Raw genomic sequence first — 144179 nt, 5'->3', positions numbered from 1 at the left:
TCCTACATGGTTGGTGAGAAGGTCTTGCTAAAGGTTTCGCCCATGAAGGGTGTTATGAGATTTGGGAAGAAAGGGAAGTTGAGTCCGCAGTTCATTGGGCCTTTTGAGGTGCTTCGGAGGATCGGGGAGGTGGCTTATGAGCTTGCTTTGCCACCTAGCTTGTCTAGCGTGCATCCAGTATTTAATGTTTCTATGCTCTGGAAGTATATTGGAGATCCGTCTCATATTTTGGACTTCAGCACGGTTCAGTTGGAGGATGATTTGACCTACGATGTGGAGCCAGTAGCTATTTTGGGTCGTCAGATTGAGAAGTTGAGGTCAAAGGATATAGCTTCAATGAAAGTGCAGTGGAGAGGTCGGCCTGTGGAGGAGGCTACCTGGGAGACCGAGCGGGAGATGCGGAGCAAATATCCTCACCTATTTCAGGCTTCGGGTATGTTTCTTGACTCGTTCGAGGACTAACGTTTGTTTAAGTTGGGGAGGATATGACGACCCGGCCAGTCGTCTCATGAGTTACCGCTCTATTTCCCCCCATTTCTGCTTCTTTATGCTTTGTTATCCGTGTTTTATGTGGTCGAGTTGATTGGTTTGCATTTGGAGTGGACTTGGTAAGAAATGAAACACTTAGTTTGTTTTAAGAAGGCTTTAGTTGGAAAAGTCAATCGGATATTGACTTATGAGTTAGAGGGCTCGGATGTGAGTTCTGATGGTTCGGTTAGCTCCGGGAGGTGATTTGTTGCTTAGGAGCGTGATCGGAATTGGTTTTGGAGGTCCGGTGTAGAATTAGGCTTGAATTGGCGAAGTTATTATTTTAGCGATTTTCGGTTGATAGGTGAGATTTTGATCTGAGGGTCGGAATGAAATTCCGATAGTTGCTGTAGCTTTGTTATGTCATTTTTGATGTGTGTGCAAAATTTCAGGTCATTCGGACATGGTTTGGTTGGATTTTTGATCGAAAGCGTATTTCGGAAGTTTTTAGAAAACTCAGGCTTGAATTCGATGTGAATTGATGGATATGGTGTTGTTTGAGGTGTTTTGATGATTGGAACAAGTTTGAATGAGGTTTTAGGATGTGTTGGTGCTTTTGATTGAGGTCCCGGGGGCCTCGGGTGAGTTTCGGGTGGCCAATTGGGCTAGTCTTGGTGTTGGATTAATGCAGAAACTGTTCAACTGTTGCAGACAAAATTGGCCTTCGCGATCGCGTGGGGCTAGTCGCGATCGCGTAGAAGGATTTTTGAGTGGTCTGAGTTTGGCCTTCGCGTATGAGTCTCGCGTTCGTGGAAGGTCAAAATCATGTGCTTCGCGATCGCAGGAGGAGTTTCGCGGTCGCGTATAAGGAGTTGGGGGTCAGTGGTAATTGTTCTTCGTGTTCGCATGGGATGGGACGTGTTCGCGTAAGTTTAAGAGTCAGAGCATCGCATTAGCGGGGAGAGACCCGCGTTCGCGTAGGGTCATTTTTGAGAAAAATAAATAGGTGCTTCGCGATCGCAGGGCTGAGGTCGCGATCGCGATGAAGGAAGTTCAGAGTTGGGCAGTGAGTTTATAAAACATTTAATTCGCGATTTTGAGCCATTTTCCACCATAGCTGAGTATTTTGAGAGCTCTTTGAGAGGAATTGAAGAGGGATTCAAGGAGAATTGATTGGAGGTAAGTTTTATGAACCAAAAACGTGATTCTATTGTGAACTTAACCTAGAAATTCATGGAACCTAAGCTAAAAATGGAAGAACTAAGGCTTGGGATTTTGAACTTTTAAATTGGGATTTGAAGGACCATTTGTGGTCGGATTTGAGAACTTTTGATATGTATGAACTCGTGGAAGGATAAGGAACCCGTTGATGTAAAAAATTATGAGTTTCGAGAAGTGGGCTTGGGGCTCGGGTTTTGCTAATTTCGGGATTTTTGATATTTTTCGATTGATTTTGCTTGGGTTTTGTTCCCTTAGCATATTGTGACACATTCGTTCTGATTTTGGATAGATTCGACACGCGTGGAGGCCGATTCGAGGGGCAAAGGCATCGCGAACTAGAGATTTCGTTGGTTCGAGGTGAGTAATGATTGTAAATGATGTCCTAAGGGTTTGAGACCCCAGATTACATATCGTAGTGCTATATTGAGGTAAGATACGCGCTGGATGATGAGCGTGGGGTCTTTTTCTATTGGGGATTGTGACTTGGTTAATCGCAATAGATGATTTTACCGCATATTTGACCGAAACTTATTTGTTATCATCATGATTTGGGCTTATTGCCATATTTGGGCTTCGTGCCTACTATTTGGACCCTTCGGGGATTTTTATCACTGTTTTCTCACGACTTGACTTTTTATTTGAACTCAGTCCTGTTTATATCTACTGTTTTACAAACTCAGCCACTTTTACTCAGATTTGAAACTTAAATGATATTTTTAAATGATGTTTTGGGCTGAGAACTACTGTGTTACTAATGCCCGAGGGGCTTGTGATGATTTTCGGACTGAATGAGGCCGAGGGCCATATGTGAGGATATGCTGAGTGATATGAGGCTGAGGGCCTGAGATACTTTATATGCCACTAGGTGGCTTGGGTGATGTAAGGCCGAGTGCTGAGTGATGTGTGGCCGAGTGCCGAGTGATGTGTGGCCGAGTGCCGAGTGATGATGACACGAGGTGGCTTGATATAGCGCTTGGGCCGTAAGGGGTCCCTCCGGAGTTTGCACACCCATAATGAGTGTAGGTACCCATTTGATCTGAGAGTGAGCCCGAGGGGCTGATACTGTACTAAGAGTGAGCCCGAGGGGCTGATACTGTACTAAGAGTGAGACCGAGGGGCTGATACTGTACTAAGAGTGAGCCCGAGGGGCTGATACTGTTCTGAGTAATTGATATTGTGCCCGAGGGGCGGATTTCTACTTGTTATTTATCTGTTAAATTACCTGTTTTACTTGTTTTAAAGGGATTTCATTTGATTTCTTCTCCGATTTACTGCTTTAAGTGATTTTACTGTTTTGATATAGAATTGCACTGTGCCTTTACGTGTTTTCATGCTTTCAGCCATTATTTATGATTATTACTCACTGGATCGGAGTACTCACATTACTCCCTACACCGTGTGTGCAGATTCAGGCATCGCAGAGTCCGCTCCTGAGTGTTGATCCTCCCAGGCCAGGAAGTGACTTGGAGACTACGAGGTAGTTGTTGGCGTCTACAGCCCCCGTGCCTCCCTTATCTTATCATTTCATGCTTTTAGAACTATTGTATCGAACTCAGTGTTCAGTAGACTTGTATCCGGATTTCGTAGTTGCTATGACTTGTGACACCCCGGTTTGGGCTGTGTCGGGATGGTTTCTACTATTGTTATCATTAAATTCCGCAATTTACGGATATTATATCATGTTTTATTATTGTTTATGATAATTAACTGTTTAAAAGAGGTGTTCCGTTTTGGTCTGGCTGGCCTTGTCTTCACGAGAGGTGCCATCACGACCGAGTTCAGGAATTGGGTGTGACAAGTTAGTATCAGAGCCTAGGTTACATAGGTCTCATGAGTCATTAGCGGTTTTAGTAGAGTCTCGTGGATCGGTACGGAGACGTCTGTATTTATCCTCGAGAGGCTGTAGAACCTTTTTAGGAAAAGCTTCACATTCTTGAAATTTTTGTCGTGCGACCTTGTTGATCCGGGAACTAAACTTCTTTTATTCTATTCTCTCACAGATGGTGAGGACGCGAGCTACTGGACGAGGTGGACGACTACCAGTGCCACCCACTGAGACCACCAGAGGCCGTGGACGCGATCGTGGTCGTGGCAGAGGCAGAGCAGCGAGGCAGCACATGTTGATCCACCAGCTACCCCAGCTCCAGATCAGGCTCCAGCAATACCAGTTCAGGCACCAGCTGTGCCCATCGTGATCCTAGGTCTACAGGAGGCCTTGGCACAGATCTTGTAAGTTTGCACTGGCCTGGCTCAAGTAGTTTCAGCCACCACAGTAGTAGCTACTTCACAGGCCGGGGGAGGCAATCAGACCCCCGCTGCTCGCACACCTGAGCAGGTAGTGCAGGGAATTTAGACGTTGGGGGAACCTCCAGCCCAGCCGGTTGCCCCAGCTCAGGAGTTCATGGTACCAATTATGTCGGATGATGAGCAGCGTCGTCTTGAAAGGTTTGGTAGACTCCAGTCTCCGTCATTCAGTGGTGCTGAGGACGAGGATGCCCAGGGTTTTCTAGATAAGTGTCAACGGATGCTCCGTACAGCCGGGATTCTTGAGACTAGTGGTGTGGCATTTACCACCTTTCAGTTTACTAAGGCGGCCTTCACTTGGTGGGAGGCGTATGAGAGGCGTAGGCCGGTTGGTGCAGTTCCCCTTACTTGGCAGCAGTTCTCCACTCTCTTCTTGGAGAATATGTACCACAGTCCCGCAGAGAGGAGCTGCATAGATAGTTTGAGTGGTTGCAGCAGGGGATATGACTATGTCACAGTATGAGTCGAGGTTTTCTGAGTTGGCTCGTCATGCCGTTTGGATGATTCTGTCAGATCGTGAGAGGATCAGGAGATTTGTTGATGGCCTTAACTATCATCTCCGTATTCTTATGACCCGAGAGAGAGTGTTGGGTGCTACGTTCGAGGAGGTGGCTGATATCGCTCGCGAGATTGAGACAGTTCACCGTCAAGATAAAGAGGAGATGGAGGCCAAAAAGCCTCGAGGATCTGGCAATTACAGCGGTGCTCCTTCGAGGGTCCAGTTCCAATATGGTAGAGGTTGTTCTTTCAAGCCTGCTCAGTCAGCCCGTCCAGAGTATCGCGGGACATCTTCAGGTTGTGGTTATCATGGGTCTCAGCAGGGCCAACCTTCACTCAGCACCCTCCCAGCTCAGAGTTCATCTCGTGCCCCGCCGGCTCAGGGTTCTTCTATGCCGAGTGCATCAGATAGCCACTCCGGTGCGAGGGGTTCCCTTCAGTCCTCTTCTCCAGCACCTGGGAGTTGTTTTGAGTGTGGAGAGTTTGGGCATGTGTGGAGGCAGTGTCCTCGTCGTGTTGCTAGTTCGTCCCAGTAGAGGGGTCAGCCCTCGACTTCTACTCCAGTTACTTCACCACCCGCCCAGCTAGCTAGGGGTGGAGGTCAGGCAGCCAGGGGTCGGCCCAGAGGGGGAGGTCGATCAGGGGATGGTCAGGCCAGTTTCTATGCACTTTCAGGCAGGCCAGATGTTATTGCTTCAGATGTTGTCATTACAGGTATTGTTTCAGTCTAGCACAGAGATGCCTCTGTATTATTTGATCCCGGTTCCACCTTTTCCTATGTGTCATCATACTTTGCTCGTTATTTGGGTAAACTCTGTGAGTTTCTTGCTTTACCTGTTCATGTATCTACCCCGGTGGACGATACTGTTGTTGTAGACTGTGTGTACCGGTCATGTGTGGTGACTATTGGGGGTCTGGAGACCCGAGTAGATCTATTGCTATTGAGCATGGTGGACTCTTATGTCATTTTGGGTATGGATTGGCTATCTTCGTGTCGTGCTATTCTAGACTGTCATGTTAAGACAGTCACTTTGGCTATGTCGGGTGTACCGCGGATCGAGTGGCATGGTGTGACTGATTATGTTCCTAGTAGAGTGATATCTTTCTTGAAGGCCCATCGTATGGTTGGTAAGGGCTGTCTTTCATATTTTCTTTTGACAGTTTTAGATTGTGGTGCTTTATAATCAAGGGCGAGAAGGAAGTTCATGGAAAGGTAGCTCACATACCTTTCCAGGCCTAATTCTTTAATAATCACTTTAGCTCTTTCATACTTCTGACATCGACTCATCTTGCTTGGAAGTCTTAAGAATGCAGCAAAAAGTAAGGTTTTCTCTACAGTCAATTGTATAGCGTTTGTGAGGGATGTGGGAGTTGAGGCTCCTAGCATTGATTCTGTTCCAGTTGTGATGGATTTTCTCGATGTGTTTCCTGCAGACCTAACGGGCATGCCACCGGACAGGGATATTGATTTTGGTATTAACCTGGTGCCAAACACTCAGCCTATTTCTATTCTGCCGTATCGTATGGCGCCAGCGGAGTTGAAAGAATTGAAGGAGTAGCTTCAGGAACTCCTAGATAAGGGGTTCATTCGGCCTAGTATGTCACCTTGGGGTGCGCCAGTCCTGTTTGTGAAAAAGAAGGATGGCACCATGAGAATGTGCATTGATTATAGGCAATTGAACAAGGTAACAATTAAGAACAAGTATCCTTTGCCTCAAATTGATGATTTGTTTGACCAGCTTCAGGGAGCGAGAGTGTTCTCCAAGATTGATCTTCATTCGGGCTATCACTAGTTGAAGATCAGGGATTCAGATATTCTTAAGACTGCTTTCAAGACTAGATATGGTCATTATGAGTTCCTTGTGATGTCTTTCGGGCTAACCAATGCCCCAGCAGCGTTCATGCATTTGATGAACAGCGTGTTTCGGCATTATCTTGATTCATTCGTTATAGTCTTCATTAATGATATTCTGGTGTACTCTCGTAGCTAGGAGGAGCACGCGAAGCATTTGAGAGTTGTATTGCAGAGACTGAGGGAGGAGAAGCTTTATGCAAAGTTCTCCAAGTGTGAATTTTGGCTTAGTTCAGTGGCTTTCTTGGGACACGTGGTGTCCAACGAGGGTATTCAGGTTGATCTAAAGAAGATATAGGCGATTCAGAGTTGGCCCAGACCGCCCTCAGCCATAGAGATTCGTAACTTTCTTGGGTTGGCAGGCTATTATCGTCGGTTTGTTCAGGGATTCACATCTATCGCATCGCCCTTGACCAAGTTTACTCAGAAGGGTGCTCCATTTGTATGGTCGGACAAGTGTGAGGAGAGCTTTCAGAAGCTCAAGACAGCTTTGACCACAACTCTAGTATTGGTTTTGCCATCAGCTTCAGGTTCATATACCGTATATTGTGATGCTTCGAGAGTTTGGGATTGGTTGTGTATTGATGTAGGAGGGTAGAGTTATTGCTTATTCTTCTCGTCAATTGAAGCCCCATGAGAAGAACTACCCCGTTCATGATTTGGAGTTGGCTGCCATAGTTCATGCATTGAAGATTTGGAGGCATTATTTGTATAGTGTATCTTGTGAGGTATTCACTAATCATCGCAGTCTTCAGCATTTGTTCAAGCAAAAGGATCATAATTTGAGGCAGCGAAGATGGTTAGAGTTGCTTAAGGATTATGATATCACTATATTGTACCATCCGGGAAAGGCCAATGTAGTGGCCGATGCATTGAGCCAAAACGCAGTGAGTATGGGGAGTTTGGCATACATCCCAGTTGGGGGGAGACCTTTTGCAGTTGATGTTCAGGCCTAGGCCAATCGGTTCGTGAGGTTGGATATTTCGGAGCCTAGTCGGGTGTTTCCATGTGTGGTTTCTCGGTCTTCCTTATATGATTGTATCAGAGAGCGCCAGTATGATGATCCGTATTTGTTTGTCCTTAAAGACAGAGTCAGCATGATGATGCTAGAGATGTGACCATTGGTGATGATGGGGTATTGAGGATGCAGGGCCGGATTTGTGTGCCCAATGTGGATGGACTTCGGGAGTTGATTCTGGAAGAGGCCCATAACTCGCGGTATTCTATTCATCTGGGTGCCGCGAAGATGTATCAGGATTTGAGGCAATACTATTGGTGGAGAAAGATGAAGAAAGATATTGTGGGATTTGTAGCTCGGTGTCTCAATTGTCAGCAGGTGAAATATGAGCATCAAAGACCGGGTGGCTTACTTCAGCAGATGGTTATTCCTGAATGGAAGTGGGAGAGGATCACTATGGACTTTGTTGTTGGACTTTCACGGACTTTGAAGAAGTTTGATGTTATTTGGGTGATTGTGGATCGGCTGAACAAGTCCACGCACTTCATTCATGTGTGTACTACCTATTCTTCAGAGCGGTTAGCAGAGTTATACATTCGGGATATTGTTCGGCTGCATGGTGTTCCAGTTTCTATTATTTCAGATCGGGGTACTCAATTTACTTCCCAGTTTTGGAGAGTCGTGTAGAGAGTTAGGTACTCAGGTGGAGTTGAGCATAGTTTTTCATCCTCAGACGGACAGGTAGTTCGAGCGTAATATTCAGATATTGGAGGACATGTTGTGTGCTTATATTATTGATTTTGGAGGTTCATGGGATAAGTTTCTATCGCTTGCAGTGTTTTCTTACAACGACAGCTACCAGTCGAGTATTCAAATGGCTCTATATGAGGCTTTGTATGGGAGGCGGTGTAGATCTCCAGTGGGTTGGTTCGAGCCCGGCGAGGCTAGGCTATTGGGGACAGTTTTGGTTCAAGATGCCTTAAAGAAGGTGAAGGTTATTCAGGAGAGGCTTTGTATAGCACAGTCGCGTTAGAAGAGTTATGCGGACCGAAAGGTTCGAGATGTGTCCTACATGATTGGTGAGAAGGTCTTGCTGAAGGTTTCGCCCATGAAGGGTGTTATGAGATTTAGGAAGAAAGGGAAGTTGAGTCCGCGATTCATTGGGCCTTTTGAGGTGCTTCGGAGGATCAGGGAGGTGGCTTATGAGCTTGCTTTGCCACCCAGGTTGTCTAGCATGCATCCAGTATTTCATGTTTCTATGCTCCGGAAGTATATTAGAGATCCGTCTCATGTTTTGGACTTTAGCACGGTTCAGTTTGAGGATGATTTGACCTACGATGTGGAGCTAGTAGCTATTTTGGGTCGTCAGGTTTGGAAGTTAAGGTCAAAGGATATAGCTTCAGTGAAAGTGCAGTGGAGAGGTCAGCCCGTGGAGGAGGCTACCTGGGAGACCGAGCGGGAGATGCGGAGCAAATATCCTCACCTATTTGAGGCTTCAGGTATGTTTCTTGACTCGTTCGAGGACGAACGTTTATTTAAGTTGGGGAGGATGTGACGACCCGTCCAGTCGTCTCATGAGTTACCGCTCCGTTTCCCCCATTTCTGCTTCTTTATGCTTCGTTATTCGTGTTTTATGTGGTCGAGTTGATTGGTTTGCGTTTGGAGTGGATTTGGTAAGAAATGAGACACTTAGTCTCTTTTAAGAAGGCTTAAGTTGGAAAAGTCAACTGGATGTTGACTTTTGAGTTAGAGGGCTCGGATGTGAGTTCCGATGGTTCGGTTAGCTTCGGGAGGTGATTTGTGGCTTAGGAGCGTGATCGGAATTGGTTTTGGAGGCCCGGTGTAGAATTAGGCTTGAATTGGTAAAGTTAGTATTTTGGCGATTTCCGGTTGATAGGTGAGATATTGATCCGAGGGTCGGAATGAAATTCAAAGAGTTGCTATAGCTTCATTATGTCATTTGTGATGTGTGTGCAAAATTTCAGGTCATTCAGACGTGGTTTGGTTGGGTTTTTGATCGAAAGCGTATTTCGGAAGTTTTTAGAAAACTCAGGCTTGAATTCGATGTGAATTGATGGATTTCATGTTGTTTGAGGTGTTTTTATGATTGGAACAAGTTTGAATGAGGTTTTAGGATGTGTTGGTGATTTTGGTTGAGGTCTCAGGGGCCTCGGGTGAGTTTTGGGTGGCCAATCGGTCTAGTTTTGGTGTTGGATTAATGTAGAAATTGTTCAGTTGTTGCAGACGAAATTGGCCTTCGCGGTCGCGTGGGGCCAGTCACGATCGCATAGAAGGATTTTTGAATGGTCTGAGTTTGGCCTTCGTTTTCGCGTATGAGTCTTGCGTTCGTAGAAGGTTAGAAGCATGTGCTTCGCGTTCGCGGGAGGAGTTTCGCGGTCGCGTATAAGGAGTTGGGGGTCAGTGGTAATTGTTCTTCGCGTTCACATGGGATGGGACGTGTTCACGTAAGTTTAAGAGTCAGATCATCGCGTTCGCGGGGAGAGACCCGCGTTCGCGTAGGGTCATTTTTGAGAAAAATAAATAGGTGTTTCGCGATCGCGGGGCTGAGGTCGCGATCGCGATGAAGGAAGTTCAGAGCTGGGCAGTGAGTTTATAAAACATTTCATCCGCGATTTTGAGCCATTTTTCCACCATAGCTGAGTATTTTGAGAGCTCTTTGAGAAGAATTGAAGAGGGATTCAAGGAGAATTGATTGGAGGTAAGTTTTATGAACCAAAAACGTGATTCTATTGTGAAATTAACCTAGAAATTCATGGAACCTAAGCTAAAAATGGAAGAACTAGGGCTTGGGATTTTGAACTTTTAAATTAGGATTTGAAGGACCATTTGAGGTCGGATTTGAGAACTTTTGATATGTATGAACTCGTGGAAGGATAAGGAACCGTTGATGTAAAAATTTCTGAGTTTCGAGAAGTGGGCTCGAGGCTCGGGTTTTGCTAATTTCGGGAAATATTTTTCGATTGTTTTCTCTTGGGTTTTGTTCCCTTTGCATATTGTGACGCATTCGTTCTGATTTTGGATAGATTCTACGCGCGTGGAGGCCGATTCGAGGGGCAAAGGCGTCGCGAGCTAGAGATTTCACCGGTTCAATTGATTGTAAATGATGTCCTAAGGGTTTGAGACCCCGGATTGCACATCGTAGTGCTATATTGAGGTAAGACACGCGCTGGATAATGAGCGTTGGGTCTTTTACTATTGGGGATTGTGACTTGGTCCGTCCTGATTGATGATTTTACCGCGTATTTGACTGAAACTTATTTGTTATCATCATGATTTGGGATGATTGCCATATTTGGTCTTCGTGCCCACTATTTGGACCCTTCGGGGATTTTTATCATTGTTTCCTCACTGCTTGACTTATTATTTGAACTCAGTCCTGTTGATATCTACTGTTTTACAAACTCAACCACTTTTACTCAGATTTGAAACTTAAATGATATTTCTAAATGATGTTTTTGGCTGAGAACTACTGTGTTACTAGTGCCCGAGGGGCTTGTGATGATTTTCGAACTGAGTGAGGTCGAGGGTCATATGTGAGGATATGCTAAGTGATATGAGGCCGAGGGCCTGAGATACTTTATATGACACGAGGTGACTTGAGTGATGTGAGGCCGAGTGCCGAGTGATGATGCCACGAGGTGGCTTGGTATAGCGCTTGGGCCGTAAAGGGCCCCTCCGGAGTCTGCACACCCACAGTGAGCGCGGGTACCAATTTGATCTGAGAGTGAGCCCGAGGGGCTGATACTGTACTGAGAGTGAGCCCGAGGGGCTGATACTGTTCTGAGTGATTGATATTGTGCCCGAGGGGCGGATTTCTACTTGTTATTTATCTGTTAAATTGCATGTTTTACTTATTTTAAAGGGATTTCATTTGATTTCTTCTCCGATTTACTGCTTTAAGTGATTTTACTGCTTTGATACAGAATTGCATTGTGCCTTTACGTGTTTTCATGCTTTCAGCCATTATTTAGGATTATTACTCACTAGGTCAGAGTACTCACATTACTCGCTACACCGTGTGTGCAGATTCAGGCATCGCAGAGTCCGCTCCTAAGTGCTGATCCTCCCAGATCAGGCAATGACTTGGAGACTACGAGGTAGATGTTGGCGTCCGCAGCCCCCGTGCCTCCCTTATCTTATCTTATCATTTCATGCTTTTAGAACTATTGTATCGAACTCAGTGTACAGTAGACTTGTATCCGAATTTCGTAGTTGCTCATGACTTGTGACACCCCAGTTTGGGCTGTGTCAGGATGGTTTCTTTTGTTGTTATCGTTAAATTTCGCAATTTATGGATATTATATCATGTTTTATTACTGTTTATGATAATTAACTATTTAAAAGAGGTATTCCATTTTGGTTTGGCTGGCCTTGTCTTCACGAGAGGCGCCATCACGACTCGGTTCGGGAATTGGGTCGTGACAGTATACTACTAATAAATATCGTGTACAATATATTATATAATATAAACATATATAATATTGTTTTAAGTATACAACACGACATACCTTTCATGTACAATATTAATGGTTTGTCTGATGTATACTACTAATAAATATAATATATTATATATACTAACTTTTGGGGTAACCTTTAAAGTTATACCCATATTTCACAAAATTTTATACAGTGTATCCTCTCGAATTTGAAGTAATTTAATTTCTTTAATGCAAATTTAAAAATCAAATCTGAAGTTCTTCTATCTTTCAAATGCAACTTCAAAAATTCGAATCTTAAGTAGTTCAATCTATTGAACACAACTCTGAAATATAAACTTTTTCTTCGATTTTCAACAATCTAAGAGCCCGTTTGGACATATGAATTTTTTCACTTTTTTTTTTTTGAAAATTTTTCACTTTTTTCGAAATCACTGTTTGGCTATAAAATTTTCAATTTTCACTTGAACTTGAATTTTGAATTTTTCCGAAAATTTGAAAATTTCTAAAAAGTTATTTTCCGAAATTTTCACTCAGATCACTCACAAAAATTCAAAAACAATCCAAAATTATATTCATGTCCAAACACAACTCTAAATTTCAAATACCATTTTCACTTGATTTTTTTCTCACTTTTTTTGAAATTTTACAATTCTTATGTCCAAACGCCCACTAATACACGATTCAATGTCTAAGTCTACTTCAAATGAGCTCAAATTTGAAACATAACCTTCAAAAATCATAAAGAACAAATTCCAATCATTAAATTGTCCAAATGACAAAAAATTTAACAAACTCATTTTGCAAAAAATTTGAGTATCAATTAAACGTTTCTTAAAAAGTGGGCATAAATTCAACGGATGAAACAAAACTGGATGCTACGTATATTTTTTACCTTTGACTAGTTGTTGGGCCCGGGCACAGCCCGAGCTAACCATAACTAGTTATAGATAAGAGTTGGAGGTTTGCTGCCTTTATAAAGCGTGAAAATTTATGTCCAATGAAGTTCCCAAAAATTTCTAGCCTAAGTGGCAGAGGCACAATAAATGTTACGGGTTCGATAAAACTCGATAGTTTTTATTAATAACATAAATAGATTATTGATTCTATAATAAGCAAAAGATTGCTAGAACTCGTAAATTTCAAATTCTAAATTTATCTTAACCTTCCCAATTGATGTTGCTCAAACTCTACGTCATTGACATTGACGACATCTAGCATGATTTTAAATGTTTAAAACTTAATATAGAATTTAAGTAATATTCGTAATGGTCAATAATCGTGTGGTCGGTAGAGCCAACCGATTTCGGTTGGTCAATTAAAGTTCATAAAAGAAAAATCTGTCGAAAAAACCGATCGAAGTGGGTCAATATTTTTAATTATGTAATTAAAAAATGCACCATTTGGGAGTCGAACCGGGATCTATAATGTGGCAGGATACTATTCTACCACTAGATTCGGTTTAAGACTTTTTTTGTTTTATTTATACTCTTTAATTGCATTTTCGCGCAAAAATAATCGACCGATTTCGGTAGGTTTTATTAAATAAATAAAATTACCAACCGAAATCAGTTAAGTTTTTACCGATTTTGGTCGTTTTATTTGAATATTAATTTTAATTTATTTTTAATGAAACATCAACCAAAGTTGGCCGGTTTCTTGAAAAATAAATTTCGTAGGATGCAAATATAGTTTTGCTGTATTTTTGCGCCAACCCAACCAAAGTAGGTCGGTTTCTTAAAAAACTAGGCGGGTGAAGGCCTGTGCCAGCACAGGCCCAACATAAAGATGTTCTAAACTAGTTCTGACATTGCCATGCGACTGTATTATATGATGGAATGTTATTAAATAGAATGTTCGTAACATTGCTATGCTGCTCTGTTCTATTAAGACATTTGTGATCTACAACATTTTAGTATTTAGCAATGCACGATTGCATGAATGCTTTGAATAGGAGGCGATTCATTATAAAAGTTTGATACATATACATGTATTCTACTTATTATCTCTTCTTCAAAGCCATTGGAAACAGTTTGGTTGAAGTTATAGACGACAACAGACTATTTTTATAATAAGTGAAAATACTTGCATAAAAAACTACACAAGGTCATGTTTTTCTGCAATGCTGTTTTATAATACAATAAACCTTACTGGATAAATAAATTTATTCATCAGCTCTAACTTCTTTTACCAGAAAGCTAGCACACTTGTACAATTTATGGAATAACTACTACTACTCAAATTCCAAACAAGAGTAAGATCGGTCGGCTATAATTTGAGGCAGGTCATATATTCCTCCAAATCCATCCAGAAACATATAGGATTAGGGGAGACAAAGTAGGACTTCCTTTTCAATTTTTCCAAAGTTCTCTTATCTTCATTGCTGCTTCAACTCTGAGCAAACAACTTTCACTCATGAATGGAAAGACATGAAAGATATAACAGAATTACCAACCGAAAGAAAAAAATAAAACACATTTTTCTTTCTTACATCTATTTAGCACAAGAGTCGTGATACCAGCCTAAGAATGAATCAACTTATCGAGCCCAAAGAAAAGCCAATAAGCTACTTTTAAATGACATATGGATGAATTGTACCTCTCTTCGAGGGTATTCAGATCAATCAACACAAGTGATCCATGCATGAGACATTAATCAAATACATAGAAAAGGAATATTCCCTTATCACTATCGTAAATCATTACTAAGTAAATGCCAGTAATTCTTTCATGATGATAGTTAACTGAAGACCCCACTTAATTACCTTGAACACCACCTTACTCAATTAACTACCAAGATGTACTCTTTGTAAGGAAGATCACCTAGGATTCAAGCATACAACTTCCAGATAGTCACAAACTACAAGTACCTCCAATAACACTAATACTCAAGTTTCGTACTATGTGTAAATTTTGCAAAAGAGGTTTTCAACCACAACTTCTTATATTAACTAAAGGAAAAACTGATGCTAGGTATACTAACTTTAGTAAAGTAAGGAATCACTTGCAAACTCACATGATTTAATTGAGCAGGAGTTAGTATGTAAATCATTGTACATTCAGACATGAAAAGTTGAGATTTTTATTTAGGTATTGCTGGATATTCAAAATGTGAATTAGTCTCGTGTATTTTAGAATAGTATCCTCAACATAAATTTTGAAGAAATTAATGCAAGGAGAAAATGAAGAAGCCGTAAATCTAAACTCTACAGACTGTTTCTAGAATAATATCCTCAACTTAAATTTTGAAGACAAAGAACAGACATGTCAAACTCCGTCTTAACCAAGAAGAGACATGTCAAAACTCCCACTTCAATCACTCTGTAACAACCATAGTCTTCTTAACTTGACTTCTAGAAAAAGTAGTGTTAGATTTAGAGTGCAGGGAAGTTTATGGATCTAAAAGCAACAGTTGTGCAACTTATTTCCTATTATCATATGAAACCACACAACTATTTTTGTCTATACTTCTTAAATCATATTTTTCCCAAATACAAAACTAATATAGAGCTCTGTTTTAGATAGAAAATTTCGAACAAGTATCATTGGAGTTTGAAATAAACAAATATACGTATACAGTTTGCGGTCTAAATAGTAGTTCGTTACCTGGTTAACTTATATAACTATCACTTATAAAACAAAATCACATTAGAACATGTATCTCTTTCATCCTAAGCAGTAGGTAGTTAGCAAAGAAACCTATAATTTCCTACAGCAAAGCAAAAGTTAATTTTTTTTTTAAAAGTATAGTCAAAAGAAAAGATGACCAACTCTATATCAAAATGCAGAAAGGGCCACACAAATCATTCAGAAACAGAATCTGATTGTTATTTGGCCATGCAAGCAAGAATTTGCATGCACGAAATAATTGAAACTTGATCCACATACATATGTCAACTTGAGGCAACATTATTTCCCTAAAATTGGAGAATGAAACACAATTTGGAAGGATTTAACTCATAACAACTTCATTTCCTTTCAAACTCTCTCAAGTTAGATAGAAACCCAAGTTATTACTTAGTTTTCAGTTTTGCCTCATCTGAAGGAGCCTAAAGTTTCTCCCAAGAAATCAATGGTATTCAAAAAAATCTCGCTAACAATCTATGTATTGTTCCTGATTTATAAATATGACACTATAAGGGAAGAAAGAGTAATCTTAGACTACTCAGCACATTAACTCAAATTTAAAAAACTTAAGAGATGGAAAACAATAGAGGTCTATTCTTAAGAAGAAGTCCTTGCTTGCGAAGAGTATACAGTTCTTGAATAAGAGATATAAAAATGCCATATTTCAGTTGCATTTTGCACGAGTCAGTGTCAGTGAGCATTTAAAAGAATTAACTTTCATTCTTATTCCACCTCTTACTAAAAATAATTAAGTTATTATTCTTGGTCCACCTCTTACTATTGTGTCATCTGTAAAGAAATAACTTACTACTCAATTCCTAGAGTTGCACGAATCTTAGGTCTAAATGTGAGGTCGAATGATTCAAAAGTCTAATGATGTTTTACTTAACCACAACTATTCTTAAATCTATCGCTCATTAAATGGCCAAAAGTCTGGTAAAATTGGATTTATTAGAAGAAAAAAAAGAAAGAGGAAACATTAACTGAGATAACTCGTGCGGAGCTCGAGTCAAATAGATAACATGTAAATATACTTTACTTTAAACGGGAGATTTTTGAATTCAAGTACCTCGGATCAGTTGCACCTTTTGTATATAATAACCATTATGACATTATGCAATTAAAATACACATCATATGGCAACAAACCCTCCTCAGAATCTCCTATTCCCTCACTTAATGTTCTTTTTTTGGATGTATATAATGCTTTTTTTGTTCCACTTCTTGAATCAGCTATGCTTTATCTTCTTCTTTACTTGATACCATATTTCTTATTAAAGTAGCACACATCTTGAATAATTAGGGGATATTCAAATCTTTACATGAAAATGTTCATGGCTTAAGAAACAAAACCAACAAACAAGGCCAACCTAATTTAGGTTATCATATGAGCAATTGATCCTCATATAACTTCACTAAAAATAGTTTAACAACTTGGTAGGAATTCATAACAAAGGATTAAAATATGTTAAGGAGGCCTCTATAGTTCAAACATTATTCGTTGGTGTACAGGACAAAATTTGCCTTTAAAATATAACTACAACAGATTGTACTTATAACTGACATACCTTCTCAAGATATTCTCTGCTACAGGCAGCAAGCAGCACGGACATTTTTGTGCTTCTAAGTTTCTGTCATCATAAAAGCGAAGCATAAACAGTTTTAAGACAACATCATAAGAAAATCAGAGGAACGATTCATATACTGTAAAAATCAATGAAAGAATAAGATAAAAAAGTGAAATGAAAAATAATTAATCAAGTATAAGTAAAGAATGGAAATAAAAATACAAAATAAGTAAATGCTATCACAACTGATAAATTAAGCAAGGACTTTTGCTCGAAAAATCCAATCAGAATATTTAGCTACTGAGGCTTAAAACAACAGCTCTCAAGGTCTCGGCAAACAATCTGTTATCCTTCAAGTATTTAGAAAGCTCCGTCATTCTTCCTCAACTGGTTGAATATTTTATTTTAAGAAAATCTCAGAGCTTCAATTGTTCCTCTTACTCTATTGGAGAGACCTAAAGATCCCAAATACTTCTTCATCAACAACAAAATTTACTTCTTCATCAACAACAAAATTTAGAGTATTGTGCACTATAACTTACAAAGAGATTAAAAATGTGTGTTGTTAACCAAATTAAACATTAAATGAATTTATTGAATTGCAAACAAAAACTAATTCATCGATGTTCATATACTGGTTTCCAGCAAGAAAAGATTTATATTATATTACCACAAACCTAATTTTCAACTTTTTACTAGGTGAAATCATGATTTGCTGAAAACAACCTATTAGAACTTACTTAAATTATCACCAAAGCAGAAATGCTTATGCTAGCCGTTCATCAAAGTATCCAATCATATTGGCTACAAGTTCATAACACTAACATACCAAGATAATGATTTATCAGCATCATTCCCCTATTGTAAGCTTAGTTGTTCTTGTTTTAGTTAACTCTTCAAAATTAGACATACTGCCTTACTTCTAGTTTTTAAAAGCTAAAATAGCTCATTTGTCAACTTCAATTTAAAACACAACCAAGCTAAATATTAAACAAAATAATTGGCAAAACATAAGTTCAGTAGGGAATTTTGTACGCAAAGCTTTTCTCCATTCTATTGAGTTCTTTTTTTACAATTGTTAGCTGCAAGATTGAATCAAATTAGTCAATGAATATATGCATGTGCAAAATTAGTTGATACTAAAGGTACAGAAAATTATATAATAGTCTTCAGTAAATTCAATTTCTTTCTATTGTGGTCAACAGTTTATCACTGTCCGTGATACCTTTAGAGGAAAAATCCCTCAAGCAATATCATTAGAATTAATTGTGCCTTTGACTCTAAATTCTCCCTCACACTTTACTCTGTAATTGCAAAAGATCAAATCAGATCAGAAAATGAAGCCCTAAAATAGATTCAACAAAAAAAAAAAGAGTTGGAAAAAATATAAAGAGGAGTAGACCTGAAAATTACAACAACAAAATGAGAAGATGAAGAAAGCTGAAAAAACTATTCAGAAATGAAAGAGAACTCTACAGTGGCTATTGAAATAATACCCATGTAGAATAAACCTCCACTAATAACTCAACTTATACGTTATCCCAAAAACAAAGAGCAAATGAAAATATTCTAGAAATCAAGCAAAAGCTAATGGTCAGAGTGAAGAAGAAACTAAGGAGAAAAGTTGAAATAGAGCAACAATCGACCAGAAAGACTTAAGATCAAACTCAAATTTCAACTCAAAAAAGGATTATCACCTGGTTTTTGCCCTTTTTCGGTGCTACACTTTGATCGCGATGAATTGTTGTTGCACTGCTTTTTCTCTGTGCACGGCTAGAAATTTTCAGATTGGAATGTTAATCTCACTTAGCGGAGAGTCTGGAAAGGTTACTGTGTACCCAGACTTACCTTACGCAGAGACTGTTTCCAGATGGATCCCTCCAAAAACTTCTCACCTTACTTTTCTTGAGAGACTCGAACTCACAACATCTCGCTTGGAAATGCATCTTAGCGACCCCTCTTGTGTGGAATGTTAAGCAGAAAGAGACAGAAAAGAAAATTAAGATGTTAAAGAGAAGAGATGTAGATATGGAGTCATATAACAATCACACGTAGACTTATGGGTAGGCAAATAATGCAATATAATAAAGCTGATACTAAATAACTAAATTACCTTCAAGCTTTTTTAAAAAGACACTAAAAAGACGAAAATCTTTCTCTTCTAATATATAGAAATAAAGTATTTTGAAAAATCGACAGATAAATTCTTTAGTAAAGCAACAACCAAAAAGAAGTTAATTAATCATTGTTTGTGTAAGAATTTCTTAATGAGTCGAAGACATAGCAGCATAGTTGATTTACTTTAATTTAAAGTTGGGCAGCATTTATGTGGTTAGGTCTTAGCACAAAATTGATAAAACAACTATGGTTCTCTTTTGAAATAAAACCAATGTGGTTTTCTCTAATGAATTTAAGTTATATCTATTTTATATTATGAGGTCTTATTTATTCCTTTTGGTAGGTAATTTATCTTATTTTCATTATTATAAATCTCATATTTTAAGAAGACTTACTTGTATATATTTTTTAGATAACCTAATAGTGTAAAAATTATTTATAATAACAGTGAATCAATCGATTTAACGGTCAGATTTTGATAATTATCGACCAATATCGATCGTTTTTGGCAATCGATTTTCCCTCTTTTTTAGTAGTGTTTATAAGTGGCTCACCAAAATGGAAGTGTGAGGTTGAAAAAGATAAATAGTAGTCTCCACAGGTTAAATATAATTATTGTCAACTTTGCTAAGTCAAACTCTAACTGACGTATAACTATGAACTAATTAATTCTAAGCTATTGAAATAAAGAAATTAAATTAACTAGTGAGCTAGTGACTGGAAAGGACTGGATTTCTTGGGATTAAAGGCTTAGGGTATTGATTTAATTTTCTTATTCTCGTAATGACAAATTAACACGTTCTTATTCAGTCGCACCTCGCATTTTGCTCTTCGGAGTAATATTGGGTCCTTTGGCTAATCACTACAATTTAACTATTACTAGTAATTCCATTTTAGTTATGTTTTTCAATCTAATAAAAGCCAATATCAAATTAATTGGCTACATGAACTTTTATTTTGTGACTCGTGAAAATTTGATTCCTCACCTTGTAATTTCCTCCCTCATTTTTCCTTCACATACCCGTTATATATAATAAAAACAATTTATATAAAAAGGTACGATTGTCTATATTGCTAAACTCAATCGTTAAACCAAATTAATTAATCTCTTAATTAAACGTGATTATTCATTGTAAATCATTAGCCTCTCAAGAGGTGATACCATGGTAGAAGAATGCATCATAAATAAACAATCAACAAATAAAAAGAAGAATTCAATTAAAAAAAACTATAGAAAAGCTCTACATTGATCTTGATTAAGCCAACGCTATAGGAAATAAAAATAAAAATAAAGATAAAAAGAGAAAAGAGAACAAATTTGTAAAGGTGACTGTTTGAGCAAAAAAGTATGAGACCCTTTTTGTTAAACTAATTAAATAAGAAGATGGGGGGTAAATCTTAGTTAAGGATAATTAATTCTAAATCCGAGATGAATAATATGAATAGAAAAACATAGCTGAGTATAAATGATGGCATTGATTATGGCCAGATTTAATAGCATAAAGAGAGATGCATTAAGTAACATTAAATGACAATAGAATGTAAATAAAGAAAAGATTCACCCAATCTTGAGTGAAGCGGATCTTTTTTTATTTGATAAAGATGAATGATAACAGATACAAGAACCTTAGGACCCATTTTGGATCTGATGAAGGTTTGGGATCACAAATCCTCTAATCTCTTTAAAAAGGTATGTTTACATATTTTCTAGAGAGATGGAGAGGGAGCGCAAGAGAGAGCCCTCCCCCCCCCCCCCCCGGGAAGTCCTCTCTTCCTATTTATAAGGGGTATCAATAGAAAATCCTAAAAAAGCACAATTAGAGGGAATATTCAGTAGAGTATTCCCTTTGAGGATTCCAAAGCAAACTAGTTGTTTCATCACTGCCCGACCTCGGCCTTATTGATGACTGCCCCACCTCGGCCTCATTGATGACTGTCCAACCTTGGCCTTATTGATGACCGTCCGACCTTGGCCTGTCCGACCTTGGCCTTAATGATGACCGTCCGACTTTGGCATGTTCGACCTCGGTCATTGATGATTGTCTGGTCTTGACCTTATTGATGACCGTCCGACCTTGGCCTGTCTGACTTCGACCTCATTGATGATTGTCCGATCTCGGTCTTATGTCTTCGCGTGCCGAATTTCTCTGATCTAATTTTAACCCATACAGTGACCAGCTAAATATGGAACAATTAAGCTAAACTTTTGTTGTGGAGAAGGTCTTTGAACACCCTTAGAAAAAGCTCGGCCTACACTGTAGGAAATAAAAATAAAAATAAAAATAAAAAAGAACAAATTGAAATGTCACCAGCTAAATATGGGACAATTCATTGATGCACGGAGTCGTTTGGAATTTTTCATTTTTTTAGTATGAGTATTATTTTGGTTAGGTTTTCTTAAGTCACCGGTTCGAGTTATGGAATACCTTAGGTTGCGGCCCTTCTTCGAACTGAGCATGAACGCGAAAAACTTTGCGCATCGAGCTGTCCTTTTAAAAACTTTTGTTGTTGAGAAGTTCGTAATACTATTCCCGACGTAATTTGACATGAGAAATCCACAGTCAATGCTAAAGGTTCCTTAAAATCTAGGGTAAATATGAGCTAAACAATTTGCTAGCAACAAGGTATGCGTGATCTCAAGGTATAATAAATGATATTTAAGATATTTCTGTAGTAAATGAGTAAATTCGGACATTTCTCTCTGTAGAAAATGAAACAAAGAGAACAAAGGCCCTCTATTTGCATGCATCTTTTATGGTTTTTTAATTCCCTGTGAAAAGCGTAAATGAAATATCTTAATCATGTGTTATACAATTCGAATGTCTATATATATTTTGCGCGGAGGCAAATTTAAGTCGTGCATGCCTTTGTACTCCCTAGCTAAAAGAATTCATATACTATAATGTAAGCTACGAGTTTAAATAAAGGAAACATCGCCATGGTTTCTGCATTCGCTTTTCACAATTTGTATAATGCGATTTAGCAGTGTTTGTTCGTAAATTTTAATATTAATTTCGTATATGACTTCTGAGTTTTTCCATGGTAATAGTGAAGTTAATTAAAAAAATATTTGTATTTATAATGATAAAGTCATAAATCTTTCTTTAATTTATCACGTTCGAAAATCGAACTATATATGTGTTGATTTGTGATGACCCGATAGGTCATCTAGAGTTTTAGAACCTAATTCTGTATTTCGAATCCTCAAATATCTCATTTTAGCCTTTTTCGACTTGCGTGCACAATCCCAGTATTTTTTTCGGAAAGCTTTTATGTTAAAAACTGATAAAAATATGAAATTTTGCCTTAAAAATCCATTTGAGTTGACTTCGGTCAACATTTTGAGCGAACGGATCCTGATTCGTGTTTTAACGGTCCTGGTGGATCCGTATCGTGATTTGGGACTTGGACGTATACCTGGAATCCCTAGCCTGGGTTATCGCATTTTGTTGAAATTTCAAGGTTTAAAGGCTTAATGAATCTAAAAGTTTGATTAATGTTTGACTTTATTGATATCGGGTCCGTATTTTGGTTCCGAAATTCGGTATAGGTCAATTACTATATTTATAACTTGTCTGTCAAATTTGGTGAGAAACGAAGTTGGTTTGACGTGATTCGGACATCCGGTTGTTAAAATAGAAGTTCATGAATTTTCTTAAAAATTTTATTTGATTTGGTGTTCAATTCGTAATTCTACGTGTTATTTTGGTTATTTGATCGCGCGAGCAAGTTCGTATGATATTTTTGGACTTGTATGCACATCTGATTTGGAGCCCCGAGGTCTCGAGTGAGTTTCGGATAGGCTACAGAATGAATTTGGATTTAGAAACATTGTTGGTGTTCTTCAGTTCTAGTGTAGGCCTTAGACCTTGCAATTGCAAGGTCAGGCTTCGCATTTGCAACCTTTGTCAGGTTCGCATTTGCGATCAATTCGCATTTGCGATCCTTTTGGTCGCATTTGTGGAGGGTCCACAGTTTGCAATTGCGAACTATTCATCGCAATTGTTACGACAACAGAAATGGGGAGACTTCGCAATTGCGACTGTTTCTTTGTATTTGCAAACCCCGGGTCGCAAATGCGACATCTACGACTGGGCAAATAGATGAAAAACGGGATTTTCTCTCATTCTTCAAATTTTCAAAACAAGAAAATCCTAGGGGCGATTTTCCCAAGCACCATTCTTCCCCAATCATTGGTAAGTGATTCTAACCTATTTTCTTTCGATCTTTCATTACATACCATAAAATTTCAACCTAAAATCTAGTGTTTTCAGGGTGGAAATTGGGAGGGTTGGGTAGAATTAGGGATTTTTGTATATTGGGATTTAGACCTCAAATTGAGGTCAGATTTCAAAACAAATTACATAACCGGGCTCGAGGGTGAATGGGTAATCAGGTTTTTGTCCGAATTTCGGGTTTGGACCAAGTGGGCCCGGGAGTTGACTTTTGTTGACTTTTTCAATAATGACCATAATTGAATCTTTTGTAATCGTGGGTAGTTCCTAAGGCTTAATGTGAATCGTTTGGTTGGTAATTTGCTAGATTTTGTTGGTTCGGATGCTTGTTTGAAAGACAAAGCTATGGTTGAGCTTTAAGTGGATCTTTGGAGCGAGGTAAGTGTCGTGGTTAACCTTGACTTGGGCGATTAGGACTTGTTTGTCTATTTGCTACACTTTTAGATGTGGGTACAACGTATATGTGAGGTGACGAGTACTTATATGTTGTTGTTCGGTTAAAGCATGCGGGTGAGACTTGTTCCTTGTAATTTTCATGTTATCCATGCTTAGACTAGTTACTTATTAAATTGATCGTTCTTACCGCGTTTATGGGCTTTTGTGATAATTGTGTATTATTTCTAAAGTTGAGATTGGTATTGTGGAACCATGGTTGACGTAAGGCTTGTTCTTGTTGATTTTATCTCCCTGTTGTTACTTGTTATTTATTATATGATAAGAGAGAGTGTTAATGCACGAAAAGTAATGCCGTCCCGTATGTGAGTGTTGATAGGGGTGTGCATAAAATTTGAAAAATCGAATTCCGAACCGAACCGAATTAATTTGGTATTTCAATTTCGAATTTTTTGGTATTTCAGTTTATTTCGGTACAGAAATTACTGTATTTCGGTAGTTCGGTACGGTATAGGGAATTGGATTTTTTGATATTTCTGTAATACCGAAATAGTTCACGTAGATCTAATTGAACTCAGGCACTGCAACTAGCTAGTGATCAGGAAAAATCCTTCTCGACCATTAAAATGAATCATTCAGGAAGTGTCTTGGATCCAAAAGTTCAACAAAAAATTTACGCTTGAGATTGAAGTCAAGAGCAAAAATGAGTAGAGCTCGAGTCTGACCAAACTTTTTAAGAACTGAGCCGAGTTAAGCCTATACGTAGTTCAGTTGAATTTTGCAAGTAAAACGTAACCGAGTCCGAACTTGATCAGCTTTGTAAAAACCGAAATTCTTAAATACCAAATCGAAGTACCGAATGCCCACCCCTAAGTGTTGATGCACGAAGAATGATGTTGTGCCATATTGTAAGAGTTAATGCACGAAATGGTGATGCCGTACCATATTTTGAGAGTTAATGCACGACGGATGATGTAGTGTCGTATCTATTGATTTATGATGAGAGTGAGAGTAAAAGCACGAAGGGTGATGCCGTGTAGGATTATTGTTCCATTGTGAGGTTGAGAGTAAAAGCACGAAGGGTGATGCCGTGCAGTTTTTATTCACGGTGTTTATCAGTAAAGTTAAAAGCATATTGACTGTTTGATTATCATTTCTGCTGTAATTACCGTATCTTATACCCCTTTCACATGTCCCCTTCCTATAGTATATGTTTAGCTTTTTGTCTATTGTTATCTTGTATGTATATTGTTATCTGCACAGGTTCATTACGTGGGTATCTTGTCATAGCCTCGTCACTACTTCGTCGAGGTTTGGCTCGACACTTATGGAGTACATGGGGTCGGTTGTACTCATACTACACTCTGCACTTCTTGTGCAGACTTTGGCACTAGCCCCAACTACTCGTGAGGCGTAGCAGCTTGGATTTGCTCATTGAAGACTCGAAGTAGATTTGCTGGCGTCCGCAGACCTAAAAGTCCCCTTCTATTTCCCATGCTTTACTGTTCTTTTCGTTCAAGACAATTGTATTTATTTCAGACCTTGTTTGTAGAGATTTTAGAAGCTCGCGAATTGTGACTCCAGATCAGGATTGTCTTAGATATTGTGGGTTTTTATGTTATTCCGCACTCAGTTTTAAATTCATTTTGGTTTAATTGACTTTACTTATTGAGATTGAATAAAATTGACTTTAAAATCCTCTAACGTTGGCTTGCCTAGTAAGTAAAATGTTATGCGACATCATGATCCCGGAGGTGGAAATTTCTGATCGTGTCATGGTTGTTTACAAATTACAAAAAAAAAAAAAAAAAAAAAAAACAAACGAAAATGCACAACCTAGCTCTAAAAATTGGGCACGAAAAGTTCAATTTTACTTTTTTGTTTTGACTAGAGCATAGGGAATAGTTAAGTCAACATTATGAGGACTAAGTTTGAACAAGTGTATGTTCAAACTTAATGCAATCGTTCATTATATGTTCTTCCTCGAATTTATTTATAGAAATATTTTGCGTAATTAATGAAATTTCCTTTTGTAATTAACACTATTTTTTTTTATACGCCTTAGCAATATCCAAAATAATTATTCCTAAGATCATGCTTTTTCATTCAAATCTTAATCCAAAATCTAAAAGATCCTAACAAATCAATTCGATGCATCTCCAATAATTATTCGAACATCCCAAATCAACAAGAAAAGCAATTTCAAACTTTGCCTTTTTAATTCTTCGATCACCAACCTAACTTGCTGGCCCATTCCATCAAATTCATTCTCACACGCAAACATTGATTTGACCTCTCTCCTACAATTGCCACGTGTTTCAAGTAGAAATTCACTAATATTGACCCCTCTAGAAAACTATTCTTAGCACATCTATTATGGTTAAGACAATCTTGGAGTCAACAGCGTGGTTGTTACGGGGTTTAGGAGCAATGATAAAATTGTATTCGTATGACTTATATATCACAAGTTCAACTCAGAGAAGTAGTTATTAATACTTGCTTGTATTAGAGTAGATTGCCAACATTATACTTTGGGGTGCATGCGATCCTTCCTCGAAACCTAAGTGAACATGGAATACTTAGTGCGTCGCGTTGTCCTGCCAACGGTGATCAATACATAAAAGGCTCAAACATCATATTCTGTAAATTTTAGGAGGGTAACATGTCGAGTTTATGGTGGACATTGATTACCTATCGTTGATTATAATTATTTAAAGGCATTTTTGAAAAGAGGGTTAACGTCGATAAGTTATTATGAATATAAAATAATTAAGGTATTAGGTGTCCAACCGATATCACGTACGCGGTTTTAAATTTATGAAATTAAGCTATTTTACCAACAACAAGAACATTAACATACTCAGCATAGTCTTATAAGTAAGGTCTGGTGACAATAGCGTCTACACAAATCTTATCCTACCTTAAATAAGGCAGATAAACTATTTCCTGTATTCCCTCGGCTGTGGAAATTAAGCTATTTTACCATTAGTAAAAAATGTTGTCTATAATAGTCCTATTATTAGAAAATTTTCATTTTTGCTGTTCACTTCCTAACGGAGTTCCTGAGGACAATTTTCTACTGCATTTAAAAGTAATAAATGTTTAATTTTATACACCACAAATTTCAGCTAATTAATGATAAAGGAAGAGCGAGAATCCACTACAATTGTGATATGATCTCTCTTCTACAACTGCCACGTGTTCCATTCATAAGTCGACAAATATGATAAAGATTTTTAGCACGTGTATAATAGTTATTGGATGAAGCAATGATGTGCACATGGGAAACATGATACGATTAGTTCTTTCTTGGAATTTTACGGCCACGCCAAGTTTTGTTTAAGACACTTCTTTTACGTTACTGAAATGACAAAATTGCCATTACTGTAGACTAGTTCAATGTTTTGGTCTAAATTTAGCCAAATACTTAGAGGGATGAAACAGTCATTTTATTCTTACTTGTCGTTAGTGGTGAAGTGCTCATATTCACATTCGAGAAGTCGCTTTTGATCAAACAAATAAAAAAGCAATTATTTTTTTCTCCTTAAATTTTATTCCTCTCTGATAAATCCAGCTCTTTCCATGAAAAATCTTCCTTAAAAATTCTCCTTAATTCCCTTCTATTTTCTCCTCTTTTTTCCCATTAAAAAAATTTAAAATTAGTGTCTGCTTTCGGAGCTCCGGCGGTTTTGTTTTTTCCGGCGGTGGCGATGTTGTCGCTGCAAACCGATCCTCGGCAGTACAATCATCAGCAGGAGCAACAGAAAAATCAGCTGCTGATGATTTCTAGGGTTCCGCAGTATGACGGTGGCGTTACCGTCGGTGATCAGAGGATTGATTCCTCTTTTCCGTTTCAGTCTGAGTCCGCATTGCCTTCCGCGAATATCAAGTCCGAGTTGTCTCGTGAAGGTCAGGCTTTTTTCGCTACATACCCACACGTTTGTTTTTAAATGTTTAAACTTTAAATTTGTTTTGAAGAAATTTATTAATTCAAAATCGGGACGGAGTATTTGCGTGCGTACATGTGTATGTATTTACTACTCAATTTCATATGAGGAAGATTGCAAATTGTTGTACTTTTTATTTTTAAGAATTTTTATGAGATAATTAATTTTTATTTCGGAGGGATATATGTTAGTTTGTACATAGAGATTTTTTTAATTCTTTGCTTGGTTAAAGGCTATGAATTTGTTTTCAATTCAATGTTCTGTGTTAAAGTTACGAATTGGTTATTTTCGCAAAAGGATAGTCTTTTTTGCATAACTAGTCATCTTGATTCGCAAAAGGAACATTTTTGCACTGTCTTGTTGTCTAATTGAAGTTGCTATTTCTCTTGTGGTTCTTATGTATAGCTTGTTTAGCTCACGACCTGGCTTTACATGGGTTTCAAAGCTTAAGCATGCCCGTAACGAGCCTTTGACAATAGTCAGAAGAGCCTCGATTTAATGATATCTCAATATATCTCAAGCATCTGTTGAGGACGGACTAGCATAAGCAAATACAGATAGAAGAGTGAAGACTCCAACTTGTCTATAGCAAATAAGAGATGATTTTCTCACCCCGAAGCCGCCATACTAACAACCTATTTCGAATTATTAAAATCTCTAGAAACCAATGTAGGTTAGCTAAGAAAACGAAATAGAAGCAAATCATCTGTATAGAGGTGGGATTACATAATGCAGGCATAAAGTGTAGGAAGTGTGATGTCTAGCGAACCGCTGATTCTTAAAATGGATTTTAGTATTGGAATTGACCTGAATAAAGTGAAGGGGTATAGATAGAGGATTCATCCAATGGATTTGTGATTAAAGCTTTGCTAATTGATGGGTTGATACTCTACCTATTATCTATGATGACTTCATAAAAATGTGGAGTACTTTGTCTAAGTAAAGCTAGTGCTCTAGACTGTAAAAAACTGTTACTAATTCGGGAGGTAATTATCAATGTGTAGTAAATAGGGGAACATAATACCTTTAATAGTAGGATTGTGTTTTGGAAACCTTTCTGAACACAGATTACTGAATATTAATCTATTAGGTGGTACTAAGAACCTAAAGGATGGGAGAGTTGAGACTCTGCCATGCTGCCAACAAAAAAATATCCAGAAAAGGAATAATTCCTTAAGAAGACATGGAAAAAGATAGAGAAAGGAAATGGGAGTTGTTGATTTGTGCCACATGAATTAGAAGACATTCAACCTGGCATAAGTAGATGTCTTCGAATAGCTAAGTTTTGATATATCTTACCGATTGTATTTGTTTTAGGTCGTGCAGACAGCTATTAGCCAAATACTAGTAATTGCCTTATCTACTGAGGATTGCTATTAGGGTCAATTTCTGACATCTCTATTTATTTGCGGCAGTTGATGAGGACACTCTTTTAACTCTTGCTCATCAGAACTACAAAGCTGGGAACTATAAACAGGCACTAGAGCATAGCAAGGCAGTTTATGAGAGAAATCCAGGGCGCACTGATAATCTTCTTCTTTTTGGGGCTATATATTATCAGGTGAGCTTTCCTGGATGGTTGCGTACATTTGCTGTGATTCCTTTATCTTGCCTTTTTTTTTCAATAATATTTCTTTTTGTTACTTTATTTTCGATGAGATTTGTGGATCTGAAGTAAAGCATGTTACCATTTCTTTGTTTTAGTTGCACGATTTTGATATGTGCATTGCAAAGAATGAAGAAGCCCTAAGGATCGACCCACATTTTGCTGAGTGCTATGGAAATATGGCGAATGCTTGGAAGGTATGATTGTACTAACTCATCTAGAAGCTGCTTCTTGTGGTTTTGGAATTGAGCATTGATAAAGTTTTGCTGGTGCAGGAAAAAGGCAATATTGATGTTGCAATACGCTATTACTTAATTGCAATTGAGGTTTGTATACTTCTTCTGCCTTACATGAATGTATCGAGAGCTTTTCATTTCTGCTCTTATCAATTAGAAGAAAGGTCGAAGCTGATCTTGTGATTTGGAAGAGTAACCAACAAACTCCACATAAAATAAAAAACCTCCATCTGATAACTTCCAATTAAGATGTGAATTTACACTCGGTTACATAACATATATATTATTGATCTAGTAAAGTATTATGTCTCTTACTACAAGCAAATGGTTACATGTGATCTGGAATAGAGTAACCAACAGCATTCATTTAAGTAAGAATTTAAATGGTACCATGTGAGAACTTGTGAATCTATTATGCAGTAGAATGCTGGTTGAAATTGTGAATAGATAACTTTGTAAAGGAATGTATGTCTTGCTTAGACAGTTATCCTTGCCTTTACTTTTACGTTGGGTACTGAAAGAACTTTTTGGTTGAGGTTATGCGGGCAGTTTTGGAGTCACAGGGGTTGTAGGTCTAATGCACTTGAGTTTATTCACAAAACCTTGGAGCTTATTGCTTGCAATTCCTTAGAGAGATGTATTTCAAAAAGTTGCAATTTTTTAAAAGATCCGTTTCTGTCCCGTCTGTCTGTTCATTATCTTTGATTAACTAAAACCTTTTTACGTGGTAGCTTTCTCCTATAAGATATTTATGTTTGCCAGGTTTATGCTAGGTAATTTGACTTTAAATTGTCTGGTTGCAGCTCCGTCCCAATTTTGCGGATGCATGGTCAAATCTAGCCAGCGCATATATGAGGAAAGGAAGGCTGAATGAGGCAGCCCAGTGTTGCCGCCAGGCTCTAGCATTAAACCCACGTTTGGTACTAAAAAATTGAACTCTATAAATGATTAGTTATGTGCTTCTTGCAATTGTACTTTCTTTACTGACTATGACTCTTTTAGGTTGATGCTCACAGCAATCTCGGCAATCTGATGAAAGCACAAGGTCTAGTCCAAGAGGTAAGACAGAGAAGATTTCAATCCACTTTGTGCTCTTCTATTTTGTTGTCTGAGATGGGCTATTTAAGTTCATGAGTGCCTTTAGGATGGTGGGGGTTGGGGAGGGGGGTTGGGGGAGGGTTCTCCAGCGGTATACATAGTTTGCCTATTGTACCTGAGTTGGTGCAGCATGTGGTCCAGCGTTCTTCTTTTTTTCCGGATTTCAACTTGCTTTGTGCAGCTTTGTGAAAATTCTGTGCTTATTGTATTGACTATTGGCGTATCTCGTTGTTATGCTTTTGTGTGCCGTTTCCCCCCCCCCCCCTTTCTCGATAGATATATGCTGTTGAGTTTCTTGTCCCTTGAGTATTTCTTTTTTTGTTTTGGGGTAGGCATACAATTGTTATGTTGAAGCACTGCGTATACAACCTACATTTGCCATCGCATGGTCCAATCTTGCTGGCCTTTTTATGGAGGCAGGTGATCTTAATAGGGCTTTGCAGTACTACAAGGTATGAATAACTTTAAATCATAGTGTACTTGAATTTACTGATCCTAGTGTTGGACTTGTTTTGCATCTGAATGCAATCATTTTTGATTCCCTTTTTGTGGTTTAATCTCCTCCAGGAAGCGGTCAAACTAAAACCGAACTTCTCAGATGCGTATCTGAATCTGGGAAATGTATACAAGGTAAGCCTCATGCATTGTGCTAATTGGGTCTAGTGGCTTCAAGTGCCTGGACGAGGATATGGAGAAATACAAGCATTTTCTTTGCATTTTCCAGGCTTTGGGAATGCCTCAGGAGGCCATTGTGTGTTATCAGCGTGCGCTCCAAGTACGACCAGACTATGCCATGGCTTTTGGTGAGTGCCCTGGTTTTAGTCATGCCTTAAATTCAGTTCATGATGCATAAATAAAGCTGCCTGTATCTGGGAGACTGTTTAAACAGCACACATCTTTACTCAGAGATGTCTGTGCGCAGGATTTATTACAATATGAAAGACACTGTTTTCATCTTCAATGCGATTTTCTTTTTTTGCCTTCAGTGCGACTTGGACACCCCCTAATAACACATTATCACCTGGATCTCCTCTCTGCAGGCAACTTAGCTAGTGTGTACTATGAACAAGGAAATATGGAAATGGCAATACTTAACTACAGGAGAGCTATTACTTGTGATGCTGGATTCTTGGAGGCATATAACAATTTGGTTAGATTTTTATCATATCTCAGTCCATACAAATCCTATCTTCAATTTACATTTCTTTCGATTTAATGCTATATTCTCTCCAAAAATGTTGCTTATAGGGTAATGCTCTGAAAGATGCTGGTAGAGTGGAGGAAGCAATTCATTGCTATCGTGTAAGCTGTGTTCCATTGTTGGCTGGGCGTGTCTTTTCTTTTGTGTTGCTTTTGTGCTGTTTTCTTAAGTTTTTTGATGATGCATGCAGCAATGCCTCTCTCTTCAACCTAGCCATCCGCAAGCACTGACCAATCTGGGAAATATTTATATGGAGTGGTAAGGTTTTCTTAATCACAAAGATTCTCTTCTTAACTCTTTCAATCAAGTAATGAGTCGCTATTCCTACTCTGTAGGAACATGATGAGTGCCGCTGCACAGTGTTATAAAGCAACTTTGGCTGTGACAACAGGGCTCTCAGCTCCTTTTAACAATCTAGCCATAATATACAAGCAACAGGTAAATATTTAATATTTACTTCCGTAGGATGCTTAAATTTCGAGTCAGTAAAAAACTTTTCTGGAGGTTTTTATACAATAAATATTTAAGATAGCCAAGAGGGATTATTTTATATACAACTGCTAATGCCATTCCTCTGTCAGGTTTTCAACTAACATGAACGTTTCCTTTTTATGTGATGTGACTTTCAGGGTAATTATGTAGAAGCCATATCTTGCTACAATGAGGTACTCAGGATTGACCCAATGGCAGCTGATGGACTGGTCAATAGGGGTAACACATACAAAGAGATTGGTAGGGTTAATGAAGCTGTACAAGACTACATGCGTGCTATTTCCATTAGGCCTGCTATGGCAGAGGCTCATGCAAATTTGGCTTCAGCATACAAAGATAGGTATGTTATTAACGGTTGATGGTCCTGTTTGTTTGTGTTCCTACCTGTCCACCCTGCTTGATCGTAATGTTTTGGTATTTTTTTGTGTGTAGTGGCAATGTTGAAGCAGCTATAAAAAGCTATAGACAAGCTTTGATGCTACGCTCTGACTTCCCTGAAGCAACTTGTAATCTTCTCCACACGTTACAGGTATGTTCATCCTGTTCATTTTCCACTATTTTTTTGTCTTAGGTTTATCAGAGTTCATGCACTAACTACTGAGAACCTGATAAGCTTTGCTTATGTATGTCTAAAAGCATGAAGTTAGATAACCTGTCTAATGAACTATACTTCTGCAGTTCTTTAAAATTTGTCTGCTTAGTGCGAGGGCACACAATTCATGCCATGTTCAGTTTGCTTAATTTGATCTTAAGCTTCCTGTTAGTACTGTTTATTTACCTTGTGTTATTTATCTCTGTTGCCAGTCGCCTTTTTTGCAAAGAAATTTTGATTTGTCTAGCAATTATTTAAAGAAGCAACTGTGTAAAATTTCATGTGCATCTTGTGTACGCAAACATATAATTGGTTTCATCTAATAAAAAGTGCTTTCTAGGTCAGTGACAGGTTCTTTTAAGCTTAATTTGTAGCTTCACAATAGATGACTGTTTGATTGGGTTATTTCTCTTGCATAGTCTTCCCATTCAATTTCATTATCTGCAGTGTGTCTGTGATTGGGATAACCGAGAGAAGATGTTTACTGAAGTTGAGGGGATACTTATAAGACAGATTAAGGTATTATAGCTACTTGCCCAACTGTTACATATTTGCTTCATAGGCAATATTTTTATCCCAGTAACGCTGACTCTATTTTCCTTTATGGTGTGCCCTGTCGCGTATGTGGCAACTTCCCTTTAGATGTCCGTTATCCCAAGCGTTCAGCCTTTCCATGCAATTGCTTACCCTCTTGATCCAATGCTGGCTCTAGATATCAGGTGAGGAATTTTTTTGGATTAATCCCAGGAGTTATGTGAGGTTGAAACTGACTGTTCTTTTGCTTGTTCAGTTGCAAGTATGCCCAACACTGCTCTGTTATAGCAGCTCGCTACTCACTTCCTCCTTTCACCCATCCTCCCCCGCTGCCAATTAAGGGAGGTGGCAGGAACGGCAGGCTGAGGGTTGGGTAAGTTTCTATAAGCTGATTTATACTTAGTTGCTTTTCCTGAGGCCGACATCAGCTATAGGCTGTACATTACTGCCTTCTAATAAATTTTTTAAAATGGGTCTAGATATGTGAGCAGTGATTTCGGCAACCACCCACTATCACATCTAATGGGTTCAGTTTTTGGGATGCATGACAAAGAGAATGTCGAGGTTCAGACAATTTGTTGCTTTTTCTAATCTTTTGCACCGTTCATGACTTCATCTCTTACTCATGCTAAATCAGCAAGTACTTCTTTTCCTAGGTGTTCTGCTATGCTTTAAGTCCAAATGATGGTACAGAGTGGAGGATTCGCACCCAGACAGAAGCGGAGCATTTTATTGATGTGTCATCCTTGTCATCTGATGTGATAGCAAGGATGATTAATGAGGATAAAATACAGATACTTATCAATCTTAATGGTTATACCAAGGTACACATTGGACTCAATCCAGCTCAATCTTAATTGGATTTTACATTTGTTTTGCTAGTGTTGTTTGTGTGTCCTCAACCATGCTGGCGCCCAATTGTTTGGCCCATTAACATAAAGAAACGAAGTAAAAGGGGAAAAGAGCTGCCTTTTCTTGGAAATAGTCCACAATAAACAAATAAATCAATGATTTCTTCCGTCTTTTACTTAGCTTAGTTGTAGACGTGAATCTAATAACAACAACACACCCAGTATATTCCCACAAGTGTAGACGTGAAACTAAACTCGAATAAATCCCGATGAGAATTTGGTTAGCCATGGCCTCCCTTTTGCTGTTTTGAGCAATGAGTACTATAAGGAGATTGCCTAATGAAACTGCAAACCCGTGAACAGGTCTCATGAGGTCACATTTTTTGGTAGATATTATATATTTGTTGTTTGAAGCGAACATTGCACTTGTTACATCTTTCACCTGTTCTAATTTCCTGATTAATGTGCACATTCTTTGCTTTGCCTTCTTTGCTGAAAGGTGTTTCTTTTTTGGGATGACTTCATTTATCCAATATTATCTTCTTTGGAATGTTGTGTTGCAGGGGGCGAGAAATGAGATATTTGCCATGAAGCCCGCTCCAATCCAGGTTTCCTACATGGGGTTTCCTGGAACCACAGGGGCAAAGTACATAGATTATTTGGTTACAGATGAGGTAATTTGCTAGTGACACCTTTGATATTATATTTGCTGTTAACCTTTTCATTTTATGGGGTCCTTGAGTTAATTGCCCTATATGCAGTTTGTTTCACCTACGAAGTACGCACATATTTACTCAGAAAAGCTTGTACATCTCCCCCATTGCTATTTTGTCAATGATTATAAGCAAGTAAGTTTTCCTCACTCAAGTTTCTGATATCAATCATGTTTCATTCAATCCAACAATGAATCAAGTATGCCTCAATCCCAAATGGTTGGAGTTGGCTATATGACTCTAGTCTCCTTTTTGCTCTACCTAGGTCATTCGATTCAAATGCTATATAATATTTAGTTATTTATGTAATTTATCATGAATAAAATATGAGCGATTTATTAAAAAAAAAAGAAGAGAGATCTCAGCTTCTATCTATGTTGAAATCTTCTGGATTTATATTTTTCACTGCTGTTGAGTGTCTAGCTGCTGCTCTTTGTAGAAAAACCGTGATGTGCTAGATCCAACCTGCCAACCGAAGCGCTCAGATTATGGATTGCCTGAGGATAAATTCATATTTGCATGTTTCAATCAGCTTTACAAAATGGACCCTGAGATTTTTATAACATGGTAGTTACTGGATTGATTTGAGTTAGTCAGCTGTTACCTTCTCAAGCACTTGCGGTAAACTTGTTGAATTGGATTGTTGCAGGTGCAATATCCTCAAGCGTGTACCGAATAGTGCTCTTTGGCTTCTGAGATTTCCAGCTGCAGGGGAGATGAGGCTCCGCGCACGTATGTATTTCTTCCACATACTCTTGTGAGACTTTTGAAACTTCATATCTTGGAAACCTGTTTATTAGTTTATGAGAAGTCTCCCTAATTCAGCTCACTTATTCCAGATGCTGCTGCACAAGGCCTGCAACCAGACCAAATTATTTTCACAGATGTTGCAATGAAACAAGAGCACATCAAGCGCAGCTCCTTGGCTGATCTTTTCCTTGACACGTATGAAGATTAAGAACGTTCAGCATCTTGCTTCCGAGGAATCTAATTCCATTCATCTCATGTTCTTGAATTTTGGGGTTTTTTTTCACTTTTAGGCCTCTGTGCAACGCACATACCACTGGAACAGATGTTCTCTGGGCTGGTCTACCAATGATAACCCTTCCCCTTGAGAAGATGGCTACTAGAGTTGCTGGTTCCCTGTGTGTGGCCACAGGACTTGGGGATGAGATGATTGTCAGCAGGTAGGTGTTCTAGACTTGCTGTGATTTTTATGGCTATATATATATATATATATATATGTGCAATGTCATTTATTTTTTGGTTCGTATGTTGCTGTTATTATTTCTATGCTTTATGTTGACGGTACTGATATATTGTCTTTTCTCTTCTCGTCTTTTCCATTTTCTTGAGCCGAGGGTATATCGGCAGTCTTTCTGCCCCCATCGGGTAGGGGTAAGGTCTGCGTATACACTACCCTCCTCAGACCCCACTTGTGGGGTTTTACTGGGTCGTTGTTGTATGTGCTATGCGGCCAGATGAAGAAGACTGGCGCCTATACAAAAAATTAGATGATTAAATGACAGACAAAAATGACTGAACTGTGCAATAAGGTCACCATGACACGGTTCCTGTGAAGTAGCCATTTCCGCAATATGTATTTTTCCCTTAAAAACATCCGTTCTTTGATAATTCGGAGAGGAGGAAAGTTCTCTAGAAATCAGGGATTTCTTGTACGTGGGACTTTTTTGGATGACCAATTTGGTGACCTGGAACTGGCTTCATCATCTGTTCATATCGTGTACCGTATCCATAGTGCTTCTTGTTTTACAAGCTTTTACTTGATGTCCATCATCATGTTGCTCGACGAGTGTCTGTTAGCATTATCTCAAGGTTGGTTTGTTTGAACTCAAGACGGCCATGCAAGTTAATGATCTTTGATAATTTTGTTCTGCTTGTTAAAATTATTGTAGAGGACATCTGCATATCCTACATTGACGTTCATGGTGAATTTGAGAAAAGGGCTGTCCTTATACTTTTTTGTTTCCTTAATTCTATTCCTTTTGGTTCTATGAATTTGATTTACTTTACATTTTGCAGTATGAAGGAATATGAGGAGAAGGCAGTGTCATTGGCACTAAATCGTCCAAAGCTCCAAGATCTCACAAATAGACTAAAGGCTGTGCGCATGAGCTGCCCTTTATTTGATACAACACGCTGGGTGAGTGATCGAATGCAACATCAGATTTACTACTTGATTCTGGTGTTTTGAGTGACATGGATGCCTAAACACTGCTCATTCTTTCTTGCATTTTCAGGTGAGAAATCTGGAACGTTCTTACTTTAAGATGTGGAATCTCTATTGCTCTGGCCAGCACCCTCAGCCCTTCAAAGTGACTGAAAATGACTCAGAGTTTCCTTTTGATCGCTCGTTGTAGAAAGGAAGTCAACATGATTTTGTAGATAAAACAAAGAGAATGTAAACTGCTATTTATATAGAAGTTAGATTACTGGATTTTAGGTGTTTGTTGAAGTTGTGATTATGTCACAAGTCTTACGCGTATCCATTCATGGTACTCTCGATGAAAGTTTATTAGTTGCTCAAGTGCAAGTGAATGTCAAGACTCGCCCATTGTCTAGTTTGGTTTGAATTTGGAGATGCACAAGAGAGAAACTGGAGGGAGAAGGGTGGTTGGTAGGTGTAAAATCCAAGTTGGGTGGTCAAGGAGATGTCAGGATAGGTGAATGATTGTTTTTGTTTGTAAGTTTTTATTCATCGACCTGTCTTGACATTTTTCAGCTGATTTTTATGCAGGTGTTCAATGCCACTAGTAAATCAACACATGGTGTTTGATCCCTTTGTCTAAAAATACCGGGTCAATTTATTTTGTGGTTCTTTACAAATATGTTTTTAATTTTACGATCCTATCTTTTTTTTTTACAAAACGAGATTTACTTTTGCACGTAAGAGATTAAAAAGGTCATTTTCTTAATTTTAAAATTGTAAAAGGGCACGATGTATAAATAGTACATCCAGTAACCTAGATTTGCAGGACTATGATAAACGAATTTTGCCTTGAACAGTACGAGATCATTTCATATTGGAATTAAATATGAGAGTGATGGAAAATCCTAAGTGAAGAAAATCTTATTTGTGATCTGATCTGATGTTATCGTAGTCCCGCAAATCTAGGTGACCGGATGTGCAATTTGTACATCAATGCCCTCGACGACATAAGGTGATAAGGGGACATTTGCATTTATACTTGTTTTTTGTGTCATGTTTTAACTTGTACCCGCTTAACAAAAAAATTGCAAGCGTACCCGCTTTTTCGCATAACTTCAGCATACGGAGCTGAAGTAGCAAAGGCAATCACGCAAAACTTCAGCATTCTAGTAGCCGGGCCTGAAGTTTAGCTCTAGAGCTGAAGTTTTTTTTTGTAACTGTCGAACTTTAGCTCTAGAGCTGAAGTTTTTGTTTGTAAGCTTCAACTCTAGAGCTGAAGTTTTTGTTTTGTAACTGTCTTTGTAACTGTCGAACTTCAGCTCTAGAGCTGAAGTTTTTGTTTTGTAACTGTCGAACTTCAGCTCTAGAGCCGAAGTTATTTGGAAGCTAGCTTTAGAATAGGATCTGCTCAAATAAGCTAGGGATCCATCCATCAAACAACTTGTTAGTTTGTTAAAATCTTTGAGGTAAAATCTCAGCACTAGGCTCAAGAATTTTTATGTGCTAACATACTCAATTTAGTTTTACAAGAAACAAACTTTCACCTTAATAATATTTATCATAAAAACCCCAAAAAAAGAAGTAAATAAATGCAAATTAATCATCCCTGATTGGGAGAACAAATAATGAGCTCCATAATACGATTAAAATGCAAAGATGTCGTCACTTAACAATGGTATCTTGATAGTTTCCACTCACAAAAGGAACTATGAAAAATAATTTCTTTTTTAATCATATAAAGGTACAAAAGAAAGTTTAACTTCTATGCACCAACAGTTTAAAAGAAATTTTACCTAAAAAATAATCTGCACCAACAGCAGAAGAAGAAAGAAGAAGAAAACGAAGGACGAAGAGAAAGGGGACTGAAATTATTTAAAAGTGGGTACAAGTTATAAGTTTTAAACAAAATTAGTATAGATTAAATGGGGGCGACAAAATAGAACACCCTGTGCAATTTTTACCGACATAAGGCACATCGATCTTAAGAATAAGATAGCAGAACTTCGCTAACTTTTCTACTTGATAGCATCTTTGAACTGCAAGTACCGACAACTGGGTATTTCTTCAAATATAGCCAAATTTACAAGTGATAATTAAAAAATAGTCAAAGTTTCATAAGTAATCGAAGTTTAGCCACTTTTTATATAAAAATAAATCTGAATGAAAACACTGTTCAAAATCTGAAAAATATTCCAGCATAATATATTGGACTTTCAGCATAATATGTTGGAAGTTCATACACAGGTGCTCCAATCTCCAGTATATTATGCTAGAACTTTCCGTGTTGCAACAAAATAGTGGCTATTTTTCAATAACTTTACAAACGCTAGCTATTTTTTAATTATCAGTCCGAAAACTAACTAGCCCGTGTTATTTTCACAACAACTGCTGCAATAACGTAGATATGTTTATGAAGCGAAGAACCACTAATCCGAGTTAGCAGATTCAAGTACTGCTATGCTAGAGTGCAAAGCAGCGATTGCGTATTTTTAAGGAGACCAAGAATAAATAGATTAAAGAGTGCAATTTATGGCCATGAGAAAATTTAAAAAAAAAAAAAAAAAAAAAAAAAAACACTTGGTCAACTTTTTGATATCCTTCTATGTCACTTCACACTTTTTTTTTTTTTAAAAAAAATACAACAATTAGGGACAGTACAAATAATAGCACCGCTCCATCTAGAGAATACCATCATTAGGAGGAGCTAAAAGTTTAGGTTACGAATTCAGATTATTGTATTGGTTCTAATAAATCCACTGGATAAAATAAAACTTAGTAGTATTAATTTAGAATTCAAAAATTCAGAAGAATTAGGATCTCCAAAAACCTACTTACTCTGAGATGCATGCCATTGGGGAGCTCAAACACATAGAACTACCTGTTTTTTTATATTTTCAGGAAAAAAATAAATAACGTAAAGAATCCACCGGTTATTATTACTTTTAGCCCGCGCCAGAAACTATTTATAAAAATTTGGGAAGTAATAACCACAGGAAAATCTTGTATGTAACGAAAGTGAATTTAAAAAAAAAAAAAAAAAAAAAAAAAACAGGAAAGTAGCACAAAAGTTTAACAATAACATATGCCGTTGATTGATTATTGCATCACATAATACAACACTAACAAGTCACCCAAAATACGTTACAAATTAAAGACTGAAAAAGGAGTTAAAAAACAAAAATACTTAAAAATTAGATTAAAATATTCTAATTAAGCATTAGAACCAGCAGTTTAAACTTTTAATCACTATCCCATAATCACTTAGTAGCAGGAGAAGGAGAAAAATTAAGCAATTCTTTCTTTTTCTCCCAAGCTTTAACAACCAAAACAGCATCAAACATTTTCGGAGAACCTGAGGAAGTAGTTGCGGAGATTTTAAGGTAATATTTAATACCAGAAACAACTTGTTTTTCTGCTTCAACAACCTCAGAAAAACTCAACAACCCATTATTATTATTATTATTAACCTTCTGTTTTTGTTTTTGCAAATTTCTGTTGTACTCTTCAACACAAAACTTTCCCAAATCTTGAATTTCTTTGTTTGTCTTCACATCTTGGATTTGTGTTCTTCCACCTAATTTTTTTCCTCCTAAAGCGCTTGTTGGAGTTGAAGAAAATAAGGAGATAATGAAGAAAAGGAGGATTAAAGAGAGGATTTTTGTTATTTTTGCCATTGGAGAAGTGAGTTATTTTTTTTTGGAGAAGATAGGGAGTTATATAAGAGTTTTTTTTTGTGGGGTGGGGTGGGGTGGGGTGGGGGTGGGGGGTGGGGGGAGAGGAGAGTGGTATTGAGACACGTTATGACTTACGAGGGTGGTGGCAACACGTACGTGATGCCGCGTTTTTGTGAGATAAAATACAGTCAAATCTCTCTATAATAATGTTATTTGTTTTAATCGGCGATTATAACGAAGTGATGTTATATAAAATATATATTATAACATAATACGAAAATTAATTTCGTAAAAAACTTAGCTTTTATAATGAATGACTGTTATATAGTAATGTCATTAGAAATGTCTGACTGTAGTAGAAGATAATGGTAGCCAGCCCTAATGCGAATATCTCATACGTGGTAAAAAATTAAAAAAACTAATAAGGATTGTGATACAACCCAGGAAGTACTTCTTTATTCCTAACCAGAGGTTTCAGATTTGAGCCTTAGGTACAAAGTTGCGTTTATTAAGGTGTATTTTACACTTTAATGTAGGATTTTTCGACGCGAATCCGAATTTAATCGAGTCCCAATACGCGTCCAAATGAGAAACCAAAAAAAGTGAATAGTAAATTTTTTAAAGTGAGGTTTTTTTTTGTTTCCCACCCGGTATTCGGTTACCCGCATTGAAGCCCGACTATATCCGGATTCGCGCCGCATAGGGCCCCATTCGGGGGAAGCGCTCCTTACCAAGAATTTTTCCATACCCAGGGCTCGAACTCGAGACCTCTGGTTAAGGGAAGAGCAGTCTCATGCACTGCACCACATCCTTTGGTTGTAAAGTGAGAGGTATTTACATTACTCTAATAATGACACGTGTCTTCCTTATTCTTTTTATAGTTTGACTATAATTAATTAATGTACATCTTTATGAAAGGTAAGAAGAATATAAGTTCTATGTGTCACTTTTTAATGAAACTTGTACTTATATGAACTTGTTCATATTAGCATTCTCAAGTTGGGATAAAAAGAAAAGAATGTGATGTAGGTTTTTTTGGTTTTCCACCTGGTATTCGGTATCCGTATTGGAGCCCGATTATATTTGGATTCGCGCCGCGTAGGGCCCCATTTGGGGGAAGCGCTCCCTATCAAGGATTTTTCCATACCCAGAGCTCGAACTCGAGACCTTTTATTAAGAAAAGAGCAGTTACATCCACTGCACCACATCCTTTTGGTGGTGATTGTGATATAGGTTACGTTGACGAAATGCTTGAAAGTAACTGTGAAAGCTCACAATATAAAATAAGTGAAATTTAATTTTGAGGCGAAATAATAATTGTTACTCATTAGTCATCCAACTAGCCTGGAATTTAGGGATAATTTCACATAAATACAACTCACACATCTGACTTGTAATATAACAGCCTAAATACCACTTTGCAAATCTATAGCCCAAAAAATAATAGGCTAATTCCCGCAAGAAAGCTTATTTTGCTCCCTCTGTATACAACCAGTTGTTTTCATTCTGTTGATTTCCTTTGATTATTAAGCATTTGATAAAAAAATGCAAATCAGCCACAACACAACTCAAAAATCCTGAATAATACATATTATCTGAAGGTAAGAAATTCAAACACTTTTATGTGCAATTGCTGAAGCAATCCAACAAGATAAAAGAAAAATAAAAACTTGGTAAATGAATTGTAGAATCCCTCCAACGCACATACAACACATTACACGAAAAAGAAGATGAGAAAGAAGTGTCAAACTTCTGTAGAGGCCTCTTACACACTAACAATGTATATACATCCTTATAAACTTAAAAATATATAATTATATAATATTATACACAAATATACACATTTATATACAATTATACAATACTGTATAACTTTGTATAAACATGTATAATAGTGTATAGGAGGTGTTTGTATATCCATATACACAATTATACACTAGTATACAATTTTGATACAAACTGCTACATAGTTATGATTTTTATACAAACCCAATTTCAGATTCGAGACTTCAAGGTCATAATAATAATGACCAAAACTTCAAACTTCAAAATCTTCCAACATTAGTGTTTATTTTTTGGTGCAAATCAAGGTTGAGAGCTATTTATTTTCAGATCTGTGTGTATTTTCATATTTTTTTCAAAAAACTTCAATATTCTTTTGCTTGCCACCATGGACGACGGAGTAGGAGCCCGAGCCTTCTTAAGCCATTAATGGCAGAACTGCGTGGGGGGTAGAGGAGAGGGAATAAAGCTGTTGTGCTCCTCACAAATTGAAGTTGCTTCAGCTATTGACTAAGATAATCTGTGAAAAAGGGGGAGACAGATATGTAGCAGATGTTGTGTGTTTGTAAGAGAAGCATAATACATTGCTAATGGCTAATTTTAAGAGAGGATGAGGGATCTATGTGGGTTAGAAAGAAAGAAGTGAGAGGCGGTGAGAGAGAGAAGGGAATGAAGAAGAAGAAAATAATAAAAACCCTAAAACTATTTCTTTAATAGTGGGCTAAAGACGGAAAAATTTCTTTCAAGTTATGTAAAACATGGGCTAAATAGGGTAAGAGCTTCAAATGTGGGCCATTTTCAAGTTATGCTCTTCTTTTATTTTTTTTATTATTTTTGAAATTTGCTTTTTTGGATCTTAAATGATTAATTTGTTATTTAAAAAATAAATTTTGTTATTAATATAAATATTTTATAAAATAAATTTAAGGGATTCTCAATATGTTTTCGCCTCAAGTCACGCAATCCGTTGAGCCTCCCTTATTGAAAGTAAGGGATCTCGGAATTAATAAATCGCATTATTGATTTCTTGATTCTTTGGAATTTAGATATGATTGTTTCTGTGTAAATAAATGCTTATCTTCTTGAGTGGCTAAAAGGTGACAGTGCAGTGTGGACAAAGGCAATTTGCGAGTCTCATTCATTTGTCATTTCTTCTTTGTTATGTTGTATGGATTTGTTGTATCCCATTAACTCCTCTTATAGTTCATTGACATTCATGACTACAATTTTTTTTTTATAATCGAATCAGTTTACGTGCATCTCGATTAATTTTATCGAATATTTGTTAGCTCCTATCAGTACAATATCAGATAACTCAATCAATCAAAAAAGAGAGAGTATAGTTTGGTTGACAAAACATCTCGCATTTACGTATGATTAAGAGAAGAGTTACGCCTTAAGAGATGTGATATGAACAGTCTAACCTAACGCAAACATTAATGGTTGTTTTTATGGCTCGAATCCATAATCTATAAGGTACACGAAGACAATTAAATCAATCCAGACCTAGATAAATAAAATAACCTAATATATTTATCTCCATCAAAATTTGAATATTAGATCTCATAAATTTTCATCGATTTTATTGATTACTGATTACGCCCAACTATGCCTTATAAAAAGGACAATGCGGTCGTTGCTATTCATAATAGTATGTAAAACTACAATACTAAAAGTCATAACCAACAATAAAAAATAGGAAGAGAAAAGAAAAAACTTGTAGAAGAATTCTCATGCCTTGCTCCTATTGTGTCTCTACCTCCTTAGGTCAAATCTATGTCAAAAATGTGTCTTCTCCTTTTCTTGGCCGGCTTCCTTGGTTTAATATAAGGTTTAGGGCTTAAAATCCCGTGTTTTGCACTTTGGTCCCTGAAATTTACGCATCGTGCCGCTGTTCCACCGCGGTCGCGCCGGAACCGCGGCCAAACGCCCTCTCAGATTCTTCAGTTGTCCGCGACTGCCCTCTGCCGCGGTTACCGATCCAACCATATATTATGGAGCCCAAATGGAGTTCTGAGTAAAAAGTTATGTCCATTTTACTAGACAGTGCGCAATATGCCTCTTCGAGTTTTCGTTTTGTTGTTTTATCATCCGTTGATCCCCGAACATGATCCTGGCTTAATTCCTTGAGCTCTTACTCAGACTTCAAAGCTCCAAACCACTTAAATTCATTTCATAACATCTATATAGCTCAGAATCACAACTACAAGGCATAAAACACACAATTAGTGCAAAACACTAGCGATTAAAGCGCAAACTCAACTAAAGTGCAGTAAATTAGAGTGTAATAATCGACTAAAATACGTAATTATAGTCTATCATCAACTACTATGTTACAACAATGGGTGCATTATGACTACAATCTTTAGGTACATAATAAATAAATGGAACTATTAGTACTATATATTTTTAGAATATTCCAACTAGCGCGGTTTCAGTACTTTGTTAATTGAGCAACTGCGATTAAAGATAATTTAATCCACTTGCCATATTCCACTATGGCTGCCTAAACTATTTAATTTCTTTTTTTTTTCTTCTTAACAAAATAGAGTAAAATCCAATTAGACTGTAGAATTTCAAACTTATGATATTATGGTTCGAATTATGATATTTTGATCGTTGGTTTAAAAAGATTAAATGATATCTTTTTAACTGTTACACATGTTGAAATTAATAAATTATATACAGATAGAAAATATTATAACTTGGGAGTTTGGTTCGTGCAATTCTATCTTTTATGGATCATGTACGGTGCAAATCCACTAATATGTATATTTATCGAATTTCTGTTAATTACTATAGCCAAACCTTTCTATAATAATGTTGTTTGTTTTAATATTTTTTAAATATTATAACAAAGTATTGTTATAGAGAACATATATTATAGTATTAACATTAAATTCGATTCCAATATGAGAAGAAAGATAGCATCTCAACTGGCTAGCAATGAGGAGAAAAGAATCCCAATATTGTGATTAATTTGATTTCCTCTGATTACCCTCAAGCACATTGTCTTTCTTCTATTTACGGGAGTTTCTTGTTCCCGCGCCCTTAACCGGCCTTTCGTACGATTGGAGTACACAAATAATTATTCACCATACTAAAATCCCCTAAAAAGCTGGGGGTGGCTAAAATGGATGAGTTCGGAACCGAAATTTTATCTTTTTTGAACTCAAAATACTTTTTTAGGTGTAAAAAAAAGGTACCAAAATATATAAAATGCAGTTTTGAATCGCGTTTTATCTTAACGTCCGTTTCTGCAGTTAAGATAAAACGCAGTTCAAAACCTCGCTTTAATCAACGTTTTACAAAAAGTGTCAGTTCTGTTTCTTTATCCGACTCAGACTCGTTTCTTTGAACTTTTAACAAGCACTTCTGATTTTAATAAAGTAACTTTTTGCTATGAGAAGCATTTAACAAACAAAATATATATTTATTCATGAAATTTGATCAATTTTTGAAAAAATTAAAGAAAAATTTGTAAGTTCCAAAAAATTTTATGGGCCGATTTTTGGGTGAAAATTTTTCTTGGCACTCACAAAATTTTATTTTTTTCTAATTAAAATACATATTAAAATACAACTTCAACTTTCAAAAATTATTTTCTAACACAACTTTAATTATTTTTTTTCAAGTTTCAATCAATTTTATGTAGCTTAGTTACAATACTAGTAGATGTGCATTCAGAATGTTTTAAGTGCGTCTGTAATAACGTGCCATTACAGATAAAAAAATTTGTCAATCATTTATATATGGATCAATAAATATAAATATAAATATAAATATAAATATAAATATAAATATAAATATAAAAATACATACACATAGTTTGAGTTTAAGACAACAAGTGCATTTTTCACACTCGGAAAAAGCTACATCATCCCATGAATAGTGACAGTACATTTATACTTAAAGAAAAACAATTAGTTTTCATTTTATATATAATAAGTTTTGTTTCAATTGTAGGCCCCTAGTTAAATGCTTGTTAAAAGTTCAAAGAAATGAGTCTCTGGCCGCGAAAATCAGATTATTTTGAAAAGTGTTTTTTTCTAAAAGTGTTTTTTTTCAAAAGTATTTTTGATGAGAAGCAGTTTGTGTTTGGCTAATTAATTTGAAAAGAACTTTTGAGTAACAATTAGTGTTTGGCCAAACTTAAAAAAACTGCTTTTAAGTGTATTTTTCTCAAAAGTGCTTTTGGAGAGAAACTACTTTTTTCTGTTTCTCCAAAACTACTTCTGGTTCTCTTCAAAAGTACTTTTTTTTCCTTTCAAAAGCTTGGCCAAACGCCTCAATTTTTGGCCAAAAGCACATTTGACAAAAAAAAACACTTTTGGCCAAAAAGAAGCTTGGCCAAACAGGCTATGAGTCGGATAAAGAACTTCTTTCATAGAAAACGCGATTTTCAACCGCATTTTTGTAAAATACATATTTTGGTAACTTTTTTTTTACACCTAAAAAAGTCTTTTGAATCCAAAAAGATAACATTTCAGTTCCGAACTCTAAAATGGATAGATCTCTTTTACGCGAAGATCTAACTGGATATCTTGAAAACCTCTCATCTATTTATCTAAAACAACAAAATCAATCGTTATAATAAAGTATTATTATTATAGAGAAGTCTGACCATATAACAAATACTAATCAATCGTTATAATAAAGTATTATTATTAAAAAATTATTATTATAGAGAAGTCTTGACCATATAACAAATACTATTACTATTTGTATAATGTAATATTTTTTATTATAATTTCTAAAACTCAAAAGAGATCCTACCAATATTTAGGACAGAAAATTCATTACCAAAAAAAGAAAAATGGACTGAAAATGACATGAGATGAGAGGAAGAATGGCTAGCGCCTGTCGCCTAGCAATTAAAAGAGCTGCAAGAGTCAGAGGTCTTGGAATTCGTTATTTGCAAATTCGATACATCTCTTTTTTTCCAACTCTCTCGGTTGGTGTGACGGTAAGCAACCTTCAATTCCAACCGAGAGGTTGTGAGTTCGAGTCTCCTCAAAAGCAAGGTGGGAAGTTCTTGGAGGGAAGGATGTCGGGGGTCTATTTGGAAACAGTCTCTCTACCCTAGGGTAGGGGTAAGGTCTGCCTACACACTACCCTCCCCAGACCCCACTAAATGAGATTATACTGGGCTGTTGTTGTTGTTTTTTTTTTCCTGTGTCATTTTCACTCACTTTCTTTGTATTTTATTTAGGATTGAATAATTCGTTGATGTTTAATCTGTTACTATTTGATCCTGGTAAAAATAAATATGCCATCGATTGGATATCATTCGTGCGATTATAACTAGTATAGGGATGATTTCTAATAACACATAGATGATTTATGATTTTACTAAAAAAAAATCATCTTATAAAAGAATAATTGCGGTATTAATTAATAAGCGATCAACCAAAGATCACTTAAGCATTCATAAATAATACATGACTGATTTCTAGATAACACATAGGCGATCTATGATTTCATTAGAATCTCCCACATTATAAAAAAATAATTTTGGTATTAACTAATAACCGGAAATCACTTAGATGGACATAAATAATATACGGGTGATTTCTACACAACATATATGCAATTTATGATTTCACCCACTTTATAAAATTAAAAAAACGTCTTAGTAATAACTAATAAGTGAACAATCAGAGATAACTTGGGCAATAAAAAAATATACGAGCGATTTTTGGATAACACATAACGATCGATGGTTTTACTATGTTTCCCACTTTATAAAAAATAATGCAAATAACATATGAGCAATAAACTGAAGACCATATACAACAACAACAACAACAACAACAACAACCCAGTATAATCCCACTTAGTGGGGTCTGGGGAGGGTAGTGTGTATGCAGACCTTACCCCTACCCTAGAGTAGAGAGACTGTTTCCAAATAGACCCCGGCATCCTTCCCTCCAAGAACTTCTCACCTTGCTCTTGGGGAGACTCGAACTCACAACCTCTCGGTTGGAAGTGAGGGTTGCTTACCATCAGAGCAACCCCTCTTGTCTATAAACTGAAGACCATATAGGAAGTACAAATAATACATGAGTGATTTCTATATAACATATAAGTGATCTATGATTTTACCAGGATCTACTACTTTATAACAAACGATCATGTCAATAACTAACATGCGAACAACTAGAGATAACTTAGGTGATCATAAATAATAAATGGGCGATTTCAAGAGAACACATAGGCGATCAATGATTTCACCAGGATCCCCCACTTTATAACCAAACTAGTAAATTCATCCGCGCTTCGCGCGGTCATAAAGAAATATTATATTACAGTTTTTTATTTGTAAAAGTAATCGATATCAAGATAAAATTTGCATATACATGCATACAAATTAATTTTATAAATTGATTAAATCACATTTTTTTCCCAGTTAGTCTAGCGTCTACCTAAATAGCGGACAACGAAAACTAAGATACTTATATAATAAGATGTTCAATGTAGAATAAAATATATAATGCAACATAACTATCGATCAAGATTTAGTTTCAAAATTGATCATCATATATTTAATTTAGAAAACACTTGTGCATCTCTAATTTTGTTACAGAAGACTATTCGAATGACCTTTAGCTTTTTCTATATATTAGTGTTATAAACTCTTTCAAAAAGTATTATACTAAATTGTATAAAAACATATAAGTTATAAGAAACTAATTCAATAAGATGCAATCTAATAAACTTTATTTAAAGGAAAAAATTTTAAAAATTATAACATGCAATTCTGATCTTCAGAACACAATGATGAAAATTATCCACATGAAGCTATTTATCTACCTAATTATAGTATCCTTCTTTCTTTTCTTGTCTTCTTTCTCGTTTTATATTATTGTCTTTGAAGCATCTTCATAAAAATTTGAGAGGACATCGCAACATACTTACCTCCAGAGTTACACCTCTAGAAAATACCAATATAAAATGTGTGTCAGGAAAAAGAAGTTATAAATATTATATATGGATATACCTGAGATGACGTAATTGAGAATAGAAAAGTGCACAATTGCAAAATAAAATTTGAAATGAAGATAAACAAATATCGAATATTTATTAGACCCAACTCAAGAAATTACTATATATTAGAGCAAAACAAAACTGAGTAAGAGAACTACATGGAACACAAGAGGTAAAGAAATAGTAATTGATCCACAATATATATACACATTAAAGGAATTAGGTATCCAAATTTGTAACAGAAGAGATGAGGAATTAGTGAGTTCCTTTGTTTTAATTGCAACATTCAATTCAATTTAATGATTAGAATATTGAAAATGATAACTGCGGTTTTGGATATTGAGAATTTTAGGATTGCTAGAACATGGGATTATGTTATTAAAGAGGCCTAAACAATTGAATATGAAAAAGAAAAATATCAAAAAAAATGAGAAAGAAAAGATAAATAGCAATCCTAGTCTAAGAGATGTGCCAAGTCACCTTTTCTATTCCCTCTTTTATATATATATATATGACACTAGTTAGAACTAACAAGCGATCAATCGAAGATCCCTTAGGCAGTCATAAATAATACATGAGCGGTTTCTAAATAACACATATGTGATCTATAATTTTAAAAGGATCTCCCACTTTATTAAAAAATACCGGAAATAACTATTAAGCGATCAATCGGGGATCACTTAAGTGATCATTATAACACATGGTCGATTTCCAGATAACAGTAGGCGATCTACAATTTCACTAGAATTTTTCATTTTATAAAAAAAATGATCTTGGTATTAACTAATAAGAGATCAACTAGAGATCCTTCATGAATTATGGTGACGAGCTCCAAATCGTCTAAAATTTTGTGAGCCCATCAGAAACGACCTAATGAATAATAGTCATCGCTTCGCCATGATCATTCCCCATTTTTTGGTATTTTAGGGCCACAAAAAAAAAATCTGGATGATCTTCAATTTTTCTGTGATAATGTCTACACCATCTATATGAATTCGACCGATGAGCTCAAAATCACCTAAATTTTTGGGTCGTAAAAAATAATCTAAGGAACAATAGTCATCGCTTTGCCATGATAGTTCCTCGTTTTTGTATTATAGGGCCATAAAACTGGAATTCCCCTCGAATCCATAATTTTCGTGTTAATTGCTAGTCGACCTGACATAATATTTTGTGTATGTAGATGTGCCAGGTTACAACCAACTCCCAAAGAGTCTCACTTAACTGCAGTGAAATAAACTATTAGATATCTTATTGGGACTACATCACATGATTTATGATATCCACGTCTTAACTATTTTAAGCTTGAAGGTTTCTCAGATGCAGCTTTTTAGGAGATAAAGATGATAGGAAAAGCACAAGTGGAACATGTTAATTACTAGGAAAATCACTCATCTCCTGGAATAGTAAGCAACAAGGATCAGTCACATTATCCATAACTGAGGCTAAATACATTGTTATCGGACAATAATGTGCTCAACTACTCTGGAAGACTCACCAACTAAGTGACTATGATCTTTCGTTTAAGCCTGTTAAAATTTTCCGTGAAAATTCTAGTGTTATTTTCTTGTCAAAAAATCAAGTACATTATTATAGGGCAAAGCATATAGATATCAAGCATCATTTTATTAGAGATCATGTTCTTAAGAGTAACATTGAATTATCTTTTGTTAGTACCGATAATCAATAAGTTAATATTTTTACTAAGACTTTTTTAGAAGACATATTTCAAAACCTTAGGGATTTACTTGGCATTATTTCTTTTTTCTAAATAGGCCTTCGAAATTTCTGTACTTTTCAAAGATTATGTGTGATAGTGATTTTGGTATGAAATCTTTTTGTACTTTTGTATCTCATCATTACCGCCAGTAGCATTAATGAGACGCCTCCGTTTTTAGTCCCTCTTCCTACCTTTTCTGTACCCCGAGATGGAAACTGAATCAATTGATCGTGCATGTTCCCTTTCTTTGCACCCATCAATCACGTCGTTTCTATCACGCATTCTTACGTCTCTCTCTCTCTCTCTCTCTCTCTATATATATATATATATATATATATATATATATATATTAATTCTCCTTAGCCCTCACATTGTAACCTTCACCCTCTCTCTCCAATGGATAAAGCTTAAAAAAAACTTTTGCCTCCATCCGTAACAGCACCCGTTCCAAAGGAAAAATCCCTACTCAACCATCATAACCCTTCACCATTGGGACTGATCACTTTGAGGACTTCTCATCTTCTAGGGCAGACCTCTCTAATGATGCTCGAAGCTTTACTGAAAAATCCCTAGGAAACATCCTATAGAAGAAGAAGTCGAAGCCTACACCCCAAAGAAAGTGAAGATAAACTAAGACAATGTGCTAGAGTCGGAAGTGAACTACAGGGATTTACCCAATAGAGACAAGTTTGTTACCTTTAAGAGAAAATCAATGCTCATGAAAGAATCGCCAATTTAGAAAGGATGGATGACCTAAATTATAAGGTAAAAGATTTCTTTAGTTTTCAGGGATGAAAAGATTTCTTTGGTCTAACCCATCTAAAGGTCTGTGAAGATCTTGTTCACATAATCTATTCAAATCTTCGATCCCCGAATTTTGATAAGATAGGGTCCCTCGTGCTAGGTTAGCATATTGTTCTAGACGATTTCACCTTTGATTATCTGTTTCAATTTAAAAGTTATGTTTGCTCTGGTCGGTTTAAATACTCTTGGCCTGAAGATTGTGAAGTGTCGTTTGAACAAGCTAAAACATGTCTTGTTGATTTCCTATCTGATCCCTTGACCAATCAATTAGGACCTAGTGACATTAATTTTGAAGCCTGTGTTCTTGCTCATATTGTTGCCACCACCATACTTCCTAGAATATGATCATATACCACTCTATCTTAACGAGACACATTTCTAGTCTACTGCCTTCTTACAAAGACAAAGTGAAGTCATCCTCCTAGGTAATCAATTTTATGATAGAATGTACTGAAGAACCATCGAGTCTTCACTATGTGATAGTTATCACTCGCCTCCTTAAAGCCTTCAATATCCCTCTCTCAGACTACCCCTATGTGTCGGTCTCCAAGTATTACAATAATAGAGCGTTTGTTAGCTTGGGTTATGTTGTTGTGGACGGTGGTTGGATAAAAAAGCATGAAACTGAAGCAAAAGTGATTCCCTCTAGCTTCAAGGTAAAGTTTGATACTTCTCATGCTTCTATGAACAATCCATAATTACTTGCAAAGATTGTTGCACTTGACGACAAACTGACTGCCATCGAAGATATGCTCCTAATCACGCAGTTTTCAGTTAGTGATATCTACAAAGTTTCCAAGAAAATAGGTTCTGATGTGTCTAAGCTAAGAGTCATGGTTTAGACGACTACAGAAAAGGCAATAAAAGCCTTTAAGGAAGTGCATGATCGTGTTGATGGAATCTCGGTCACAATGAACGTAAGCTTTGACCGTCTCAAGGAAGCCATCTGCAATACTCTTACCTAGTTTCTTCGTCGTTGATTAATGTTGGTTGTGTTAAGACAATTTTTTTGCTCCATCCTGGATATTTCTGGATGCTTGCATGATTTACCTATCTTGAATGTTTTTGGATAATCTGGATGACTGTAATTATTAAACTTATTATGTGCTAGTAATACTACTTGCTTAGCCCTCTTTTTGAGTGATGCCAAAGAGGGAGAAATGATCAACTAATTTGCTGGTAAATTCGAGTCAACTAGTTGGGAAGGGTCGACAAGTCGACTAACCAACTCATGAAAGACAACAAGTTGATGGGGAGCCGAATCAAAAGACCTGAGAGCAAGTTGAGAGGGAGACGATTGAAGATGAAATAAATAGGGGATGATTGTTAGATCTATGTTTTAATGATGAAAAATAACTTACTTCTATTGTAGGAAAACAACTCCAAAGAAGGAAGTCAAGAAATTAAATTGGAAGGCTACGAATGAAGAAGAGATCGAGATCCTGAAGGATGGATTAAGGAATGAGATCCTGCTGAAGATTCAGAAGCAAGGATAAAGGAATCGGTCTTGCACATGATTACGAGCATCAAAGAGAACAAATATTTGACTGCGGTTATTTATTGAAGGAATAACAATCGATCTGTGTGAAAGATTTGCGGAAATTAATCAATCACAATCTTCAAGGAAGTAACAGCCATCACGCCACTCTTTAAGGACCAAGTATAGAAAGTTCCTTCCGTATTCTTGGAAGGAATCAATTCAAGATTAATTCTGAGGATCAACTCCCTTAGGTTGCCATCATCTAAGGATCTGTCATATCAAGAAGACTCACCTTCAAATCACATAAATACAACAAGGGGCTCAGCGGAAAGATATACTTTGATCAAACAATTACCAATCTTTTTGTTCTAGATTTACTGTGTAACTAGGGAGAAAAGAAAAAGAGAAAAGAATCATTGGTGAGGCATTATATCAAAAGCAAGAAAAGAACATATATCGTGAAAAAGATGTTGGTGTATAACAACATCAACATACCTATACCAAAGATTTCAAATACTCAAAAGAGAACTCACTTGCAACCCAAGAGAACTGGAGTATGATTCACATTGAATTCGAACCACTATAAAAAAACTGGTGTGATTTACTTTTTGCAATTTATTTTTTGTACTTACCTCATATCTATCTCGCATCAAGGATTCAGTCGACTAACAAGAAAATTAGTCAATTGCCTCATAAAAGAAAAGAAATAGTTTATAATTCACCCCACCCTCTTGTACTTTCACTCGGATTGCCTAAAACTTTGCCGGACCATCAAAAACGACCTAAGGAACAGTAGTCACCGTCTTGCCATGACCGTTACTCATTTTTTAGTATTTTAGGGCCATAAAACTGGAATTCCGTCCGATTCCCAGATTTTTGTGTGCTATAACCCACGCCTTTAACATGGGCTCGAGTCACCGGACCTGGATCACCTAAAATTTTGTTGGACCTTAAAAAGCGACCTAATGAACAATAGGCACCACCTCTCCATGACGGTTCCTCATTCTTTGGCATTTTATGACCATAAAACTGGAATTGCGCTCGATTCTCACATTTACATGTGCTATAGTCTACGCCTTCAGCATGGGCCAGGGCCACTAGACCGGATCTCCTAAAATTTTACCGGACATAAAAAATGAGCTAATGAACAATAGTCCCCATCTCGCCATGACCGTTCCTCATTTTGGCGTTTTAGGACCATAAAAGTGGAATTCTGCCCGATTCTCAAAATTTCATATGTTATTGTCCATGCCTTCTGCATAGGAACGGGCCATCGGATCCGAATCGCCTAAAACTTTGTCGGACAATTAAAAACAATAGTCGCGACTTCGTCGTGGCCGTTTCTTGTTTTTGGCATTTTAGGTCCTTAAAACTAGAATTTTGCTCGATTCTAAATTTTTATGTGTTATATCTCACGCCTTCTGCATGGGCCCGTGCCACCGGATCCGCATCACCTAAATTTTTTTGAACCATCAAAAATAACCTAAGGACTAATATTCACCACCTCGCCATAAACGTTCCTCATTTTTTGCCATTTTAGGGTCATTAAACTAGAATTCCATCCGATTCTCATAATTTCATATGTTATAGCCCATGCCTTCTATATGGGCCTAGGCCACCGGACCCGGAATGCCTAAAATTTTAACGGGCCATAAAAATGACCTAAGGAACAATACTCATGCCTAGCCATGACCGTTGCTCGTTCTTTAGCATTTTAAGCCATAAAACTAGAATTCCACCCGATTCTCAGTTTATTTGTTCGATAGCCCACGCCTTCTACATGAGCCGTCGCCTAAAAACTTTTTTGACCATAAAAAATGGCCTAAGGAACAACAATGACCGCATCTCCAAGACCGTTACTCATTTTTGGCATTTTAGCCTTATAAAATTGAAATTCCGCCCAATTTCCAGATTTTGTGTGCTATAGCCCATGCCTTTTGCAAAGGTCAGGATCGCCTACAATTGTACCCGACTATAAAAAATGATCTAAGAAACAATAGTCACCGCCTCGCCATGACTGTTCCATATTTTTTGGTGTTTTAAGGTCATAAAACTAGAATTTTGCCTGATTATTAGATTTTCCTGTGCTACAGCCCAAGCCTTCTTAATGGGCCCGGGCTGCCTGAATCGGATCGCCTAAAATTTTATCGGACCGTAAAAAATAACATATGGAACAATAGTTACTATCTCTCCATGACCGTTCCTCATTTTTGACGGTTTAGGTCTATAAAACTAGAATTCTGCTCGATTCCAAATTTTCGTGTGCTATAGTCATCGCCTTCTGTATGGGCCCGAGATACCGGACTTGGATCACATAAAATTTTGCTAGACCATCAAAAATGACCTAGGGAATAATAGTTACCTCATCACGATGATCGTTACTCGTTTTTTGGTATTTTAGGGCCATAAAACTAGAATTTCGTCCAATTCTCAGATCTTCGTACACTATAGTCCACGCTTTTGGCATGGGCCCGGGCCACCGGACCCATATCACCTAAACTTTTTGGACCATAAAATGGACCTAAGGAACAATAATAGCCGTCTGGCTATAAAACTAAAATTCCGCCTGATTTCTAGATTTTCGTGTGCTATAGCCATGCCTTTTGTATGGCCGGGGCCACCGGACACGTATTACCTAAAAAAATTTTAGGCCGTCAAAAACAACCTAAGTAACAATAGTCACTGCCTCTCCATGAACATTTCTTGTTTTTAACGTTTTAGGGCCATAAAACTGGAATTCCGCCTGATTCCCAGATTTTCGTGTGTTAAAGCCTACGCTTTCTGCATGGGCCTGGGCCACTGAACCCGAATCGCCGAAAATATTATCGGACCACCAAAACGTCATAGAGAATAATAGTCACCGCCTCTCCATGACCATTACTCATTTTTTGGCGTTTTAGGGCCATAAAACTGGAATTCTGCTCGATTCCCAGATTTTCGTGTGTTTTAGCTTACTTCTTCTGTGTGGGCCCGAGACACTAGATCTGAATCACCTAAAATTTTGTCGAACCATAAAAATGACCTAAGGAACAATAAGCATTGCTCCGCCATGACCATTCCTTGTTTTTTGGCGTTTTAGGGCCATAAAATGAGAATTTCGTCCAGTTCCGAGATTTTCATGTACTATAGCCCACTGGCCCCGAATCGCCTAAAATTATGTCAAACCATCAAATATGTACTAGGAACAATAGTCATCGCCTTAACATGATTGTTACTCATTGTTTGGCATTTTAAGGCCATAAAACTAGAATGTCGTTCGATTCCTAGAATTTCGTGTATTATAGCCCATGTCTTCTGCATGAGCCTGGGTCACCGGATCAGAATCGTCTAAAATTTTATCAGACCAACAAAAATGACCGAAGGAACAATAGTCATCGCCTTTCCATGACCGTTCCTCTTTTTTAGCGTTTTACAGTCATAAAACTAGAATTCCGCCCGATTATTAGATTTTCATGTGCTATAGCCCACGCCTTCTGCATTGGTCTGGGCCCCGGGACCCGGATCTCCTAAAAATTTTTGGACCATAAAAAACAACCTAAGGTCAATAGTCACCGCCTCGCCATGAACGTTCCTTATTTTTGGGCATTTTAGGGCTATAAAATTAAAAATCCATAAAATTCTCAGAATTCTGTATATTATAGCCCACGCCTTCTACATGGGCCCAGAGCATCAGACCCGGATCGCCTAAAATCTTGCCGGACCATAAAAAATGACCTAGGAAATAATAATCACCTCCTTGCAATGGTCGTTACACGGTATTTGGCATTTTAGGGCCATAAAACTAGAATTCCACCCGATCCCAGATTTTTATGTGTTATTGCCCACGCCTTCTATATGAGCCCCGGTCATCGATACCCATCGCCTAAAATTTTACCGGATCGTATAGATTTTTGCGGGCCATCAATACCACCTAAGAAATTTAGAACGATTCCCAAATTTTCATATGCTATGTACACGCCTTATGCATGAATCCGGACAACCGGTCTCGAATCTCCTAAAATTTTGCGGGCACATAAAAAATGACCTAATGTACAATAGTTATCACTTCACCATGACTGTTTCTCATTTTTTGGCATTTTAGGGCCATAAAATAAGAATTAAGGACTATTCTCGGATTTTTCTTCCTTGTTTTTAGCGTTTCAGGGCCATATAACAGGAATTCAAGACAATTTCTAAATTTTTATGTGTTAATGTCCATGCAATCTTCAAGAATTCGGATGAGGGGCTTCAAATTGCCTAAAAAAATTTGGGCCCATCAGAAATGGCCTCATGAACAGTAGTCATCACTTTGTCATGACCATTCCTCAATTTTTGGCATTTAGGGTCGTAAAATAGGAATTCAGGATGATTTTTAATTTTTTTGGTGCTAATGTCCACGAGATCTTCCTGAATTAGGTTGACGGTCTTCGAATAGCCTGATTTTATGGGCCTATCATAAATTACCTAATAAATAATAGTCATTGTTTCGCCGTGACTGTTCCTCGTTTTTTTGTATTTTAGGGCCATCAAATAGGAATTCAGGACGATTTCTATTTTTTCGGGGCTAATGCTCACGCCATCTTTATGAATTCGAGTGCGGGCTTCGAATCGCCAAAATTTTTGTGAGTCCATCAGAAATTACCTATTGAATAATAGTCATCATTTTTCATGATTGTTCCTGATTTTCATGCATTTTAAGACTATAAAATAGGAATTCAGAACGAATTCAGATTTTCGTGTGCTAATGTCCACGCCCTCTTCATGAATTTTGGGGACAGACTTCGAATCGCCAAAACATTTGTCGGCCTATAAGAAACGACCTAATGCATAATAATCATCGCTTTGTCATGATCGTTCCTTACTTTTTTGCATTTTAAAGTTTTATGGTTCCATTTAGCCAATCCCAGTTTTTTTAATAAAGTGCACATCACACAACAATATTTACTTGCCATGTGTCAAAATTCATTTAATTATCTTTTATATGTTATTTTATTATTATTATTATTATTTTTTTTTTCATTTCCTTTTCTTCTTCTACTCCTATTTCCCCTAACCTCCACCTTCTGGTCCTTGTCAACCAACCTCACCGAACAGCTCTTGTCCGCCGGAAATGGAGACCATCAAACATGGAGATGAAAAACTCTTTTCGCTCAACTAAAGCTCTCCAACAAGGAAAGAAGCCACCAAAACCTAGCACCAGAATCGTCAAACTCTCTCAAATTGCTCAAACCATATTCAAGCCGACAAAAATGGTGTTTATGGCAAGTTGAAATTTGAACTTAGTTTTTGTTTTCCGGCAAAAAATGTATCTTTTTTTCTTCGTTTTCTCTCTTTTCCCGGTCTTCTTTCTTCTTATTTGATCTCCTCGTCGGCTATCAGAGCTTAGTTGATTTAAAATCTGAATATAGTTTCTTATTTTTGTTTATCTGTTCTAGATTTTAATTTATGAGATTGAAGCAGCTTTATTATTAAAATCTACAAGTTAACCATGATGAAAGAGAAGGGGAGCTAAGAGGGAGGGGTTGGGGGAGAGAGGTATGAAGAAGGAGAAGACAAGAAGGAGACACTACCCACCTGTTTGGATTCACACGAAAGAGAAGAGAAAAAAATAAAGAAAAAGGGATAAATAATGAAAAAAAATTAAGAAAAGAATATAGATAATAAATTTAAACAATAAAAAATTGTAAAATAAAATTTTAACCTTTTTTTTGTCTTCAAGCTCTTTAGGAGAGTGATAATCACTCTCAATGCCACGTAGGCTTAAAATGTGGTATTTATTATACTTTGAATAAAGACAATGCCACTATTTCAACAGCACTGGGTCAATATTGCGCTAAAAACCAACCCAAGGGTACTTTTGCTATATTTTCAATAGTTTAAGGGGCAAAATTGAACAGCTATTTTAACAGCACCGGGTCAATATTGCACTTAAAATAAAAATAAGGGTATTTTGATATATTTCTAATAGTTTGAGGGGCAAAATGGAGCAATTATTTTAACAGCACTGGGTCAATATTGCACCAAAAACCAAACAGAGGGTACTTTTGCTATATTTCCAATAGTTTAGGGGGCAAAATTGAACAACCATTTTAACAGTACTGGGTCAATATTGCAACAAAACCCAAACTAAGGGTACTTTTGTTCTATTTCCAGTAGTGTAGGTATATTTTTAAAAAAAGGGGGTGTAAATACATCGTATATTTTTAATACGACGTTCGTTTCGTTTTCTCTATTTCTTTTTCGTTTCTTTTTCCTCTCTCTCTCTCTCTCTCACACACACACACACAGAGGCAGGCATTTTGGTTCTTTCTCTTTTCCCTGTTTGAAGTCGCAGTTTGGATCTTTTTTGTCAAGGTAATTGAATATATAGTTTAGAATCTATTTCTGTTTTTATTTTCTGTATTTAAAAAAAATAAAAAATCAGAGTTTTGCAATTTGTATACTGTTTTTTTATTTTTGTTTGAATTTTCAGATTGTCGAAGCAAATATATAGTCATTAAATCCTAAACGAACATAAATTTTTAAAAAATCCAACCTTTGGTTCCAGGTTTTTGCAATTTGTTTAGTAAAGCTTCAAACTTGGTGGCCTGCTGGGTCTTGCAATTTATTTTTTATTTTACCCCGTTGCTGATTTATGTGGATTTACCTTTTTAAAGAATTTAGGATTCATATCACCGACCTCAACTTTGTTTGAGATTGTAGTGAAAGTATCATTTGTCTATTGACCCGCCTATTTTAGCCCAAGTAAATTTGACCCGTTCATTTGTGTACTATCTAATCTGCTTATTTGACACTCCTAGGTGTAAGTTGTAAAAACGGTTGAGATATTTATATATGTGATAGGAGTATAAAAAGGAATAAGAAAAAAGGACTGTTCTCACTTATTTGCCGATGATTAAGGAGGTATATAAGTCTTTGAAAATGATAGTATTTGATTACTTTGGTTTATTCGATTTTTACATGTGTATGATGATGATATGCATTGAGCTTAAATTACGTAGTCAAGATTCATATAACCGATTCTAACTTGTTTGGGACTAAGGTATAGTAGTTATTGTTGTTGTATTCAATTTTTACTTGTGAGTTGAGTGACATATCGTCTGTTCCGTACTAAAAAAAGGGGAAAAATTATGTGAATCACTGACAGACTATGAGTGTGGAAGTCATGATATTCCTAGTTGGGGGTGGTGGGGGTGGTGTTGAGCCAATATGTGACATAACTGCAGAACTAGGTGGAAAGATGCAATTCAAACGTGTTCCATGGTAGCTAAATGTGCAGTTATATTCACACACACACACACAATCTGACAATTGTTTCTTAACCATTCACTAGCACCAGATTTTATGTTAACTTGTTGAGTCAATTGTTTCAGGCTAGCAATGCAATGTTTGAATGCAGATGATTGGTCATACATCTTTTAGTACTTACTAACCAACTGAAACCATGACCATTAGGATTATCAGATCCTTTTTCACATCATTTTCCAATCCTGCTACTCTAATTCCAAATCCAAGTCACTGCTATTTTTGCACTAACCCAACAGTTGCAAAACGGATATCCCAAATTCAATATCCTCTACAATTCCAAGAAAGTTCCCCCCAAAGAAATCTCATAGCGGTATCTAGTCTTCTTAAAAGATATGGTTTTCCAGCTCTAGAACTTACTAATTTTCTCGAGAAGAATTGTCGTTTACTAAATCTAGACCCCATCAAAATAGAAAAGTCTCTTAAGATTCTATTATCCTTGAAACCATCTCAAGAATTCCTTGTGTCCGTGATAAATAGTTGCCCCAGGGTTCTAGAATATGATGCTATTAAGAAATGGGAAGGAGGCATCCGAGGATTAGAAGAGGGATCCAATTTATCCTCCTTCGCCGTGCGGAATATTCTGGAGGTCTCGGTGAAGTATGAACTAGATTATGATTGTGTTTTGGGGTCTCTGAGATGCCTCAAAGATTTAGGGGTTAGTGATATTACTGTAAATAAGGTTCTGGAGACACATCCCACGGTAACTATGATGGCTGCAGACAAGATTCATGACTGTTTTGAATTCGTCGTTGATGCCTTTAGGATAGACAAGGTTGGATTTGATCGCATTCTCTGCGTTTATCCAGGTGTTTTGGCCTTTGGGATTCAAAATAAGTTTAAGCGATTGCTTGATGAATTTAAAGTTCTGGGCTTTAACATGGAGGTGATCAAGAAACATGTCCTGAGAGATCCTAGAATTCTTGCATTGGAAGTTGGGGAATTATCGCGGTGTTTGGAGCTGCTTAAGAGTTTGAAATGTAGGGAATCTATTAAGGAGGATATTTTTCATGAGGGAGCTTTTAAGGCTGGGTACGAGGTGAAACTAAGGGTTGATTGCTTACGCAGTCATGGGTTAAACTTAAGGGATGCTTATACTGTGGTATGGAAAGAGCCCAGAGTGATACTTTATTGCGTAGAGGATGTTGAGAAGAAGATTCAGTTTTTAGTGCACGTGATGAAAGTTGATATTCAATGTCTTGTTGAAGTTCCAGAGTACCTGGGGGTGAATTTCGATAAACATATTCTACCAAGATTCGAAGTAATTGACCATTTAAGATCAATAGGAGGACTTGGTGATGAGGTGGGATTGAGGGAGTTGATTAAACCTAGTAGAATGAAATTTTATAACTTATATGTCAAGCCTTATCCAGAGTGTGAAACAATATATGGAAGATTTGCAAGAAATGCTGAAGTGAGAAGTCGACATCCAGTGGGAATTTGGAAGCTTTTCAAACCACAAAATAATCCAAAGTCCAAAGAAGATATTATGAACATTAAGTCGTATATGGATTCATTGGCTTGAGTTCTGGATCCTTCCTCCAAATTCTACCCAAAAATACATCTATGTAGCATTCTCTTGGAAGATCCTTTTTCTGAGGTATGTTTCTCATCCTTATTCATATGCTTTTCCTTCATGCCGTTGTGGTGTGATGTTCTGTTTTGCAGTTGCAATTTTTCTACAATCCCCTTAGTTTTATAAATTTCTTTGTAATGTTTTTTAAAGATGAAGTAAGTAACATTGATAAGGCATCAAGAAGATGCAGATTTGCTGGGAGGTAAATAGGAGCATTTTTGTAGCTGGCTATGTGCCTCTTTTGGCTCCTGTATAATACTGCCACTAACATCATCAGATCAACCCGCGCAGGCTCGTTCATATCCTCTTTTAGAATTAGAACCAAATACAAAACTGCTGTTCTTTGTTTCCAAAGTTTTTAGTCCTTTAGTCTTAAAAACTTGGAATTTTGATAGGTCTATATACTTGTCATATCCATCATTTGGTTCCAAGTTTAAGTAGAATATATCAATCTTTCAATTCTCTTGCAAAATAATTTTTAAGGAGGTGGCATGGTTTTTACATCAAATATAGAACATACCCACATACTACTCGTTACAACTCATTTTAGCATCAGCAAGGGTTGTGTTTTTATGTTTTTTTCTAGCTATCTCCTTTTTCAACTGGTACTTGTAACATTTTCCATTTCCACATTTAATTATTCTTACCGCAAAAGGATTTTTTTTTAAAGGGACAAGTACTTTATTCGCAAGGATTAGCTGTGAAAAGTTAACTGCTCTTGTCCATTAAAAGGATTAGATGTGCTTTCTCATTCAATTATTAGTTTTTTCTTCTTGTTTATCATAATATTTGTTCTTCTCGTCCCAGTCTTTGCTGCTGCTGAAAGAGGGATCAAGATGTGCATGATATAATGTTTGCTTGTTTTAACTGGGTGAATATCAGTTGAACATCAAGCTGGAAGTTGGGGATGGTGCTAAGATCAAATTCTGGGGTGATAATTGGCTGCATTCAGAGAAACTTAAAGTTAACTTCCCCGTTCTTTATAGCACCACAGTGAACAAAAATTGCTTTGTTGCTAATTGTTACAATGAAACAGGGTGGCAGCTATAGTTCAGCAGGAATTTCAACGATTGGGAAATTTCAACGATAGAAGACTAAAGCACCAACAGAAGTTGCTTGTGTTGGATGGGTGGCTTCAAGAAATGCATACTTAACACGAGATTTTCTTCAGAAGAGAGGCTGTGTAAAGTGCAGCTGGTGTTTCTTGTGTGAAAAGGCTGTAGAGTCCACCGATCCATTTATTACTTCATTGTGAAGTTTCTTGGCAGGTTTGATCAGTAATTTTATGTCTGTTTGGGGTGCAATGGTCATGCCAATGTACAGGGTCTACTCTTAAGCTATGTTGCGCGGACTCTCCAAAAGTGTTGCCGCACTCGTGTCGGATCCTCCAAAATGCACTAAATTTGGAGAATCCGACACGCACCCAACAACATATTTGAAGAGTTTGAGTAACATAGCTCTTAAGTTGGCAAGCACAGTTGGCTGGGAATATGAAAAGATTTGGATAACAGCCCCTATATGCATTATGTGGAACATTTGGCTAGAGAGAAATAGAAGATGTTCTGATGAGGGCATAGGATTCATCTGTGGTGTTATAATAGATACTAGGATTTACTTAATGTAAGTAAATACATTGTTTTCTTCATTGTGTTTATTATATACAGTATATAGTTTAAATTTTAGAATTGAGACGCAGTAGAATGCTGTATGTATAATGTTAAGTTAAACATAGTGTTATATATGTATTTCTGCACCTGTTGTTAACGAGTTGCAGCAGTCCTTAAATATATTCTGGTCAATTGGTAAAAATTCTGCCTCTTTCAACAAAAATCTGATCACTCCATACAATTTTCTAGTCTAATGCTTTTGCCTTTCTATGAACAATAACATCCAAGTGTAATCCCACAAGTGGGGTCTGGAGAGGATAACCCACAAGTGGGGTCTGGAGAGGATAACGAGTACGCACACTTTACCCCTACCCGAGGGAGTAGTATAAGCAAAAACATTAAAAGTGGTTTAAAACAATAGATAACATAACAGAGAAATAAGATGTGATGTAGAGAAAATAAGTCTGGAGATTATTATGCAATGTAGAGCATAATGAGAGGTCTCAACCTTTAGCAAATTGAAGATTAACAAAACAGTAGCAAATTCTGGAAACAAGAAGAAGTGCAGAAAAAAGAACCAAGTTTAACATGGGTAGCAATGTATCAAGAAATTGTATGAGTTCATGTTATCATGTCTATTAACACAAATCGCAGGGGGCAGATCGTAGGTCCTTTAGGTTTTAAGAACTATATCTGAAAAATGTGATTCCATAAGTGTTGTTTTGTACATCTTCTTGAAGTACTGTTCTGTACAATTCCCGGACAACTTGAAATAACGAACTGTGTGTGCTTCTCCCGTTAACTTTATATATTGCGGTTTACATGTTTTGCTGTAATCCTGGAGCTCTTAGATACGACTCATGGTACACGTTCTAGGACCCGTTGCAAAGCCCTTTTAATTCCTTCTTGATTAAGTGATGTTGTCAGTTGTATTTCTTGCACCTGATCACATAAACAATCGGTTTAGATTGAAAAAGGCGGTGTGGGTTGTAGAAGGGGGAATGCATGAGGTGAAAGATGATACCTGTCTTCCAGCCCGAGCAAGTAGAGTAAACTGATCTCCAGAAGCTGGTGCCTGTCAGATGCCATAACAGAGAAGATTGGACATCTATTGTGCATAAATACTGTGAGTCACATATGGTTTATGTTTGACACAACTTACATTCGACAACCAAAGCTGTAAATCCTGTGAAACGACTCGCTTCTCAAATCCTTGTCGAGTAATTGTCACATCATATATGCTATTGAACAAAAACACAACTTTGTCAGATTTGCTTCAATAATCAAGTGAATTAACCAGAAAACTGTCGTGTATAATTATTTGATGTGCTAAATTAGTGCAGATAATGGTATATATACAAGGAAGTGAACGAATGAAGAATCAAATATAGACCAATTTAATCAAAGAGATGTTTTTAACGAAGCTTCCTGAGAGTTACTCCTACGGGATAAGAGATTTACATCTATGATTGTTTGGAGAAATGATGAAGCCGTAGTGTTCAAGTTCTAAACATCAGATCTGATGTTACCAAATGATCGTTTATGTCAAGTCCTCGTCCAACTTAGACCACCAGGCTTTGTTTATAGTGGTAATGTCAAGGGACCATATTATGGTCTTAATGAGAAGTGGTATCGCTTATGGATTAATCTTCAATTTTCATAACATGGCACGAGCACTTACAAGGATTCACGTCGTAGCAATGGAGGTGAAGTTTTCTATTTTATCTCTAGGTCTCTAAATATTATTTTCAAATGATGAATTAATCAGTCATAACCTCACTACGGAAGATGGACAAATACTTACCAAGACATTCGAGCACAAAAGGAGACAATTTGTAATAGATTTATGAACAGAAAACCATTCAAGCAAATAGGTCTAATAACATCTTCATATAATAGCCTAATGAAAGACTTAATGCCAAGAATTGAACTTCAATCATACCCATCTTCTTGCATTAGTTCTTCAATTATTGTTTCAAGCCCGGGAAGAGGCTCAATAACAAAGTTACCATCTGAATCCAAGGAATTAGTGTCGACGGATGCTTCCTGCAAAGTGTTGTAATTCATCAGTAACAGTATTACGCAGCTAGAGAAAAAATTTAGATTTCAAGAAGGAGGCGACACCAAAATTCTATCATTTGCACATCTCACCTTATGAATTACTTTGTCCAGAGTTTCCAGCAATGGATCTTCCTCCAACTGTTTAATTGACAAAGTAATCCTAGATTTTTCTCTGCAATGTGTTCATGTATTGTGAAATTGAAAGAGACCGGGCGAGAAAATAAAGGAATTAAAATCAATCACTGCCTTCGAATTCAATCATATGGCAGACGCGGTACACATCTCAGCCTATCAAGTTCTATCTCAGCAGGCGATATTGTTTAAAGAAAACGTTTGCTAGCAGTACTAGACGACACACCTACGTAAGCATCATCATGATAAAATACCTGTCTATATTTATGATTTTGACCCTCACATCATCACCTTCTGTAAGGATGTCTCTCACATCATGAACTAAATCCCAAGAAACTTCCGAGACGTGGACAAGCCCGGTAAGGTGATATGATCCTGCATCACATAGTAGATAAGAATTACTCCTAGTTGATTCGAAGATTGACATAAGTACCGGAATAGTCAGGCTTAAAATGTATCCAGACGGGAAGTCTGTCTCTTATGAAAAAGTACCATCTGGGAAGCGCAGATGAACAAAAGCACCATAATCCTCTACTGAACCGACCCTCGCTTGGAAAATGTCACCTACATTAATTTGATTAGAAAACTTCAACCAGCTAGCGTCCTTTTCAGAGAATATCAACCTTCTTTTGTCCTCATCAGCTTGGATTACCTGACAGCAGACTAAAGGTTAACTGATATTTGAATCGTAAAGGAAAGTCAAGATAAAGAAACTAACTCCAAGAACACAACAAGATTTTCTTAAATACTATGACTAATGGAAGGAAAGAACTACGTTATCGAAATGGATTATGAATGGATCCAGAAACAGCAAAAGAATCATGGCACAGTAAGTTTAACTGTGAAAAAGGTTCCATTTTTACATCATGCTTGAACTTAGGCAACTGTGCAAGTTACAAGTAGCTATCCTATGTGAGATTCACGAAAAGGAAATATTAGCTTCTTGGAACTTTGCAAAATTCTGCAAACCTTAAGCACTAGAGATTATAATGTGGCATCTAAATTCTAAGTTCCAAATCTTCAAGATGCATTAAGTTCAAACCGAGGGATATTTTACAAGGGCAATGAGCATGCTTTAGATGAGAAGAAGCTCAAGAATAGTATTTAAGTGGTTAACATTAGTACCTTCACGGAGAGGACAGAACCGGTCAAGTCTCTTGCTATCTCTTGAATGGTCTTTTGTGGTTCTACAAAGTAAGGGAAATAAGTAAGATAAACAAAACTTTAGGAATTAAATCTTGACTAGAAGATAAAATGTTCTCCTAAGCTTATGATTCCCTTGAAAATGACATACAATTGAAGATGCCAAACATTTTAAAACGATTATCAAGGTTGAAAGTAGTACCTTTACAAGAGTAATAAGGGCTCATCTGCGGAAAGGGTAGAAAACCCACAAGAGAATAAAATCGAATCAACAAACCACCACCATTGAAGCCTTCAACCTTGCCCTCATATATCTGTCCCCTCTCACGGTATGTCTTTGCTGCTTTCCAATCAGCAGACTTCTAATTCTTTGTAGTAAAGGAGAACTACATTACATACACTTCAAACCACAATAATCTAATGGGAGTATAGAACAAGGTAATGTAAAGCATTGAATCAACTCAGTCAACAAACGAAAAGAAATCCAATTAAAATCTTTCAAATATATTCATTATGTATACGGCATATATCAGGATCTCACTTGACTGTTGCATAAGCAATAGGGTATTGTGGCCAATGGACATAATCATGTCGTAAACAACACTACTTGGATAGCTCAAGCGCTTAACCAACAAAAACTTATCTGAACCATGATAAAGCTGGGACTTTTAACCACTTAACTCCACTGTTGAATTTGACAAAATGTTTGTCCCACATCGGTGGGAAAACAAAAGTTGGGGGGATTTTCCCCCTATAAAAGAAGGCTTAATGTTTAGGTTTTATACACACCTCTCATTTGCCTTCTCATCTGTTTAAGGCATTTGTATCTTCTCTCTTTAGTATTATTTCACTTGTATTTTTGGAGTGGAATAAAATATTGGTTGTGTCCGAGGAGTAGGCAAAATTAGCCGAACCTCGTAAATTCTGGTGTTCCCTTTATTGTTGCTTTGTTGTCTTATTTATTATTTGGTGGCTGTCATAAATTTTGGTATAGTAGTTGTGACTTATTCACACTCTATACATTTGGCTTCCGCAACAATTGGTATCAGAGCCAAGGTACTGTCTAAGTATGCTCTGTGGTTGCAGCATAGTCTGATCTTCCACATCAGAAAAGATTTATCTTGGTAACTGTGTCAAGGTTCTGTCTGAGTATGCTCTGTAGTTGCAGCTTAGTCTGATCTTCTACATCAGAAAGGAAATAATCTTGATTTGTGTCGTCAGCTATTAAATAATATTTGTGTCAAATATGGGAGATAATAAACAAGAAGAATCTACATCAAGTGTCAACAATACGTCATCATTGGCATCTTCGCTTATGACAAGAATTGTGTCAAATGCGAAATTTGCGGTAGAAATTTTTGACGGGTCCGGGCATTTTGGGATGTGGCAAGGCGAGGTTCTAGATGTCCTTTTTCAACAAGGGCTAGATCTGGCCATTGAAGAAAAGAAACCAGATGTTATTGGAGAAGAAGATTGGAAGATTCTCAACCGTGTTGCTTGCGGTACCATTCGATCCTACCTTGCTAGAGAGCAGAAATATCCATACACAAAGGAAACTTCTGCAAGTAGATTATGGAAAGCACTGGAGGATAAATTTTTGAAGAAAAACAGTCAAAATAAATTGTACATGAAGAAGAGATTGTTTCACTTCACCTATGTTCCTGGTACCACGATGAATGAACATATCACCAGTTTCAATAAGTTGGTTACAGATTTGCAAAATATGGATACAACTTATGATGATGGTGACTTGGCCTTGATGTTGTTGGCGTCACTTCCTGATGAGTACGAGCACCTTGAAACTACTCTACTCCATGGAAATGACGAAGTTTCTCTCAGAGAAGTTTGTTCGGCTTTGTACAGCTATGAACAAAGAAAGCGAGAAAAACAGAAGGGCGGAGAAGGAGAAGCACTATTTGTGAGGGGTCGTCCTCAAAATCAAACGAGGACAAAGAAGGGAAGATCCAAGTCAAGATCCAGACCCAGCAAAGATGAATGTGCCTTTTGTCGAGAAAAAGGGCACTGGAAGAAAGACTGTCCGAAGTTGAAGAATAAGGCCAAATATAATAATGGAAAGGCCATTATGGATTCAAATGTAGCTGATTGTGATGATTCAGACTTCTCATTAGTTACAACAGAGTCATTAACATCATCAGACATATGGTTGATGGACTCGGCTTGTAGCCATCATATGTGTCCCAACAGGGACTGGTTTGTGGAATTTCAAGAAGGAGAATATGGAGTCATCCACACAGCGGATAACAGCCCTCTTACCTCATATGGCATTGGTTCAATACGATTAAGGAACCATGATGGAATGATCAGAACATTGACAGATGTTCGATATGTACCGGATTTGAAGAAGAATCTCATCTCTGTGGGAGCCCTGGAATCAAAAGGGTTCAAAATCATTGCAGAAAATGGAGTGATGAGAGTATGCTCCGGTGCACTAGTGGTAATGAAGGCTAATCGGAAGAATAATAATATGTACCGCTATCGTGGCAGTACAGTTATTGGGACAGCGACAGTGACATCCAGTGACGACAAAGAGGCAGAAGCAACCAAGCTATGGCACATGCGCTTGGGACATGCTGGAGGAAAATCCTTGAAAACTCTATCAGATCAAGGATTGTTAAAAGGAGTAAAGGCTTGCAACTTGGAGTTTTGTGAGCATTGTGTCAAAGGGAAACAGACAAGGGTTAAATTTGGTACAGCGATCCATAATACTAAAGGCATTTTGGATTATGTACACTCTGATGTTTGGGGTCCTTCCAAAACACCTTCATTGGGTGGGAAGCACTATTTTGTAACCTTTGTTGATGATTTTTCCCGAAGAGTATGGGTGTATACAATGAAGAGCAAAGATGAAGTGTTGGGAATTTTTCTCAAATGGAAGACGATGGTGGAGAATCAGACAGGCAGGAGGATCAAGTGTATTCGCACAGACAATGGAGGTGAATACAAAAATGATCATTTCAATAAGGTATGTGAAAATGATGGCATCGTCCGACACTTCACTGTTAGACATACACCACAACAAAATGGAGTGGCAGAACGTATGAACCGGACCTTGCTGGAGAAGGTACGGTGTATGTTGTCCAATGCTGGCTTGGGCAAAGAATTTTGGGCTGAGGCAATTACATATGCATGCCACCTCATTAATCGCTTACCATCTGCTGCTATTGATGGCAAGACACCATTTGAAAAATGGTATGGAAAACCTGCTGTAGATTATAACTCTTTGCACGTGTTTGGCTCAACTGCATATTATCATGTGACGGAGTCAAAATTGGATCCAAGGGCAAAGAAGGCTATTTTTATGGGAATTACTTCTGGAGTCAAAGGATATCGCTTATGGTGTCCTATGACAAAGAAAGTAATATTCAGCAGGGATGTTACCTTTGATGAATCTGCTATGGTAAATAAGGTAACAGAAGATACCAAACAAAATAAAGGTGCTTCTAAGCAGGTGGAGTTTGAGGGAAAATTTATTTTTCCTACACAAGAAGCAGAGGAGGAAACAAATGAAGATTATCCTCTAGAAGGAGAGCCAGTAGAGGAGATTCCAACTCAGGAACCTCAACAACAACTTGAATCAATAGCAACCAGCAGGCCAAAAAGAACAATAACGAAACCTGTTCGTCTCATAGAGACGGTTGCTTGTGCAACCTCAATTGTAGCTGATGATGTTCCTACTACTTATAAAGACGTTGTCCAAAGTTCAGAAGAAGATAAGTGGAGGATTGCCATGAATGATGAAATACAGTCCCTTCATCAGAATCATACATGGAGATTGGCCAATCTCCCGAAGGGAAAGAAAGCAATTGGGTGCAAATGGGTATTTGCAAAGAAGGAAGGATTTCCTAACCAAGTAGATGTTCGCTACAAAGCAAGATTGGTGGCCAAAGGATATGCTCAAAAGGAGGGAATTGATTACAATGAAGTGTTTTCTCCAGTTGTAAAACATTCCTCCATTAGAATTATGTTGGCTTTAGTAGCACAATTGGATTTGGAACTAGTTCAGATGGATGTAAAAACTGCGTTTTTACATGGAAACTTGGAGGAGGAAATCTACATGACTCAGCCAGAAGGATTCAAAGTTGCTGGAAAAGAAAATATGGTGTGCAAACTTGAAAAATCGTTGTACGGATTGAAACAATCTTCTAGACAATGGTACAAGCGATTTGACGAGTTTATGTTGCGGCAAGGGTACAAGAGAAGCAAATACGATCATTGTGTGTATTTGCACAAGCTTAAAGATGGTTCCTTTGTATATCTTCTCCTATATGTTGATGATATGTTGATAGCTTCCAAGAATTTGGAAGAAATTGATAAGTTGAAGATTCAACTGAAGAAGGAGTTCGAGATGAAGGATTTGGGTGAGGCAAAGAAAATTCTTGGCATGGAGATAATTAGAGATAGACGTTCAAAGAAACTCTGTTTATCTCAAAAGGAATATTTGAAGAGAGTACTTCAACGTTTTGGCATAGATGACAAGACTAAGCCAGTTAGTACTCCACTTGCTTCCCATTTTAAGCTAAGTACTACTATGTCGCCAATGGATGAAGTTGAACGAAAGTATATGTCAAAGGTACCATACGCAAATGCTGTTGGTAGCTTGATGTATGCAATGGTTTGCACAAGGCCTGACATTTCACAAGCTGTTGGAGTTATTAGCAGATATATGCACAATCCAGGGAAGGAGCATTGGCAAGCTGTGAAGTGGATTCTACGGTATATTCATAATACTGTAGATGTCGGGTTAGTTTTTGAGCAGGAAGACAATCAGTCTGTAGTTGGATATTGTGACTCAGATTTTGCGGGTGATCTGGACAAACGAAGATCAACTACTGGTTATGTGTTTACTTTTGCAAAGGCACCAGTTAGTTGGAAGTCTACTTTGCAGTCAACAGTTGCTTTGTCTACAACAGAGGCAGAGTACATGGCTATTACAGAGGCTGTGAAAGAGGCAATTTGGCTTCAAGGATTGCTAAAGGAGCTTGGTGTTGAACAAAAAGGTATCACAATTTTTTGTGATAGTCAAAGTGCTATTCAATTAGCGAAGAACCAAGTTTATCATGCAAGGACGAAGCACATTGATGTTCGATATCATTTTGTACGAGAAATCATAGAAGAAGGTGGAGTCACAGTGAAGAAAATTCATACTACGGAGAATCCTGCTGATATGCTGACAAAGGTGGTGACTGCGATCAAGTTTCAACATTGTTTGGATTTGATCAACATTGTTGAACACTGAAGATTGAAGATGAAGACACAACCAAAATTTGTTATTGAGAGAAAATTGAAGATGTGGAATTTTGCCAAGGTGGAGATTTGTTGAATTTGACAAAATGCCAAAGTCCCACATTGGTTGGGAGTTAAGTTTGGGGGGGATTTTTCCCCTATAAAAGAAGGCCTAATGTTTAGGATTGAAACACACCTCTCATTTGCCTTCTCATCTGTTTAAGGCATTTGTATCTTCTCTCTTTAGTATTATTTCACTTGTATTTTTGGAGTGGAATAAAATATTGGTTGTGTCCGAGGAGTAGGCAAAATTAGCCGAACCTCGTAAATTCTGGTGTTCCCTTTATTGTTGCTTTGTTGTCTTATTTATTATTTGGTGGCTGTCATAAATTTTGGTATAGTAGTTGTGACTTATTCACACTCTATACATTTGGCTTCCGCAACATCCACTTCCTCTTAACTCTAAATCCGGCTTATCCAATTGTGGTTCGAGTCTTTCTCCACTCAGCTATGTCTATGACTTTTCTGCCATTTTCTTGATTCATTAGATGTCTTTATCATTAACAAAGTAAACTGTAAACTCCTCAAACATTATTTAGGGATAAACCATAATAAACTATCCACTCAGGGTGACGAAATGTTATTGCTTACATGAGCATTACAGTGGAGAAAAGAATTAAAAATTGAATGTAAGTGCCCTTAACAAATTAACTACCAAAATGAATGGAGTTGCTTAATTTATTTTTCATCCTAAGTTCCAAGACTTTTCCTAAGCCGAGGGTTTTCCGGAAACAACTTCTCTACCATCTTTAGTAGGGGCAAGGTCTGCTTACAATATACACAATCTACCCCGGACTCCTAAGTTCCAAGACTTCACTTTCAAAATCCTTTTCAATTTCAAGATTCTTAAATTTTCTCAATTTTCTTATCAGCCAAGAAAAAGACCCAGAAGCAGCAACAACAACTACGTCTTAGTTCCAAACAAGTTGGGGTCGACTATATGAATCCTCACTCCTTCAGCTCAGCTCATGTCATTGTCATACCAAATAAATTAAAAGTGAAAATACTGAGTTAAACATGAATAAAGGGTCTCACCCGATCTTGTTTGATCTCATCAGGGGCCAAAGATTGTTGATCAACTCCATCAATCTTAGCATTACCAGTAGAAACTGAAACTCTAGGACTTAACAAACAACCCCTTTTGAGCAAACAACTACTAAGTGAAAAATTCACATGTAATGGACTTGAATTAGCTGAAAAACAACAAGAATGATGAGTGGAAACAGAATCACTAGTAAAAAACTGTGAAAGAACTGTGGCTGCTGTAAAAGCAGGCATTGTTTCTATGATTTTGTATGATAAATCAAGAATTGAACAGAGAGGGAAAAAGGGAAGTTTCAGAGTGTGGAATTGAAGTTAGTTATGTAATTTTGGAAGTTTTTTTCATGGTTTTGAGTGTGTGGATTTGGTTTAGATTGACGTGTGAAGAAGGAGAACACATTTGTTCTAAGATGTTTTGGATCATCCATGTGTCATCTTGTAGGTCCCTTTGTGGGCCCCTAATCTATCTTTTCCTAGTTTTGGATAATTTATTGTCAATCACTTGTTGAGAAATTAAACATACTAATATATATTTAAGTTAAACGTCTAAGTATACTTAAGCATAACAAATTCACTAGTACTCATATACAAAAAAATTTATAAATCGATAATTCAATTTTCTTGAAATATTAAAAGTAGTGGTTTTAAAATTTATTGTAAAGCAATTAAAATTTGAAATAGAAGAGTAATACACATTACTGTCAAGGATGTGGATGACAGAATATTCTCATTCAAATAACACATTTTGTAGCATATAGGTCAGTCTTATGACTCTATTCCTACTCCTCTTGTGTGAACTTTTAGTGGTCCTTAGGTTAGCCGCAAAAATTATCAAGGAATTATATTTTCAGGATTATATCAACTATGGAATAAACATTATTAAACTTTGGCATAAAATTTATATCAATACTAATTCATAAACTCATAATCAATCACTAGAGAAATGTAATCCCAAATTTTATGTTAAAATTAGTATTAACCCTGTCAATCAATAAATTAAATAAATTAATTAGACAATTTAAGTGGAAGACTCAACGGAATTGTTAGTCAATCCATAGCTCTAGAATGTCGTCTCTCATTGAATTCGTCTCTAATATTGCTGACTTGTTTCCTTTAATTTCCTAGTTTGCTACTCTAGATTAGTTGTAGTTGAATAGATTAATTGTGTTAGTTTAATTTAGTAATTAGTTAATCACAAGTCCACGTGGATATGATATCCGGACTTACAATCCTATTTACTAAATTAAACTAAGACAATTAATTTATTCAAGCGATTTTCTAAAGATTATTATCTACAACTAATCTAGAGTAGCAAACTAAGAAATTAAAGACAAGAATTCAATGAGAGACGATATTCTAGAGTTATGGGTTGACTAACAATCCCGTTGAGTTTTCCACTTAAATTGTCTGATTAATTTATCTGATTTATTGGTTGACAGGGTTAATATTACTCTAGTATTCTCCGAAATTACTACTCGCCTATTCAAGCTAACCTAACACCTATATTCTTATAGAATTAGGATTAACAAGAACGCATTAATAATTCTTGTATAATAATCAAGTAAGGCGATTAGGTATATCTTATCCTAACCGCAAATCCGTTTCCGATATTCAGGTTCAATATCTCGCTCTACTCAATCTTATATGCAATCTGGATTTTTCTTTCCCGAGTTCAATCCTAGATTCGTAAATAGTATTCAATTGGTGATCAAGAAATCAAATAATTAAGTGCAAGATTGAATAAATAAACCAATATGATAAAATAATGAGAATAATTCAAGCTTCAAACTCCAACGTTCATGTAGCACCTAAAACTCTAGAATTAATATATTATGAGATTAAAGGAAGAGAAGATGAAAAAAACTAAGGATCCTCGCTCTCCATTGTTCCATGCTTGTGTTTTCCTCTCAAAGTGGTGCCCCCCTCCAAAATAGGTTTAGACTTGCTTTCATACGAGTTGGGGGCATCTTGGGTCGAAATAACCTTGTCCCGAACGAAGTAGGATACTTTTCCCATTTTCCGTCACCCATCGCCCAGGGTAGCGTTGGGCGTTGGCGCTGGCGTTGGGATTTTTGAGGTTCTAGAAACTGGGTACAAATGGTCATTTTCCAATTTTGCTCCTTTTTGGCTTTAATGTCGCACATTTTGCCCCATATTGCCCCCGGATGATTCCTACACATAAAAACACCATGAATTAGCATAAATCAATGTACTTCACATTCGGAATCTACGAAACACGAGTAGAATATGAGGCGATATACATATAAATATATATATATATATATATATATATATATATATATATATATATATATATATATATATATATATATATATATATATATACTTTAAGCTAAATATCAACACCCCACACTTAGATCCTTGCTCGTCCTCGAGCAATGAGACTATCAACTACACCCCAATAACGTACACATCTCAACTAGAGAGGATCCTTTAATTTTTAACCATACACTCTACCCTTGACTATGATCGGTACCGGCAATCAAGCACGAACATACAAATTTCACATTGTTCTCGTTTCAAACATGCCTAAGTATAACCATTTCAATTCAATCAATTCAAACAACTTATCCATAACCGCACTACCTCAAGAGTCGACTCGTTACCACTAAGCACCCGCAACTAGGGGTGGGCATCGGTCGGTTAGATTCGGTTTTGTAGAATTTCGGTTCTATCAATTCAGTTTTCGGTTTGTAATTTTAATAACCAAAACCGAACCATAATAACTTCGGTTCGATTTTCGATTTCAAGCTATGGCAAAAATAGTACGAAACAACCAAAATATATTACTATGTGACTTCTAAGGTGTACGAAAACAGATTACTATGTACAAATAGATTAGCAATTTTTTTTTGATAAACGTATGAAATTTCCCAAAAATAAAAATGACCGGAGGATAATTTAGGTGTGAGGCCATGAGGGAGGCCACCAGACGGTAGCGGGAACCAACGGAAAATTAGCTTTGTGCGAAATTCTTATCTGCTAAAGGGCAAATTCCTCCATAATATACCAAAAATAACAACAACAACAACAACAACAACAACAACAACAACCCAGTGTAATCCTACAAGTGGGGTATGGGGAGGGTAATATGTACGCAGACCTTACCTCTACCCCGAGGGGCATTTAATATACCAAAAATAAACGAACATTTAAATTTTTTAGCAAATTATTAAAAGAATGGCTACTCTTTCTCTGTCTTCATCTTCATCAGTTAAACTAAAGGAAATCGCCACTTTTCATTCTTTCCCAGCAAATGCAAAATTTTTATCAAATTTTTGTACCCCATGTACGAAACATTGCCCTTGGCAAGTTGCATTTTTCTTTTGGATTTCTCACCGTCAGGCGTCAGCTACTTATTGCAGAGGTCCGAAATTTGGTTTTTCGGTTTAACCGAAAATCGAACTATTAAAACCGATCACTGAACCGAACATCGAATTTTTTAAAATTATAAACCGCAAACCGACCGAATAAACCGAAACCTAAAACCGAATAAATTGAATTTTTCGGTTCGACCAATTTTTTCGGTTCGGTCGGTATTATGTCCTCCCCTACCCGTAACTCGCGCACTCACCCAACAAGAGAAGTTTACAACATTAACAATCTTTCATGAGATCATGTGCCCGCATCAACAAACAAAAGACTGAAAATAGAATAGTCCACACATTCAAGCATGCCTTTGAGCATAATTTAAGGACATCATTGAACAAAATTCGCACACTCTCATAAAGAATTTTATGTGCATCCTGTGGTTGTACCATAAGCTTTCCCGGAGTGTACATCTCTATTAATCTAAGCTAGCCAAATCTAGGATAAATTAGGACTTTAAGGTTATAGTGTAGGCTAAGGGACATGTAGGATACATTTAGGAATATGGACTAACTTTCCTAAGCACTTTAATAGACTACACTCACAATTCGAGCACATATTCTTCTCAACTAATTCACTCGCCAAAAACCATATACAACATTGCCTTTTTTCAATTAAGAACTTCTATACTCCCACTAGCATGCATTAGTAAGATTAGGAGTTGTGCGTTTTTATATATTATTTGAACTATTTTTTTCCTTTCTTGCAATTTTTTTTCTTTTTCTCTTTTTTTTCTACACACACTCTATACATTAAAGTTCATCGGCTAGTGACCTTTTTTTCACAACGTTAGTGCGCCTTAATGGCCCTTTCATGGTTCCACTCGAAAGCTACTCCCAAACTTGCTTCTTTTAGCGACTAAGTGTCTTAGGAGATAAAGGTTCAACAATCTCCCATTAATAACAAAATAGGGGTGCAACTTGTAATGTGACTGTCAAAGAAAAGGTCTATAGGCTCAAGCAAGAAACGCCTACGTCATCTCCTAGACTAGCACAACTTACTGATTTCGCTTCAATCAACACACAGGGCAAGTTCTAGACTACACGGGATAAAACAGACGATCATAAATCCTCACACACACATTGCACGTGACTTAATCAAGACGATTTTGTTCACCTCTCAAGTCAAGCAAGCACATATAGTTGAGAAATTTTGAGCAATATTGCACTATGTGGCATACAAGTCAAACAACCAAGAAAAGGCATCACATAGTAGGCTATTTATTTTACTCATCACAATTCAAATCAAATGTACGGGAAGACAGACCGCATGCTGTAGCCTAATGTGCCAACACTAAGCACGTCAATAGGTACCTCAGAGCAACTTAACTTCTTCCTATTCTACTCCTAAAAAAAGTATCGGGTTCGAGCTACACCCATAAAAAAGAACCTGTGCCTAAAGAAAAACCAAGGTATCCTACCAAACTAAAATCTTTTTTTTAGTATTTTTTTAATCGGCCTTTAATCCCTCAAGAAAATTGTCCAAAAGTTCCATCGTCGGAAAAATTCCGAGCTTTTTTTGATATTTTTTTCTTTTCTCAATTTTTATTTTTTTAATTACAAAAATCACTACAATAATAAAGAGTACTACAATTAAGTTAGGATAGCACAGAAAATCACCCAGACAATCTTCTCACCTCATACTTAATATTGTGCAATGTCTTCAATGCACATAATATATAACAAGAAGGTAAAAGAGATTCCCTGGTAGGCCAAAGGTTGGAGTATTAGCAGCTCACGAGATACTCAGACTTCTCCAGGTATGATCCTTTGTATTGGCACCCCACGCTTAGTTCCAACTGCCTACTCGATTTTACGTACTTCCTGTTAGCTTTGACTCAATGTTTCTACTCCTACAAAAATATAAAAACAACACTACAACGATAACACAATAAAAAATAAACAAAAATAAAAATAAAAATAAAATAAAGTTGGATTGCCTCCCAATAAGAGATTGATTTAACGTCGTGGTACGACGCCATCAGTTTCACCACTTTTCCTTCCACTTTGAGGATATACTCCCACATATGCTCGAATGGATCAATTTTCATGTCACCAATCAAACACAATATTAAAAAGTGTTTAGAATGAGGTCCAATGTGTTTCAACTCTAGAATCACTTCACTTTTAACATCCTCACTTTTACAAACTTCGTCAACCTTGGCATCATCAACAAAATTTTGGTCGAATAGCTGGAATTCCTCTTTTTGCTCCATAAGCTGGCTAGTATCCACAACAATTTATTGGTGGGCATCAGACGCCTCAACCTTTTTAGTCAATTGAGTCTGCAAGTCATGGATATCCGAGTCAAATTGGTCTATCTCTTGCTTGAGATCAGTTCTTCCTTCTATCAATTGTTCTGCCATATTTGAAAGACCATCATGGAGAAACTCATGAAATTTTATTGAGCTTGTTCCTCTAGTCAAGATTGGCTCACTATATCTGCTTCTTCAAAATTATCTTCTTGTGGGAACTCCCTTTTTAGCCACTTCTTCTGTCTCGGCCTTTATTCTCATGATTGTTGCACTAATTCTTTGTATAGCCTTTTAATTTTTATCTTGTTGCTTGGCTACTTGCCTCACCATGTCCATAATACAAGGCAACACATTCCACATCCTCCACTTCATTGCTCCTATCAAACTCATAAACATTATTAGAAATATCATAATAAAGGCTTAGAAAAGGGTAAAAAGAATTAGGACAACCATGCCAATGACCACCTTGTCAACCACACACATTACAAAAAATTCACTTATAAGATTGAGATTCACAATGTTGTCACAAGTGTGGTCCTCCACAATAAGGACATGGATCACCAAAATAAGAATAACCAATATTCGACCAATTCTCATTTGATGATGCAATAAAAAAAGATAATAAAATATTAAACTAAACTAACATTTAAAAACATGAATAGATAAAAGTAAAAGTCTAATCTAGAAAAACAGTTAATTTCTAAGTGCCCGAGAACAACGCCAAAAACTTGTTGCTCCGAAACACATACGCAAATATACACGGTCGACAAGTAATATAGGATTGTAAGTCCAGATAACGTATCCACAGGGACTTGTGATTAACTATTTACTAAATTAAACTAAGACAATTAATCTATTCAAGCGATTTTCTAAAGATTACTAACTACAACTAATCTAGAGTAGCAAACTAAGAAATTAAAGAAACAAGTTGGAGAAAGACACGAATTCAATGAGAGACGATATTCTAGAGCTATGGGTTGACTAACAATCCCGTTGAGTCTTTCACTTAAATTGTCTAATTAATTTATCTGGTTTATTGATTGATAAGGTTAATATTACTCGTAGTATTCTCTGAAATTCTACTCGCCTATTCAAGCTAACTTAACACATATTCCTATGGAATTAGGATTAACAAGAACGCATTAATAATTCCTGTATAATAACCAAGAAAGGCGATTGGGTATATCCCTATCATAACCACAAATCCGTTCCCGATACTTAGGTTCAAGATCTCGTTCTACTCAATCTTATATGCAATCTGGAATTTTCTTTCCCGAGTTCAATCTCATATTCGTAGATAGTATTCAATTGGTGATCAAACAATCAAATAATTAAGCGCAAGATTTAATAAATAAGTCAATATGATAAAATAATAAGAATAATTCAAGTTTCAAACTACAATGTTCATGTAGCACCCAAACTTCTAGAACTATAAACTATGAGATTAAAGGAAGAGAAGATGAAGAAAAACTGAGGATCCTCGCTCTCGATTGTTCCGTGTTTGTGTTTTCCTCTCAAAGTGGTGCCCCCCTCCAAAATAGGTTTAGACTTGCTTTCATACAAGTTAGGGGTGTCTTGGGTCGAAATAACCTTGTTCCGGACGAAGTAGGATACTTTCCCGTCACCCGGCGCCTAGGGTAGCATGGGGCGCTAGCCCTGGTGCTAGAATTTTTTAGGTTCTGGAAACTAGGCCACATGTAGCGCCCTATGCTACCTGTGGTGCTACAAATGACCTTTTTTCAATTTTGCTCCTTTTTGGCCCTAATTTCGCACCTTCCACCCTATATTGCCTTCGGACGGATGATTCATACACATAAAAACACCACGAATTAACATAAATCAATACATTTCACATTCGGAATCTACGAAACACGAGTAAAATGTGAGGCGATATATATATATATATATGCCTTAAACAAAATATCAACTAATATTCTAATCCCTGCAGTAACTAAATGATACTTAAACAGGAAGGTGTTCATACTCGCAAATATTAATTTCACGAGAGTGTCAGAAAATTCTGAGAAATTTTGTTATCAATAAAATCGAGTAAGAAGTTCTAAAATGTCTTAAAATGAGCATGCGCATATAAAATGGGTATATAATTTTCTTATTTAATCTTGGAAAGGGAACAAATTAGTAGGTAAAACATAGCTTCTTTTTTTTGGTCTCTCACTCGATATCCAATATCTCTGTCGAGCTCGATTTAATTCGAATTCGTGCCGGAATATCTTATATTAGGAATAAAGTGATCCTTAACAAAAATAATTATATGCTCAATATTCGAACCCGAAATCTCTAATTAAGGACGAAAGATTGCTATGCAGATTCAAAAGAAAGTACAAAAAGGTGAATTTGGATATCATAAATCTATGGATGTGGCTTGGAGTTGATAAAAGGAAAGGTGGGGTGGTTCGGCTTTGTAAGTTATTGATGTCTTTGTTTTGCGCGCGTGTCTGAAAGGGCACGCTTCCAATTATAGTCCATTATTTCATCCATTTTATGTGTTTAATTCATTGGACACGAAATTTATTACTACTTTCTTTGTTTTTTCATGTGGAGGTAAACTATTTGATACAATAATAATAATAATAATAATAATAATAATAATAATAATATACTCCCTCCGATCCAAAATAAGTAATTTTTTGGCCTTTTTCTTGTAGTTCAAAATAAGTGATTTTTTCAGATTTTAAGAATGAATTAATTATTTTTTTCCTACATTGTTCTTGGAGTAACTAGTGTTGGAATATGTGTTAGGAGTGTTTATGTGAAATAGTAAAGGTTAATATGGTCAATTCCATTGCTAATTAATGCAAAAAAGTGAATTTCTTAATCTGTGTAAAAATATCCAAAAAATCACTTATTTTGGACCGGAGGGAGTACTAAGTATGATCCTATAAATGAGATTAGAGACTTTACTACTATCTTGTATGAGGTAAAAAAATTATTTTCAATAATAATAATAAGGAAAAGAGAGAATAGATGTTTTAATTAGAACCACGTTCTCTCATAGAAAAGAGAGAAATTGCTCGACTACTTATTGACCTTCTATCTTAATACTTGCTTTCATGCTCTCCTATCTAGAGTCGTGCCCTCGATGAGCTGAAGATATGTTATATCTAATCACCTCTCACTAGTTATTCTTCGGTTACTTCTACCTCTCCTTATACCTATCACTGCAAACCTCTCACATCTCCTTACCGAACATCTTTGCTCATTTTCTTCACATCCCCAAACCACGTCAGCCTCACTTCTCTCATCTTGTCTATCATGGATGTCTCTCCCATCTTGCCTCGTATATTTTTATTTTCTAATCTTATCTCTCCTAGTATACTCATATATTTATTTAAGCATTTTAATTTTCGCTCCTTTCAAATATGAAGCTTAAATTAAAGTTAATGGTTTTTAAAATTTATAGTTTAAAATATATTATAAATACTTGTTTGATTATAAATCATCTAAATGAGAATATAATATGAGGTTTAAACTTAATTTGTTCAGATATAACAATGTGATATTCCTGAGAAGACAAGTGTCGTCATCTAATTATCTTAAACTAAATGCGTTTATATCAATGGAACAGATACCATTTGAACCTTGTTGTTTTGCACTCTCATCTTAAAGTGAATATCATTAAGAATAAAATAATAATATTAAAATTAAAAAGTTAACATTCTTACTTAAATAAATTAAAAATAAAAAGTAAGACACGTAGATTATTGAGCAAGTAGAAACCTCAATTATGTACTCCCTCGTCCCAATTTATGTGATGCACTTTGTTTAATCTATTTTAAAAAATACATTTTTGTATTTTAAATAATATAATTTTAAAGTCTTCATTTATTTTAATCCATACAAATAATTATAGCTTATTTTAAAATGACAAATTTTAAAAATAATTCCTTAAATTTTATGTCCAATAAATTAATCGCATAAAATTAGACGGATGAAGTAGTATATAAAATTGAACAAAGACTAACCCATAATTTTGTCGGTGAATCAAACCCCGATTAATGCACTTTTTAAATGTAAAATAAAAACTAATAAGAGGAAAAACTGGCGCGTAAGTTGGCAAAAAGTAGCAATTTATTACGTAGACCTTATCCCTGTCCTAGGGTAGAGAGACTGTTTCCAAATAGATCCCGGCATCCTTCCCTCCAAGAACTTACCACTTTGCTCTTGGGGAGACTCGAACTCACGACCTCTCGGTTGGAAGTAGGTTTGCTTGCACACAAGACATAACATAAGGTCCACTCATCATATCATTAAAAACCTTTCTTAAATTCTCTCTCAGTTTACCCACCTTCCATTTTCTCGAACATCTCAAAATATCAACTCCCAAAAAAAAAAAAAAATTTTTTTTACCCCAAATAACAAGATCTATTTCTACAGTATACTCTACTAATCAAACAGTTATGGATTCATCAGATGATGATATTGAAGAATACCTTTTCAAGATTGTAATAATAGGTGATTCAGCTGTTGGAAAATCAAATTTATTATCAAGATATGCTAGAGATGAGTTCAACTTGCATTCAAAAGCAACAATTGGAGTTGAGTTTCAGACCCAAGTTCTTGAAATTAATGGTAAAGAAGTTAAAGCTCAGATTTGGGATACTGCTGGTCAAGAAAGGTTTAGAGCTGTAACTTCTGCTTATTATCGTGGTGCTTTTGGTGCATTACTTGTTTATGATATTAGTCGGAGAAGTACTTTTGAAAGTGTTACTAGGTGGCTTGATGAGCTTAATAGTAAGTTATCTCGTACAATTTTGTTTCAATTTATGTGTCTTACTTCTATTTTTAGTAGTAACTCTTTAGTTCTAACATTTCACACGATATGTTTGAGACTACAAGATCCAAAAATGGCACTTTGATACATTGTATAATTTTTAGTCTATGATTGTAATATTCAAAAGTATTCTTTACTTTCTTAAACTGTGCTTAGTGAGCATCATATAAATTGGGACGGATTAAGTATGAAAGGAAGAGACTTTTTGACATATAAAAAATATTTTTATAATCTTGTGGTCTTTGTGATGTTATTAAGGGTAAAATAGAACAATTAAATTTAGAGAGCTTCTAAATATAGGAAAGTGTCAATCTTTGGGTAATTGGTAAAATGTGCCATGTCACCAGAACGTCATGAATTCGAGCTGTGGAAACAGGCTCATGCAAAAATACATGGCAAGACTGCGTACCATAGACCCTTGTGGTCCGGCTCTTCCCGGCCCCGCGTAAAGCAGGAACTTAGTGCATCGGGTTGCTTTTTTTTTTTTCTAAAGTTAAAAAGCAGCTTTTATTAGTCTTTCTAAAGTTTTATATTGCTGCTACACATGGGAAATAAGAGACTTGGAAATGTAACAGATAATTTAATTTTTGTTGAGAGATTATGACAAATTGATTTGCTTATTGCTTGTACTTTTGATTGGTATCGGCATGTATTTGAGAATGTGGGATTCAGGCGTACCGTTTATACTGGAAATGAGATTGCGCTGAAAATAAAAAATGTGGGTCTGAGTCTGCTAGTTTTGGATGTTTTTTAATAAGGGGATATCGTGAGAAAGATTGCTATTTTTCTGTAATTGGCTAATGTTGATGGTTATATCAGATTGTTAGCAGGGTCTTCATTTCTGAGCAACTAGGATCTGGTTTTCCAGCATATTTTGGTATCACTTTCATCTGTGTCTGATGAGGGCTAGTCTTGTTGTTCACATAATATAAGAATCATTTTGTTACCATTGTTGTGTATCGATAAATTCTCCCAATAGGGGTATGAGTTTGGTGTTTTACTAGTATGTTTAGTTGTTTACCTGTCCGTTATTCCAGTTTCTGTTCCCGGGATACCTGGAGATGTTCGTCTTTTTCTTGGCGTCTGAATTAAAAGGAACATGTGCTTTCTTCACCTGACAAAAGACGTCTAAGTGCTTGCATATTTGGTGATTACCATTTGAACTGTTGCTTCATGTTATAATATATATTTTGCAGCTTTGTTAATTAACTGTATTAATGCTGGGCATGTGTGGCGGAGTTCTTTGAACTTTTTTGAAAAATAAAAAATAAAACCGATGTGGAAATCAAGTGGAACGCGAACGCACCTAACTAATTAACATGGCCTCTTTTTTCCTTCAAAATGTGTTGAAATATTGATACTCCATACAGTAATGCATCTTAGATTTGCTTGAGCACGGTTCACCTGAGCTGCACTCATACGGTGTAGTAGTTACATCCTTAATTACTTAATAGTAGCATAGTTCTTAAGTGTACACTAAAGTATGATAAGTACTTCCACCCTTCGTTGGCCCTTGCCGCTTTCCTTAACAAGCCCTCGAGCCTGAAACAATCAAAATCTATGGTGTAAATAGGTACTTTTGTTGTGCTGTGATTTTCATTAGCTACCACTCTCTACTTTGGTAGGACCAATTGTTTCAATTATTGCGTTTTCACTTTTATGTTTTATTTTTGTCTGAGGCAGAAGAATAACTAAACTTTTGAAATCTGATGAAACCTGCAGCGCATTGTGATACAACAGTCGCGAAGATGCTGGTAGGGAACAAATGCGATTTGGACAACATTAGGGACGTTAGCATTGAAGAAGGCGCGAAGCTTGCAGAAGCAGAAGGATTATTCTTCATGGAGACATCCGCTTTAGATTCTACGAACGTTAATAAGGCTTTCGAGATTGTCATACGTGAAATCTATAGCAATGTCAGCCGAAAGGTCTTGAATTCGGATTCCTACAAGGCAGAGTTATCTATTAACAGGGTAAGCCTCGTAAAAGATGACGGAGAAGGATCGAAACGATCTTGGAGCAGTTGTTGCTCAAGATGAGCCCTGCTTCTAACTGATTATATATAGTTTGTTACTCAAGATTAAGAGGTTTTTCAGTATTTATTCATTATTGCTGAAAAGTACAAGGCTCTAGCAGCCATAGCATTTACCAATTTTCTTTGAAGACATTTTTACGAGAGCTGAGAAAGCAAAACAAAACAAAACAAAAAGCCTTTCTTTCTTACTCTTCTTGTTGTACTTCTACTAGGAATTTCATGTTCTTGGTTTAGTTTCAACTCTGAATTGAGGTTTGATTTGTTTGAAGGAGTAGGGAAAGAGTAAAGAATTGGATGACAGTTATAGTTGTGTTTTTTTCTAAAAAGAAAATTAAATGTAGTATTCACGGGTTCGAGCCGTGGAAATAGCCTCTTGCAGAAATGCAGGGTGAGACTGCGTACAATAGACTTTTGTGATCGGACCTTTTCTCGAACCCCGCGCATAGCGTAAGAGTGCTAGAGGATTACGTGTATTTTTAATATTGTGGTTGGAGGGATACGCTGAGTGTTAGACATGTATTGTAAGTATTCTATTTGAAAGTTGTTAACATGTCTGAATTGTTTATTCTTGTACTCAATTTTATCGACCAGTGTTTGACTTCCTAAGCACCCTATATATCAACGGCTTTGCCGAGAAGTTTTATTGTGTGCGTCACACTGACATTAGTTGTATTAGGTTTCAATTTGTCTCATAAATTTGTGGACCCCAATCTTATACTTCTGGGTTCACAAAATTATGAGACAAAAAAAAAATGCCTTATACAACTAGTATCAGTTGTATGAGATACAAAATAAAATTTTCTGGCTTTGCCTATCTTATATTAATCTGATATTTATTAATAGAAAAAAATACATACAATATATAGATGTATACGTATGTAGAAAGAGAGGTACAGCTAATAATCTGCAATATTTCCAAAACTAAGTGTTAATTTTACATCGAGTAATTTGAGTATTTACCATAGTGTTCGGACCAACTTTTATACACCTCGACCAATTCACGGAATACTCAATACCTCTCACCAGCACATGCATCAGGTAATTAATTATGTCCCCCAACGGTTGGACAGAAAGGAAGAAATCATCTAGTTTTGCTTCCGTCGAAATTTGAACTTGTTATATTATGATTCTCAAACTACTTCGTTGACCACTAGGCCACACTCTTCGATGATTTTAGCAGTGGAAGTAAGAAAACGGAGAAAAAGAGGATGCTCCAGAAAACAATGGGAAAAGCAGGAATTGGCATCATTGGGATAGTATAAAAGTACAAAGAATGATGGCATCATATTCTGATATTGCTCTTCATAAGAGGTATGAGAATAGCAGAGACTACTTCAAGCATTGCAATACAGAATTTGTGGGGGTGCGACGAACAAAGTCCCACATTGGTAGCTGAAAAGATTGGAAGCTTACAGATATGGTGATTTCTTTTTGAGAAAACTGTGCGAGCTTGATCCAAAACGGACAATATCACACCATATTAAGAGTATATACGAACTAGTTTAGCCATTTAAGTAACAAAGATTATTTCGTTTGAGCCACAAAGTACAAAATATTCAATGCAGAAAGCAGTCTTTTAAGTAGAATGGCGATTTCAAAAAAGGTGCAATATTCGATTATCGCAAGATATTTTTCTCATTCTAATTAAACATTTTTCTCTTTTCCTCCCAAAAATAGGATCTTTGGAATTAAATCATTAAAAATTTTAAGAAAATCATGGCTAATTAAGCTTGATGTAAATTTAACGTTGTTAGAAGTGAAAAATTTTTGGTTAGTCTTTGGGGGGCAAGTTGCACAGATAGCCATTCTCACATCTCAGGGATGCTATTTAGAGATTAGCCAATATTTATTTTGTCCTGAAATTTTAAACTAATAATCCTAACTTCACGACAATTCAGAATATTTTGTCCTGAAAAATTGAACTGAAAACCTGAAATTCAGGATATAGTGGCTAATTTCTAAATAGCAATCCTTTAGAGTGGCTACCTGGTGTCATTTCTACTAGTTATTTGAGGGGAAGTTTTCTACATTTGGGCTTCGGCTAATTGCTCTTGGGCTATCAAAAGCCATCTTTTTCTAGTTCTAATGCTTCAAAAACCATATACTCCAGTAATTATAGAAGAACAAAGAGAATAAAACAAGATTAATCATGGTTGATCAATCATTAAGCATTAAGCAATTGGGATCCTTTCCCTACACATAATTATGAGGATTCATTAATCATTAAGCAATTGGGTCCCATTCAATTTGTTTTAGACAGGTGTTAAGTATAATTATGACCAAAACAAAGGTCATAATGTTTTAAGGATTTTAATTACTACTCTCTCAGTTCACTTTTACTTTGCACATTTTGACTTTTCACGCCCCTTAAAAAATAATTAATGAAATGCATAATTTACCATGATACCCATATTAATTGATACATATTTTATTGGATTTGAGAAAATGATTTGAAATGAGTAATAAATATTATAGGTATAACAGGAAAAAAAATTTTGTCTTCTCTTAATATGCGTAAAGTGACAAGTAAAAATGAAAATATATTTTTAGTATACATGCCAAGTAAAAGTGAACGGAGTACTAATCAGCATGTGAAATCCGCTAAAATTTATCCATGATCATGTCTTCTGCACGCTCTTTTATCACGTAATTGTGGTTAATTAATATGCATTTTCATCTTATTTACTTCGTCCAATCCATAATAATTAATTTTTTGACATATCCTTTAAGAAAATACTAATTCCTACATAAAGTAAGTTATTTTGACTAAATTACCCTTAATTAAAATTTATATATTGTTAACTTGACATATTGAGTTTTGTAAATAAGGACAAATTTTTTTTTAAAAAAAAAGTTAATTTTTTCTCAATTATGTAACGACACTTATTTTAGATCAAAATAAAAAGGTAAAAAAGTCACATCGTATGGATAGGAGGGAATATCATCTAATCATGCTAAGTTTAACTATCAAATCTGCTTTTATTAGCACAAAAATATATCAACAAGCTTTGATACACTGTCTTCTAGTTTTTTCCTGGAATAGTTGTAGTTCTTGCTATTTTTGTTTCTGAAATTTGATAATTATAAGATTACACTTGCTCTGTGTCCAAGAAAATAATTCTGGATAATAGCATTGATTGTTTTGCATGCATGTGACAATCATGATCATTTCTTCACTTTATCTATATTTATTCTATTTTTTTTGGGGGGGGGGGGTTATTTATTCTATTTTATTTAATTAAAGTTCCTAGAGTAATCAAATCAAGCTATTAAAACTGAGTGTTTGATAAATAAGCAATTTTCTCCTACCATCAAGGAAGTGAAAAGGAAGACCATATTTCTCATTGACAGCTACATCAGAGCAAATTATGTCTTGTCACTTGTGTTAACCTAATATAAGACAAACAACTTTCTTGTTAGGTCAAAAAGAGACTTAATTACCTACCACTTTGATGATTAATGTCTTAAACATCAGCATGTTTTAACATATTTTATTTATTAACGAAGTAGTTTACGTACACACTATCCTTCCAAAATCCTATGTGAATATATATATACTGAATATGTTGTTGTTGTTGTTGTTGTTGTTGTTGTTACGTTGTCGTCGTCGTCGTCGTCGTTGTAGTTATCCGTTGTACGAAACATTCCACGTTGACGTAGGGGTTCGTGAGAGGTCGCGCTCCAAGAGATATTTTGCAGGCAATCTACCCTGATGTAAGTCGTTAGTAGCTGATTCTACGCTCAAAATATCACCTATAAATCACACAAAAATAATTTTATTGTTGCGTCAAAGTTCCTATTTTATTTATTTTTTGTGTCAAAGTAGATTTATTTTGGAAAGTAACACCAAGTCAATTTGATATATAGACAGAAGTTCACAATAAACTTTGACAAGAGTTGAAACTAAACGTTATATAAAATCTTAATCTATGTTTATAGATTACTTATTGATAAAAAAAATTACATTTGTCCTCAAAACAGTCAATTGCAGAAATATATAATTATGTTTTACGTTATTTGTTAGCTTCAGTATTACCAACTACAGAAGCTACAACTGAGGTTTCATAGTTGTAATTACACTTTCACCTAGCCCCTAAAACCTATTAGCGTGGTAATTAATTCTTTTATTTTTGATGTACAAACTTTTTAAGTTAGGACAGAAGGCACGAATTATGAACTATGATCACGTAAAGAAAACAGAAAAGCAAAGAAGTTTGCATGTGAATTTTTGTTAAAATAACACGGGATAGTCAGTTTTCGAACTGGTAATTGAAAAATAGTCAGCATTTGCAAAGTCATCGAAAAATAGTAATTATTTTGCTGCAACGCGGAAAGTTCTAGCATAATATACTGGAGATTAGAACTCCGGCACATTATGAAATTCCAACATGTTATGCTGGAAGTTTACATGTAAAAAATTCGAACTCCAACATATTATGCTGGAATATTTTCGAATTTTGAACAGTATTGTTGTTTAGATTTATCTTTACATAAAAAGTGACTAAATTTCGATTACTTTTGAAATTATGGCTATTTTTCAATTACCAATTGTAAATTTGGCTATTTTTGAATTTCACCCTGAATTTTTGGTTGGTGAATTTGTTTAGCTGACGGGGTTTAAGAAAATAAAAAAACACTTTTGGAATATTTTAAATATATCATAGTAATATTTTAATAATTATAAAAGTTTGCTATTAAAAGTATAATAAAAATGTAAGTTAATTTATTTTTGAATTTAGAAAAGAATCATATTTAACATACTAAAAAGAAAATAGGATCACTATAAACTGAAACAAATAGATTATTAGTTATTTCCAAGAAAAAAACAAGATTGAAAAAGAAAATCTAAGGAAAAACTAGAAAATCAAAGGAACTGAATTAGTTTCGAAAAGAAAATTTGGGGCATAAGACTTTTAACTGAAAATACTAGAATTTTAATAGTTATTCGTTGGTAAAATTCCTATCTTAGCATTTTACATTTGCAAGATAATTCTGCTTTTGATTTTGTATCAAAGATCACTGAGAAAAGTGACTATTATATTTTAGGAAATTAAAGATCAGTTAGAAATTAAAGATAGCTATATTTGCAACTAAACTCCAATCATTTCATATTATTAATAAATATTAAAAAGAAGCAAAAAAACAACAAAAGATACTCTCATAGAGCATGGCTTCTACACAAGAAGAAAATATCAAAATAAATTACAGTCGCAACCAAATTAAATAAATAAATTAGTATTCAGCTAACCACATGAAAACAAATACAGCACATATGAAAAAGGCAGCTCGATACACGAAACGTTACACATTCACACAGCGTAAGGACCGCACCCAGAAAATCAATCTCAAAATTGTACTATAGATATGTGGAGGAGAGAGCTACTTCTTTGTTTTCTGGTTTTCCATTCGGTATACGACATCTGCATTGCAATCTGACTAAATCCGAATTCGCGCACAGGGGAGAACTACTTCAAGAAGTGAGAGGTTGTTGTCTTCCATTTGAACCATTTTGGCCATCATAAAGCTTGTTATTTGATTTTCCAGGCTTCTTTTTAAGTACAATTGTCCAAGTAATGGCTTCTAAAATAAGAGCAATTCCTCCAAGAATTGAAAGGAAAATAATATAAGCCAATTTCCATTTGCTTTCTGGCTGCAAAATCTCAAGACCTTTAAACACATTGATGATTCCTAGAACAAGCACACCATATCCAACTCCATGGTGATACATATTCCAGTAAAATCTGTACTTATGATCCTTCTTTGGCCTCAGAAATAGCGCGAACACCTACAAATTTATGTCGAAATTATGGGATCAGGATTCAAATTTCAATATAAACAAAAAATGCCGGGTAATTTATTCTCATCTGTGTAACTCTTAGCTAGTAGAGTTACGCATTACCTATCTATGCTGGTGGAAGGAAGCAAATACCTGGTGGAATAGTTGAAAAGTGCACAAACTGACTCGAATACTACCATTATAAGTAAATAAAAACACTCCCTTATCTAAATTGATCTTCATGATTCAGTTACAAGTGGGGGTTTGCCATATTTTTTTTGTAGAAATGACACCAGGTAGCTGCTTTAAATGGATGCTATTTAGGAATTAGCCAGTGCGTCCTGAATTGCTTTTAGGAATTAGCCAGTGCGTCCTGAATTGCTTTTTCAGTTCAATTTATCGGGCAAAAATGTCCTAAATTGTCCTGAAGTTGAGATTTTTAGTTTAAAATTTCATGACAAAAAGTAATAGCTAATTTCTAAACAGTGTCCCTGAAAACGGTTATCTATGCACTTGCCCCTTTTTTAGGAATTTGTTACACAAATAGCCGGCCAGATTCAATATTTACTTTTTCTATTCGGTATACATAGATTATTCATTAATGATACATATATTATACATGAATTATATATAAATGATACATGTGCCAGTTATTTTTAGTTTAACATATTAGGTGGGCAACTATTTGGTTAATTCTTTTTTAAGTTTAGATCCAAAAGTTGATAGTCTCCTTTAAATTAAAGAAACTAAAGATAAAGAAGTTAAAGAATTTTAATGTGAAAGTATACCTGAAGAGTTGCAAGAGAGAATAAGGCAATACCAAAATCTCTATGGGAAGTATATTCAATTCCTTTTGATTGATTTCCAAGTTTCAGACCAGTTGCCCAACCAGCAACTCCAATAGTGTAAGATGATAATTGACAAGCAACATGAACATAAAACCACACTGGATCTGCAAATGTTCTTAGATACCTTGCAATCATAATTCCAATTGGAAATAGTATTCCCCAACTCACAACATTCAGAATTCCATGAATCTGTTCACCATAAATTCAAATATCAGAAGCAAATATGGGAAAAAAAAACCGATGAACGAAGCATCCCGCGTTCATACAGGGTCGAGGAAAAGACTGCACTTCAAGGTAGAGGCGGACTATCTGTTATGTTGAGGGGTCACCGAACCCTGTAAACTTCGGCAGAAATCTTGAATATATTTGTATGTATACCTTGAAAATAGTTAATTTAAATCACTTGATATCCTGAATACTAAAAGCCTTTAAGGGCCACTAGTGAACAAAATATTGTTCCTCCGGTGCGTTAAAATCCTAGGTCCGCCTCTGCTTTAAGGGGAATGTGATGTAAAAAAATATAAAAATAAAATAAAAAATTAAACTAACAAACCAAATGAAATTGGCATTTCTTGGCACTCTAGTGGTTGTTAAAGTGGGGTAAAAGTCATAGGCGACCAAAGTTCAAATCCAGTAGATTGAACTTTGATGAGAAAGTCACTAATACCTGTGCTGGTGAGGGATAACAGATATTCGATAAAACAATGATAGTGCGGACAAACTGATCTGCACACTATTGTTAGAAAAAATTGAAATGAAATTTGTACTTGTTGAAGAACTTACATTTCTATTCTTGAGCCTAGAATCCTCAGAACCATTGCTAATACTCTTCCCTTTCATCAAATCAAGTTTTCCCTTAGAATTCAAATTCTCAGGCTGAAAATCATGAATTCCAGGGAATGTCCCATTCAAGACTGAACTTCCTACTTGCCAAACCTGATTCAATTCAGTCATTCCTTCAGGTAATTTTACACTAGCAAAAATTACCATCATTCCATTACTATACATAGCCTCCACATTTGTAACGCGATACGCTAGCTCCCCTGGCACGATGGATTTATACGAATTTAACTTGAACGTTTTCGCGACAATGGAACCATTGGATTGTTTAAACGCGATCAACGCTTGTGTACCAACCATTCCTGTTGCATTTGGATTAATTCCCCAAGCAATCCAACCATCAGGTTTAGTAGGAGTAGCTACAAAGGCTAAATTGAAGGTAAAATCCTTGGAATTGTAATTCCAATGGATGTAACTATTCAAATGTGGTAAGTCATTGCAATGTTCATATAATATGTTCTTTGTAAACTTTTGTGATGTACATGACATGGAATATGACAATTCAGGTTTCAAAATCAAGAACATAAAATATAGGATGACACAACATGTTTGATACAATCCCATGTCTAATGTTCTTGAAATTATTGGAATAACAATCTTCTCTCTTTCTTCTTTTTATGGTTGGGGTGGGGTGGGGTTGGGGGTGGGTGGGGGTGGAGGTTAATAGTATAGTTGGGAATGAGAACTTGTGGTTACCAACTACAAGTGGGAGATATAATGTTGGAGTGTAGCAAATGTATATAAAGGCAATTTCTAGACTTATATAGTAGTAAATTGACTTTGGGAGTGTGACTTTTACCTTACCATATTCATAAGGCAGAGTAGGGTCCTTTTTTATAAGGTGACATGCAACAACAACAACCCAGTATAATCTCACTTAGTGGGTCTGGGGAGGGTAGTGTGTACGCAGATATTACCCCTACCCTGGGGTAGAGAGGCTGTTTCCAAATAGACCATCGGCATCTTTCCCTTCAAGAACTTCCCACTTTGCTCTTGGGTAGACTCGAACTCTCAACCTCTTGGTTGGAAGTGGAGGTTGCTTACCATCAGAACAACCCCTCTTGTCTATAAGGTGACATGATTGGATTCTTTTTCCTTTTTGGTCTTTTTCTTGCTTTGAAATGGATACTTGATATAATTGGTAAATTTGTTGTCATGTGATCAGGAGGTCACATGTTCGAGTCATGGAAATAATCTCTTGCAGAAATGCAAGGTAAGGCCGCGTACAATAGACCCTTGTGATCCGACACTTCTCCGAATCCTGCGAATAGTGGGAGCTTAGTGCACTGGAGTGCTCTTCTTTTTTCCTACTTTAAGAAATGAAAGCAAGTGTAGTGGTTTTAAAAATGGATATAAAAATAATTAAAAATAACTGTTCATAATTTATGAAATTAATAACCTGAAACATATGCTATGTAATCTATTACGCTAGGCAAATTTACAGTATAATATAAAATCAATGTATATAAGTTACAATTTTAACTTGTATATATTAACAGTATAAATTTGTCAAATTGATTTTTAATAAGAGCATTCGATTTAAGATAAAAGGAATTTAATTTTTTCCTCATTCAACTTGACATGTAGGCCCAAGATAAAGAGAATTCATCTTTCATTTCCTTTTCTTTTTATGTACATAACCAAACAGAGAGGGAAAAAATTTCAATTTTTTTTCCATCTGGTATCCGATATTGTATTAGAGTTTTTATTAATTCAGATTCGTGTTGTATAAGGCCCACTAAATAGGGAAGCACTTCCTATTAAGATTTTATTTTCATTTTAGAGAGTTCGAACTTGAAAGCTGTGATTATTGGTGGGGATCCTATCCGTCCATCACAACGCGACGGCGATATTCTTCTTTTTGTTTCTCCTTTTCTCTCTCAAGTTTCCATAAAAAGGAAAGGATTTTGCAGATATTATGAAGCATATTATCCTTCGCATATTATCCTTTCTTTTGATTTTTTTTAATCTATTTAAGTATTTAATATTATCATTTCTCTTCACCCAATTACTTTCTTTTTCCAAATTGTTGACATAATTATAAGATTCCCATGCTATGTAATGTTACCATCGTTTCTTGTCTCAAAATTGGACCACAAGACTCCTCAATATCCTTCCAAATAAAATGGAGCTAAAAAAAACAAAGAAATGAGTCAAGTTGTTTGTTGTATCATATATAGTTTGAGATATAATATGCAAGAAAATTTTGGAATTTTTAGGATAATATCCCACTGTTTATTGAATAAACTCCGATATTTATATATACCAAACAAATGAATATATGACGTGTAATCTGGTTTGAGTGATTTCTACATGTTGAATTGAAAAATAAGAACACTTTTATTTAGTCCAATACCAAATTGACTAATTACATAATTAAATTTGATTAATTCAAAATAAATAAAACATAATTAAACTCGACTAATCATTGAGTTCATAAAGAAAAAAAGTGTAAAGAGAAAATGTGTCATTAGTTCTTATTTTTTTACTACATTCAAAAAGATAAAGTTATTTTTTTATATATTTTGGCACTTCGTTACTTTGGATTCTCTCTATTAATGCTCTTGACAAATTCTAATGCCCATGCAAACGATCTACACAATTGTTTTTTATTAAATTGCACATCTTTTCATTTTCTTGTCAAATAGATTATTATAATTACAAAAGGCATCAAATGATGATTATGATAATATATATGATTAATAAAGACAGTTTTGTTGGATCAAATGACTATGTTTTGGCATACTAAAATTGGAGAACTTTGAAGAATATAACTTAAGTAATACTCGCTCCGTTACATTATAGGTAACAATATTTTTTTGGTCGGTTCCAAAAGAAATGACAAACTCGCTAATCCTTTTTCATATTTTCAAAATAAAATATGAAAGAAAAATGAAGTTTTGGGCTGTATTTTGAGTGGAGAAAGGTGTTGACTATATAAAATGCGATGAAATACAAGGTCTTTCATTTTAATTTCCAATTCTAAAGTTTCTACACGCAAAATATAAAAAATTTCTAAAAAATAAAATGAAGTTTAACCCTATATTCATTGGTTGATTCTTTTTCAAATAAAATATTAGAGTTGTCAATATGGGCCGGGTCGGGCTAGTCCAGCCCAGCCCACGTAGGCTTTAGCAATTGACGGGCTGGGCTGGGCTAGCCCATCATTTTGATGGGCCTTATAATGGTCAGCCCAACCCAACCCTATATGGGCCACGGGCCCCCACGGGCCGGCACATCATTTTTAAAAATATAATTTTATATTTTTTCTTTAAGTTCTGACCTAAAAAAAGATAATTATTTAAAAGTTAAAAAATCTCTTATTGGAAAAAATTCGCAAAAACTTAATAACTTTTTATATTGTTCCAATATATCACAATAAATACTAAAAAAGTAAAAGACATGACTATATTTCATTCACTAAAAGTCAAAACTTAAAACAAACTATTCAAGAGAACGTTCATGATGCTTATGAGATATCCAACACATCATCTTCATCAAACACATTTGAATCCGCTTGTGACAAGGTTGTCTTAACATCTTCACTTTCATCTACAATTCATATGCAATATTAATTAGTTAAATATTAAAAATAATTAAATTTTAAAAATTAATAATATTTAATTCACATAAAAAATATTACCAGTTTGAGTTCGGAAAAACCTGTGCAGCCAATTTCAAGTAGTAACAAGTGTTTGGACATTTTCATAATAAATGCAACTTTTGTACTTTGTAAGAACACGTCACCGATGCTAAATGTTGATTCTGATGGTACAATGGTAATAAGAATGCTAAGTACATCACGCACCATTATTGAAAGATCGGGATATTTTCTAGAATGGTCCTTCCAATACATGACAACATCATCTCTTAAAACTTCTCAAGATCAAGTTTTCCTCTTAGTAAAGATCCAATTCTGACTTTCCATCTCTAATAACAGTATACTTTTTATTTTTTATATATTTTAAATAAATATTTTATTAGGTCCACGGACCGGGCCGGCCCAGCTTCACGGGCCACGGGCTTACTCGGGCCGGGATTAAAAGCCTCGTTTTTAAACGGGCTCCAAAAATTCTAGCCCAACCCTACTAAATCACGGGTTGGGCTGGCCCAACGGGCCAAGTCCATATCGACGGCTCTATAAAATATTAGGAAACTTTTACAACTCAAATAGTAATGTTAACTTTGAATCAGTGACCGACCCAGAATTTTGTGCAAGCGGGTTCAATCTTAGAAGTACATAATTTTAGTCGTAAAATAGTAATTGTCAAGTGATTTCAAATAAAATATTTGTACAAAATTTACGCAGCTTTAATCGTAATTTATACATATATGCGGTATTATTTTTTGATGAATCGAAGTCAGTTGAACACGCTTACCACCACGTGCGTCCGCCACTGCCTTGAATAGCTTATTAATAAGCTGAAAAAAAGATTATTATCTAGATTACTATGGAAATCTGGAAGTTCAATTGTGATGCACGTAAGTTTACAGGGTAACAAACAAATTAATATGCTCCTACATATCTTTTTTTTCCCTTTGAGTAATTAATTATGCAAAAGAAATTTTGGGTAAATCTATTTTCTATAAAAGCAACATAAACTTTAATCTATTGTTTCATTCTTACTACATATGTAGAATATTGACCAAGAAGAGTTGTAGCGGGATGGATAAAATCCTTCCGTCCTTAACCAAAAGTCCCGGTTTCGAACCACAAGTATAGAAAAAATTCCGATAGGGAGCGCTTCCCCCTTTTAGACAGTCCTTACGCTACATTAGTCAAAGCCCAAATGCAGATAACCTCCCCAAAATAAAGCATCATTCGAGTTGGTACTATGCTTTGAAGAACAGCATATGTTCCTACTTCTCCAAAATGATATCAAATTTATGAGGAAAATAGAAATCATAATGCAAGAATTCTTCTAGGATTATAGAACATCGCTTTAGAAATCTCGGAAACTCATTTTAGGGTCTTGTTGTTTGTTGTTGCCCCGTCCTCTTCCTCGATAACCTCCCCTTCCTTTTCCTCTACCTCGTCCACTCCTTCCATGCCTAGAAAACGATCTTCCATGTTTCATTTCCACGAGTGAATGCAGCAGCTCGTCACAGAGAATACATCCCTTGTGGAGCGTCGCTCCATCTTTTAAGGGAGTTGTTTTCTTGTTGAAGTCGACTTCTATGATAGTTGATTCGCATTCAGGACACTTATCCTGAGTTGTAGAAATCCGATGAGCGCCTTCAGGCAAGGAAACAAGGCAATTGCACATGTTGCAGCAAAGCCTCCATTTGGGAGCACTGACGGGATCAAGAACAAGTGTACCGCTGCATTCTGGGCAAGCACAAACGCCTTGTGCAATCACGGAATGCGGACATGTGGGGTGTGGACAGAGGAAACAAGGCATTCCAACTCCCTTCCCCAACTTGGAAGAATCACCGGTTTTAGGAGCACCAAAAAATGTATCGATGCCTTCAAATGGGGGACAGTTGTAGCAATAAGGACACAGAGGGAATGACTTGCCTTCTGGACCTGGCATGCTACATAATAACAGCTCAAAATTATCCAGGGGGCAAGTAAGCTCCTTGTACAGCTGGAAAAAAAAGTAAAAGAAGTTTTATATTTAGTCATAAAATTTGAGTTTAAGTCATACAATAAGCGCTAATTGAAAGAAAACTCTTTCTGTGAAAGAATGCTAGAAGGGTAATTCTCGAGAACAAAGGGAAACACAGACAAAAGTTATAGCTCACTGGGGTTTGGCACGACACGTCAAATAAGCTGAAGTTATTTACTCAATGCATTTTCTTTTCGCAGCAAGAGATGGGGCCAAGACAGTCTATTATCGCAAGAATATCTCTCTCTATATATATGCATGCAGACAAGAAAACTAATTCATCGACTTACCAAAACTAAAAAGAGAAACAATCAAATCGTTAAGTTCTATTATTGAGATGAATAAGCGTGATAAAAAATTTGTACCATACGATATAAACTGACTGATTGAGATACTGCCAACTTCTCGAATTTCACCATAAAAGGGCATAATTAATACTTAGTTTTTCCTTTCTAAGTTTAGTAGGGTTGCAAGTAACTTTATAACAATAAATATTTACCTTGACTGTTCCCTTCTGAGGTACGTAATAAACTTCCTCACATGTACCACAGTACAGTCGAGATGGCTGAGTAGATATGTATTTCATATACCGCAAGCATTTGCCACATTTGCTAAGGAGACGTCCAGAGTCAGATAGTGGTGAAAATTGTGCTTCAAATAATGCATCCATATTTTCAATCTACATGAAGTCAGACACGAGGCTCAGTGGATAATTAGCATTAGATAATAGCAATAAGAGAATTTTTAGGCTGAAGATGAGTGAAAAAGGGGATAAAATGCAGAACATGCTAGCTAGATTCTAATGTCAATAGCAGTAATTTATCCAGATTTTGACTTAAGACTGTGAAGTGTTACTTCCACTTAATTTTTAAAAGGAACTTTCTTATACCCAAAGCACTCATTTCTAAGCATCTGTGTGATATTTCACGTCCAGTAACTTTTCAGAATAAACAGTAATAGGAACCAGCAGGGAATATCCACAACTGCGAGGTGATATTTTCATCGCTAGTTTTAAAAGAGGTACTTGGGAGCTCATGATTAAGTTTTTTCTTTCTTGATAAGTATGATTAAGTTGTTTATCAGTGAACATCAGCTTGTTACAGAGTCAGGGAAGAAAGAAAGCATCATCAGCTATTTGTGAACATCAGCTTGTTACGAGTTTGGGAATAATGAAAGCGGCATCAACCCTCATTTAAGAGAGATCATGTAAAACCATTTTCCATGGCAGCAGAGGGGATGTAGCTTAATATCCTATACCTGCTTAACAAAATAGCTGAACTTCCTTCGGAATTGATCTAGTACATGCTGCACAACCATTGAATGATCTGCTTGACCTTTAGCTACCAAAGTGATCTGATGCTCAATGAAACTTCGTATGTCAGGCAAACAGAGATCAGAATCTATGCATTGGTACCCTCTTATCAAGCTGATGCCCAGAGGAGTTGGAACCAATCTTCGCCCAGCTTGTACCTGCAATTTGAACTGGACAAACTCAGACGCCTAATTTCTAATAGAAGATAGTTTCATGTCAAAGGAACCATAAGACAAAGCAATAGACAGGACCGTCTACAGCAGCCAGAAACGGAAAACAATGCATATAGCAAAACCTGGACATAGTTGCGTTCGCATATGTTGTTAATATGCACAGAGATTGACGCGTCTGTTCCAATACCATGTTTCTCCATCAAAGAGATCAGCTCACTTTCGTTGAGGTAATCTGGAGGCGAAGTATTCCCCTAAAAGTTTCAAAGCAAAAACAACCAAAGTAAAACGAAGCTGAAATTGGAAACCCCTCGCCATATGCACGTAATCGTCTTAAAATATAGCACATTGTACATTCTGAATTTAAATACTGAACCTACAGGCGCATTCATTATGGACGACAAGATTCACAAATAAGATTTCGGCAAAAAACACTTGGACTATTTCTGTTTGCTAATACAACGTGTTCAGTCAATTATTTCTATTAGTTAATACAGCATACAACAACAACAACAACAACAACCCAGTATAATCCCACTAGTGGGGTCTGGGGAGGATAGTGTGTACGCAGACCTTACCCCTACCCTGGGTAGAAAGGCTGTTTCCAATAGACCCCCGGCATCCTTCCCTCCAAGAATTCCCCACCATGCTCTTGGGGTACCATGCTCTTGGGGTGACTCGAACTCACAACCTCTTGGTTAGAAGTGGAGGGTGCTTACCAACCCACCTTGTCATAATACAGCATGTTCAGTCAATTTCTAGCAGAAGAAAGAATAAAGTGGCCGGTAAAATGGAGCAGAATGGATACTGAGAATTCAGATAACAAACACCAACTAGCCTGGGATTGAGGCATAGTTGTTGCATTTGTTGTCTCGAACCAAAAGAATCAACAATGGGACAATAAGTAGTACTGAAGTACAAAGACTGTCACTTTACTCCAGAACTGAACAACAAATGAGAAGTTCAATTTGACAGATTATGTGATACCTCATCTAGATCAACTTTAGAAATCTCGATTTTCTCTCCTTCAGCAAAGTCAGGAAGATTCTTCTCACTAATAGCCAGCCATGGCATAATAGAGGTGAATCCTTTGACTGTGACAAGCTGCCCAATGCACTGAAATTGCTCTCCGCCACTTTCAAATTCAACCTTTATCCTGAGAAGATATCAAATTGTACATATGACTTAACTTCTCAGCCAGAAATATAGTATCTTGAAAGACAACTATATTAATAGCGCCAAGATTCGAATTGTCAGTAACAGTCCTCTGCCCTTTGCACGTATTGTGCTAGTAGCAAGATAAAAAAAAACCTAAAAGCTATATTTGAATCTGAAATCTATAATGTGAAGACATAAAAGAGCTGCTTGACATGATCTAGGAAGAAACCAGGATTAGAGTTACCCAAAGTCGTGGATTAGTTTAAAGGATATGTAAGATAAGCCCAAAGCAAGAGGAATTACGAAGACGTCCATCAAGAAATAAAAATTCAACCTTCTATATCTGCAATCGGGAGAGAGAGTTCCCAGAAAATGCTGGCAGATATACTGGTACAGTTTCCATGCATCATTCCCCAAACTATCCTCAATAGCTGAACGCATTGGAGTTATTGGAGGATGATCACCTGCATCAGTTCCTGCCCGCGGCTTATTATAACTTTCAGTTAAAAGCTTTTGCGCATAACCCCCAAATACAGGATTATGCACCAATGCTACTAGTGTTCCTCTGAAGTCAAACGAAGAAGGATATGCTGTGCTCTCTGTACGTGGATAGCTGAAGTAACAAAAAGAAGAAAAAAGCCAAAAAGAAAAAGGATGATTTTCTAAACTGCACTGGAAGCTCAAGAAGTACAATGTTTCATAATGTCAAACTCATATATGAGCTTAGTATTACATGCAAAGTCACACAAGAATTCACTGAAAGGAAACTGGAAATTTGAATTTCCAATTGAGGAATTGAATAAATTTGGTATAAAAATAAAACAAACTGTAAATGCTCACTATTTAATTCATCAACAAAGGGTAAATGAGCACTTCTTTGTACCTTCTCTGATTGTTAAATTTTAATTCTCTCTATAAAGGATTGCACCTCTCAGTGAGTTCTTCTGAATTTTCTCTTACCAATTAAAAATCATTTTAACATCATCAAAATTTTCTTTTATCAGTCAACGCTGAGGTTTTGTAAATAAAAAGAACAGAAGGAAACATGCACCAAGCTAGTGCAAAAATACAGCAAAAAGAAGACGAAAACATATGAATACTTAAGTGCCCTGTCTTCATTAGTCCGACAAGGAAAGGAGTATAATATGTGAAGACTGCAAGATTGCAAGGGAGCAAGACAAGAATGAAGACAAATGAACCATATCGATGTTCTGAAATACACCAAAACCCACCATTTTAGGAAAAGTAAGATTAGAGCATAGCCGCTTTCATCAGTTCCATAGGTACACTAGTGATACAGCAAAGGTATTATATACTTTTAGTGCAGTATTAAACTTATGGAACTTAATCACTGAGTGTTAATACAACATAAGTGAAGTTTAGTGAGCAAGTAATCCCATATGTGCATATTCTTGTATCCAGAAGAAAAAGACAAGTTCTTAAATTTTCTCTAGCAAGAAACTTGAGGGGAAAATACTAAACACAAAAGTGCAATAATGTGAGAGAAGAACACTACAGTGAGAAAACAGAGAGGAAAACCTGATAAAACCTTGAGTATACAGACGCTCAGCCAATTGCATAGTTAACTGAGGACCGAAGCCCAGTGCACTTGAAGCTACCTGGAATTTGCCAAAAATCAGAACCAGAAGGTTTAAATCCAAAGTAAGTGCAATAAAAATACATATAAATCATAAAAAGAATCTGTAAAGTCTCAAGGGTTCAGAGTTGTATTGACTTAAGTATGAAATTTTACAAAGATTACAAAATATGGACCCTACACATGAAAATCCAAAGATGGAACTTCGTTTCTTGAACACATAAAAGGGCATATAATTACTTGAAAGTCTAGAGCAGAGAAGATGGCAACATCGGCAACATCACGAACAATGACTCCAGGTAGAAACAGTTTTAGATTACACATTCTCCACAATTGCATTAAAAGGAAACATTTCTACATTCACCTGGGAGTTACAATGTTAATCAAACATAACTTTAAAGGTGCAGATGTAGATTGTAGACCACTTCAAACGCATAGACGATTAATTAGCATGAAGTGATTGGGATGCTACTTAAGATACAAATTTTGACAGGTCAGCACTCTGTAAAAACATTAAGCATAGGCACACATTTAAAAAGGATTGCTTGCAATCCACACCCTTGCCAAGTTGGCTTCTTTGTGCAAATTATCCAGTATTTTAACAAATATGAAACCCCAAAACCAATAAAAGAATTTCTTAGGCCACAGTAAGCCACCTTGTAGCTAATGATAGCGGGCAAGATAACATGTTGTTGGTGCCAAAAGTGGAAGGAGCAACAAATAAAAGTTACCACGCATTTCACTTTCAGAAAAGCCAAGATTGCTAGCACCACATCTGAAGGTGTGTAACTGGTGAATTTTTTGAGTACCAAAGAATACTTTGGCAAACTTAGCTTCATATATTTGGTTCAGAAGTCCGGAAAAAATCTTGGTTGACTTCTCTCCTGACAACTTTTAAGCATGCAAATGCTTCCTACCTTGTTAATAGCACGTTTTAATGAATAAAATACATCAATGAGGAAATCTATCCAAGGCGATTTGTTTTCTTTGTATACCAAAAACAAAGCAAGAAATTTAAGTATCTCTCAATAAATTGGAAGCCTAAGTATAAAATTTGTAGAAAGCCTAAATTACCAACCTTTAGAAGATTTACTGTGTTTAGACCAGAAGGACGACCTTTAGATTCCAGCTTTTCTGATACACGAACAACTCTCATAGTCCCGTCCTCCATTAGTCTGTTCCGAAACATTGCAGCAACCTATCAATTGAAAAGGTATTAGCAACAGAGGCATGGACTTGATATCTTGGGACAAAACCTCCCAAAAGGTCAAACAGGAGGAACTTACATCAGCATCAAACAACCTGCCACGTTCCCATTCTAATTTGAGTTCATACCCCTTGTACATTATGTATGGATGCAGCATCCAAAACTTTTCTGGCTTGAACATAGTGATTTGCAGGTAACGATCCACACAGAATCCAAGTGTAGGAGTTTGACATGGCCCGTAGCTGAAATTATAAAGCGATTCATTCAGAAAGGAGATAATTTTGATTTTTAATGCTAAGGAGTAGAAAGGAGCAAAAAAGAAAATTGACATGTAAAAGCTATTTCGAATGATGGTTGACATTAGTACGAAGGTGAAACTGACAGACTTGTGGAGCAGACAAACTGATACAGCATAAGAAAGTTGAAGAATCGCTATATAATAGCAAATCATAACTCGTAAAGAACAAGGTTGTTTTTATTAGAACTTCTCTGCCAAGGAAGGGGAGCCTTGGAGCAACGGTAAAGTTGTCTCCGTGTGACCTATATGTCACGGTTCGAGCCGTGGAATCGCATTAGGGTAGGTTGCCTACATTACACCCTATTGGGGTGCGGCCCTTTCCGGACCCTGCGTAAACGCGGGATGCTTCGTGCACCGGGCTGCCTTTTTTTTTTTATCTACCAGTATGATTTAAGCACAAAAGTAGACAGGGAGCACAAACAATCTCAGAGAAAATAAGGGGTTAATTTCATGAATGGTCACTCGACTTTCATTTTATTACACCAAAGTTACTAACTTTTTTTTTTTTGGTAACGGAAAAGATATTCACCTTTGCCTAGCATCACACAGGAAGTTAGTAAATTATTGTAATAAAAAACCACTTGACTTCGCCTAAGTGTTAAACAAAGTCACTAATTATAAACCACAGAAGGAGGTGCAACCACTAGAGACTTTCTATGATACTTAAGCAAAATTGAGTGACATTTTTTGTTGCCGAAAATTTAAAGACTTTTTGTGATACTTAGTTAAAGTTGAGTAACATTTTCGTTACAAAAACTAATTTAGTGATTGCGGTGCAATAAAGTGAAAGTTGAATGACCATCAGTGTGATTAACCCAAAAGATAAAGGCAAATAAAGTCAAAAGGCAGATCATCATGCTATCTAAACAATCAACAGATAACCAAAAGAATACAATGTGGGAGCTCTTCTGTGACGCATGGAAGAAAGTTTGCCATTTGAAAGGATATACCATGTTCAAGACCCCACAATCAGCATAGAGCAGAAGCTACAGCAGCTATGATGATAGGCAAAGCCTTTATGATTATGACAAGCAATTTCTCCTAATCAGACACTAAAAATTCAGTTAAAAGATAAAAGTGCAATGTGATAGGCAAACAGTAGGAAGAAGGTAAAGAGAACCAACGAGATAACCCTTGCATCAAGATTTCCATATTTCCCGTTGAAATAGCTAGTCTGGAAACGTGTAAATGCAACTCCAACTTTCAAATCAATCTCTTGACGTGCATCTACTGCCAATGCCTCATCTCTGTTGGGATCAACAAGGCTGTTCATTGCCTTCAGAATATCTTTTTCAGTAACAGATGAGAATCGAGCGCGGTATATTCTTCTACCATCACTTGTGTGAAATCCAGTGCATTCTATGACTAAACCAATAAGTATAAAAGCAAGAAGAAAGATTATGATAAAGAAAATTTAAAAATAAAAGAACTAAAGCAACCTAACAAAGATTCAAAAGGTGGATGGATTATTGGAAGTTCTATCAAGTGATATCGGTGCAGAGTGAAGTTCATCAGTTTTTTGGACAAATAGACATATATACTCATATCGTAGAATATTTGGCAGTTTTATTTGGCATTCTGAATAAGAATGATTCAAAGTAGAATGTGATTGCCTATTTCGCTTCCTCTCACTATCTCTAAATACCACTTATTAAATGCTAGAATTCAACTCTGTTACAGCAGCACATCACACCTAGCCTCACTATCTGTACTTTTTTCTCTCACATCTTTCTACTTCTTTCCGCTTCCCAGTCTTTGCCACTAAATATCTACCATATCAGTTCATGTTTAAGTCTCTAAATTCTCATTTTCAGCTCATTCCTCTGAGGAATGGACATGTGCTTGACACGTTTATCCCTAGCCTAGTCAATCTATGAGCTTCTCCATTGTAGTACGTTTATCCCTAGCTGCAGTTAATAATAATGTCACGATCAAACATTACCTTCAAAGCATATATTTTCTCCTTCACGATCACAATCCAACCATAGTACCAGATGTGAACAACCACGAGCTTCCTGGCTTAGATGCCTACAAATATGAGCCTTGTATCCGGATGGTCAGTCAGCACTTGCTATTTAAACATGAAAACAAATAAAAATCCAGATCAACAGAACAAGATGCAAGAGAAACTTACATAATAGAGTTAATTTTAGCAAATTGACTTTATATTTGACAGATACTATGCACACTATTTCTCGAACCAGATAAACTTCTGGTTGATAAAGAGACGAATCTGTAACGACCCGACCGGTCGTTTTGAGCTTTTGCACTTCGCTCGCCAGTTCTCGGGCATGACTAGCCCCGTGTAATGTATTATGACTTATGCAAATTGTCGGTTTTGGTTTTCAGGGTAATCGGAATGGATTTGAAATGACAGTTCTCAGTTTGAAGCTTAAAATTTGAAAGGTTTGACCAAGTTTTGACTTGTTAGTATATGATCTCGGATTTGAATTTTATGATTTGGTTAGCTCTGTTAGGTGATTTGGGACTTAGGAGCGTGATCGGAATGCGTTTTGGAGGTCCGGAGTAGATTTAGGCTTGATTTAGCGAAATTGGAATTTTGGTGTTCTCTGGTTGATAGGATAGATTTTGATATAGAGGTCGGAATGGAATTCCGGAAGTTGCAGTAGGTTCGTTGTGTCAAATGTGACGTGTGTACAAAATTTCAGGTCATTCGGACGAGGTTTGGTAAACTTTTTGATCAAAAGCGGAATCCGGAAGATTCTTGGAACCTTAAGCTTGAATCTGATGTTATTTGGTTGGTTCGATGTTGTTTGAGGTGTTTCGAAGATTGGCATAAGTTTGGATAGTGGTATATGATTTGTTTGTGCTTTTGGTTGAGGTCCCGGGGGCCTCGGTGTGATTTCGGGTGGTTAACGGGTGATTTTGAGTTGGGTTTGGCAGCTGAAGTTTTCAGTTGCTGTCATAACCGCACCTGCGACTAGGGGACCGCAGGTGCGAACCCGCAGAAGCGGATATTGGAGCCGCAGAAGCGGCCAGGAGAGGGGCAGGCTGGGACCGCAGAAGCGAGGTCCTGGTCGCACCTGCGATTGCGCAGGTGCGGATTTCTTTGCGCACATGTGGTCTTGGAGTTTTAAGTGAATCTCGCAGGTGCGGGTCCGCAGGTGCGGGTCCGCAGGTGCGACCATTTAACCGCAGGTGCGGTTTTGCTGGATCAGAAACTATAAATTCCACCCTTCGCGGTTTTGACCATTTTTTTCTCAATATTTCATTCGGGAAGAAGCTTTTGGGAGCAATTTCAAGGGAGATTTTCAGAGGAATTCATTAAGGTAAGGTCCTTGGTTCCTAAGCTCGTTATTATGGTGATTTTTATCGTTGTTAGCATGAAAATTTAAGGGAAAATCAGTGGTGAATTGGGGGTTAGGGCTTAGTTAATTGGAGAGCTTTGTGTGGTGATTTAAGGGGCAATTTGAGGTCCAATTTTGGTACTTTTTGGTATGAATGAACTCGTGGCGGAATAAGGATTCTATTGATGTGATTTTTATCGGATTCCGAGACGTGGGCCCGGGGGTCGGGTTTGGCCAATTTCGGGATTTTTGATGTAAATTGGTTATTTTCGAGTGGGCTTTATTCCCTTAGCATATTTTGATGGTATAAATCTGTATTTGGTTAGATTTGGAGCAATTGGAGACCGAGTCGAGAGGCAAGGGCATCACGGGCTAGAGTTTGGACCGGATTGAGGTAAATAATGATTGTAAATGTTTGTTCTGAGGGTATGAAACCCCGGATTTCACATCGTTGTGCTACTTTGAGGTGGCACACACGCTAGATGATGAGCGTGGGGTCGTGCACCATTGGGGATTGTGACTTAGTCCGTCCCGTATGACTGTTAAGTCGCGTATTTGATTAAAAACTGTTTGATATCATTGTGTTTAGGAAGTTATTACCATGTTTTGGGCCGAATGCCATATTTGGGCTTTGTGCCAACTGTTTTGGACCCTTAGGAGATTTTTACTACTATTCCTCACTGTCTTGACTTCATATTTGTACTCAGTCATGTTGTATTCTACTATTTTCATAACTCAACCATATTTACTCAGTTTTTGATATTTTAAATGATATTTTGGGCTGAGCATCATGTTTTACTATTGCCCGAGTGGCTTGAGAGATTTCTGACTGAGTGAGGCCGAGGGCCTGTGTTGTGAGGATACTGTTTGATCAGGGTGCGCGCCGCAACAGTGTTGTACTGATTCATGATTATGAGGCCGAGTGTCATGACCCGACACGAGGGCCTGATTTGTTATGCCACGAGGTGGCTTGATATGAGGCCGAGAGCCTGTTTGATTATGCCACGAGATGGCTTGTTATTGCGCTTGGGCCGTAAGGGGCTTTGTACACCCCCAATGAGTGCGGGTACCTAGTGTGAGTGATGTGATGTAGCTCGAGGGGCTGTGGTTGATTCTTATTGTTGCCCGAGGGACTATTGTTGATCCATGTTTGCCCGAGGGGCGGTTCTTGATTCATGTTATGCCCGAGGGGCCGATTACGAGTGATTGTGAGGTAGCCCGAGGGGCTGGTTCTGTTGATATTATGCCCGAGGGGCGGTTTATGATACATGTTTTACCCGAGGAGCTGTTTACGTTTTCTATCATTTATACTCACTGTTTTATCACTCGTTTGAAACTATCGAAAGTTGTTTTAAAAGATTTTCACTGAAACTGAGCTTGATTTACGAAGTAAATGATTTGTGCATTGCTTTGGAAATGATCTACATTTGTTGTAGTGTTATGACGTGGCTTACGTGTTTTTTTACTGCTCAGCTTTTATTACTTACTGAGTTGGCGTACTCACATTACTCCCTGCACCTTGTATGCAGATTCAGGTATTTCTGAACCTGGTAGCAGGTGTTGATTGCTCAATGGCAGAGTCATCGGAGTTAGCAAGGTAGCTGCCCGACGTTCGCAGCCCTGCTCTTCTCCCTCTTGTTTTCCTTAGATTGTATTTAGTACATTTTTAGACTCTTCGTTGTATTCAGACCTTAGTAGATGCTCGTGACTTGTGACACCCCGATGTCGGGCTTGTGTATTTATTCCGCATTGTTCATTTAGACTTACATTATGAGATATTTGATTAATTAAAGGTTTAACAATGATTTTTATTGATAAATGGTTAATTCGGGAGTTGTGTCAGCTGGCCTAGTTTCACGATAGGCGCCATCACGACCGGGTCGGTTTTTGGATCGTGACAGAATCCTACATTATCTCTCCTTTGTGTCAAGAATTTCAGTGGCTAAACGATTGTCTACTCCTAATGAAAGCGATTTGAGTTTTAGTCAAGGGCACGTTTATCAACCTCTTCATTCTCCGTAAGTAGTTCAACAATGATTTTGTTAAGGTATCAATTTTTTTCCCAGTTCTATTGCCCCAACTAAGAAAGAGCCGTGAGTAAGAACAATACATAATCCTCATGAAAGTTGCAAGGTAATTTTTAGTTGAGAAATTAGCACAAGTTTTAAGTACATAGAAAATATGTCTAAGGCGTATCAGTGACCCAATTTTGTTACCGGATAATTGGTAAACAAAGATACTTTTGTATCCACTTTTATTTTTATGATCCCAGCATTTCTGGAAGTGAAAAGAAAGACAAATTTTCACTAACACGGAGCGATTTATAATACTTGAAACAAGGTAGTGAGGCTGTATAGAGATATCCAAAGATATGATAAGAGCCATTCAAAAGGAAAAATCACTGTAACATTAATATATAGGAACAAGGATTAGTACCACCTTCGGGTTTGATTCCTTCTTAAGTATCGGTGCCTGGAAAAGATCTGAAGGATTTGTATTTGCCCAATCTTGAAAAGCGGCTGGAAAATCTACACTAGATTATCAGAAACAGAACATTCAGATTGAATACTTGAACTAATCAAGTCATTGTGGTTTTAAAAACAAAGCAAAAATTGCTGGCAGATCAAGCAATGGACTCAGTATACCACTTGTTTGAAACTATAACACAACACCAAGGACAAAGAATAGCTTTCAAATTATACTCACATGAAAATCTTACTGATTTACGGGGAAACTGAAGGAAGAATCGCAGTATGCAAAGATAACAAAGTAATTTCGCTCCCAGCTAAGGTAAATCCAGATGACAAAAGAGTCTCACTTGAAAATCCTAGGATAACGCTCTACATAGTTCCTTTTCTTTGACAAGTCATGTAGACTTCCTCTTTTGGTGTAATTTCTGAAAGCTCAATACAGGTCTTATTGACAAGCTAAATTAACATGTTACCCATGGATTATTATTACATTTTTTGATAATCGTCGTCTCCAGGCAAGCTTGCTCTCACCTTGACAAATTCCACGGGATACCTGCTACCTCCTACAAGCAACAGGTACCACCAGGTAACTCTTTCCACCGAGACTTAGACAGATAGGAAAGATTATTATTACTTTTTCATTACATGTTTACTAAGCAAAAGTAATTTTACATTGTAATCCAAAGGCCAAGTTGAGATTCTATTGATTACATTCATATGATTGACAGAATGGATATAGGTGGCACCTCAAAACCTTCCTTTCTCCAAAGTAACTGGATAAGTCAGCTTGAAAGGATTAAGACATAATGGAGATTGGAGCACACATAAAGCACTTCAATATCCTAAGGGAAGAACAGAGTTTGTGAATTATTTAGCGGGCACTAACCAGCCTCCAGCTAGACAGTTGACTCCACTGTATTTGGCTTTTATTATAACTGACTCCCCTGTACTTTGCTTATTGGACAGTTACTTCTGGCTATTCATTAGAGTAAATATTACAGGCTTTTTTGGATTTCAAAGTCTACAGCGTAACTAAGAGGGCAAGTGACAGGTTACGTGATATCTACGAGGTTAGGCAATACAAAGCCACAAGGACACATCGTTAGCACTCTATTCTTCATGGTTCTTTAGCTATATCTAACTCCTAACTGAGGAGCCAAAAGGGTTGGCATCACGAAAACAAATAACTATGCATTTACTTTCCTTATCCGTCAGAAATTTCTAAGAGTATCACTTTTGTGGTTACCTCAACATTGCCTTCAATTGCTTCAATCTATATTACCATTCATTGAAACAGAAGGTCACTTTGGCAATGCATACTAGTTTTTTACAGTTGACAGTGTGTGTCAATTTTTCAAAAGGAAATGCTTCACAGAGACCAATGAGTAGCAGTTAGTCACAGACGGAGGCAGATGTGAATTTTGAATTTTCATCTTGACTCAAGCATTTAACCGATAAACTATGCCTCAACCCTAAACTATCTATATGAATCCTCTATATCCATTCTGCTCTATCTGGGCCCATTTCATCTGTCGTGTAGCTGGTGCATAGGATAGCACATCCTAACGAATTCGATTTTCAAATGATTCATCAATTTTACATTCAACCTACCTCAAAAGAGGGTATTTCCAGAAGAAGGTAGATGCTCTCATTCCAACTAACTTGACCAAATATTCAATTACCAATTTGAGCTCCAAAAAGCAGGCTCAAACGTTTTTTTGAGCTCGGACAGGAGTTCAAGGGAAATGAAGTGGGCAAACATCAAACTAGAGAAAAAGAAACCAAGTGACCAAAACATCAACAAAGAACATAAAAGTATGGATGTTGAACTGAACGAACATATATTAACAGCAGCAACTAACTGAACCAAAGAACACATCAAAATTAATGAACCTTATGATCTCGGATAACAGGAAACCTGAAAACATGACCAATCACTGAAGTCACTTTATAATGTGCACGTGATCCAAGAAACATCCCATCAAACTCATGGACTTCTGTACTACCCCTTCGTGTGGACATCTGGGACAAATATATAACAGAATCCTTGAACACTCAAAGTCCATGAATTAATGAAGGAAGACAATTTAGTCTTGGTGTAAAGCTAAAAGATTTTACAGAAGAAAATAGTGAAAAGGAACCAGACTTAATATGGTAAAAACATACTTCTATTCAAAAATGTTAACAGCCCCTCAAAGGCAATGAGGCAAACCAACGAGTAGAACAAATGATTACCTAAAAGGTACTGCTCAATACATTTCTATAAAGTACAAGAATCTCATCAAGCATATCAACCGAATCAATGCTTTCAGCTGAGAATAACAACATGATAATGGAGGAATCTAATGAACAGAAAGCTCACTACAGGAGCGCACAAAAAATAAACCCGTGTGCATTAAAATTGTAGTTCAATCACACTAGACAATTGGAATTTGTTTATAATTCACATTCCTGCTGAAATTTCAGATAACAAAAATCTAGCAGTAGCTTCTTCTTGAAAAATGCTGTTTTTCACTTCAGAAAAATAACAAGGGAAAAGATCACTTTTAGCCCGCGGCCGAATCTATTTACATCCGGTAGCCACAAAAGTGTATAAAATTTGTATATTTTTTGTACATAACATACAGAAATATATATATATATATATATATATATATATATATATATATATACAAAAAATATACATTTCTCACTAATATATACAGTATCTTTTCGCCAAATAACAATCCATCAAATTCTAAAGTCTTCCGGTCATTGTTGAATTGAATAAAAATTAGTAAAAAATAAAATAAAAAACAAAATTTGAAATTTCTCACTAGCAAAATTTCCTTTCAACTATGACTATCCAAAAACTTACAGGCAATAGGAGAAGTGTAAAAAAAATCATTTCTTTATGAGCAAACTTTTACATTAATTTTCCAATGAAAACAATAAAGATTGGAACTTTACTTCTAACAAGCTAAAGCTGAACAAAGAATAACAATAAAATTCACAATAGAAAAAAATATGTATAAGCAAAAGAACAAGATTTTGAAGACCCAGAAAAGGAAGGAGCATTACTTGAGCACCAGATAAAACTGAGGCAATTGATAAAGCAATACTAGGCTTCTCTGCTACCTGTAAAAAATATAAATTCCCAAAATACTTAACAATAATCTTGAATAAATGGAATTAAAATAATAATAATAATAATAATAATAATAATAATAATAATAATAATAATTAATTAATTTAAGGGTACAGATTAAGGAGAAGGGAGTTATGAATCTCTCTTACCATGAGAACTTTTGGAGCCATTTTTTTATTTTTGCAGCAAAAGTTTCTGTACTTTGGAGTTAGAAGTATATGTATGTATGACCTGTGCGCCAAAGGGTTGCGTTGGATCTCAAATGGTTGGTCGCATTCATAAACTGCGATTAATAACTCGTATTAGGCAATGCGATTTATAACACTATTAGTAACTCAACTCATTAATCGCTGGGCTGGCCGGGCATATTAGCCAGGTTTGGACTCAAATTTCCACCCCTATTCAGAGCACATTTTCCTGTTTCACTATTCCACAAAGATTGGGAAACATACAAGTGGGGACAAAATGTAAGCCATAGTGAAGTTTAACATGTTTTTCCTTTTAACAAAAATTTTTTTTTATACAAATAGTCGGTCAGATTCGATATTTACTTCTTTTAGACGGTATACATTGATTATATACATATTATACAGAATTATGCATATATTATACACCCGCTGACTATTTTTATTTTAAGCAATTAGATGGACAACTATTTGGGTTAATTCTTCAAAAATATAAAAAGACATGTCTTAAAAAGAAATTCTCATAAAAATATGATAAATGACTTCTCTCATCAATTATAAGTGAAAGTCATATTCATTCATAAATATATTATATCGAAATGATTCCTTTTTGGGTAAAAAGATAAATATTTTAATCAAGTAGGCTTAACAAAGCGATAAAGAAATAATGGAAGTAAAAACAACAAAAATAATAATAACATCAATAATAATAATAATAATAATAATAATAATAATAATAATAATAATAATAAATTAAATTAAATTATTTTTGCAGCAAATTTCTACCTATGCGCTCATTTTACAAAGAATAGAATAGTAACTGTAGGATCTCAAAGGAGAGGTGGTGTACTCTGATAGAGAAAATGCAACGCCCCGTAATTTGAATCGGTTGTAGATGCATTAAACGAGTATTAGCATGATGGAAATTGAGTGGCTATGATTATAAGTGTACGAGGCATATTATAGGTGATTTGGGGTCTAAGAAGAGGCTTAAGTCCAAGCCAAGTTAAAAATTTTCATTATAGCTGAAAATTTGCAAATGAGTATGCACAAGACCTCACTTTGGGCGATCATATCTACCTGGATATAATGAGTTGTGTGATGCACAACCTATCAAATTAAAGCTCTTTGAGTCTAGTTTCCAACGCAATAAATCGTTCGTCATTTAGAGGTGTATACAGAAAGTTATGACCATTTTACTGGGCAGGTGTCACTAGCGCGAACAAGAGCGCGAAGTCGTGCGTTTTTGCTGAGTATTCTGCCTCCAGCGCGCGAACAGGCGCGCGAGCTCGCGCATCTGGAAGGTTTTAAATATCTTAAAGATCGTAAATAAGAGAAATTGAGTCATTTCTCAAGCTTAGGGCTTCCTCTACACCCCCAACTCAACCAAGGCATCCAATTGCACACCTAAGGTGAGTTTTTAATTGTGTTGTCATGGTGATTCCACTTCTCAATCACTAGTTACAACATGATTTTGATTGGGTTTCATAGGATTTCTTCAAAATCTCAAGAACACCCCAAAAGTTGTCTTTCAAGATTTGGTCTACAAGAGGTAATCCTACACCCTTAGACTTACATATATGGTGTTATTATGGAATTATGAGTATGAATCAAGTATTACAACTTATGGTATGGTGATTGGAAGTCATAAATTCCCAATTTAAATGCATGACCATGGTAGGGATTTAAAGGTGATTATTTGATAGGATTTGTTGGTTGGGTGTGAATGGATGGTCATACATATGTTGTTGGAAGTTATAAATTTGTTAGGAATGATGGTGGAATGAATTGTTGGTTAATGGTGATAGTTGGATGAACCAACACTATAGTTATGAGGTGTAAATATCTATGCCTACAAGGTGTTTGATAATATGCCTAAATGGCATAAGTTATGGAATTTATTACTAATATTGGGTTCCATTGGATGTTGTTGTAGATTGAAGGTTCTTAGTAGTGTGGATCATTGTAGTATCACTAAGGGGCAAATTGAGGTATGTAAGGCTAACTCTTTACGTTTGGGAATATATATGATTCTCCCTACGTTCCATTCATTATGAACATTACTAGTTTCCTCAGAAAGTAAGTATGCATTGGTTCCATGAATAGAAGTAGAACTTATATTCTCTAGATGACATGGTTTCATAATCATTCGATATTCTATGAGTTTAAGTTATGACAAATCAACTTATTATGAATACTCATCTCAGTTTAATCCTATTCACTATACCAGTATCATGTAAGTCGGTATGGCTCATTATTTCAGTATCACATATTACAATATGATTCTCAGTTCCTGATTTAAATTCCTGAATGTTGAACACCTGCATTTGGGCCTGAGGCCGCAGTTATGCTTTATGCATTTTGGACCTGAGGTCGCAGTTATGTATACGTATACTTGGGCCGAGGCCGCAGTTGTGCGCGCGCACACACACACACACACACACACACACACACATATATATATATATATATATATATATACATATTGGGCCTGAGGCCGCAGTTTTAATATTCAGTTAAACAGGTTGTTCATCATTCAGAAGAGGGAGTATTCACATCCTTACTTCCTTGTTCAGTTATCAGTTTATCAGCTAGCAGTTCAATTTCAGTTTCAGTGTTGACATTTCTTTTGTTTAGCTATTTTACATAACAGTACAATTCAAATGTACTGACGTCCCTTTCGAAGAGGGAGTATTCGATGCAAGTAACGATTTTCAGGTTGACGATACTGCTTGCTAGGACATCTCGTATCAGCTATTGGTGAGCCCCAGTCTTTCGGGGCCTTGTCTCTCTTTTGTTTTAGTCATTATAGTATTTTAATTAATAAGGTATACCGGGGACCTTGTTCCGGTAAACAGTTAGCATTTTCAGTATTCTTAGAGGCTTCGCAGACTATAACCCAGTCAGTCAGATATTAGCAGATTTTCATGTGTTAGCCTTGTCGGCTACTTGTTTATGCTTGCAGACCTTTCAGTATTTTCCGCATCAATGATATTTCAGTCAGACTCTTTAGTAAATTATCATGTTTTACATTTACCTCTAGCTCATAGTTATACCACATGTTGATCCAGCCATGTAGTTGGTTCGCTCGGTCACATGCAGTCAGGCACCGAGTGTCGTGTTACGTCCAGACCATGGTTCGGGGCGTGACAGAAAAACACAATGAGTGACATAAAGAGAAGAGAATTCTCTTTTAGATTTTCACTCGGAGTCCGTACTCTAGGTGTACGATTAAATCTAGATTCGTGTTGTATATAGTTACACATTCAGAGTAAATATTCTAAAAAAGGCAATTTTATACTTATGGCTTGAACCCTATCGACTGATTAAGCATGAACTAAGGTTAAGACTTAAGATGCACCCAAAAAGAGATGAGAATTAATGTTCTCAAACTTCAAATCAGTACAGTACTTAGCTGGATATCAAGACTTTGATCAACAAGTTCAACTAGTTAATAAACCTAGTTCAGAAATTATAAAGTATTATTTCTAAACATTCATACGCATATAGAATTATAAGGTATCGATCTTGAAAACCTAAATTGAAAAGGAAGTTTTTTTGACTTTCGATTATAATCTTAAATTCTCTTTTTTGTTTTTAACTTGTTCTTCTTTTTTGCTGAGGCCATATGATTAAGGGTGTATTTGGTATAACGAAAAATATTTTTCGTGGAAATGTTTTCCAAGAAAATATTTTGTTGGAAAATAAGTAGTAATCTTATTTATATTTTTCGGTAGTTGGTACGCAAATTAAGGAAAATAACTTCTCAAAAGTATTCATAAATAATTTAGATACAATAAACATGAAGCCATAAACTTTCGAACCAACAACCTTTCGAACCCACGAATTTCATAAACTTTCGAACCGCTAAACTTTCGAAACCGCGAACTTTATAATTTTTAAACCCGTAAACTTTCAAACACATAAACCTATGAGCTCATAACTTTGGAACTTGTAAAATTTCGAGCCTGTAAATCGAAAGATAAAAAAACTAAAGCTGAATATATTTTTTTTAAAAAAACAGGGAGAGGGGAGGAGGGGGCAGGAGGGGGGTTGTACAGAAAAACGAAAAAATAAAAATTAAAAATTAAAAAAAAAAAGTAACAAAAACTTTTTTTGTGCGGGAGGGGGGAGACAGAAAAACGAAAAAACAAAAATTTGAAATTACAAAAAAAAAAAGTTAAAAAAAAAAAACTTTTTTGTGTGGGGTGGGGGAGGGGAGGTGGGGGTGGGGTTTGGCGGGATGGGGGTGGTGGTGGTGGTGGTGGTGTAGAAATTTGAAATTACAAAAAAAGGTATTTTTTTTTTTTTTGCATGGGGGATTGGGGGGTTGGGTGATGACACAAAAAAAAAAACTAAAATTTGAAAAAAAGCCGTTTTGGAAAGAGGGGTTGGGGTTGGGTGGGTGGGTGTGTTGGTAAGAGTGGGGAAGTAGTTTTGGAAAATGTTTTCTCTTCTCTTGATAAGAAAAATATTTTCTCCAATTGGAGGAAAATGAGTTCATAAGGAAAATATTTTCCAAAACATATAAACCAACCAAATATGGGAAAGTTGTTTTCCTTCATACCAAACACACCCTAAGTGAGCTAATAAACCATCTACGCATTACTATTCTGTTAAATTGGTATTTGTAATGAGTCGATGATTTTAAAGATGGGTAATATGGGGTTTTCTAGTAATTTTTGTTATATTTTGTACTGAAAATTATTTTAGAAGTTGAAAATGAAATTTTTACCTTTTATTTTATTAAGTTAGTTGAAAACGAAACTAAGAATCTTATTCAATCCCAATTTGCGTAATGGTTTCTTGACCACTTAAATTTGTAAGGCTTTTAAAAGCCGATACATAAACTTGCACTTTTCTTATGTGAACACTCTAACTTGATGTAATAAATACTAATAAACTCATTTGACCGTTAACTATGCCTATATGAAAGCGGCGCAGCTGACATAGCTAACTTGTGTGCATATCACGCTGCAAAGGCGCGTGGATAGTATTATTTTTATTAAAAAATATGAAAATAAATAAAAATATAAACATCATAGTTGAAGCTTATTTTGCTTAGTCAACATCAAATTAACACAATCCACAAACACCAAACCAATTATTCTTGCACTTTAAAGAGTTGAAAGAAATGAAAAGTAGGATTAAATCCTGACAAGCGCGAAATGAAGCGCACAAAAAACAGAGACGCAACAATTTTAAAAATTCAAAACAGAGGCGCAACAATTTAGGCGAAAGCAAACTAAATCTTCCATGAAAGATTCAAAACATCGTAAGGATACTATCTTCTACGAAAGATTTAAACTTAGACTCGAGGAGTTTAATCTCCGTTGTCGCTTGCTTTTGTTCTTAGCGAGGAGTCTAATCTCTGTTGCCGCTTGCTTTTTCTCGCCAATTAAACTTGGCTCGAGACCGGAGACAAGTTGCTCGATTAATTCATCGGAATTTTCAGAAGCGCAAGACAAAAATAGTCATCAGCTTTGTAAAGAGGCGATTGGAAATTCGCCGGATCTATCACTGTTGCAATCACTGAAAGCTGAGGAACTTGCGTTAATATTGAGATTGGTGAAGATTCTTCCCAAATAGGTGAAATTCGATTGAACTTCAGTCTCCGTTATCAGAGCTTATGTTTACAGTCTCCATTACCGGAGCCTATGTTTAAGATCGTTGCATAGGAGGTGAAGAATAAAAGAAGGGAGAGAAGAAACAATAGAAATTTAATAAACTAATTTTGGAACAAAATTGGACCCACAAATTGGGACCTTGAATATATAGGTGTCAACAAAATTTGAATGGATGGATGATTGGGATATACAAAATATTAAATTAAATTCATGTCTGCAATAATTGAACAACACGCACCATTACAAGTGTTTATTAATAACCATTTTTGCAAGTAAAGGTGTTCAAATGGGAAGTCCAAGAGTTCATATATCGGCTTTACAAACTGATGCAAGTTTAAGTGGCCAGAAAGTCATTTCGCCCACTATTAAAATACTGAAAGTCCATGCGAGTCGGGCTGATATTAACCAAATACCCTCCTCGAAGGGGCTTGAAATTAACGACCCAGTCAAGGATAGAGTTGAGAATGACATTAAAATTGAACAATTGTGTAGGAGTACTAATAAGTTTTGTAAGATATAGTTTATTTAATTGAGTGAAATTAGGCCGGTAGTCTTTCTGAATGTGATAACTGAAAAGTTCGCTCGATCAATTCTTACCATCACGCTCTCGCTTTTGCAAAGACCAAGCACATCTAAGCGAAAAAAATAAAATAAAAATTTCAATTGGATATCCTTTTTCTTTGGGCCAGACACAAGTCAAGTTAAATTTTCAAAAAAGAATTAGTGTTAGAAGTATTCAATTTGAGACTTTGTACACCCTTTTTCATAATTCCAACTAGGATGTATTTGGATTGGGTTGATTCGAATTTTATTAAAATCAAATCAAATCAATTATATCGGCTTGGATTGGTTCGTTTTGTCAGGTTTTTCGGGTTTTTTTGTTACCTGAATATTATTCCAACTTGCTTTATTAAAGTTAGATAAAATTGTGAATATATGTTTACTAAAAATAAAAATAAAAATACTACAACATGATCTATTAAAGTATTCTTATGGGAAAGAACTTTTTTTAGTAACACATAATAATTTATCTTCTTAGTCGTATAACAATAATTTTTGGTTAATGTATGCTTTCAAGGTTAACCGAATTTAATAATCAACTATAAAAAATTAATATGACACATAAAAATGATATGTTCTATGCAATTTTAGATTATCGAAATACCACTTTAAATTCGAAAAAAGACATAAGAATTTTTTACATATGAACATGAAGGAACAAAGAGATGATTAACGTATGTTAATAACACTTAATAAGAAAGTGATACAATCTATTATTTAGAGTAAATAAAAATAAATGCACTTCATAGTTCTATTAAATATTACATCACATGAGAGGATTTCAAATATTTGTAGATATCTTTTAAATAAAATTCTATAAATAGTCTTAGAAGTATATATAAAAAATTATATATTTATATATCGATTTGGTTCGAATTTTTTTACTCAATACCAAACCAAATCAAACAAAACCTAATCGGATCTTTAATCGGTTTGGTTTGACTTTTCGGTTTGGTTTGGTTTGAACACCCCTAATTTCAACTCTAAATGTCCAAGGGTGGGATTTTATCCTTCTGCCAACATGCAGGTTTGAGTATGGATTTTTATGGCTACTAGTTCTATTCTTTTAATAAATTATTAGGCATGCTAGTGTTATTTATCATAACAAGCACATACCATAAAAGGTTAAAAAAACAAGCCAGAGTTATAACAAAATTTTACTAAATACCATGAAACAAATTTCAATCAGAACCATAAGAAAGCTATGAAATACCATGAAATAAATTTCAGCAAGAACCATAAGAAAGCTTTATATGAAACAAATTTCTGCCAGAACCTCAAGAAAGCTTTATATATTGAATACCATGAAACAAGATTATTTCAATCCTTCATTTAACTAAAAAGTGCAGTAAAAACGTTATTAGGCTGTTATAGCTTCGGCAGTAGCAGCCAGGGTCGTCTCAACAGGATTGGGGCCTAAAGCCAAATTTCACATAGAGGCCCTAAGTAAGAATATCAACGAATAAATTTTTAATGAAAGAATATAAAAATAAATAATAAAACCACATCATTTTAAAAAATAAAACTACAAAATTTTAAAAAAGATCAGAACTTGCCACATCATTTTTATTTTTACAAAGACTGTTTTTTTATTTTGTAAAAAAATTACTTTTTAAAAAAGAAACCCAAATTCACCCATCTCTAACAAAATCTACTACCTCTTCAAAACCCGAATTTACTGCATCTCAAATTCATTCCTCATCTTGTTTGATGCGCAACAATTATTGCTTCAAAACCCAGATTTTCACTGCCCAGGAGGCCGTAGTTGCAAATTGATAACAACACAAGAAACAATATTAAATTAAGAAAATCACCAAATCCCAATGTTTTTATGATCTGGGGTGCTTGAATTCTTCTCTTAGTCTCAGAAATCTCACTCTCTTATTTACTGCTCTTTCTTTTTTCAATTTAGATGACACATTTTCGTTATTAGTCTGTTTCAAAAAAATAATATATTTTTACAATTGAAAATAATTTAACTTTAAACTCTGAACTTTAGTCATTTTATCCTTAATGAAAAGTTTTTATAGCCACAAGTTTCAAAATTCTTTTTTTTTTCTTAAACTCCGTGTCGGATCAAACTGTCTCATCTAAATTGAAACGGTTAGATGAAACGGAGGGAGTATGTAGTATTTATCTTGTTCTCATCCCACCCTTATCCATCCCTTTTTGTAATGGTTTGGTGATCAAAGGCGGAGTCAGGATTTGAAACTTATGAGTTCGGATATTCAACCAGTTTAAGCTACTGAGTTCTAAATTAATAATTTGTATATATTCAATGAATTTCTCAAAACAAATACGGATTTGAACACAAAGCTACTAAGATCAGCGGAACCCGCAACCACAAAGCTAACTCCACCCTTTTTGGTGATTGTGTTTGTGTAAAGAGGGTTATTAAAGAAATCATTTTTATTCATTTTCTTTTGTGGGGTTTTCTTGAATTTAACATTTTTGGTGGTTGGAGGAAGAAAGATGTGAAATTTCTGGCAGGTAGTGATGAAAGGGAGGAGGAGGGCTAGGGGCAGTAGCAGCGGACTGATTTTGCGGTACTTGGGGAGGAAGATGGAATTTGGCTGATTTCCTTTTTTTTTTTTGCCTTTTTCTTTTTGATTTTTATTCATAGATCTGATTTTTGTACTTTCTAAATGAATTCACTCCATAAAAATTTATGTGTGTATATATTACACACTTAATCCAACTCATTTATATAAATGCCACATAAATTTGTTTAATAGTCAGAGACATTTAAAAACCTTGTTTTGAACAAGTATAAGTGTTCACTTGATAAACTGTTGAATATAGAGACTGGGATGATAAACGCGAACAACTAGAAGGATCTATTAGGATATCCTGCCTATAAAATATGTTTTTCATATATAAATTATTCGGTTCGATATTTTTTTTTATAAAATAAAAAATCTACACTATTATTCGGTGCGGCCATAAGTTTATTCAATTGATTTAGTCGGTTTTAAAGAACCATTGAAACACCTAAAACCTAGAAAAGTACCCTTACATGTATATGTTACACACTTCCAATATCCTTCCTTTAAATGCATGCATTTTTGCAAAAATAACATTTTTTCAAATAGCATGAGATTGAACATGTGGATAATGCTTTTCTTTTTAACTCAACTATAAGCTTACATGTTATGAAACTTTGCGATTTTGTCGAGCAACATGCCAATATATACAAACATTGAAATATCATCCACTTATCCATGAAAAGAGGAGAAGAAGAAATCATCAGTCTATTCATTTTGGGTTTAGGTCTATTTGAAAATTCATGTGTATTTACCTGGAGGAGTAATTACTAATGTAATAATTATATACTCTGATAACTACATAGTATAGTAAATAAAATAATCTTTTTGTTTGTCATAATATAATTACAGTATTATTCTCATTGTCATATATTTGGTTGGACAAATATAATTACATAAATAAGTGCATTTTTTTTTCAAATTAACGTGTAAATAAATTTTACTACACGATAAACATAAATACGGTAGCAATTTCAAATAAATAATATCTTAACGTAAAATAATTAATAAAAGTTTCAATTATGAATATAAATATTATATTGACTCATGTAAAGCAGTTATAACTTTCCTCTAATACCACTCTAGCAGTTGTGAGCATGCTTATTCTCTAATTCAAAGAAGATTCAAGCTTCAAACAAAATATAAAAACCAGAGCTTGTTAGTATACGCAATATACCTCTTAGAAACTGTGGCCAAAGCATCTAACTCAAAATGAGCCCTCAGAAGCATAAGATTAGCACAAAGACCAATATTGAACCACATGTTTGTTGAGCAGCCACAATCTCTTACGAAAAGGCTCACGATCAACCCACATAAAGGGTAGAAACTATCAAATCTATGCTCGCTGAGTTGAGGTACATAAAATACCAGAAAACACTAAGAGGGGCACTTAGGAAAAGCCATAGAGCCATACACTTGGCCCTCTGAAGTTCAGGAAAATAGCAACGAACATGGCAGCCAAAGGCCCAACAGATAGTACGTACACATATTTCTTCTTCCTCACTCAAAACCTCCATTCTCTAATGAAAGGCTAACTCTCAGCTCCATCACTTTCCATTTTTTGTCTGAAACGAGGTGGGATAAGCTACCTTCCACATAAATATACTAGCTAATATTGTTTTTACTCATTTTAAAGCAAAAAAAACTTATTCTTTCTGTTTCATAATATAATTCGATTTTTTCCTGTGTGATTGTAATGACTGTTGGCCAGTCCCTCTTTAGACTGAGCTTGGAAATTTCTGGTAAGGTAAGTAGCAAGTTTAGAATGTAGTTTTGTCTTTAACTTGAAAATATTGGATATAAGAGTGGTAGATCTTAAATACTCTTGTCTTATGTTTTGATGATCTAACAAACTTACTAAGAAGAACCAGATAGGGAAGCTAACCTACTTGGATTGCTACCAACTAAGGATGAACTGTTACAGATTCAGGAGCTAGGAACCAAACAAGGATTTGGTGCTCCTGAGGTTCCTATGTATCAGTACAGAGTCATTTGGACACAGCTGGAACTGAAGTGACTGGCGGCACTGTTTCTGCCGTACTGCAATATACTGTCAGCCCACTCATTCTCTATCCAAACAAAGCACTCACATCACTTCAAGTGATGTGATCAAGATGTACCAAATGAAGCCTTATACAAAGACATCACTGGAAGGTTTTTGATCCTCATTCAAGCCTTTTGCAAAAACAGAAAAGATCATGCTCTCAAGCTTGAAGAACAAGGTTGAACGCCACTACGAACTAGTTCCTAAAAGATTGATTGTTTCTGTCCAAGTTGAGTTGCAACCTTGTTATTGTACTTACTATATATCCAAAATCGCTTACTTAGAAGCATACTGATTAGGAATCCTCTTATAAATCCTCAAACTCGCTGAGTTTAGGTTGTGACTTGTCACGACCCTAACTCCGAACCCGGTCATGATGGCGCCTCTCGTGAAGAAAAGGCCAACCAATTGACCCAAATCCTCATTTTTAAACAGTTAAATAGCATAAAATAGTCTAAACTCGATTTAATGGCACTAAATAGCGGAAATGTAGATAACAAAAGCGGAATCCAACCCGACACAACCCTAACCGGGGTATCACAAGTCATGAGCATCTATAGACCATACACAAGTCTGCTAACTCCAATACTAATACAAATGTTTGATAGATGTAGAAATGACAAGATAATAGAGACACGGGGCTGCGGACGCCAACAGCTACCTCGTAGTCTCCGAATACTGCCTGGAACTAGAGAAATCAACACTTAGGAGCGGAACCAGCGATGCCTGAATCTGCACACATGGTGCAGGGAGTAATGTGAGTACTCTGACCCAATGAGTAATAAATATAAATAATGACTGAAGACAAGAAAACACATAAGGCACAAGGCATTCTATAATGAAGCAGTAAAAGAATCACTTAAAACAGTAAAGCAGTGAAGAGTCAAGTAAAAATCCCTTTTCAACAAGTGAAACAAGTAATTGACAGATAATCAAGATGAAGTAAACAAATAGAAGTTCGCCCCTTGGGCAAAGTATCAACAAATCCGCCCCTCAGGCAATATCTCAGAACAGTACCAGCCCCTCGGGCTCAAATCTCAGAACAATACCAGCCCCTCGGGCTCAATCTCACATCACAATGGGTAACCACACTCACTAGGGGTGTATAGACTCTGGGAGGGGCCCCTTATGGCCCAAGCGCAATATCAAGCCATCTCGTGGCATCAAATCTAGGCCCTCGACCTCATATCAATCAAGCCATCTCGTGGCGTATATGTGTGTCTCAGGCCCTCGGCCTCATATCAGTATCAGTATATCCTCACAACTAGGCCCTCGGCCTTACTCAGTTCGAAAATCATCACAAGCCCCTCGGGCATTAGTAAAACAGTATTTCTCAGCCCAAAACATCATTTAAAATATCATTTAAGTCTCAAAACTGAGTAAAAATGACTGAGTAGTAAAACAGTGGATAATAGCATGACTGAGTTCAAGTAATAAGTCAAAACAGAGAGGAAATAGTGATAAAAATCCCCGAAGGGTTCAAATAGTTGGCACGAAACCCAAATATGGCAATCAGCCCAAATCATGATGATAGCAAATAAGTTTTAGTCAAATACGCGGTAAAATCATCAATAGAGACGGACCAAGTCACAATCCCCAATAGTGCACGACCTACGCTCGTCATTAAGCGTGTGCCTCACCTCAATATAGCACTACGATGTGCAATCCGGGGTTTCAAACCCTCAGAGCATCATTTACAATCATTACTCACCTCCAACTGGCTAAATCTCTAGCTAGCGAGGCCTTTGCCCCTCAAATCGGCCTCCACGCGCGTCGAATCTATCCAAAATCAGAACAAATACGTCACAATATGCTAAGGGAACAAAGCTCAAGCGAAAACAATCGAAAAATACCAAAAATCCCAAAATTAGCAAAACCCGAACCTGGGCCCACTTCTCGAAACTCAGAAATTTTCACATCAACGGGTTCCTTATCTTACCACGAGTTCATACATACCAAAAGTTCTCAAATCCAACCTCAAATGGTCCTCCAAATCCCCAATCAAAAGTCCAAAATTTCAAGCCCTAGTTCTTCCATTTTTAGCTTAAGCTTCCATGATTTTCTAGGTGGATTTCACAATACAATCGAGTTTAAAGTCCAAAATTCTTACCTCCAATCGTTTCCCCTTGAATCCCTCTTCAATCTTCTTCAAAAAGCTCTCAAAAAGACCAACTATGGAGGAAATGAGCCCCAAAATCGCGGATGAAACAAATTAAAAATATTCTGCCCAGGTCTGACCTTTCTTCTTCGCGAACGCGATCAACCCCTCGCGTTCGCGAAGCACAAACTCACATTGACCAAATTTTGCCTTACGCGAACGCGTGACACCAATCGCGAACGTGATGCTCCTTCCTCCTACACCTTCACGAACGTGATAACCCTACGCGAACGTGATAAACACATGACCTTCAACCCATCTTCCTCTACGCGATCGCGAGTGCCTTCTTGTGAACGCGATGCACAGCTTCCCAACCTTCCGCGAACGTGAAGCCCCTCTCGCAAATGCGAATGCTTAATTCTGGCCTTCCTCAAATCCTTCTATGCGAACGCGAGGCTCCACCCGCAAACGCGAAGAGATAATTCTCTGCAACAGTTGAAACTTAAAATCTGCAATTTCCTAAACTCCAAAATGGTCCGATTGACCACCCGAAACTCACCCGAGGCCCTCGGGACCTCAACCAAAGGCACCAACACATCCTAAACCTTATTCAAACTTGTTCCAATCATCAAAACACCTCGAACAACATTAAATTACCCAAAATATATCGGATTCAAGCCTAACTTTCTAAAGTCTTCTAAAATACGCTTTTGATCAAAAACCCAACCAAACCAAGTCCAAATGACCTAAAATTTTGCACACACATCCAAAATGACACAAAAGCTACTGCAACTCTCGGAATTCCATTCCGACCCCTATATCAAAATCTCGCCTATCAACCGAAAATCGCCAAAATATCAACTTTATTAATTCAAGCCTAATTCCACTCCGGGCCTCCAAAACCTGTTCCGATCACACTTCTAAGTCATAAATCACCTCCCGAAGCTAACCGAACCATCAGAACTCACATTTGATCCCTCTAACACATAAGTCAACATCCAGTTAAATTTTCTAACTTAAACCTTTTTAAAAGAGACTAAGTGTCTCAAACTTCACCAAACTTCTTCCGGGCTCAATCCGACCAACCCAATACCACAAAACACAGATAAAGAAGCATAAAGAAGTAGAAATGGGGGAAACGAAGCGGTAACTCATGAGACGACTGGCCGGGTCATCACATGACTAGATTTAGTCATAATGAAAAGTCTTTGTAATTGTAGAATTGCAAAGTGGCTTGTGATGATAGCACCACAAGTTAGAAAAAGCCTTTGTAACCAAGATAGTCACAAAGTGGCTTGTAGTAAAGGTACCACAAGTTAGTTGAGTAAATCCTTTGCAATAGGGAGTGTTGTAAAGTGGCTTGTAATAGGTAAGATTACAAGTTAGTAAAGTTAAAAGCCTACAGGTGTAGGTCGTGGGTTTTTGATCCCCGTGTGCAGGAGTCTTCCACGTAAAAATCCCCTGCCTCATTTACTTACTGCTTTACTAAGTACTCTCAGCAGAAACTTGTAGAGGACCAGGTACTCTACGATTTAGTGGACTCATACACACTAACAATTGGTATCAGAGCGGGTTCCTCCTATCAGGTTAACACCTAGGAAGGATCCTCATGACGACTCCACTAAATCTTGAAGAAGGTCAATCCATATACCACCCACCCAAGTTTGATGGAAATTGCTATTGGTGGTGGAAAGCTAGAATGCATGATTTTATCATGGCTAAGGATTGCGAGCTTTGGGATGTTATCTGCGATGGTTCGTTTTTTCCAATCAAGGTACTAAATGAATTTCCATTTTCAATAAAAAAGACCAGCGGAAAATACACTGAAGCAGACAAGAAAGCAGTGAAGAAGAATTTTCGTGCCAAGAAAATTCTGGTATATGATTTGGAGCCTAAATAGTACGACAGAGTATCTACATGCGACACTGCCAAGGAAATATGGGAGGCTTTGCAAATAGCCTATGAGGGAACTACACAAGCGAAACAAGAAAAATCTAATACTGGTGATAGTTCTACGATGGCAGTTGAAGGCAAGGATATTGGATATGACTCAACACTCACTTTGATGGCTCAATCAGACAATGGCAACAAAAAGGTAAACTTCAGGGATGTTCAGAAAAATCTGAAATCCTATTCTCCAAAAAAAACTCGTGTGTTTAGCTGATGTTTTAACTACTGCCTTTTGTAGTCTTGCGGAGGATAGGGATTCCTTGTTCTTAGAACTAGAAGAATCTGAACATATTAGAAAAGACTTAGTGGCTGAAATTACTGATCAAAAGAAGGCCATTGAAATCTTAGAAAAGAAAAGAGTGACCTCTTGGCAGAAACTGCTGACCCAAGGGAACTAATAGCAAAGCCCTTGACTGAGTCAAAACCTGAAGGCTCTGAAAGAGGAAAGGAGATAGTAAGTGAGGAATACTCTAGGCCTGAAGATGAGGTGAAGGCTTTGAGATGTAGGATGAGTGCTGAAATTGAGAAAACGAGCTCCTCTAAGCCAATCTAGAAAAAGTAATGAATGATCTTGAAAAGTCTCTAAAGTGGACCTGGTCCGTAGAGGGTACCACTACCCTGCTCACTGATAACAGTGAAAAAGGGATGGGATCAGGGTTTCCAAGGAAGAAAAATCCTTACAACCCTCACAGTAAGAGCCCCACTGCATCTGACAACTAGCCTCATACCCAATGTGGGAACACTGGGCACTCCAAGGAAGGTGTCCAGACCAAGAATCAATCAGTACCAAAAGATAAAGTGGCTTATGAAACTGTGATCACAAAAGAGGGACCAGGTTCCACTCATAGAACACGCACATTACCTGCATGGACTAAGAGAACTCTTATTCATCCGCTTGGTTACTACAAAGGACCCAAACTTGTTTGGGTTCCTAAAACTAACTCCTAATCTCTTGTGCAGGGAATAGTGAAGGGAAGTGGTCAACAATGGTTCATGGATAGTGGATGTTCGAAACACATTACTGGGAATACCACAAACTTTCTTTCACTAAAAGCCCTGCAAGGAGGGAGTGTATCCTTTGGCAATGGCAAAAAGGGGTACATTCTTGGAGTTGGAGAAGTTGGGAAGTCACTCACTCACTCTATTGAAAATGTGTACTATGTCAATGGACTTAAGTACAGTCTCCTGAGTGTCTCTCAAATTTGCGATAAAGGAAACAAGGTGGAGTTCTTGTCCAAAATATGTACAGTCACTGACCTTGTGACTGGTGAAATAGTTCTAGCAGCCAAAAGATACAAGAACATCTATGTTGCTGATTTCGAATCCTTACAGAGTGGTGATCTGAGTTGTCTGAAGGTGGTTGACGATGATGCTGAACTATGGCACAGAAGACTAGCTATGCAAGTTTTCCCCTTCTGAACAAACTAATTTAGAAAGACCTGCTCCATGGTCTGCCTGTGTCACAATTGAAAACTCAAAAGGTCTGTGATGCCTGTGCCAAAGGAAAACATGTAAAGTCCTCCTTTAAGTCAAAAAGAGATGTGAGCACATTAAAGCCGCTTGAGCTCATGCACATGGATCTTTCTGGACCTATGAGAGTGCAAAATAGAAGAGGAAAGCGATACATATTCATGATTGTGGATGACTATTCCAGATTCACATGGACTCTGTTTCTCAGAACAAAAGATGAAACGGTTGAAGTATTTGTGGCCTTTATGAAGAAAATCCAGGTGAAGATAGAGTCTAGAGTTGTATGCATCAGATCAGATTATAGGATAGAATTTGACAATGTCAAATTTGATGATTTTTGCAATGAAAATGGTATCTCTCACAACTTCTCAACTCCTAAAAAAATGGAGTAGTAGAAAGAAAGAACATAACTCTGGAAGAAATGACAAGAACAATGCTGATTGATAGTGGACTTGTAAAGAACTTTTAGGCTGAAGCTGTCAACACTGCCTGCTACTTAGTGAACAGGTGTATGATCAGATCAATTCTGAACAAGACCCCGTATGAACTTCTGAATGGAAGAAAACCCAAGCTGACCTACCTAAGAACGTTTAGATGCAAATGTTATGTTCTCAACAATGGAAAAATCAGCTTGGTAAGTTCGATGCCAAAAGTGACGAAGGGATATTTCTTGGATACTCTTCTCAAAGCAAGGCTTACAAGATATATAACAAGTGGACTCAATGTATTGAAGAAAGTGTCCATGTTATTTTTGATGAATCTCATCCATCATTTGAGAAGAACGTCGAGGAAGATCAAGATGGAGAACCCTTACTAGTTCCTGGCAAAGTCATTAACATGACAAACGGATAGGCAGACATGATGAGTCAAATGAAGGAGGCAAATGAAGACAACGCTGCCTCACCATCTACTGAACCAAGCACTTCAATTACAACCACTGAAGCTGAAGAAAGAGTGGTTGATGCAGTTCATGGAACTTCACTGGCATCTTAGAGAAGAATAGAGGAGAATCAGCCAAACATACCTTGTTCTTCTCAGAATGAACCCCAATCATCTAACTGGAGACATCAAAGTTCTCACCCCATAGATAACATAATCACTCCTCTAGATTCCGAAGTCCAAACCAGGTCAAGAGCCAGAAACTCACTTGCATTCTCAGCCTTTCTCTCCCAAATAGAACCCAAGAACATCAAGGAAGCCTTAAAAGATGTAGATTCCATGCAAGACGAGATGTATCGGTTTCAGAGAAATAGTGTGTGGAACCTGGTACCCAAACCACCAGATAGAACCATTATAGGGACCAGGTGGGTATTCAGAAACAAGCTCGATGAGCATGGAATTACCACAAGGTACAAGGCCAGGCTAGTGGTTCAAGGTTACAATCAGGAGGGAGGGATTGACTATGATGAAACTTTTGCTCCAGTGGCTTGCATGGAAGCCATCAGAATTTTGATCGCCTTTGCTTCTCATATGGAATTCACTTTGTTCCAAATGAATGTCAAAAGTGCATTCTTGAATGGACTACTTAAGGAAGAAGTCTATGTGAAGCAAACCCCTGGGTTTGAATGTCATGAGCACCCTGAGTATGTGTTCAAATTGGACAAAGCCTTGTATGGGCTAAAGTAGGCTCCTCGAGCGTAGTATGAAAGATTGTCAAGATTTCTCTTAGAAAATTGCTTTAAGAGAGGGAAAATTGGAGGAAGGAACCTGCTCATTGTCCAGATCTATGTTGATGATATCATTTTTGGAGCAACAACTGACTCTCTATGTGAAGAATTTGAAAAATTTATGGGAAGTGAATTTGAAATGAGCATGATGGGGAAATTAAACTTCTTCTTGGGTCTTCAAGTAAAACAGTCCCCAAAGGGTACTTCCATCTGTCAACAAAAATACATTAGGGAGCTCTTCAAGAGGTTCGACATGGAAGCATCAAAGGTGATAGACACCCCCATTGCAACTGCCACTCGACTGGACATGGATGAAACCGGATCTCCTGTAAATCAAAAAATGTATAGAAGGATCATTGGGTCTCTTCTCTATCTCACTGCTAGACGACCTGATATTGTTTTCAGTGTGGGGTTGTGTGCGAGGTTTCAATCAAATCCCAAGGAATCTCACTTGAAGGTTGCCAAAAAAATACTAAGATATCTCAAAGGCACACAGGACCTGGTACTATACAATCCATCAGGTGACAATTTTAATCTAATTGGGTATGTTGATGCAGACTATGCAGGTTATCTTGTGGACAAAAAAGCGCTTCTGGGATGGCTCACTTCTTAGGATTATGTCTTATCTCTTGGGGTACAAGAAAGCAAAATTCAGTGGCTCTTTCAACAACTGAAGCTGAATATGTAGCTGCAGCATCCTGCTGTGCTCAGCTTTTGTGGATCAAGCAGTAACTGGAGGATTTTGGAGTTCTCACTGAGAGTGTGCCCCTCCTATATGACAATACTAGTGCACTCAACATGGCAAAGAATCCAGTTCAACATAAAATGACCAAACATATTGATCTGAGGCTTCATTTTCTAAGAGATAATGTGGAGAAAGGATTGATATGCATGAAGTTCTGCAGCACTGAAGATCAAATTGCAGACATTTTTACCAAGGCACTAAGTAGGGAACAGTTTGAAAGAAACAGAGTAAAGTTGGGACTATTGAGGCCAAATTAAGAACTTGATTCCATTTTGAGTTGGCTCGAGTTATTGAAAAATAATAGGTTCAAAGTGTTTTCTAGCCCTGTCTAACGCACTTCAATACCGTTGCAGGTAAACAAGCATGATGAGCATAGAAGCAGTAGATGCAGTACATGACTGATAAAAGAGGATTAATTCTTTTCAAAAAGGGGTGAGCTTGAAGAAAATGTTTTTTTCAAGAACCAGGTTCTTGTAATAAAGGTTAATAGTTCTGTACATCCTTTAATACACGTCTTAAAAGGCACAAAATACAACTGCCATGTCATCAACTTTTCAGATCCGGCTGTCACGTCCCTTCAATTCAAAATATTCCATCTCCCTCTGAAACATCACAATTCTCCATGCCCAACCGCCATTTCAGAACCGGTGCCTATTCTTCTCCCTTCATAATTATCCTCTCCGTTTTAAAAAAAACCTCTCGTCTGCCCCTCCTAACCATAAGCCTTATTCTATATTCACCCAAAAGGAAGGATCATCACACCACCTCTTCCAATGACTGAGAAAACTTCATACCTATCCATGGAACCTTTCTCCTTCATTGAGTCTGTGTCACCCTCTATCACTTCTACTACTATAATCACACCTTCCCTAGTTTCCCAACCTCTTCCCAACTCAGAAACCCATGAAACTACTGTTCCTCTCTCAACGTCATTTGTTGCCCACATCTGTCAAACCCTAAGTGGAAAACAAAGTGAAAATGCTGACATCACAAAAGGGTCCACCATCGTTGCCGTCGACTCCATGGTTATGGAAGCACCTGTTAAAGTAGAAAAAACTGTTTTTGTTGTATCCACAGATGGAATATTGCATGAAGTTGTTTTTCAGAGACAAGGGTCACAAAGAGTGTGGGTAGAAGGGGCCTTTTTGCCTGTTGAAGGGGATGCAACAGTATACACTACTAGGGTATCCCATGAGGAGCCTGATCCCTCACCGGAGGACCCAGGTTAGGACTCTCATCCCCAGGATAGTGTTGTACCTGCACTTGATGCTGTGCCCCTGGAAATTCAAGCACCAGAGATGCGATCTAGTAATGAGGAAGAACTGGACAACATGGCCCTAGATGCATTCATAAGTAAGCGTAGGGTTGTCACCACCCCTGAGTCTGAAAGCAAGCGGCCTACTACCAGTCTTCAAGTCAAAGTAGCCTACGATTATGCACTCCAAAAAAGCAAGAAAAGTAGTAAGAAGAAAAGGAGAAAGTTTGTAAAGAATGGTGTCCCTGTAAGTGATAAAGGTATCCCTATAGTTGTGGTAGAGGAAGGAACTCCTGAGGAACCTGGTTCCCTTGTAAGGAGGTCCTCGAAAAAGGTTGAGTCTGTCTCTATGGAAAAAGGATCTACTTCCAAGTCCAAGACAACTGAGGCAATGAGTGATGAATATATTCTTGTCAAGTCCAAAGGGAAAGGTAAAGTTAGTGGAGAAAAGCATAGGAAACACAAGTTTGAAACAGTTGAAGAACCCAGTTCTGGGAAGAAAGCCAAAAGTGACGTCTGCCTTGGTTCTGAGCGACTAAGGCATCAAAAGGCTTTGGTGGGTCGCATGTTTGACCCAACAATTTCTGAGATGGCAGGAATGCGTAAGCTTCTAGAAATTGTGGAATTTTAGCAATGGACGCATCTATTCTACATTGACGCTCCTAAAGTGTATGAGGAGGAGGTCAAGGGTTTATTCGCCAGTCTCTTTCCAGTTGATACTGACCATGTGTGTGCTTTAGTCAATGGGGTGGATATTGTCTTTGACGTGAAATTGCTTGGGGAAATTCTACAGGTTCCTACTGTTGGGGTGACTAGTGTAAGAGATGTTTGTCAATACAACTTCCGAAATGCAGTCGTGAAGGATAATTCTAATCAGAAGGGGGACCAGGTCCATAAGAAAGCACTGCTTCCTGTCTACCAGTTGTTGTTTGAGCTGGTCAACAAAGTCCTGTTGCCTCGAGCAGAAAGGTGATCTATCAATTCCAAATCTAATTTATTCTTAATGGAGCAATTGGACGGTTTCAACCCTGTGAGTCTGCCTGCCATAATGATTGAGCACATGCAAAAAGTGGCTGATTTCTAGGATGGCAATCATGGGCTTCCCTATGGTTTCTTGCTCACGCAAGTGTTCAAATACTTTGAGGTTCCACTGGGAACAAGTAAAATAGGGACCCTTAAGCAGACATTCACACATACAACCTTGGAAGAGTGTGAGTGTATTGAGAAGTATGGGGGTGTAGGAAGCACTTCAACTGTGTTTCAGCTCATCAATTCCCAAAACAGTGCAGCTGAGGAAATACGTCGACTGAAGGTCAGGAATGCCATCCTGGAAGGCCAGCAAGCTCGAGCGGTTCCCATGTCAAATGATGAGGTGATCCGTTTGACCCAAGAAAATGTTGAACTCAGGGCGCAAGTTGAGAACCTTAAAGCTGAACTGCTCAACGAGCAAAAGTCGGGAAAGGCCCGAATAGACCTTGTTCTCCAAACATTTGCAGCTGCTTCCAAGCCTTTTCCTCCTAGTGCCCCCTAAGTTTCCCCTCAGTGACCAGTTATCTGGATATGTTACTGTTCCTTTTTGTTTCCTTGTTGATGAATGGTGGATGTATTTGTTTTTTTTTGTGGTTGGGACGTACTACTACTACTGCTCCCGTGATCAAGTCCAAATGCTGCGTCTTCCTTTTTCAAAGGAAGAGGCATATTAAAAATTTATTAATATAAATCCTCTTTAAATTTGTCTAGTAATTTCTCTTTGTGTTCTATTCTATCTCATGTTAGTGTGCACATATGTGGCATGAGTTAGCTTGACTGGACTTCTTTGTGCTTTTATTCTTTTTAATGATGCCAAAAGAGGGGAAAAGGCCTAATATGGGACTCAGGGGGAACCACATTGGGGAACTAGTTCTTATATAAATTGAAAAAATAAAGATTAAGAAATCGTCTCAGGGGGAATTCTTTGACACTACTTTCTGCTGTTTTAATTCTGAACTTATAATTGTTTAAGTTTGTCATCATCAAAAAGGGGGAAATTGATAGATCTTAAATACTCTTGTCTTATGTTTTGATGATCTAACAAGCTTACTGATAAGAACCAGATAGGGAACTTAACCTACTTGAATTGCTACCAGCTAAGGATGAACTGCTACAGATTCAGGAGCTAGGAACCAAACAAGGACCTGGTGCTCCTGAGGTTCCTATGTATCAGTACAGAGTCATTTGGACACAGCTGGAACTGAAGTGACTGGCGGCACTGTTTCTGCCGCACTGCAATATACTGTCAGCCCACTCATTCTCTATCCAAACAAAACACTCACATCACTTCAGGTGATGTGATCAAGATGTAGCAAATGAAGCCTTATACAAAGACATCACTGGAAGGTTTCTGATCCTCATTCAAGCCTTTTGCAAAAATAGAAAAGATCATCCTCTCAAGCTTGAAGAACAAGATTGAATGCCACTACGGACCAGTTCCTAAAAGATTGATTGTTGCTGTCCTAGTTGAGTTGGAACCTTGTTATTGTACTTACTATATCTCCTAAATCACTTACTTAGAAGCATATTGATTAGGAATTCTCTTGTAAATCCTCAAACTCGCTAAGTTTAGGTTGTGACTAGATTTAGTCATAAAGAAAAGTCTTTGTAATTGTAGAATTGCAAAGTGGCTTGTGGTGATAGCACCACAAGTTAAAAAAAGCCTTTGTAACTAGGATAGTCACAAAGTGGCTTGTGGTAAAGGTACCACAAGTTAGTTGAGTAAATCTTTTGCAATAGGGAGTGTTGTAAAGTGGCTTGTAATAGGTAAGATTACAAGTTAGTAAAGTTAAAAGCCTACTGGTGTAGGTCGTGGTTTTTTTATCCCCGTGTGCGGGATTTTTCCACGTAAAAATCTTCTGCCTCATTTACTTACTGCTTTACTAAGTGCTCTCAGCAGAAACTTATAGATGACCAGGTACTCTACGATTTAGTGGCCTCATACAAACTAACAAAGAGGATTATTGTTTGGATACTCTCCCCTCCCCCCCTCCCCATAAATTTCTTGTTTCTAATTTGATTTTTTTACAGCCATGAGTGTAAATTTATCGGTAATAAAGTACTAAGAAAAATGTTTTCGACAAGTAATCTACTTCCATGTGTAACATTCAAACATTCTCGTGAAAGTAACTTGCGTCATAAAACACAAGATGAGAGTATCCAAGTTTTTAGCTTGTTCTTACTCTAGAAATTAAGTTACTCTTATATGAGCTTGCATTCAGTTGAGGTTCACTTTTTTCCTTGAATGTTAGTGTTAGGAAGTTTGACTGATAAAATAAGGAGAAAAGGGTAAAGAATCATTTCATTGTTAAATTATGCTTGTACTTGATAATGAAATTCAAGAAAAGTTGAAAGAGAAAATATCACCAAATTAGTGGAGCCAAAATTTTCCATGTCATAAAATAAAGGGAAATTCAATTTGAAATATGAACATATTTCGAAATCCTAGTCCTTCAGAGAGTCACACGTGAACTTTGGTATCAGAGCTACAGAAAAAATATATTTGTTTTGGTTACTTCTAAAATCTAAAATGTGAAAGAAAGATGGAATGAGACTATTGTCATTCTGATGGTTTATACTTCAATACCACACAAGAGGAGGGGGATGTGATTTGTGTGGTAACCAATTTTTTGCTTAAACTGATTATGGAAGGACCTGGTTCTTCTAAGTGTTCCTTAACCTACTATTGCATAAATAGTAAATGCGGAAAGTAAAGAACACAAGTATTTTACGTGGAAAATACCTGGCTCAAAAGGTGAAAAAACCACGACCTACTTTCTAGTAAGATTTTTCCAAACTCTCCACTAAAATCACTGAGCCAAAAACTGCATTTACAAAAACTCTTTTGTAAACCTAAGATTAACTCTAATCTCGTTGTGGCAAACAACCTCTAACTACTGCGACAACTTCAAGTTGACTCTAACTTGAAAACTCTGAGTACCTATTACAATTGCCTCTAGATAAAGCTGAAATGTACAATATGATAACACCTACTACAATTGAACTAGAATAAAAGACAGACACTTAGAACTGGTTCTTCTATCTGGTTCATGTAGTTTCAGGTTTGCACACTTGAATTACACACGAACTGCTTGCAAAAATCCTTGCTATTTTGCTCTCAATTCATGTTTAACTTCTACATTTTTGTGCAATACGTGTAATGTGAGAACATCCTGCAATTTATGGAATTAGTAGATGAAGAAATAACTAAAGTTCTAATGCTACTCTTCCTTGATGGAAGAGTTCTAGTTGATCTCAAGTTCTAACTCCTTCCTTATCTTGGATAATGTTCTCTTTGAGTAAGGAGTCCTTCTCCTTATCAATTATGCAACCTTTTCGATTAGGAGATATTAAATACACCAAGTTAAGCTTATCTTCTTCACGTACATTCCACATGCCCGAATCTGCCCGTTTTTAGTGCACTTGAGGGATGAACCTGGTTCTTGCTTGAGCTTCTTTTGTCAATCTTCAAAACTAACCTTCACTTGGGCCAACAAATTCCCCCCTTTTAATGATGATAAACTCTGTGCTTTTTATAAGCTTAGGCCATATTTCAACTTAGCTCAATATCAACACAATTTTAGAAATATTTTTTTCTTTTTATCACTTATCATCAAGGACCAATTACATTAGGTTATAAACATTACTGTTCAAAGTGTAAAGCACAACCTTTTTTCCCCTTTTGGAATCATCGAAAAGCATAGAAAATATGAGATAACCAAATTTTAAAGCTTACTCATGGCCACTAGGGCTACTTCAAATGCAATCATGGATTAATCATCATAGATCAAGCTAAATATTTTAACCATCAAAGAAATATAAACAAACAGTTAGAGCCAAAAATAGTGAATTTCATTGATGATTGGTAAGATTCTACCACAAAGCATAAGAAGAAATAAAAATACAGGAAAGATGAGCAAAGACAACAAAAAATCCTGAACTGGGTCGCTGGTTGATCTACACTAGGCTAGGAGGCTTAAGGCTGGAAAGAACTAGGTGCTCTGTGTTTGACTTGGAGGAGTTTCAATATATCTTGAAGAATGTCGTCATTCTTCTCTTTTTCTCTTGCCGGCTCAGTTCTGAGAGCATCTCTCTCAGTCTCCATCTCAACCAACCTCTTCTTCAGCCTTTCAATCTCAACATCCTTAGACCCATTTTCTTGCACCAAGGCTCTGACCTTGCTATTCACTGGTACCTTTTGGATGTACCAGGTTCTTTAGGAGTATTAACCCAAAATAATCCTTGCTTGTACTAACCTCCCACTTCTTCATAGGTACCTTGAAATGTGCAAGCATAGTTGTATGAATAAAGCCATAGGGAATGGTATGAGTCTTGAAGCCATATATAACCTTATCAGTAGGTCCGCGAGGGTTTCATATTTAGATGGAATAGGTTCATCTATAATTTTTCCCAAATTGAACCAACCTTTCAGCAGCTTCGCCAGACCCAGTTTCCCCTGTTTTGCTCACACACTCTTCTATTTCAGTAAATTCCTCTCCCCAAACATTTCACCAGTTTCTTTTGTTAGACCAACGGTAGTGGGTGAAAAATCAACCACTCTTTTACCCTTTCCCCTCATATCACTCCTAGCACCCTTGCTCTTTTTTTCTTTTTCCTTTTTATTTTTACCACCAACTTCTCTAGATTCTATAGTCTCAACACCTGTTATAGATCCTATCAGTACAAATCTGTTTTCCAAATTTGCAGCAACTTCAGAAATTGTCTCAGGAGTAACTTTAGAATCATAAGATACTTATTCAGTTTCGGAAGAACTACTTTCTTCCCCTTAGTAGCACACTTAAATGAATCTTTAGATTTCTAGGATTCTTCTTCCCTGCCTACTTTCAATTGCTTGTTTATTTTCTTGATCTGCTCTCCTTCAGTGACAATCTTACGAGCCATCATTTTTACTCTACTTTTCTTAGAGATTGGTGTGGTTGAAGGAGGGGTAGAAGGTGTGGAAGTGGTTTCCTGTGGTGGTGATGAAGGATTTTCAGAGGTGTTCGACATATATGGGCTAGGGTATGGAATAAAAGAGAATTAGATTGTGTCTAGAAGATGAAAGAAGAATCTGAGTTTTTGACGGCTTGAGAGAGATGAAGTAAGGAATACACTAAAGCTGATCAATATACAGAGGGATAATTAATGGGGTAACAAAAGCTTTTCAGACTCTTAGAAGTCTAATCAAACTGAATTTCAGTAAAAGACGTTGGAGTGTATCCCTAGAATCTAGGTACTTCCATTCGGTTGGGACTCTTTTGAACGGAACTGGTTCACTTGTAACGGATAAGTCCAAAAGGACTTTTGAATTAGGTAGGACTCTTCTCATGATCCAAATATAATAATTTCAAATTATGCAGAGTGTAGAAAACATACCTATTTATCTTGATGAACCAGGTTCTTCATTGAAAATTCTCTTGTGTAATTCTAAATTTGCCAAAACAGAGAAAATATCGTTAGAGATTAATGAGTCATTTTAGCACATGGCACACGATTATATTGTTAAAAGTATAATACTGAGCAAGATTTAATCTAATTATGTACAAAATTTACAGACTTTCTAACCAATAATTTTTTTTTCTCATTTAACTTTGAACTGGTCCTTTTAGGTGATCTTAATTATCCCTAATTCCAATTTGTTCCTCTCAAAGTGATATCTACTTAAAGCTTTTGTTTCTGAAGACCCATTTTGTGCCAATTACTGATATGTCCTTGGGTCTTGGTACTAGATGCCAAACTTGACTCCTTTCGAATTGGTTGAGTTCATCTTGCATTGCATTTATTCAGTATGCATCCTGCAAAGCCTCAACAACATCTTTAGGTTCATTAAGAGATAAGAAAGAATTAAAAGCACAAAGATTCTTTAATAAAGATTTGGTTTTGATTCCATAAGTTGGGTCAGTGATTATATTCTCAATGGGATGATAACTTTGATACTTATAAGATTTCACAACTAACTGATTTCCCCTTGATGTTCTTTCAATTTTTTGTTTATGTGGAACAGGTTCATGGACAGGCTCTATCGAGGTTTGAGATTCAGTTCCTCTTTGGTCAGTTCCCCCTGTCAGGCTTCCCTGAGTAGAAGAACTTATACCATCACTCGTTCCTTCTTCTGGTGCAGCTTCAGTCTTGGATGTGATTTCATATAAATTTCTTACCAGCCCAATTGCTTCATCTTCATGTTCCTATCTCTCAGAAAGAATGTTAGTTTCATCAAAAATCACATGTACACTTTCTTTTACACACATAGTTCTTTTGTTATAGATCTTATAAGCTTTACTATGTGAAGAATATTCTAGGAATACTCCCTCATCACTTCTGGGATCAAACTTACCTAGGGAGTTTTTGCCATTATTGTGCACAAAGCACTAGCATGCAAATGCCCTAAGATGGGATGTATTTGGTGTTCTCCCTTTAAGTAACTCATAGGGAGTCTTCTCAACAAGAGTTCTAGTCATGCACCTATTGATCATGTAGCATGCAATATTTATAACTTCTGCCCAGAAACTATGGGGTAGTTTACTAGAAAGAAGCATAGTACTAGCCATATCTTCAAGTGTCTTATTCTTTCTTTCAACTACTCCATTTTGTTGTGGAATCCTAGGAGCAGAGAAATTATGATCGATGCCATGCACATCACAAAATCAACAAACTTATCATTTTTAAATTCAGTTCCATGATCAGACCTAATTAATGCAGGTTGATTACCTAGTTGTTTCTGAGTTTTTCTAACAAAAGAAGTAAATATGTCAAATGCTTCATCTTTAGATGTTAAAAACAATGTTTAGGTAAGTCTAGAGTAATCATCAACAAGCATCATAACATATCTCTTACCATCTCTGCTTAATGTTCTCATTGGACCACAGAGATCCATATGGACCAGTTCCATCGATATGGTGGTGCTTACCACTTTCTTGCATTTAAAAGAGGATATTACCTGCTTTCCCCTTGTACAAGCCTCACAAACTTTGTCTTTCTTAAACTTAATGTTAGGCAGTCCTATCACCAAGTCCTTGGAGACTAGTTTGTTGAGTTGACTTAGACTGGAATATCCAAGTCTTTTGTGCCAAGGAGGGGATTATTATACAACACACTTAAGCAACTGATTTCATTTTCTGAAAGTGTGGACAGATCTACAATGTAAATATTATTTACTCTTTTTCCCTGCAAAACAATCTTGTTAGTGGTAAGAATTAATCACAAAATATTTAGTAGAGGTGAATGCTACCAAGTTACCTCAATCACACAATTGTGATACACTGATTAGGCTGTATTTTAGGCCATATATCAAGTAGACATTCTCAATAGAATGAGAAGCAGTATTTCCTACTTTTCCAACCCCAATGATCTCACCTTTCTTCCCATTTTCAAAGGAGACATTACCTCCTTTGAGGTCCTCAAGTGAAAGGAACTGATTCTTGCTTCTTGTATGCTTTGAGCAACAACTATCCATGTACCATATTTGGTTGCTCCCCTTCACTTGGACCCGCAAAAGGAAATCAGGGCTTAGTCTTAGGAACCTAAACTAGTTTGGATCTCTTTCTATAGGCAAAAGAGTGAATCAAATTCTTTTTGGCCCATCCTGGCAACCTACTTTTCCCTTGAACAAATATTTTATTCTTTTGACTAGCCTTTTCTTTTGCATTACATTCACTTTTGTAGTGACAAGTCTTACCACAATGTGTGCAGATTCTATTTTCAGGAAGTGTGAGGTACACGCTTTTGTTATCCCACTTAGGTGCAGGGGTCCCGTAGCCAATCCCTCTCTTATTGCTACTATGGTGTTCATGTAGCCATGAAAGTGCATCGGAGGACCTATTCCATTTACAGGTTCTGTCTAGCTCGTTCTTAACTTGATTAGATCCTCCTTAAGGACTCTTATCTACTCATCTCTTTTGTACAACTCGTCTTTTTTTTTTCCTAGATTTTTTTCTGATGTGAGTTGTATGTGATCAACTTTCTTTTTACTTGTTCCTAATTTCAGTTTTAGATTTTCAGATCTTAGCTCTAGGACAGTGGTGTTAAGTTCATGAACCTGGTTCTTTAATTCAGTATTTTTACTCACTTTCACTGGCCCTAAGTTTCAGATTTTTGCACTTAGCTTTCAAAATCACACACTCCTTAGATAGTTGTTCCTTTTCAGTGTTTAGATCCTCAGATTCATCAATGAAATCTAGGAGTAACTCAGATAGCCTTTCTTTAGACAAAAATTTAATCTTGTCTTTGAGATGAATTATACTTACCTCAGATTCCTCATCGGATTCTCCAATTGCCATAAGTGCTTGTTAATATCTATCTTCATCCTCTGAGTCCTCATCTAAGCTTTCTCCTCAAACAACAACCATAGCCTTTGTTGATCCTTTGTTCTTCTTGGGTTGAACCTGTTCCTTCTTCCTGTTCCTTTGTTCAGCTCTTTCCATCTTCCATTCAATTTCCCATTGAGGCAGTTTTTGATGTGGTGATCAGTCTTCCCACACTTGTAACACCCCTAATTGGTTTGTTTTTCAGGAACCCTTGGTTTGTTGTAGCTTCCACTTCTTGAAGGACGCTTTTCTCTCATTAGGTACTTCTTTAAGTCCTTTGTGATCATGGTCATTTCATCCTCCTCTAGATCAGCACCTTCAGTGATTCTGAGTGTCAGGCTCCTTTCCTTCTTGGGTGCATCCATCTTCATGGTTTGCCTTCTAAGTTCATAGGCAGTGAGATTTCCAATTAGCTCATCTAACTTAAGAGTGGCAATGTTCTTTGATTCCTGAATAGCAGTGATTTTGTTTTCCCAAAAGACTGGCAGAACCCTTGCCAAAATCTTATCAACTTTGTCTTCTTCAAGAATAACCCTTCCAAGATACTTACGTTCATTTGTCAGTGTGATGAACCTCGTATACATCTTCTGGATGGTTTCCCCTTCCTTCATGGTGAAATTCTCATATTGAGAATATAGTAGTGTTCCTCTGGACCTCTTCACTTGAGGTGTTCCTTCATGATCCACTTGCAAAGTGTCCCAGATTTCCTTAGCAGTGGTACAACTTTGAATTCTATTGTACTCGTCTGGACCAAGTCCATACACAAGCCATTTCTTGG

The 144179-nt window shown here is 36.6% G+C and overlaps 8 protein-coding genes across 14 annotated transcripts; 4 read left to right on the top strand and 4 right to left on the bottom strand.

Moving 5' to 3' along the window:
* Window positions 1-27250: 27250 nt before the first annotated feature.
* On the top strand, window positions 27251-37766 carry LOC104214126 (probable UDP-N-acetylglucosamine--peptide N-acetylglucosaminyltransferase SEC). Its single transcript, XM_009763756.2, has 28 exons — window positions 27251-27606; window positions 29060-29205; window positions 29349-29447; window positions 29526-29576; window positions 30290-30406; window positions 30489-30545; window positions 30917-31036; window positions 31152-31214; window positions 31309-31387; window positions 31625-31734; window positions 31833-31886; window positions 31976-32043; window positions 32121-32223; window positions 32415-32617; window positions 32710-32806; window positions 33317-33388; window positions 33512-33588; window positions 33660-33776; window positions 33883-33967; window positions 34060-34227; window positions 34818-34928; window positions 35016-35102; window positions 35407-35534; window positions 35617-35699; window positions 35807-35912; window positions 36008-36154; window positions 37011-37131; window positions 37229-37766. Exons 1-28 carry the CDS (start codon window positions 27408-27410, stop codon window positions 37346-37348), a joined length of 2988 nt encoding a protein of 995 aa, XP_009762058.1. The 5' UTR covers window positions 27251-27407; the 3' UTR covers window positions 37349-37766.
* Window positions 37767-40394: 2628 nt separating this feature from the next.
* On the bottom strand, window positions 40395-40811 carry LOC104214127 (cysteine proteinase inhibitor B). The gene has a single exon (XM_009763758.2). It carries the CDS (start codon window positions 40809-40811, stop codon window positions 40395-40397), a length of 417 nt encoding a protein of 138 aa, XP_009762060.1.
* Window positions 40812-59782: 18971 nt separating this feature from the next.
* On the top strand, window positions 59783-64231 carry LOC104214128 (transcription termination factor MTERF15, mitochondrial). Of its 3 annotated transcripts, none has more exons than XM_070148988.1 (3): window positions 59783-59917; window positions 60937-62468; window positions 63481-64231. In XM_070148988.1, the coding sequence occupies exon 2, from the start codon at window positions 61008-61010 to the stop codon at window positions 62391-62393; it is 1386 nt and encodes a 461-aa protein (XP_070005089.1). In that variant the 5' UTR covers window positions 59783-59917; window positions 60937-61007; the 3' UTR covers window positions 62394-62468; window positions 63481-64231. The 3 variants fall into 3 exon arrangements, with proteins under 3 accessions (XP_070005089.1, XP_070004425.1, XP_070004755.1); XM_070148324.1 differs by having other exon boundaries at window positions 63252-64231; XM_070148654.1 differs by lacking the exon at window positions 59783-59917 and having other exon boundaries at window positions 59933-62468; window positions 63252-64231.
* Window positions 64232-64614: 383 nt separating this feature from the next.
* LOC104214129 (uncharacterized) lies at window positions 64615-74088 on the bottom strand. Its single transcript, XM_070147929.1, has 10 exons — window positions 73727-74088; window positions 67590-67749; window positions 67370-67431; window positions 66737-66896; window positions 66499-66619; window positions 66203-66284; window positions 65994-66097; window positions 65214-65292; window positions 65076-65126; window positions 64615-64993 (listed from the first exon to the last, which is right to left on the bottom strand). The coding sequence occupies exons 1-10, from the start codon at window positions 73967-73969 to the stop codon at window positions 64910-64912; spliced, it is 1146 nt and encodes a 381-aa protein (XP_070004030.1). The 5' UTR covers window positions 73970-74088; the 3' UTR covers window positions 64615-64909.
* A 9594-nt stretch (window positions 74089-83682) lies between these two features.
* Window positions 83683-86528, top strand: LOC104217134 (ras-related protein RABA5c-like). Its single transcript, XM_009767289.2, has 2 exons — window positions 83683-84128; window positions 85891-86528. The coding sequence occupies exons 1-2, from the start codon at window positions 83795-83797 to the stop codon at window positions 86205-86207; spliced, it is 651 nt and encodes a 216-aa protein (XP_009765591.1). The 5' UTR covers window positions 83683-83794; the 3' UTR covers window positions 86208-86528.
* A 4814-nt stretch (window positions 86529-91342) lies between these two features.
* On the bottom strand, window positions 91343-94320 carry LOC104217133 (cytochrome b561 and DOMON domain-containing protein At3g25290-like). The gene is made up of 3 exons (XM_009767288.2): window positions 93611-94320; window positions 92768-93016; window positions 91343-91988 (listed from the first exon to the last, which is right to left on the bottom strand). Exons 1-3 carry the CDS (start codon window positions 94229-94231, stop codon window positions 91674-91676), a joined length of 1185 nt encoding a protein of 394 aa, XP_009765590.1. The 5' UTR covers window positions 94232-94320; the 3' UTR covers window positions 91343-91673.
* A 3989-nt stretch (window positions 94321-98309) lies between these two features.
* Window positions 98310-114321, bottom strand: LOC104217132 (DNA topoisomerase 3-beta). 5 transcript variants are annotated; one of them, XM_070146104.1, is made up of 15 exons: window positions 114074-114321; window positions 113858-113914; window positions 112691-112819; window positions 110766-110854; window positions 106961-107046; window positions 106143-106383; window positions 104800-104962; window positions 104592-104711; window positions 103456-103535; window positions 102251-102529; window positions 101746-101914; window positions 100884-101012; window positions 100534-100746; window positions 99776-99955; window positions 98310-99255 (listed from the first exon to the last, which is right to left on the bottom strand). In XM_070146104.1, exons 1-15 carry the CDS (start codon window positions 114092-114094, stop codon window positions 98611-98613), a joined length of 2601 nt encoding a protein of 866 aa, XP_070002205.1. In that variant the 5' UTR covers window positions 114095-114321; the 3' UTR covers window positions 98310-98610. The 5 variants fall into 5 exon arrangements, with proteins under 5 accessions (XP_070002205.1, XP_009765587.1, XP_070002910.1 ...); XM_009767285.2 differs by having other exon boundaries at window positions 106961-107060; window positions 110766-110859; window positions 112716-112819; window positions 114074-114317; XM_070146809.1 differs by lacking the exon at window positions 112691-112819 and having other exon boundaries at window positions 114074-114319.
* Window positions 114322-132217: 17896 nt separating this feature from the next.
* LOC138889694 (uncharacterized mitochondrial protein AtMg00810-like) lies at window positions 132218-132682 on the top strand. The gene has a single exon (XM_070173030.1). The coding sequence runs from the start codon at window positions 132218-132220 to the stop codon at window positions 132680-132682; it is 465 nt and encodes a 154-aa protein (XP_070029131.1).
* The last annotated feature ends 11497 nt before the right edge of the window (window positions 132683-144179 follow it).

This window comes from Nicotiana sylvestris, chromosome 1 (genome assembly GCF_000393655.2).
Source record: "Nicotiana sylvestris chromosome 1, ASM39365v2, whole genome shotgun sequence".
In the NCBI taxonomy this organism is placed as follows: Eukaryota; Viridiplantae; Streptophyta; class Magnoliopsida; order Solanales; family Solanaceae; genus Nicotiana; species Nicotiana sylvestris.
This window is presented reverse-complemented; position numbering and strand designations above follow the sequence as displayed.

What these genes read in the sequence shown, in the direction of transcription:
- LOC104214126 (XM_009763756.2), top strand. Translation starts at nt 27,408, where the DNA reads ATGTTGTCGCTGCAAACCGATCCTCGGCAGTACAATCATCAGCAGGAG. An exon ending in ATATGGCGAATGCTTGGAAG is followed by an intron (nt 29,448 to 29,525) that starts GTATGATTGTAC and finishes TTGCTGGTGCAG; the next exon opens with GAAAAAGGCAATATTGATGT. An exon ending in CACAAGGTCTAGTCCAAGAG is followed by an intron (nt 30,546 to 30,916) that starts GTAAGACAGAGA and finishes GTTTTGGGGTAG; the next exon opens with GCATACAATTGTTATGTTGA.
- LOC104214127 (XM_009763758.2), bottom strand. Translation starts at nt 40,811, where the DNA reads ATGGCAAAAATAACAAAAATCCTCTCTTTAATCCTCCTTTTCTTCATT.
- LOC104214128 (XM_070148988.1), top strand. Translation starts at nt 61,008, where the DNA reads ATGACCATTAGGATTATCAGATCCTTTTTCACATCATTTTCCAATCCT.
- LOC104214129 (XM_070147929.1), bottom strand. Translation starts at nt 73,969, where the DNA reads ATGCCTGCTTTTACAGCAGCCACAGTTCTTTCACAGTTTTTTACTAGT. An exon ending in ATGAGATCAAACAAGATCGG is followed by an intron (nt 67,750 to 73,726) that starts GTGAGACCCTTT and finishes ACAAAGAATTAG; the next exon opens with AAGTCTGCTGATTGGAAAGC. An exon ending in TACAGCTTTGGTTGTCGAAT is followed by an intron (nt 65,127 to 65,213) that starts GTAAGTTGTGTC and finishes GGCATCTGACAG; the next exon opens with GCACCAGCTTCTGGAGATCA.
- LOC104217134 (XM_009767289.2), top strand. Translation starts at nt 83,795, where the DNA reads ATGGATTCATCAGATGATGATATTGAAGAATACCTTTTCAAGATTGTA. An exon ending in GTGGCTTGATGAGCTTAATA is followed by an intron (nt 84,129 to 85,890) that starts GTAAGTTATCTC and finishes TGAAACCTGCAG; the next exon opens with CGCATTGTGATACAACAGTC.
- LOC104217133 (XM_009767288.2), bottom strand. Translation starts at nt 94,231, where the DNA reads ATGGGATTGTATCAAACATGTTGTGTCATCCTATATTTTATGTTCTTG. An exon ending in CTAGGCTCAAGAATAGAAAT is followed by an intron (nt 93,017 to 93,610) that starts GTAAGTTCTTCA and finishes TATGGTGAACAG; the next exon opens with ATTCATGGAATTCTGAATGT. An exon ending in TCTCTCTTGCAACTCTTCAG is followed by an intron (nt 91,989 to 92,767) that starts GTATACTTTCAC and finishes ATAAATTTGTAG; the next exon opens with GTGTTCGCGCTATTTCTGAG.
- LOC104217132 (XM_070146104.1), bottom strand. Translation starts at nt 114,094, where the DNA reads ATGGCTCCAAAAGTTCTCATG. An exon ending in TGGCTCCAAAAGTTCTCATG is followed by an intron (nt 113,915 to 114,073) that starts GTAAGAGAGATT and finishes TATTTTTTACAG; the next exon opens with GTAGCAGAGAAGCCTAGTAT. An exon ending in AGAAGGAATCAAACCCGAAG is followed by an intron (nt 107,047 to 110,765) that starts GTGGTACTAATC and finishes TCATATTTGTAG; the next exon opens with GCATCTAAGCCAGGAAGCTC.
- LOC138889694 (XM_070173030.1), top strand. Translation starts at nt 132,218, where the DNA reads ATGGGGAAATTAAACTTCTTCTTGGGTCTTCAAGTAAAACAGTCCCCA.